Below are 143,430 nucleotides of genomic sequence, written 5' to 3'. Positions count from 1 at the left end.
GAGATCCTTCTGGAAGGGCCCAGTGGTCCTGCACAGCCTTGTTTCCAGGCTGGCTAAGCCGGGGGAGGGAGGGGTCCTTCCTTGTACCCTCCTTTCTCCGGCTGGGGCAGCTCCCCTAACTGTGGAGGGTCCACAGAAGTCCTCCATGGGGTTCCTAAGAGTGGGGAGGGCCACAAAGACTGCCACGTTAGGGAATGAGTAGAAGAAGTGGCGAAACTGGGACCTGTGGGTGAAGCCGATTGCACACATCAAGCAGGGGCAGGGCTTCAATTACACAGTGGTGGCTGCCATCTTGACTTTTTTGACCCTCCCTTGCAGTCCCTTTTGCCCCCTGTTCCCACAGAACAATAAAGGGAGCTTGATTCACCACCAAAAGACGTGTGAAATTTTGAAGCACCCTGAGAATGAGATAGGTAGCTAGATCAGATTCCTCTTTTGAATGGGAAATTGGAAGACAGACTTTGCCACTGCTTTAGGAAGGAGAAATTCACCCTCTTTACACTGAGGAAACTGGAGCAAGGAAGCCACAAGAGACAAGGACGGATTCAAACAAGCTGTCCTTTTGGGCACCTTAAAAGCCCCAAAACTTTATCAGGATAAACTTTTGTGGACTACCAGACACCCTTATTCAGATATATTCTTCGGCGCAGCATTTCTCAGCCTTCGCCCCTTGAAGATGGGTGGAGTTCAGCCCCCAGAATTCCCCCGCCAGCATATGGAAAGAGGGGCTGCAGCCAGTAAGAGAGAGACAAAACCGGGGCGGGGGGAATCATTACTCCTGGGTAGTGGTCCTTCACAAAATAATGGAGCTGTGCAGAGCTTTGATTCTCCCTTTGGAGCCAATTAAGTCCAATCGCTGAACAAAACCCACTTTCTGAATGAAAACTACAAGTCAAGCTGAACTGTCTAGAAAAAAGTATGCAAAAAGCCCTTTTCTGAACTGATGCTTGAAAAGAAACTGAACTGACTTAATCCAGAGTGGAGCATTAGATCAGCTTGATTTTCCAACCCATTCTGAACATCGTATCAGGCCCGACTGCCCCTCCTGTCTGGCATCCTCCTTGAGCTTTCCTCATGTTTGAACTTGGGGCTAAGAGGGTGGAAGCTGTGGCCCGCGGGGCATGGGGCAGGCAATATGATGCTGGGGACTCCTGCCCCACCCAGTGATCTCACCCGGGCCCTCAGGGTTCATAGCGTATCAGTGAGAAAGTCATCCAGAGAGTTGGGTTAAGTGGTCTTCAGGATGGGGACCTAGCTGCAGGCTGTCTTTCCTACTTCTAGACGTCAAGATGTGATACTCACAGGGAGCTCGTGTCCCTTAAGAATGACATCCAAAGCGAGGCAGTCAGTTGTGAGATGGGCCCCTTCCATGGTGGACCCACTTTTGTAGTCCAGGGTAAATAAGATTCCTCCCCCTGCATGAGTCCAGAAGGGCCCCGGCCAGTGTTTCAGGTTTTGCTTTGCTTTATGCAATCTCATTTGCAGTTTACACTTCTGTTAGATAACTATATGATTTATGTGCCACGGTTATGTTATTTTATTATGTTGATGTTATTTAATTGCCTAACCCTCCTTGGAAGAAATTTTATTGCAAAGGAAGATTCTAATCTATCAAATAAATAAAATAATGATTCATTTGCTCTTCCAGTTTGGTTATTTCAGTGAGGCACACTTCATGAAGCCTCTATCCACTCTATTTCTAAGTAAGTGTATGATTTTTTCCCATTCCTCTTTTATTTGAAACGAAAGGAGAAGTGAGCAGCAGCTGAATTTTGTGAATCTCTTTGGCAAAAAGAGGGGATTGTACTCAAGGCCTCATTTGCACACTGCGAAGTGATGCTCCTGGTTAGGGTCTGCTTATGAATGGCAGGGGGTGAAAACCACCTAATTCCAACCAGGCTTTTGATTTCATCGGCTGGTAAAGGAAAGAGGGGAGCCAGCAGGTAATTCTTTTCAGATGTCAGACTTCCTTCCTCCTTCTCTTGAAAGTGGGGCTGATATTTGAAATGGGTTTCCATGTCCTCGATTCAAGATGAGAAGGAAGGACTGGCATTCAAACTGGAAGCAGAGCATTACTTGTTAACACACATTTTTAAAATACCATTGAGTTCCAGAGAGATAATGATATGGCCTCATTCCTTTAAATCAGTGTTTTTCAAACTCGGCCACTTTAAGATGTGTGGACTTCAACTCCCAGAATTCCCCAGCCAGCTTGCTGGCTGGGGAATTCTGGGAGTTGAAGTCCACACATCTTAAAGTGGCCGAGTTTGAAAAACACCACCTTGAATGGAGCAATAAAGTTAAGCTGATGCTTGAACTTCTCAGTTTTCAGACATTTCAACTTTCAGGATAGATTGGGTGTTACAATGCCTGCCCACCTTGCACAGAGCGGTTACTCAGATGATATGTTGGAGCTGCACCCATCCGATGCGCATGCAATGTTTTTGATCCATGAGCGATACCCGTGCATATCTATGCGTGGACATCCTTAGTTGAACTGAGACACACAGTGTCAACCATTAAAGCACATTTTGCCCTTGAAAGATGCGTTTCTTTCATTCAGGGCCTCTTGAGAGCCTGGTGGTTAGATTCACCGGGAGTAGCTTTGCTCGAATCAATTTACGGACAAGTGTATTTTGCATCTTTCATAAATTTATAAAACTAAGTTATACATTGGTTTGAGCAGAATGAAATGTTATTTCAAAGTGGCTTACAAATATTGGGAAAGCACTGGCAACATTCTGGTCTGGCTTTTCAACCACGTTTATTCCCACGTCCATTTGACTGATCTCACAGACTGGGTTCACAGCTGCCCCGTATGTTATGCCATCATGTGATTTGCTTGACATGCATTAAAAGAGAAAGGGGTTTCAATTGCACGGTTCCAGCTGCCATCTGGATCGTTCTGATCACCCACTCCCCGTGGACACCCCTGAACATAACCCAGCCACTCACTCCAAGGTGGGAGCATACAGGTGGTCTGTTTTGACCAAAATGTTCTCAACATCACAGAATCTGATCAAAAATAAGCCAGAAATTCAAGGGCCCTAAATACAAGCAGGAAAATGCTTGATGAGGTCAGGATTTGGGGACAGCTCAAGAAACAGCAATTGATCCAAGAGATTTGCTCAAGAAATTCCTGTAATGTCCTGGGGCAGTTGGGAGGGGAGGCTTATATACATCTATATAAATTGCTTATGCGTTCAGAACTACAAATGCATATTCGCTTGGGCCGATACTCCAAAGGTGTCATTTTTCATCTTTCCCCTTTGCTCAAACCAGGGTTAATGGTTGGGGGGCTGGGAGAGTGATCACGGTTGGAAGAAGAATGCAAAGTCCTCATTATGACTTTGGGCAGAGTTGAAGCTCTTTCTTCTTTAATCCTATTTTAGGATCATACCCCAGAATAATTATCTGGACTTGATACAGAAGAGCAACCAAAATTAGGTGCGGGAACAGTCTATGCTGCAGGAAAGAACCAACGACTGCAGCACATTACTCAATTTTGACTTGTCAAACATCCAGCTATTTCCTGTCATCATCTGACCTCAACTTTATCTTCCCCATTTTAGCTTCCTCTTAAGGAAGGGTCCCCTGCAAAACAACCTCTTCCCTTGGTGGACAGGCGCTGCTCCTCCAGCCAGCAAAGAGCCCATTGCAGGAGAAAGAGTTCAATGACCCAGCGAGGAGACCAAAGGGAGGGTAAAGTATGCTTCTTTGGTTCTGCTAGGTGGGACATCCCACCGCTCTTCTCACCTGGTTTGGTAAGAAGATGGGCCAAATTCCTCCATTTGGGAAGCAGGCAATTGGCCACGGTCTTCCAGGGAGGTTTTGGGTACGAAAGCCTGCCAGACCTGTTTAGCTACAAGTGGGATGAATCCTTTCCACTTTTAGGAGTGGTCCTTCTCCTGAGCAACTTTCCACTCCCTGAAGATGGAGACAGACAACATCTCCTGGCAAGGAGAAGATGATAGTTTGAAAGCAGGGACGGAGTTATAGCACTATGGAGTCTCCTTCCATTTTCAAAGTCTGAACATTGGGTTTAGCAGACATTTGCATTTTCAGAAACCTGCCAACCTGTTTGAACAGAGTCAGGAGTGTTGAACAGGGTCAAATGAAATGCACCCAGAGAACTAAAGCAATTTCCATCACTCATCAACACTTGGTCTGTTTTTAAACTTAGATTGTATAGGAATCCAACTGGGGTGTGTGGGGGGGATGGTGTTAATTGGCTTGCAGTCTTCCAGCTTCATTAGATATAATTGGCTTTGTGTTCTGCCCAAAGGTTGTGTTAAGTAGTAAGGAAATAGTTGAATGAATAAGTCTCCAGACTATTTCAAGTATACTGTGGGTAACAGCAGTACATACATAGATCTTTAAACAAGACATTATTTAAATCTAAAACTAATACATTACAACCATTAACATTTAAATTTAAAGGTTGTTAATTTTTGTTCTGGCTGAGTCTGCCTTAAGAAGTAGCATAAAGTGGTAAAACTGCATTATTTAATTTTCCTGCCATCATACAGGTGGCAACAGGCATATAATATTTATCAAAAATAAAAAATGGCATACTGTGATTCCTGATTTTCCTTTAATGTTGGAACAGTTTCTTAAAAAAACATTCAGTTTGCTGTATTTCAGCTGAAATATTTCATTCCCTAAATTTTAGGAAATACTTGTTCCAACTGTCCTCTTTAAGAAAATTGAATAGCAAATATTTTATCTCTGTGCCATGAAAATGTCATTTGTTAAATACTTTTTATCTATTGTTAAAGCAGAAATGCAGGAACCCTTGAAAAATGGGCTCCCACAGCTACCAGATCCAGTGTGAAAAAATAAGAATGGTCAACAGAAGCCAGCAAAGAGATACAAATGCCAAGCTCTTTGCTGCCATCTTGTGGTCATGTGGACCTTTGCAGCACAGATATGGTAATACTGTCATTGGTCTTCACTTTGGATTATACAATATATATTAATATTCAGGATTGCTCAGATGGAAGAATTCATACTATTCACTGGAAGGTAAATTTATTGTGGCAATATGAAGCATTTAAAGAGCCATCAGATATGTTGAAATTTTTGAGAACTGTTTTTCATTCCCTTTTTACAGTCTTAGGAATGTTCATTTTTACAGATTTATTTGTTTATGACAAGTGTTTTTACCTTGTTTTTACTTTGACTCAGTTACTTTTTATGATTAAGATTAAGATTAAAAGTTAAAATCAATAATTATGCCTAAAATTGTTATACAGCTTGGCTCCTTTATTATAAAACAAATTGGTTACTTGGCATCATGTTTCTTTATCTTAGATATCAGCATCATTATAAAACTCTTGATCTATAATAACAAGAATGTAATAACATTTAACCCCCCAAAACTCATGAAATCCACAACTTAGAGCCCCTCGCACCTGATCAGAATTTTTAACCTTTTGGATTTTATACTTATTTATATTGCATTTTATATTTGTAATTGTTTTTATAGATTTTAATTGTTATTATTATAGTCTTAATTTTATTGTAAACCACCCAGAGTCCCCCTTTTGGGGAAGATGGGCGGTAGCAAAATTTGAATAATAAATGAATAAACTAGTTAAGCACATTTTGGCCTAGTATACTATATGGCTTAGTTAATAGTTCAGGGGTGTCATGTAAGCCCAGGAAATTGGGTTAAATAAACAAACTGTGAGTGTTAACCATTGGCAAGCATCTCATGTGACTGCAATCATAGAAAAGTTTCATATACTGGACAAGCTGTCCTTTGTTATTTACATGCTGTAAAAAATAGGTTGGAAGAAAAGGATTATAGTCCTTTAACCCCCCAGTGCTGAGGTGCACAAAATTGTTAGAAAATTAGCAAAAAGTTTCCCAACAAATTTCATTTAACCAAAGGTCCAGTCTATGAACTTTTTCTCAGGAATCAGTTCCACCGAAGTCATTCAGGACATGTTTCTCTTCAATAATCCCTGTTGAAAACAATACAGTAGGATTCAGCTATAACCAGCTAATTTCAGTTGATGTATGGCAGATACTATTCTAGCTAATGCTGGAAGTTTTAATGGATGTATAGGAAGTTTTCAACTTAAGAAGTTCTTGCACCAGAAAGCAAATGTCCAGCGGCCGACCGAGATGGCTGCCACACATGTTTCAAGTGCGAATGAAGCCAATCTGGTACATTACGAGGAATAGAAATTCTTCTGCCATGGGCCCCTTAGAACTTGTAGGGGATGCCTAACAGCTCATTCCTCAGGGACAATTGGCTCTTAACTGGCCTTTCTTGGATTCTTTAAGCCCCGTGGCTCTGGGAGAGCGCCACACAGACTCAGTTGCTTGTTGAGCATCCTTTTGCTACAATGCTCTTAAAGCTGCAAGTGCTCTGCCCTCTCTTGTCCCTGGATGTTGTTCCTTCCGGGGGAGAAGAGGGCTAATGGATTGGGGCTGCAAAACCCTGACAGCAACAATTAGTTTTCTCTCTCTTTCCTGCCATCTAGTAGTTATTTGGGGTTTGCAGCCCAAGTCTGCAACATAGGGCTCCAAATATTGTTGGATAACAATTCCCATCACCCCATGCAGTAATCACGGAGGGTCTAATTGGCGCTGGAGTTCAGCAACCTCTAGATCAGTGTTTCTCAACCTCAGCAACTTTAAGATGTGTAGACTTCAACTCCCAGGATTCCCCAGCCACAGATGTTCACATGTTCCCTTCCTTCTTCTAAACTGGATCTCAGGTTAGTCCCAGATTGACTGCAGAAAATCAGTCAGACTTCCTGATTGATTGACTGCAGAAATCTTCAGAAAGGAAGATCAAAGCAGCTGTGGAGAGTAAGGCAGGAGGTAAATTATGGTTGTGACTTCAGAACAGGGCTGTCCTTTGTTCATTCTCCTCGTGCTGGCTTTGGAGAGGAAATTATCTCCCATCCCAAAAGCTTGGAGTGGGGAGACAGAGATAATTTGAGTAAATAATCTGGAGGAACGGTTTAATTTTTATCTCATCCAAATCGGAACCACATTCACATTAAGGAAAAAAATCACAGAGAGAGACCAGTGAGCCTCGAAGAAGAGTCATTGTTCTATGCAGGGTGTCTGCACGGTATGGCAGAAAAGTCATGAAGATGGCCAGAACTTTTAGACACCCTTGACTCTCTGGCCCTGCGCATGGCGAGGTCTGCACATTACACACAGCTGCAGAATAGCCAACCCCTTTCAGTCTAGCTGTTGTGCAGACCCAGCCCAGGTTCTTTAGTTAGTATAGTATGGGCGGGTATGTTTGTGTGTGTGTGTGTGGCTGTACCTGACCTTTCTCTCTATCTTGTAGCTCTTTACTTTTTAAAGTGTGAGCTGCCCAGAGTTGAGTTGAGCAGCTTCTAAATTTAAATAAAAGCATAGCATAGTTTCACTTAGCTTGGCTTATGGTTCACCATTTCATGCAATCCCAGGAAACTGAGCCAACTACACCATAAATAAGTTAGCCATGTGCACATGCTTTGTGAACGCACTCTTGTTACGCAGCCCAAAATTTAGTCCCAGAGTTAATCCGATGTCTGGCGTTGCATCACTGCTAAACCAAAATGATCTTTGTTTGTTTGTGGCTTGTTGAAGGCTACCATATCCAGGCTGCAAAAATACAACCACCAGAGGACAGCAAACAGCAGGGCTGTCAGTTTTTGCAGCTTAGACACAATGCTCCTAAATGTGGTCTGTTGTGTGCATCCAGCCAACAGGGGTTCAGATTTAGCATCTTGGGCAGACCCAGCCCATATTTTATGCATGAGCAAACCACAGCTTACATGCTATGGAGCACAACCAAGTGTGTGTGAGAGAGAGAGGCTGTTGGTACAAATGCAACCCATGCAATAAATGTTGGCTTCTCTGTTTAAAAAAGGAAGCGGTGTAGCTCATGGAGCTAGTCAGAACAATCTTTTTTTCCATTTCGCCAGGCCCAGTAGAAGAGATTTCTTGCAACTGTTCCAAAACAGATGAGGGGGAGCCCTTTCCAGACTGATGGATGATGATTCATATAAGCTTGTCATGGAGGTTGATCCTTGCTGAAGGGCACCATCACAACATCTTGGGCATGCAGGGCTGATCCGCCTTTTGTTTGGCCAATTGCTCTGCAGTTTGTCAGCCGCATTAGCCGAGCTGCTTCCTGGCTGATTAAATTTACAGTACTTTGGTTCTGCTTTTGTTTTAAATCTAAAACATTTATACGCCACTCCCCATAACATTTCTCAGAGCAGTTTAATAATCACATTTAGAGAAATACTACAGTACATTCAATTATTATAAAATATATACATTAAAATGCGAGAAAAAAAAACCTTCCAGTATATTTAGGAAGGGTTAGAGTGGAATCCTTGCCTGTGAGTCTTTTCCTTTGTGCAAAAACTCAACAGAACTGTCTGAAATTTGACTGGGATCTTTCTCTCCAGGGAGATACAAATTTTAAAATTCTGCTGAGGAAACATGCAGCCTAGAGCAGCTGTGCATTCTGTGCTAGGTGAAAACAGAGCATCGTTTTTTCCTATCTGGGACTGGTCTTTCCAGAGCAACCAGCCTAGGCCAGGCCAATTCTGAGTTCCACCCCAGGCCCTCAAGCCTCCGGGGATGGTTTTAGTACCTGCATACATACATATCAACACGTATTCATTTGGTGTGGGAAGAGGGTCAAACACATTCAAGATTCGGCAGCTCACACCTCTAATCGGATATAGATTTCCTCCATAACTGTGAGCAGCTGACTGGGGCCTCAGCACTACCTCGATCGCATCACTTGACTTCGGTGGATTTAAGCTCACCCAGGTCTGTGCAGGGATCATGGCTATCAGATGTAAGACCCTTCCCCATAGTTCTGCTTGGCCACTCAGCACCTGTGACTGTTCTTAAGGAGGACCATCAGTACCTCTGCGCTGCAGTTCATCATCCATCTGTGCAATGCCTATGTGGCGCAAATCTGTTTCCAGAATACAATTATCATGGGTAGGTTTGCAACCAAATACAACAGAACACTAAAACCAGATCAGCAAGCTAAGGCAATACAGATATCACAGGGAAACTCCCTGAATCCGAAGCAGTCGGCCAGCCTTGGCAGACCCAATTCATGTCAGAGGCCGACTCTTTCAGCTACTTCAAAAATCAGGGACGTTCCAGGCTGCAGACAAAATGTCTCATGGAGTTGCTAACCTTGTTCTTTCTTTTTTTTTCAAGCCTCCTACTTAATGAAGATGCAGTTAGCCACGTTCCACAGGAGCCCTCAGTGTTGCCCTCTGTGTATTTGATAAGCTGAGTTCGACACTCAGTGTAGCAGTGTCAGTTTGTCAAATATACAAAGTGCGGCATTTGTCCAGCAACGTTGAGCACCTGCCGGAACAGCAGAACTTCCACGGTCTTCAGAACACAAGCTGCAGTGATATCAGAGGATGCAAAAAGCAAACTGCAAATTTTTGTATTTTTTCCAAGAATTGGGTACTGGTTCTCCCCTGTTTAGCATCTTTAGAGATGGCATCAACTCTACATGTATTTGGTGGTGTCAGCCCTTCGAGGTAGACCAGACTAGGAAAACAGTCCAACACACTAATTCTACTTTTATTACAAGGTTATAGCAACAGTGGCTTCCCCCCTCCCTCCCTGTTATCTTTGTGAGAACTAGAGAGAGGCTTATCTGAGACACTTTCTCAGGTTACAGTTCTGGCCCAGACTCAGATTTCTTTTATCTGACTGTTATCTTGGTAGCAGCTGTTCCTCTTGTTCCTTAAGGTTATTCCTTCTGTCCGTTACAGGTGAATGCTTCAAAAATTATTGCTTGGACCTTGTGAAAACACAGCACCTCTCTGTTGTTCATTAAAACAGCCTAACCTTTTCAAGCAATCTATGTGGCTCTGAAAAAAGGATACTGCCGCTTTAATGAATCCACTCATTAAAGTTAATGTGACTCTTAAAGCAGCAGCACCTTTTTTCAGGCTCATGTGTCATATTAGAGGTTTGGATAATGAATTATTTCAGTTCAATCTGTGCAGACAATTTCAAAAAGTGTGTGTGTGTGTGTGTGTAATCAGGCGACTTTAATGAAGAGCAAAGAGATGTTGTGTTTGAAGCCAATTAGTGGCCTGCTAGAACCACTGAAATGGAGCAGAGCTTAACACAGCTGAGAAGCTATACAAAGAAAAAGAATATTATCTTAAATAGCTTCAATGAGCATGTCAGAGAAACACAGGTTATTGATCTTACACACTTAGCCCTCCCAAGCATAAAGAATCATATGCTTAGACAGAGTAGGTTTAAAGTAAAAGTAAAAAGAGTCTTACTGACTTTATTGTTTGGTCCAGTTACATCCATATTCGGTGGAAAAGATGAAATCTTTGTTCTCCTTTTGTCCCTAAACATAATTCATCCTTAGCCCTACAGCTGCTAAGAGCTGCGTGGAAGAAAGGGGCAGAATTCTTCATCAAGGCCCAACTACATGGCCCTGATGAAGAGAGCAGCATCCATGCTGCCTGCTCAGTCAGTGGAAAAAGGAGGGAGAGAGAGAGAGGAAGTGGGTGTGGCAACAAACAGCTTCCTCTAACAAACATGGAGAGAGTTGCATCCTGGGAATAAACTTAATTTACATGCTAATGAGGCATGCTGGATTTGCCAGGACTTCCAACAGTGTTGTGCCCCAGAAGGCTCAAAGCACTGGTTCCGAATCAGAATTCTGCCCAAAGTTTTCTGTATCTGATGGTTACCATCTGATGGTGGTTTAGATTTCTGCAGCCCAGACTTGGCAGCCCAAATGGAACCAACATCATCAGCCCTTTTGTGGAAGATTGGAGGACTAAAAGAATGAAACAAATGCCTTAAGCTTTAACCTTTCCTTTGGTGAAATTACAGAAGAAAATGCAGATGAAAACAAGCAGTGTTACTGCCTATTATAAGTAACGGCCTGGAGATTTAATGGAGGCCGCTGGTGTGAACATGCCACAGCTGGATCATCTGCAAAACAATCTTCCTGCACCAGGGAAGGAATTTCACCTGGCCTGTTGGCTCTTCTAAAGTAACAGGACTTTGCTCTTGCTGTGTGAAGACTGATGACCAGGCCTCTTCTTTCTTCACAGCAGTGCAGGGCTGTCCTCGGAGATGGCGCTTCGTTGCAGCACTTCTTGGCATTATCACATGATGTGATTAGAGAGTCATTCTAGAAGCTGCTGCAAAACAGAACTAGCTTCTGAATAAAACAACCCAGATAATTCTTCTTGGCTTTCATTCCTCCACGAACCTGCTTAAGGTGTCATTGTCATCCTCCTGAATCAATCTATTACAGGGTGAGGGTTCATTGAAAGTTATGAGCTACAATCTGTCTTGCTTGTCCATTGTGGGTCGATAGACAGAGGTTGATTGGCTTCCCAACCTAATGCTGAGAGAAGGGGACTGGCCCAAAGTCCCCCGGGGAGCTTCTGCACCTAAGGGAGGATTAGAACCTGGGTCTTCCTGCTCCTTGTCCAGCACTTTGGCCACCATACCGGCTTCCCTGTGGTGCCACATGGTGCTGAGACAAAAGTTCTCGGAATCCCAGCCAGCAAGATCAAACCCAGGTGATCAGAGAACGTAACAAAGAGATATTGAAAATAGGACTCTTTGCTGATCTGTACCTATTTTTGCACCCCAGGTCAGCCACTGGAGGAGTGTTAATATTAACTTGCAATCTCTTTTCAGCTGCTGGCTTTATATGACGTATTTCAGTAATTTATTTTTAATTATCTGTTTTGTCCATGTTATCTGAAAATGGCAGATTGAAATTAAAATTACTGTGTTTAAGCAAAGGTCAGCTGTTTGATCAATGCAAGCCATTTGAAGGAAGTCAGAATAATGATGCTATTTTTTGCAAGTACAGATCATACAGGTCAATGCGACCTTCACATCCACCACGGTTCCTCTACCTACCATAGTGACAGTGGGATGAACACAAAAGGGTGATCAAGGTGGCCAGCTGTGTAAATCCTTCCAAATCTAATAAAAGTATTGCCCTATTTGGATTTTGGAATAGTTCTTATTTGCCAAACACAGCTACCTTTGTATCACTGCAACTATGAGAGTAACAGTGGTACCTATAGAAATAATAGAGAGAGAGAGAAATTCAGGAAATCCTTGTGAAAGTATTTGGGTAAGAATAAAAGAAAAGGGAAACAAGTGATAATACTGTGAAAATTTATTATAGACCACCCAGGCAGGTAGAAGATACAGAAGTGGGCTTACTGCATGAGGGGACCAGCCTTTCAAAGAGACAGTAGTAATAATGGGGAATTTCAATTATCCTGACATCTTCTGGGTACCTCTTTGCCAATAGTCTGAGGCCCAACAAGTCCTTGTCCTGTCTTTTTTCAGAACTGGAAGAAAGAACAAGGGAGTGTGCTATCCTGGCCCTAAACCTCACAACAGGGAGGGATGGGTTGAAGGTGATTGGCACCTTGGGGGAAAGTGAACTTGTTATCCTTGCATTTGTGATATCCAGAGCAAGAGGAAGGGAGGACAGTGAGAACTGCATAGTGGACCTCATAAGAACGTTATGAACTCTGAGGGGAGGTAGGTTGGATCCAATGGCTTCAGGTCTGAAGGAGGAAAGCATCCTGGAAGGACGGGAAATTCTACAAAAGGAGATACTGAAGCTGCAGTCACTAACAATCCCTGCAAGAAGGACAAAAGGGAGAAGTCAAAAGAGGCTGGAGCAGATAGTACAAAGCACTCTCAAATGCTGAAGAGAAGAAGAGACAGGTACAGGAAATGGAAGGAGGGGTGCATAACTGTAAAGGAATGCCAGGTAGTGTCCAGGAACTGTAGAAACTGTGTCAGGAAAGCATCTGTCATCTCTCAAGAAGGGGAGCTCTGGATGATCATGGAACTACAGCTTAGGGCAGACAAGAGGATACAGGGAAGGATTTCAAAATGAATTCAAATTTCTGTGGTCAGATAGATTACTTCCTAGCATATTGAAGGAACTAGTGCAGAACCATTTTAGGTCATCTTAGAGGACTCCTGGAAGACTGGTTAGGAAACCGGAAGAGAGTAAACACTGTCCTGGTCTTCAGGAAGGGGAAGGAGTAGGACCTGTCAGCTCAATAGTTGTGCTGGCCCCACTTCGCTTTGGAAGAGTGAATTGTCATGGGGTTGTGCTCTGTTGGGCCGTTCAACATGTTTATTAGTGACTTGGATGAGGGAGCTGAAGGGATGCTCATCATGTTTTCAGAGGACACAAACCCGGGAGGGCTCTAGAGCAGTGTTTCTCAGCCTTGGCAACTTGAAGATGTGGGGAATTCTGGGAGTTATAGTCCACACATCTTCAAGCTGCCAAGGTTGAGAAACACTGCTCTAGAGTGAGGGGGGGAGGAGATTCAAAAAGATCTAGACAGGCATGAGCAGTGGAGTATAGAATCCAGACAACAGGAGGTAATTGTTCTCCTCTGTCCTGGTCAGACTCCCATTTAGAGCACCGTGTCCACATTTAGTGCCACAGTTCAAACAGGATCTGACAAATGGGAGCAAATCCACATTGCTAGCAACATCTGGAGGAGCTCTGGAGGAAGAGACAACCCTGGGCGCGTTGGCTGGGCCTTTCTATGGAAAGGGGTTTGGGCTTTGGCAGCCCCCCCTTCCCTTTGCTTTTTTAGCAAAGAAAGAAAGAGGAAGTAAACATTTCTCAACTTTTGTCAACTGTGCTTTATATACATAGATATTAAAATTAGGGCAATGTCAGGGAGTGAAATCCCGACTTCCTCACTTCACATAATTTCCACCAGAGACGGAGTCTGTTTCTCTCCACAACGAGCCAAAGAGACGCAAAACACTTCACCTGTGTTCGTGTTTTCCATATCAATTGAAAAACAATTTCTCAACACTGCAATATGCAATTAAAACGATTCCCACCGCATGGTTTCAGTCAGGGGCCAGAATCCAAGCTAAAGGATCCCAGGCAGACAGAGGCATCTGGTGGGAGCCACAGTGGCGGCACACCTGCCATGATCCCTTTGCGCAACGACATGATGTTACACGTGATGTTACTTCCCAGCCCACGGGACTCCCTGAAAATCTTCAGACTGACTCCAAAGGTGCCCAAACCTTGCTGCCAATTTGTAAAAGTTAATGAGTTGGAAGGGGGCAATATTAAATACATGACTGGAGAGCAATCCTATTAAACCTATGAATATTTATTGAAAGTAGATGAAATGGGATCACGTGGAGCTTTTGCTCTGGCCTCACCCACCATCCTGGCAGACACCCGGGAAGGCAAGTCCGGCCCAGCAAGTCCAAAGAAGCCTTCAGCCCCACTCATTTGGGAGGGAGCTGTTCACCAGCATTTGACCCCTGGGATTCACACTGGGGAGTATAGTGTTCTCTATGAACAAAGCACATCTCTGTTGGTCAACCTGGAGCATTTCCAAAAATCTTGTAACCTTCCTTGTTACCATGGAGGTCTGTGCGGGGGGCGGGGGGAGGTGGGCAGGACAACAGTACAGATGTTGCTGACTTGCTTTCTGCAGCTCTGCAAAGGGAGATCCATTAGGTGTGGAGACCTTACCATATTTTTCCTTTTTATATATATAAGAATTTTATTAAGTCTCAAGCAAAGATAAAAGCTACAGAAAAATAAAAAATTACAAAGAAAAAAAAGGAGAGAAAACTAAAAAAGTGTAGAAACACAAGAGAATTTTTTTTCAAAATTACAAAAAGAGGTGACTTCCGACTTTTAACAAGTATATACAAAAATTTTTTCCATAATCCCTTGTTGTTGTTGTTTATTCGTTTAGTCGCTTCCGACTCTTCGTGACTTCATGGACCAGCCCACGCCAGAGCTTCCTGTCGGTCGTCAAGACCCCCAGCTCCCCCAGGGACGAGTCCGTCACCTCTAGAATATCATCCACCCACCTTGCCCTTGGTCGGCCCCTCTTCCTTTTGCCCTCCACTCTCCCCAGCATCAGCATCTTCTTCAGGGTGTCCTGTCTTCTCATTATGTGGCCAAAGTATTTCAGTTTTGCCTTTAATATCATTCCCTCAAGTGAGCAGTCTGGCTTTATTTCCTGGAGGATGGACTGGTTGGATCTTCTTGCAGTCCAAGGCGCTCTCAGAATTTTCCTCCAACACCACAGTTCAAAAGCATCGATCTTCCTTCACTCAGCCTTCCTTATGGTCCAGCTCTCGCAGCCATATGTTACTACGGGGAACACCATTGCTTTAACTATGTGGGCCTTTGTTGTCAGTCTCTGCTCTTAACTATTTTATCGAGATTTGTCATTGCTCTTCTTCCAAGGATTAAGCGTCTTCTGATTTCCTGACTGCAGTCAGCATCTGCAGTAATCTTTGCACCTAGAAATACAAAGTCTTCCACTGCTTCTACATTTTCTCCCTCTATTTGCCAGTTATCAATCAAGCTGGTTGCCATAATCTTGGTTTTTTTGAGGTTTAGCTGCAAGCCAGCTTTTGCACTTTCTTCTTTCACCTTCATCATAAGGCTCCTCAGTTCCTCTTCACTTTCAGCCATCAAAGTGGTATCATCTGCATATCTGAGATTGTTAATGTTTCTTCCAGAGATTTTAACTCCAGCCTTGGATTCCTCAAGGCCAGCTTGTCGCATGATGTGTTCTGCATACAAGTTGAATAGGTAGGGTGAGAGTATACAGCCCTGCCGTACTCCTTTCCCAATCTTAAACCAGTCTGTTGTTCCGTGGTCTGTTCTTACTGTTGCTACTTGGTCGTTATACAGATTCTTCAGGAGGCATACAAGATGACTTGGTATCCCCATACCACTAAGAACTTGCCACAATTTGTTATGGTCCACACAGTCAAAGGCTTTAGAATAGTCAATAAAACAGAAATAGATGTTTTTCTGAAACTCCCTGGCTTTTTCCATTATCCAGCGGATATTGGCAATTTGGTCCCTAGTTCGTCTGCCTTTTCTAAACCCAGCTTGTACATCTGGCAATTCTCGTTCCATGAACTGCTGAAGTCTACCTTGCAGGATCTTGAGCATTACCTTACTGGCATGTGAAATGAGTGCCACTGTTCGATAGTTTGAACATTCTTTAGTGTTTCCCTTTTTTGGTATGGGGATATAAGTTGATTTTTTCCAGTCTGATGGCCATTCTTGTGTTTTCCAAATTTGCTGGCATATAGCATGCATTACCTTGACAGCATCATCTTGCAAGATTTTGAACAGTTCAGCTGGGATGCCGTCGTCTCCTGTTGCCTTGTTATTAGCAATGCTTCTTAAGGCCCATTCAACCTCACTCTTCAGGATGTCTGGCTCTAGCTCACCGACCACACCGTCAAAGCTATCCCCGATATTGTTATCCTTCCTATACAGGTCTTCTGTATATTCTTGCCACCTTTTCTTGATCTCTTCTTCTTCTGTTAGGTCCTTGCCATCTTTGTTTTTGATCATACCCATTTTTGCCTGGAATTTACCTCCAATGTTTCTAATTTTCTGGAAGAGGTCTCTTGTCCTTCCTATTCTATTGTCTTCTTCCACTTCCGCGCATTGCTTGTTTAAAAATAATTCCTTATCTCTTCTGGCTAACCTCTGGAATTTTGCATTTAATTGGGCATATCTCCCCCTATCACTGTTGCCTTTTGCTTTCCTTCTTTCTTGGGCTACTTCTAGTGTCTCAGCAGACAGCCATTTTGCCTTCTTGGTTTTCTCTTTCTTTGGGATGTATTTTGTTGCCGCCTCCTGAACAATGCTGCCAACTTCTGTCCACAGTTCTTCCGGGACCCTATCTACTAAGTCCAGTCCCTTAAATCTATTCTTCACCTCCACTGCATATTCCTTAGGAATATTAGTGAGCTCATATCTAGCTGATCTGTGGGTCTTCCCTAATCTCTTTAGTCTGATCCTAAATTGTGCAAGAAGAAGTTCGTGATCTGAACTACAGTCAGCTCCAGGCCTTGTTTTTACCGACTGTACAGATGTCCGCCACCTTTGGCTGCAAAGGATGTAATCAATCTGATTTCGGTGTTGTCCATCTGGTGAAGTCCATGTATAAAGCTGTCTCTTAGGTTGTTGGAAGAGAGTGTTTGTTATGCAGAGTGAATTGTCTTGGCAAAATTCTATCAGCCTGTGTCCTGCTTCGTTTTGTTCTCCCAGGCCATACTTACCTGTAATTCCAGGTGTCATTTGACTGCCCACCTTAGCATTCCAGTCTCCTGTGATGAAAATAACATCTCTTTTAGGTGTGTTGTCCAGTAGGTGCTGCAGATCCTCATAGAACTGCTCTACTTCAGCTTCTTCAGCATTTGTGGTTGGGGCGTATATTTGGATCACTGTGATGTTAGATGGCTTGCCCTGAATTTGAATTGAGATCATTCTGTCATTTTTTGGGTTGTATCCAAGCACTGCTTTAGCCACTTTACTATTAATTATGAAGGCTACTCCATTTCTTCTGTGGTCCTCTTGTCCGCAGTAGTAGATCTGGTGGTCATTTGATGTGAAGTGGCCCATTCCAGTCCATTTCAGTTCACTGACGCCCAGAATGTCTATCTTTAATCTTGACATCTCACCAATAACCACATCCAATTTGCCCTGGCTCATAGAACTTACATTCCAGGTTCCAATGGTGTGTTGATCCTTAGAACATCGGATTTGCCGTTCACCACCAGCACCGTCGGCCGCTAGCCGTCCTTTCAGCTTTGAGCTAGCTGCGTCATCACGTCTGGGGCTAGTTGAGCTCATCCTCTGTTCCTCCCCAGTAGCATTTTGACCATCTTCCGACCTGGGGGTCTCATCTTCCAATGGTATACCGACATATCTCTGGTTGTACTGATCCATTTAGTTTTCACGGCAAGAATACTGAGGTGGGTTGCCAGTACCTTCCCCAGGGATCGCATTTAGTCTGACCGCTCTGTCATGAGCTTCCCGTCTTGGGTGGCCCTTCACGGTTTAGCTCATGGCATCATTGAGGTGCTCAAGCTCCAGCACCACGACAAGGGAACGATCCTTTGCTGAAGCCATAATCCCTTACTCTATATTAAATCAAAATCACTTTATTTCTATAAATCATTCCATTGGCACATTATAAAAATCACTAAATACAGTTATTCCCTCCCCTTATATTAAAAAAAATTATATAAACCTCCTAATCAACTCCCCCCACAAAGATAACATTTATTTAATTATTTCCTTCATACTACTATTCTCTACATTCCTATCTATTATAATAAAGATCAAACTAAAAACATATAAATTGTCTGCCGTTGTACTTGATAATACAGCAATTTTAATAATCTTAATCATATTAAACCCAAAACCATCCAGAGACATTTATTATTTTTTATTATAACTTAATCATCTTAATCCAAATCGTTAAAGATAAATGAAATCAGCCAAATCCTAAAAGCAATCCAGATAAATATTCTTAAACCCTTATCCCACTTCAAAATAAACCAGAGCATTTACAGTACATATCCCCACAATGTGCACAGAGCCTTTTTTTCTTAAAAGACTAGAACAGCCCAACTGTCCCCCTCAAAAACTCTGACTTCTCTTCAGGAAACATCCCATACATGATAACCTCTTCCTTTCCATGGCATTCCACCAGAAGCTTAGTTTCACTTATGGCTTGCAACTCAATCTCTCCCTTTAATTTCTTCAACTTGACTATCCAATCTTCATCTAGCATTTCAACAGAAGTCCCAATTTCACTGTTAGAAGAAACTTTTCTGTCCCTGTTAAATTCCTCAGTTTCATCCATGACATCCCCAACCAGCTGACACATTTTAGACCTCATGTTTTCCACAATGTCCTGAATGGCTTGCATAAAAACGTGGTAGGAATCAGAAAGAATCTGTTTAAAATCTGGTTGGAAGTCAGAGAAAGTCTGTTTGAAATCCTCCATGTCTCATGCAGTAGATTATGGCGCCCCCCAGGAGCTTAACCAGCGAAAGTCAAAGATATGAAAGGATTCCAGAATGTGTTTACGCAAGCAAAAGTGAGATATCCAGACAGTTCCCCAGGGAAAGTAGAAGCAGAAAACTGCAAGTTCAAAGCAGTCAATTCAATGTGTGGGAAAAAGCTACTATCTTCAAATTTAGTACAAAAATAATAACAGGGAGACAATTAATTGCTCTCAATCCTCCTTAATATTTGGAGGGAAAACAAAGTCCAAAACTTAAAAAGATTTTTTTTTAAAAATTAAACCCAAAAATAACGATAAGCACCAAGAGAACCCGCTTCTCCTTGCCATAGAAAGCCTCTCTTAGGGTACATGTACTTAAAAGAAATATAAATTGGGTGATTTAGAAATGGGGTGGATGGTCTTAGTGTCCCTTTAAGGCTACAGCACAGCTTGGAAAATGGTGACATCCCAGCCTCCCAGCTAGCTCTTACCAGTTGAAAGCGAATGCTGTTTGCAATCTTCTGGCTGCAAGCAGCCGTCCAGAGGACAAATGGGGTGATTCCACGTGTTTTCCTTTTTCTGGAAAAACATTCCTGAGCTTCAGGAAAAACCTGCCTGAGCCTGAAAAAACTGCCACATTGTCAGTTCTGCCTGCTGAGCCCAAAGGCACAGCTGTTCAGTCTGACATGTCCCCACCGAGACCTTACCATACTTTTCCAAGAGCATTGACAGGAGGGCCCTGAACCAGGCAAAGGAGAAAGCTCTTCATGAAGGACATTGGGACAATCACACAAGCAACTTCCTGTTATCCCCAACGGACATAAAACCCAAGAGCCTATGCCTGACTGATTTGGAAGTCTGGGACATCCAGTTTAAAAAGTCAAGAGGAGGGCTTCAGCTGGACAATCAACACCATATCCCTTTTTGTGTGTATCAAGCAGGAGGAGGCTTTGATCGCAACACATCTAGGAAAGGGACAGGGCTTTGATTGTGCAGCTGCAGACTCCATCTTACTTTCTTTTTTTTATAGTAATTTTATTAAAAATTACAATTAAAAAGATAAAAAACTAATACAAACTAAAAAGAAAAAAGAAAAAAAGAAAGTGCAGAAAAGGAAAAAGTAGAAAGAAAAATAGAAAAGAAAAAAAATAAGAATGTAGTAAAGAAAAAGAAAAGAAATATATAAAGAAATTACTTCCTCCATTACTATAAACAAATTTAGTAACTTATCACCTCTTAAAATAAAACAAATGATTTCTTCCCTTTTTTTCAAATAATTTTATTATAGATTACAGTAAAAAGAATAAAAACTGTATAAACTACAAAAATATTTTTTAAAAGTGTGAAAAATAAAAAAGAAGAAAAAAGAAATAACTTTTTTTTTTGGTCACTTCTCAGAAAGTCCATCAAAGCTTTAACAGATTTCTTTTGTACAGCCAGTAAAAAAAAATTATCCACCTCTCTTAGAAAAGAGGTCTTAATAGTTGTATATAGGCATTAAAACATCGTCCTGTTTCATGTGAAAGTCCAGTAGGTCCTTTTCTGCATCCTTCTCATTCCTTGCCACCTTGATATCCACATTCAGTTTACAGTTTAATTTCAAACTTATCCAGGGTATCTTGTTCTTCTTCCATTGCATCCTTAACTGTCCATTTGTCAATCATTTCCAAGAGTGTCAAAGACCATTTGTCATAAACTTTCATAAATTTTTCATACTTTTCCATCAAACAGCTCACTGTTAGAATAAGCTCCTTCCATTCTTTTGTTATCCTCTAGCTCCCTCTAGTGTCTGACTTTTAAGGTCCCATTCTTTTGTTACAGCTAGCAAAAGGGTAAACAATGCCACTTTCTCACTTAGAGGAATTCTTCCAAAAAGTTAAAATTATAATTCCAAGTCCATCTGAGCCCTTAATCTATTGTTAAACTTTCTAAAATCCAAATTATAGGCACCCTTTTGCTGTTTAATACAAAAAGTATTATTTTTCAAAAATGTTTAAAATTGTATTTAAAAATTCTTTATCTAAGGAGAAGGCAATTCACCCAGCAAACTCAGTATAACCTGTTGTTCCAAAGGGTCTTAATCCTTCTAAAGCAATAGAAAAAAAATGCAAATCCAAAGTGATTAAGAATTGAGGCTGAGTCAAGCTTAATGTCCTTTAAAAAGGCTGCATTAATGACTGTGAGCAAAGATGGTTCCTCCCTTGGCTCCCAGCCACACAACCCCTAAGCAAACTGCAAAACGTCAGTTCCTGCAGTTTACTCAGGAAGAGCGGCTGTGCGGAATCACAGGGTCCATCTCAAAGATCTCTCCCTAATCCGGAGAGAATGTTAGCAGCCAGGATCCTGCTTCCTGCGCCAATCTCCATTGTAATGCTGTCCCACTGCAAAAGGGGCATCTAGCTCACCATGGCTCTTAACTGGAAGTCAAGTGATCTCTTCTTCCCCTATCCCATCTTTTATCTATAAACAAATCCTTAAAGCCTTGTCATTTCAGTCCTGATCAGCAAAAGTCCATTAAGGGTTACCAGAGATAGCAACATATCTATTTTAACCTTGATCAAATTAACCAACTTTATATTCCTTTCTTTTACTTTTAACAATCTTGATCTTTAGTTTCAGGGCCAGACTCTGATAAAAACCTAAGGATGGCCTCTTGCGTTTGGGAGCTTCTGCACAGGCCTGAGCTCTGGGTGCTATGGAAATGGAGCCGCCCTGGGGCATCTCCGCTGTCTTTATCGAGGGGCTCCTGACAGCCTACGGGAGATTGGATATCAGTGGCTTGGCATGTTATGATTTTTCTTTCTTTAGGCTATGCTGTTTGTGCTTCTGTTTAATCTGCCTAAACTACATGTCTGTTTAAATCTGTTTGCTTAAGTTAATAATAAAGCTTAAAATCTCCTTACTCACTGGTGTGCTTATTGTCTCTGGATCTAAAGAACCAATTGCCTGAGCAGTTGATCACTGCCTGGACACGCGGCAGAACAGGCATGAAGACAGAGAGTGGCATCACTACTGTTAATATGTTTTCTACTACAGATTAAGGTTACTATGGTAACTAATCATTTTGGCCGGGTGAAGAGGTTGAATTTAATTGTCCCCTTTTCACATGTTAATGGTTGCATTGCCTAAGAGGAAGAACTTGCCTGGACTTGTTTTAGTTTCCCTTCTGTGTAGGCTTGCAGTGAATATGCAGCTGAGAGAAATCTCTCCTCTCAGCACACAGCCTTTAAATATGTTTGCTTTCTGTAAATAAAATTATTTTTATAAAAATGCCTGGTGTGTGACTTTTTTTATCTCTCCTGGGCCAAATGCTTTCTAGCACTCTGCCAACAACTACAAGCACTGGACCCAAAGTGTGCATGCAGCAGCTCTGGCTTTTAGCCTGGCCTGAGTAATTCTGTAGACAGAACCCACTTGCCGATGCAGCTTGCTGTCCGACTAGACTGCTCATAAAAAGAACTCATTATTATTTATGCTTCCCAGTGGATCTTGGCCAAACAATTCCTTCCCCTAAGTCAGTATTAGAAGGTTTTGCTCCACAGCGTCTAGGCCAATGAATAAAAACAACTCTAAGAAAATATTTGAATGAGGGACAGAAAAAGCATCCATATTTGTCTGCCTGCTAGAGAAGGGGGGAGAGACTTGTTTAAAGTAGACTTTTTGAACCAACACAGAGACCAAATTTCAGCAATAACCCCAAAGCTCCTGTTGCCCAATGTTTTGCAGTGTGATTTACCGATTAAAAATGTTTATAACAGAAAAGGGCTTTTTATTAGGGCAAAAAGTGCTTCGGATCAGATGGAAGAACTGTGTATTCTAGGCAAAACTGCAGACAAAAAAAGCAAATGCATGCACATTTTAGTGTCAACGTTTTTTAGCAAAAAGAACTCACATCCAACAAACCAAACCTGCCAAATGCACAAGAAGGAGAAATGAAGACAGCAGTCGCCGATGAGAGAAACGCAGGGGGAGCCTTCGCCCACCCTCCGCTATCCTGGCCTCAGCTGCTCTTGGGCAGAGAGAGGTTCCTAAGCAGCTGCCACTGGGCAGGTGGAGTTGCAGGGACCAAAAGAGGCCCATTTGGGTGGCCAGGCCTGAGCGCGACCAGTCTGGGATGGGGGGGACTCTGCTCATATGCAGCAAGTTTGTACGTGTTCATGTGGAAGTGCAGAGTAGAGGTCCTTCACGATTCAGCTCTTGAAGACGTAGCAAGTCCTCCTCCTTCCTGCTCGCGTTTTGGCCATCAGTTCCCCAACTTCTTCTCAAGAATCTCATATTCGTTGACCATCTTTTCACCCATTATCACATATTCAGCAGCTTTGGTAGGCTCCATGGTGTAGGGGTTACCGAAGGCTGAATTGGGTTCCTCATACACGCAGGTACCATTGACTCCTGGGCTGGCTGGGAGGTCTTCATTTGCGTTATTGTTGCTGAAACAGACAGCAAGATGGTGAAATCAGGCAAGCAAAAACTGTGGGTTCCACTTGTCCAGGAAATGTCAGCCTGGTGAAAGATGCCTTTGCACAACACTTTTCTGAAGGGCTGACTCAGAAGGGTTCGTATTTGCTGCCTCTGCAATTAGCGTGAGCTCTGCTCAGTCTCGTGAATATCGCCTCATCTATCAGCTCTCTTGCAGAGAACGTGATCTATTTTGAGGCCTACAGTTCTGCTTTTAAAAAGCACAAAGGGTAACTCAGTGACATTTATCCAGCACAAACCAACCCACACCGATTATAGCCAATTCAGCTTTTGGGCAAGGTGGAAACTGCACACTGTGGGGGTATAGCTGACCCGGGTTAAGGGTGTTGTGTAACAGCCGCAGCGGTATCAGAGCTAGGTCACATCAACCCAGGAAAGGCAATGCCCAGTAAGCCCCTCTTAAGAGTCTGTGCCCATCCCTGAGCGGCAGAAATCTGCCCTCCTCTCCTGCCTTGGCTGCTTCTCTTCCGGTCCTTGCCAGTCCTCTGGCTTAGTCCCTGGTCATGGGTGACAGAGCCTGGAGGATTTCATACCCCTTGCATGGTGTCGGAATACAAGGACAGCCACTACCTGAATGCTGTACAGCTAAGGACAAACATAAGCCTCTCCCTCAGACACTGGGGGTTAGATGGGGGCAACAACACAGTGGGGTAACAGAAAAATTAAATGAGTCTGGTGGGGTATGTCTGTGCTGTGGTTCAGTGCAAGTCTGGATACATCTTACCCTAGCCCGCGTGTCTCAGCCTCAGTAACTTTAAGAGGTGTGGACTTCAACTCCCAGAATTCCCCAGCCAGCCTTGCTGTTACTGAGGTTGAAACACACTGCTCTAGCCTAAAGCATTAATAAAAGGATGGACTCGCTCCTACTTGAGTCCATGCCCAAACCAGCATGCCTTGCAATGTCCTCTGCAAAAAGAGCAGTAAGACAGCTGCATCCTCCAGTGACTCCTTGTACAGAAGGCTGACACCTGTGGCCCTTCGGATATTGCTGAACTACAGCGCCATGTTCCCCACCCCAGGACATGCTGGTGGGATCATGCCTGAAAACACCCTCAGATCACTTAGCACCAAAGTCACGGTGGCTGCACCATTCTTAACCCAGGTCAACTAAATCCCACCATGTGCAATTTCCATGTTGTGCAAAAGCTTGATTTGTTTTAATGTTTTTTTTCTCTTTGTACTTTAATGATTTGTATGATTTGTATGAACTTTGCTTGTTTGGTTGGTAGAGGGGTTCACTTGCAATTCAGGAAGGCAGTACTATTTTTCTAGACATTCAAGAGGCATGAGAAATGGGAACTGCACATTCAGCCTTTTTTTACCAAGTCAGTCATTTACACCCAGCTCTCCAGAACATTTCCAGTCAACACATTTCACTATTTCAAACCCAGGATCAGAGGATTACTTACTATGTTACTTCGTAAACATTATCTGAAAAAGAAACAGCATAGTTTTAAATGAATTTTTATTTCCAGAAAACAAAGTTACTATTAAATTTAAAAAAAACAACTGCAAAACTGTAATAAAATAAAAGAACAAAGGAAAAGACGGAATGAAATGGAACAACACAAATCAAAACAACTGGACAACTGGAGACCAGGATGGAAAGCTTCTGTGGCATTCTTATCATGCCCTGCTTTGATCAAGGCCCAGCAACCCCCCGAAGTTGTCTTTGACAGCCATGGTGCAGTGCTTGTGTTGAGTCTATTAACGTTATACCCCAGTTGCTCTCACACTATGGTCAGTTAGATGCAGATGGCTTTCTGAAATTATTTCACTTGGCATACTTGAAGTGTTCACAGTTGCATGATTCTAGGCTAGTTTCCACCCACCACCACACACATTTGAAATCCTGCACAAAAATCAAGTCTCAGGACTGGGTCAAAAAGGCAGATTTCTACTTCCAAATTTCCTCTCTGGAATTCAGAATTTGAGATCTTAATTTAGTCAAATGGAGATGGATATGCCAACAGGCGGACCCTGCCATAGCGTGGGAATAATACCAGGAAGAAGAATTTAGTCTGTAAGTACTGTTCTAAATTGTGCTGTCCACAGAGTCACTATTAGCAATCTGGTTCCTAATTCACTCCACCCTTCTGGTCCCTGAGAGCTTTTCTGTCCAGCCCCAAGATGTCCCACTATTGTCCCCTGATCCCCAGTCAGAGAAGATGAGCACCCCCCGACTCACCACTCTTAGGCCTCCTCCTTCTGCAAAGAACCACAGAGACAACCACAAGGACCAAAGCAGCACAGAGCACAGCGATCAGGATGATGATATACAGTGGCAGAACCTTCCTCTGATGACCTGGAACTGCAGTGATGCAGCAGAGATGGAGATTTCCATAAAATTTTCATTGACTTGTCTTTCAACTTTAAAATAATGGATACGAACCACCATGGCATGTTGCCTGTTCAGGTCATAGCCTTGAATCATCTTTCCCAGAAGTAAGCCCTACTGATGCCTACTGGATTTCCTTCTGAACAGACAACTGACTTGCAGTATCAGATACACTTTGGAAATTATCAATAATAACAGGACCCTGTGCTGCAGCACCCTGAGGGTTTTTGAGGCCTCTCTGGCAATCTCAGTATGGCCTCTTTGCAACCCAGAGTAACAGCCGGAGGAAGAGAGAGGAAGCTTTTCATGTACTGGGAACTTGGTAAACAGAAAAGCAGCTGAACAGGTAATGTCCACATCTGGAGGAAACAAGGCTGGGGAAGACTGTTGAGGAAATGGGCCAGTGTCCTTTTGTGGACTGATGACCATGTTTGGGTTGGTATCTGATACCAAGGGCCACACTCCAAAATCCACATGGCTGGTCAGAAAGGCCATCAACAGGACATGGGTGAGGCCAGAACAAAACATGCAGGCTTGACTCATACTGAATACATTAAATAAACATACTGTCTCCTGAAATGATCAGCCAACTCCTATCCGTCTGTGATCTCCTCAGTCTTCCTCTTCTTCCCAGCCCACTCATGTTTCCCTCACTGATTTGTTCTGCAAAGCAGTTCTCATTCACTCTCTCACTGAGATTAAATCAGCTTTCATGTTTGCTCCTCACTTTTGTATTCAGCACCTGGTCATTCTTGATCCTGCCTCTCCTTGTTTTATCAGCTCAAGAAGCCCATTCCCAGGGCATTCAAATTACTTTCTCCTGACATACCCAGCTTTCACCTGCCTATGGGACCTATCCAGACAGACGTGTTTGCTTCTTTCAGCAGATCTTCATTCTTCACCACAGGCCGTGCATTACCCACTTTCTTTCTGCCAGAATGTGTGCATCTTTAGTAAGCGTTCTACCAAGGCACACAAAATTTATCTGCCTGAGCTAGTTTCTCATCATTTTCCCATCACAAAACTACTTGGATCTTTGGTCAATGAATGCTCAGATCCAGAGGCCTTGCTGAATCATACAGTCCATATAACATTTGCTGCAAATCCTTTGGATTCTCAGCCAACAGCATGGCATCATCCGCATACAGAAGCACATAGGTGCTCATATTCCCAACCGACACACCTCCAGCGAAACCAGAAATGCTTGCTATAGATTTTATCTCTAAATACATGAAAGAATCAAAGGAAAATCACCCTCCTTGCCTTCCTCCCTGCCCAGGGTTGAGCCATTCACTACGCCTTCCCTTTATTCTCAGGTGTGAATTCCTTCCACCGTGTTGCATGGGGCAACCAGTCTTCAACTCCCTATTTGTGCAAAGCATCCCTTAATTCAAGAGGATCCGCTTACAATGGGTACAAAAGGCTTCTTTCTCATATTCACACTCTTCTCGGTGGCAGAGAGCGAAAAGCTATGCTTCGGTTCCCTCTTCGCCGCTTTCCGTCAGAATTTGGTTAAACGCCTTCCCGGGCACACTTAACAAACGGGGCGTCTGCAGTACCTGAAGCTGGCAGAGCTTCGATCACACTGTCACGACCGCCTTCTTGGCTTTTTTGACCGCGCCCTGCAGACACTCCTGTAACAAACTAACTGCCCCGAAGTTTATTTATTTTATTTTATTTATTATTCAAATTTCTACCACCGCCCATCTCCCCCCGAAAAGGGGGACTCTCTGTTTGCATTTACCCTTGCTATCTCTGCTTTTGTGTAGGAGAACGATAACCGCTTGGAAGAACTGTCAGGCAGAGATGCACCCTTTGCACACAAGGAAAGCAAGTCGCACAGCTGCTCCGTGAGCAAACTACTGCGCATCAGTATTTTACCCACAGTCCTACCATTTTTCACTGCCTATGTTCATCATTGCCCAACACTTTTTTAAAAAAATGAAAATAGTCAGAAGCCTAGGGTTTGTGTGTGTGTGTAAAAAACACACACACATGCTTGTGTTAACCTGTAGGGAATTTCAAAGATGGCAAAGTTGTGATATAAAAAGATGGTCAATTCCAGGGGTGTCTGCATGGGGGATTAAAACTGGCAAGATGGGAGTGCAGTGTCACAATCGAAGCCCAACCCTTTCGTAACTGCAGGTCTGTCACACTTCCGTACAAAACAGCAGGCTTCGATTACAGCCCTGCACCATCTTGCAGATTTTGACACCACCTTGCAAACACTCCTGGCAGTTCTAATTAATATTTTAAATGATACCAAGTTGATCCATGAAGCTTCGTGGCATGCTGGACAGTCTTCATTTCTCAGCGCCTTGTTTCCTTTTCCTTTCAGAGCACCGGCCCAAACAGGGGAAGGGGAGGGACTGTTCCCAAGAGGTGCCACCAAAACTGTGCAGGCGATCCCACAACCAGCAGCAGATCAGGAGGGCTCTAAGGCCGCATTTCTCAACCTTGGTCACCTTAAGATGTGTGGACTTCAACTCCCAGAATTCCCCAACCAAAGTAAGGTCTTGACTGCAGCTTCCATATTGTAGGAAGATTGTTTTTTAAAAATGCTGCCAATTCCTCCCTCCTGCAGCAGTCTTAAGTGGGTAAAGGCCGTCCCCTGCCTTCTCCCCACCTTTTCCCTCTTCTTACTTTTATTCTGCTGTCCTAAAGAATTCCCAAAAGGTGTGGATGAAGTCACCACTCCATCTGGAAGACAAGCCAGCGAGTCCAAGTCAGCAGGAAGGAACTAAAGCCAAGGGAGATCCAGGCTGCACAATTGAAGCTTCCGCGCCCGCTGCCCCCCAGGCAGTGCCCAGATGATGCCCTCCACCCCAGAGAGCTGGAGGTCTGCCCCAAGGTAGGGCAAAGAACAGAGAAGCCTTTCTGGCAGAGAGGCAGCAGCTCTACCGCCATCACACCAGTCTGCAAGGGGAAGGCGGGCCAGCTCTGCTTCCCAGGACAGAAGCATCAGGAGCTGTCAGGGGTCAGCTCTTCCATTAGGAGCAGAAGCGAAATCCACATCCAGAGCCACGTCATGCGGATGAGATCGTGGGCTCTTCTGCACATGAACTGCAGGCTGGAGGTGCCTCAGCAATCCATGGGAGGACATGAACGGATAACGCCCCTTCCACTCACCCTGACCCACCACAGGGCAGCCTGTGTTTGCATTTAATTTCCACTCTGGAAGGGGAGGCTCCCTGCTCCTTCCGGCACAAACCCTGCCATGCAGGCTCTCTGGGGGTGGGACTAGTCTTGCCCTTACTGGCCCCCAGGGCGGCAGTGGGCATGTCCCCCGTGCTCCCGGGCATTGATTTGCAGGACCCTTCAGGGCTCTCCCACCGGGCCAAGGAGCGCTCTCTTCCACTCCTCTTGCCAACCTGGCAGCAGATTCCCTGGGAGAGAGGGCAACTCTGGGGGCACCTGTTTCTGTCAGAAGCAGGCTGTCAAAGCTCAACCTCCTTTTTATGTGTGTTGCACAGTGGTAGCCACCAACTTGACTTCTTTGACCCTCTCCCTGTGGACAGCCCAGCTCAGTCTCATCTTCCAGGTAGTTGGAACACAAGGGCCCCAGTTTCCAGCCAACCACCAGCAGCATTGAGGCTGGGGAAAAGCCAGTTTGGGGAAGGGCTGGGTCCCTCACCTCTCATGATGTGGGTCCCCTGGGGCCTCCTGGAGGCAGCTGCAGTCTGGGTTTTAAATCTCCAGATTGACGTTGCTGTTTCTGCCAGAACACAAAATGCAGATCAGTTGAGTGCCTTAGCTGGAAAGAGCCCTTAAAGAGCAAAAGGCTAAAAGGGGTGATAGAGGAAGCCAGGGTGTCCTTGGAGGTCAACTGCATGATCAGAGCCCCCCTTCTTTTTACATGCATTGCACAACACTGGATCAGCCACATGGGCTTCCCAGGGTCAGCCTGACCCCCTGCCTCTCACTCCCACACCTCCAAGGGAGCAGCTGCATGCCCCCCACCGCATTTAAATGGCAGCTGAGTGCCCCACCTGTTGGGTGTTCCCCTGACTCAGTGTCTGGTCCTGCAGTGGAGAATTCAGAAGCATCTACAAAGGAAATTCAGCAGAGGTTACCATCCCACAGTGGTAACTGGGGCACATTCTGTGGGCCATGAACCATTTTTTAATGGCTTGTTTATGAGTCGAGGATCCAGTTTGGGGCAGCTGCCACCAAGACACTTGTGTAAAACAACAGAGTCCAGGTTTTGGGGGGTGGGGCGGGTGAAAATGACATTATTTGAGACTGGGAAAAGGGGTAATTGGATCAAACAGTTTAAGAACCACTGCCCTAGAATGGGTGCACTCCAGAAATGATTCCTCTCCGCAGGAAAGAGGTCAAAACAGTCAAGACAGAGGTCAACACCATGCGATGGAAGCCCCTCCCTTTTTCCACAGGCCTCAAAACAGTCAAGGTGGTGGCCACAAGCAAGCGATCAAAGCCCTGCCTTGCGTGTAAAAAGAGACATTGCTTTGATCGCTTGGCTGTGACTGCCACCTTGACTTTGGTGGGGCTCCTGCCAACACCCCATTTTGTTCCACAGTTCTCAACCAGCAAAAGCCAAACTGGCTGGGAATTTAGAGAGCCGAAGCCCAACCAAGTTGGACGGTGTGCCGTTGGGAAGGCCACTCCACAAGATTCTCATCTAGCACTAGATATCGGAGGGTCTATACCAATCTGCCTGAAGACTGAGACACCTCAGGAGTGAAAGCAAAGGACTGCAGCATGATATAAGGGGTGCCTGCAGGGGAAGGGGGTAAAAATTCAAGATACTGGCCGCAACCACACAATCCAAGCTTAGCCTCTTGGTTACATGTGTTGCCACAAAACACAGTGGGCTTCAATTGTGCAATTGTGGCCATCATTTTGTGTGTAGTCCCCCTCAGTGCCAATGCCCCTGATATGTGAATGCACCCAGAAGAATTTCTTTTTAACAATACAACAAGAATGATAATGCTATGGTTTGACTAGAAAACCCTATAATCTGATTTTTACTCATTTGTTTTCCCTTCAAACTTTTCAGTGATGGCCCACCTTCAGAGATACAAGACCCTTCTAACATGGGAGTTGAGTCTTTGTTCTAATCAGTAAATGCTCCATTGGACTAGGAGCCAAACAAGGTCCAGCTTTCTGTTCAACCTTCTTCTTGTTTGCAGACCACAGAAATGGTGGCAGCCCTATACCAGAAGATTATCCTTTCAGACACTTTTGGAAAAGTCACCAGAGAAGAATGGTTGGAGCAGCCAGTAAGCATGGGAGTGGTGAAGATGGTGGACCTGCCCCTGGAAGACCCAGATTCATGTCCACTCAGAGCCATAGAAGCTCCCTGGGTGACTCTGGGCCACTTACTGTCTCTCAGACCAACCTACTTCACAGGAAGAAGGAGCTGCGCACATTGCCTTGAGCTCCTGAGGTGGGAATATATAAATCTAAACATATAAACAAACTCTGTCTATGAACTGGTGCTTCTCTACATGCCTGAACTTGAAGGACCAGCAGGAAAATAAAGAATGGTTGAAAAACTGCAAATGGTTTACCCAAGTCAGTAAGGTACAATATGCTTTGCTTGGTTTGGGTTCAGCCCATGGTTGAACCCAGTTGTTATGATGTCTGAGTCATGCTTTAGGTCTTAGCATGTGATGTAAACCAAGCCAATTATGGTTTGTTCAATAATTCATGGTTAAGCAAATTCTGGATGAACATGTGTGAATCTAGCCTGGGTTTGATTCCACTAATATATTTATGGGGAGAATTAAGGGCCTGGACCTCTTAATAAAGATATGAGTGCAGTTGAAAATGTTTTCTGTAGACTTGATCTTCTAACCCCGAATGTGACCCTGTACCCGTTGTGACTCTGCTGCCGTGCCATTTCCTGAGCAGGCTTACCTGTCACCGTTAGCGGAAAGGAGTCGCTCTGTTCCCTTTGCACGCTGAGCCTGTTTTCCGCTGTGCAGAAGTATCTGGCTGAATCAGATACCTGCAGGCTGTCAAAGGCAAGGACAGCGCCCATCTGCAGGTGCTCTGCTTCTCTTCCAGGCCTTTCCTTGTACCAGTGGTAACGGATGGGCGGAGAACCACTGGCTGAGCAGGTCAGGCTTATCCTTGTCCCGTTGGGCAGGACAGATTCCAGGCTGCTGGATTTAATGACCGGCTTGGATGCTGTAACTAGAGAGCAGAAAAGGAGCTAATGTTTGTCAAAGCATCTGTGGCAATTAAGAGCTAAATGAAGAAGAAAGCACAAGCCCATCAGTAAAGGGAAATGTGATTCCTAGGCCTTATTAATACAAAGAGAAGCTGAGGGGCTTTCCTGACTCCAGTTACCACTTTCTTTATAAAAGGAAAATTAGAAGTATGAATATTCAAAGCAACATTGTGCTGCTGCTGCTGCTGCTGCTGCTGCTGATGATGATGATGATGATGATTCACATTTATGGTTTGATGCATCCTTTTCTCACATAAATTCTGCTCATAGCTTTGACATTTTTGAGAAGGAAGCAAACCACAAAAGTAAGTAAACCAAAATGAAACGATATAAAGCTGGCATATTCCTGCCTTAGGTTACCTTTTACGACCTTGAGCTGGATGGTCTTTTCTTTAGTGATTCTGCTCATGTTTTTGGCTTCCCACCGAACTGAGCACGTGTATACTCCAGTATCCGTCATTTCAAGTTCCTTGATATGGAGAGAAACATCTCCGGGGGGCTTCTCTGCAACGCTGATTCGGCCTCTGAAAGCAACCAAGAACGTGTGGTCCCCGGAGGAATCACGGAGAAAGATGGAGCGAGGCCCTTCGTGTTGCACGAAGAATTTCCAAGTCACCTGGAGCTCCTTGAAGTCAGCAGAGGGTTCATACATGCACAGCAAAGTGACTGGTGCTCTCCAGGTACCGTCGGCCATGTCCGTGCCAGTCAAATCCAGGACAGCTGGAGGAGAGGCAGCAGAAATACAAGCAGAAGATTTGAATGCCAACACCAGAAGTAAATACAACATTCTCAGGGGAAGAAGGGCTGTTGGTGGAGGTGCTATTGTGTCATTCAAAGTGGTGTGAACCAAGCTGAGCAGGGAGAAATTTGTCAGGCAGGAATTGTCTTATCCACACCTATCCCTTTAGCTTTCCCACCTGACAGAAGGCATCAGCTGCCCTTCCACTAACTTGTATCTTTCACAGCAACCATTTTCTGTATATTTGGCAGAACCTACCTTATTGGCAAGAATCCGTCAGGAGTGGACTACCCTTGTTGTTATTATAGTTTTGCAACACAGTCAAAGAGTACAACATTCAAGTATAGTTGAATAGCTTTAATAACTTCAATAACTTCAAAACAAGCAATAAAGAAACTCTTCTATGTTTGAGATGATTGATTGATTCACTGATAAGTGCCTTTGGGTCAGGGTGAGCACTTAGCAGCCACTTGGCTAGATGCTCTCCAGGATGAGCATCTGGCTGTGACTTCGCCTCTCAGGTCTCTAAGTGGGGCCACCACGTGGGTTCATAAATCCACCTTGCCTTTGGCCATCCTCTTCTCCTTTTTCGTTCAACTTTTCCTCGCTAAAGATACTAAGGATACTTAGTTTGCTTTTTAAAAAAATGTTCCAAAGTCAAAAAAGAAGCCAACATTTCCAGGCCTACCTTCTGTTATGGAATCACTATTTTATTTTATTTTATTATTTATTTTTAGGTTGCCATATTCCCAAATGTCTCTAGGCAGCTTGCAGCTAAGAACGCACCCCGCCCCCGCCGCCATATCAGTGTTTCTCAACCTTGGCAACTTTAAAACAGGTGGACTTCAACTCCCAGAATCCTCCAGCTAGCCATGCTGTCTGGGGAATTCTGGGAGTTGAAGTCTACCCATCTTAAAGTTGCCATGGTTAAGAAACACTGATGTAAATGATCCCTGTGGAAACTCAAAAGTAAATTAACCAAAATAAACATCAGCAAATGTTATCCAAAAGACATTAATATTTCACTGTAAGGTACAAATATACTACTGTAGATTTAAACTTCAAAGTAAAATGTATGCCATTCAACTAAAACTCAACTTTGGAATGAGCATGTTTTTAAAACCATCTTGATTGCTTTCCCAATCTCAGCAAGTTTTTATTAACAAATGAAATTTCCATCAGTGAAAAATGTCAACATCCTGGTGATACCACACCTGTCTGATTTGCATGCCACAGTCAGGAAATATTTCCCCCCTCCAATCTAAGTATTTGTTTGGGTCCAGAATCCTTTTGTCACTCCTACTAATGCATTTGAATTGCCATTAAGGGAGATGGAATGGCTTAGGGACATTTCTACTGATTTCATATTACAAAGATTTCCTCATGTAGAACTTGAGAATTTCTGGATACAGCTTTTAAAACAAAATCCTGAAATTGCCAGTCAAGTATTAACATACCTTGTTATTGTTATTATTATACCTTGTTGTTGTTGTTACAACAACGTAACGTCATGGGAGAACCTTCTCTTTACACACAGCAACAAAAAACAAGCACAGAAGTAGAACTGGTGGGAGGAAACCTCAAGGGTGTAGACAGAGACCAGACGTGAGGAAGAACTTCTTGACAGTGGGAGCCAACAGACAGTGGGATGGGTTACCGCGTGGAGAAGTTTCCTCCTCTTCACTGGAGGTTTTCAAACAGAGCTGGATAATCCACTGTTGTGGATAGTGTAATGAATCCTGCTGTGTGCAGTGGGTTGGAACTGATGACCTCTGAGGTCCCTTCCAACTCTGTGATTCTAAATAGGCTAACTATAGAAGAAGACCTCTGCTTACAGATATCATCAATTGTTCCAAATATTGAACTTTTATCCAAGGAAAAGCAAGTATATCCCAGTCATGGAACATTGTTTTCTTTGGGTAAAACATTAACTTCCCAAGTAATTGTGACATTCAAGTTTTAACTTTTGCACATTGAAACATTAATTTTGCATCTATAATAAACAGGCTACTTTTTCTACTTTTAATAAGTGGAAGAACCTTCTGGGACAGGAACTGGGACATTCATTTTTGTGAAATTCAAATAACTTCAATATATAAATTTGTGTAAATCAATTCAGTGAGCATAAGTTTTGTTTTATTGCCAGTTTTCAGTCTCTAGAATTCTGCCTCTTGATTTAGGAGTTCTGGGAAATTTCTTTTTAACTAACAGGTTCCATGGCCTGAAAAAGTTTGAAAACTGCTGCCTTAAGCTATCTCCTGATTAAGCTTCGAAACTGGTGGCTCCTGACCAGTTCCATGCATCTGTATCTCCTGCTGGAATGGAAACCATAGATAGAGGGGTGCCCTCCAGGTGTGGTCAAAAAAGTTAAGATGGTGATCACAACAATGCAATTGAAACTCTGCCTATTTTATATACACAACACACACAAAAACAGCTGGAGCTTCAATCAACCTATCATGCCCTGCCAACAGCTATGGATAGATGATAGATAGAATATTCCCTGCGTTGATGGGACGTACGTATTCCCTGCCAAGCCAATGACCCTCCCTCTGTCCAGCTTTGCTTCACTGCTCTTATGCCAACAGCTCCCTGGCTGTCATACCGTAGCTTCAAAACCCCCACCCTACCACATTATGACTTCATAAAATCTCCCCCTAAAGGGACGTGGTGGCGCTGCGGGTTAAACCGCTGAGCTTGCCGATCGGAAGGTCGGCGGTTTGAATCCGCGTGACGGGGTGAGCTCCCGTTGCTAGTCCCAGCTCCTGCCAACCTAGCAGTTTGAAAACATGCCAATGTGAGTAGATTAATAGGTACCGCTTCGGCGGGCAGGTAACGGCGTTCTGTGACTGTCATGCTGGCCACATGACCCGGAAAGTGTCTACGGACAAACGCCGGCTCTTCGGCTTTGATACAGAGATGAGCACCGCCCCCTAGAGTCGGACACGACTGGACTTAACGTCAAGGGAAACCTTTACCTTTACTAAAATCTCCCCCAAGGTGCTTTCTTTCAGATCTGTAAAAAAGATAGCCATTCTTGAGGAATTCTTAGCTGATTAAGTCTACTAAAAAGAAGAAAGGTTGTGATCTGTGAAAGCTTAGGAGATAACGTTCATCTTTTTAACAACAGATCTGCAAAAGGCTACCCTTCTGAAACCTAATTTTATGAAGTTGTTTTGGTCATTAACCAAATAATATGCAAATAATGCAAATAATACATATGCATACATTTAAATATAGATAAACCAATTACATTGAAGTACCCCTATATTAAACAAATATATGCTACACCAGGAATCCTTTTAAAAAGGTATTTCCTTCCAAAGGAGTGGAAATTCTATTTAGCTATAGAACAATATTTAACTATAAGATCATTTTTCTGAGAATTAACATTCAAAATATGCCACCTGAGCAATTGTCTACCCTTTTATTTCTTTGATAGGATTCTTCCTTTTGTCCAGGACTTTGCAGGGGCATACATCAAAAACTGTCTTCCCATTTTATCCCTGTAACAACCACTTTCTGAGGCAGGGCTGGGCCAAAATCATCCCCGCAAATTTCATCAACTTTGCTCCTCGTTTTTCAGGGAGTTACAAGGAGAGCTTCTGAACTCACCTTTTCCAGGGACAATGGTGACAAAGCCCAGAATCCACAGCTGGGCCCATCTTTCCATCTTTTCTACCACTGTCTTGCTCTCTACTAGGGAGATGTTGTCCTCTCTTAAGACCAGGAGTGAAGTAAGCACTTCCTTTCCTTGTTCGCTGTATTATCTTTCCTTCCTTATTTATTCACTTTTTTAAAAGAATCTTGCAATAGGCTGAGTGTCCACAAACCAATTGGAGCAAACAGATTAAAGGAGAGACAACAATTTCTGAAAAGAACTTGCTTTGATATATAGTGATAAGGACTGCTTGGAAACTCTGGGATGTTGTCCTTGAGAAAAGGCAACTGAGGGACACCTCAGTACTACGCATGCGTTTTCCCCCCTGGATCGAGGCCCCCTCCTGCTCACCATCAGTACTCATGACACACAGACATGTTTTTCTGCCCAGCAGTAGTTTGGATTCAAGCAGTACCTTCTCATGCGGTAATTCTTCCATAAGAGATTTTAAAGCAGGGCAGGGCCACATGCCGTTCCAGAGGTGTTCTTCAGCGGAGTGCCCCAGAGAACATGGGGCGGGGGGGGAGAACGCCATGTTCCTGGGGTGAGCAGGGAGGAGTTTTCCCCTAATCACCCAGAGTTGTTTTGGAGTTGGGCGGCACCTAAATGTAAACAAACAAACAAAAAAACCTGCAATTTGAGGCAGGGTTTTAAAGTAAGCGCATTAAGCATTTCATAGGCTTGACATGTTTATTATATTTCCCTTTTAAAGCAGAAAATCAAACATATATGGTGGTTGGCCATCACATTCCCTGGAGCAACCTTGGGAGTCTTGGAGGTCCACATGGTCCATGTGGGGAAGGAGGGCTGCCCCAAAGCCCCCTCCCTCTATTCCAGGATTGCCTGGCACCAGGTCCCCAATGAGCAGAGAAAGACAGAGAAGCAAAAGTCTTCTTCATCATATGAAATTTGCCCATTGTGGCCTCCATGACAATTCTTTCTGAAAGCCACATTGCTTAGCTCTTCTGGATAACTTCAGTGGAAAGCGACCCCAGGTATTATGGGATGTCTGCACCAAGTGGCCAACCTCTCGGTCTCTCTGGGGAGCCAGGCTCTTGTTGAGACCAAGACCAGCAAAGCCTCCTCACCATGCAAGATGTTGGCAGCCTTTTCACTTTATTTCAAGTCCGGCAGACCTACTGAGGCTGCCTTGCAAAACTCGAGCATTAGGATTGCTTATGTTTACAAAAGAGAGAAGATGCTGACCAGAAGAACAGTTGCCTCGCCTTTTCGGAGGGGTGACTCATGCCCAACTTGCAAGCAGTGACATAAAGAAAGACTCTAAAAAAGAAGGTGGGTTTTTTCTCCCCAGGGTTGCGACATTACTCCTCCAAAGGGGAAACTGGGGGACTTCTGTGACTTAGAGAGTTGTGGCTAAGGAAAAGAAGAGCCTCTGCTGTAACTGTCACGTTTTCAGGCACTGAAGAATGCTGGAGCTGTTTCCACAATGCCAAGTAGGCACATTTGGTGAAAGACGTACCGAAGGCAGATCCAGCGCAGGCTGGAGGACTCTACCTTGGGTGTAAAACAGCCTGAAGTGGCAAGGGACTGGACAGGGGAGGAGCCGGGAAGAGAGAAAGATGTGACCTCACCGATATGGGCAACGGTAAAAGTTCCAGAGGAAAGGAACGATCCCTTCTTGATTTACGGAAAAACATACCTAAGGAGAGTCCGCTTGGACTCTTGCTGAGGAATTGGGATAAGGAACCCTATAGAAAAGTGGTAAGAAAATGGCAATTGAGAAAAGAAGAAATGGTCAGACTTTGTCGCTATGTATGGGGGCCGGAGAGTGAGATTGATTGGCCCCTGAATGGGAGTAATGACTATTTCAAGTGTAGGAGCCTCCTAGACTTCGTAAAGAGGTCGGGAAGTAAGAACAGTGTAAATTATGCAAAGCTATGGGTGCCAGCTGCTTGGGAAGATGAAGCCTCGGTATTCCTGCAGGGTATCGAGGATTCAGACAGCGCAACAGAAGAACCACCCAAAAGATATCTCCACCCCCTTATAACCCCATCCCCCAACCTGAGCAGGCTGCACCGGAGCAACCTCCAGCGCACGGGGTGGGAGAACCGACTGCTCCGCCAAGAACAATAGAGGGAGACGGGGGAGGAATCAGGAGGTGGAGCAACTGGAACGAGACCTGGAGAACTTCCCAATGAAGTTCCAAGCCCTAAGAGCCTTCCCCCTAAGGGAAGTCCTGTCCGGATTAAATGCCCAGGGACAACCAGTAATTAGTTATGTGCATGAGCCTCTGAAGGCGTCAGAGCTCAGAATGTTTAAAAGAGAAATGAAAAATGTGGTAAAAGACCCATTGAGAACAGCGGAACAATTAGAAAGCCTGTTAGGTCCAAACATTTATAGCTGAGAGGAAACTGCCATAATTAACACCCTGTTTTCAGTAGAAGAAAGGCAGTTAATACGTAAGGCAGCAATTCGAGGTTGGGAGCGAGAACATCAGGGAGAGTGACGGGCGAGCAGAAATTTTCGCTGCAACGCCCCAACTGGGATAACAACCAAGCCCAAGATAGGCAACATATGGAGGACCTTAGGTCCCTTGTTATCAGAGGGATGAGGCGGTCCCCAAAGCCCAAAATATGAGTAAAGCTCTTCAAATAGGGCAAGAGAAGGAGGAATTCCCAGCAGCCTTCCTCCAAAGGTTGAAAAATGAAATGCCTTGTTTTTAGCTCGTTTGCGGCCCCAAAGAGGGGGAGGCAGGGGGAGTTCTCGGAAGATTGGGTCGAGGAGGTATTCCATGGAATGGAGGGCTCGGAAACAACGGTGACAGGCAGGGTGCAGGCTGGACCCTGATCAAAGAAGAGACATTAGAGAAGAGAACTCACCACGTGGAAAGGACCTGGAGAGACACAGGCTCTCTGGGGAGGGGAGTTGAGTTAAATCACAATGGGGCAGTTGAGTGTGGATTGTCTCCAATAGGCCTGGGAGCGGCTAGATTCATCTTGATGGGAGCTATCGCCCTTTTAATAAAGCATTCCTTTCTCCTGGCTGAGAGGCAGGGAGGAAGAGCTTCTGTGTTCCTGCAGGGCTGTGATGGATTGCATGTGGCAACAGCCTGTTGAGGAATTGGTGTGCGGTTTTCTTTTTGAGAGCATTTGTCTGAATGTGCGCGTACATGTAAGGTTGAGAAACTGTTTTGAGTTGTGAAAGGAGAGTTGAGAGATTGTGTGAGTCTATTCCTTAGGAGGCTGCAGGTTCTGGCCATGCCTGCATCCACCATTTATTCTGGTTTTGTGTGTGTGTGTTGTGTTGTTGTTGTTGTTTATTCGTTTAGTCGCTTCCGACTCTTCGTGACTTCATGGACCAGCCCACGCCAGAGCTTCCTGTCGGTCGTCAACACCCCCAGCTCCCCCAGGGACGAGTCCGTCACCTCTAGAATATCATCCATCCACCTTGCCCTTGTCGGCCCCTCTTCCTTTTGCCCTCCACTCTCCCTAGCATCAGCATCTTCTCCAGGCTGTCCTGTCTTCTCATTATGTGGCCAAAGTACTTCAGTTTTGCCTTTAATACCATTCCCTCAAGGAATGTGAGTGTTGTGATTTGTGTAATTTGAATGCATATGATGGGAAAGTTGAAAGGTTTTTGTCGATCCTTTCCCACTTTTTTTGATTGTTTGAGGAGGAGTATGTGTGTTTCATTATTTGCCCAGTCTCACCCAAACTCCCCCCTTCAGTCTGCCTCTTGCCTGCTTGTTACAGGCTTGAGGATCCAGATGAGGGGACAGAAGGGTGACAGAGGGGAGGGGCAATGCTTTTACAGAAGATCCTTTACTCCCCCTTCTTTTTAGGATTCTTCCTTTTGCAGTGCCTTTACACACATCAGGGACAATCTTTTAAGTTTCAGAGATTTCTCTTTCTGCAGCTGCTTCTGTAGAAGGAAATGATTACTCCTCTTGTGAAAAGGGGGGGAATGTGGGCAGTTTCAGAGAAGCAATGACTCAGAGAAGGGGGGGGCACCCCTTTGCTCTCACAGCTCCACTCTGCTCTGCCCCTGGCATTCCAGTTTTAGAAAAGTGTGTTTTTATAAATTTTATATGGATTAAATTTTAATCCCTTCTCAACATAGCACATGATGATAAAAACAGGAGAGGGAGAGAGAAAAAAATTTTTTTGGACAATATATGGTTTTAGTAGAGCTTCCATGGACTGGTATGATCTATCTCAGTTTTGTTTTTGTTTTTTGTTTTAACAATTTTGACTATGGAAACAGTCCACACACTAGATGAACTCTTATGTCAATGCTTTCTTGTTTTTCTAGTTTTGCAAGCTTTGATTTTAGGGAAGTTATTGGGGAATTAAATATTGGCAATTGAAGTATAATATTGTTTTTATTAAAAATTGAATGACTTTAAGTCATTATATATATATATTAAAATTAGAGGTTTGGCTGTAAAAGTTTTGACCCAATTTTGGGGATTTTGAAAAAGACTTGTTGTTTAAGCAATTGGGTCAGGTGGCGAAGAGATGGCCAGCCTACTTACTTAGGGTGGCATTTTGCTAGGGCAGGAAAATTAGTTTTATCCAAAGTAGTGCTTAGATATATCCAAAACTACACCTACCAATCTAGTCACATGGGACAAACGTTTTAGGGGATTGCGTGTCTAGAATATTTATTTGTCCTAAAATCTTTTTGAAAGCCAAACAGGTGTGTGTGAGAGATGTGTGGTATGCCAAAAGGACAACCCAAAGACCAACCAAGTTCAATTCCAGGGGAACCTCCAAAGGGGGGTGGCCCTGGGGCGAACTGTTTCTTAGAATGAGTGAAAGGCTTTCTTTATAGGCTAAAAAGACACTTGGAGAGGTTAGGACCAAAGGCAGGATTAACATGGACACAGCCTTTTTAGTGACAATACTAAGTCTCTGGATTGCTCCTAAGAAAAGACTAGGAGTCAGTCCATTTGAGATGGGTGACTCTATCTTGGAATTCTTAGTGGAGAAGTAGGAGACATACATGCCATGGGAAAGAAATTTGTCTACAAGTATTTAAAACAGTTATCTGCGCAAGTCTTGTCCTTGTCTCCCTATCTACAGGAACACAGAGTCCAACTGTTGGAACAGCAGGCGCATCCTTTTAAGTCTGGAAATCGAGTTAAACCAGATGGAGGGCAGTCGGCAACTGAGTTGGGAGAAACCCTAAAGAAGACACTGGTGTTGCCAAATACTGCTGGACACTGGACTGTGCAGCCCCAGAAAGACCAAGAAATAGGGCGCACCATGCACCTGAACTTTTTTCTAATACCTTGTAGTTTTGATGACCATAATAGTCCCTGGACCTGGAAAAGAGAGTCACAGGGTTCAAGGGAAGCTTTGAAGATGTACTCAATTTAGAACAATAGGGAATTTCTATTTTCATATGAAAAGGTATTAAGATACAATTCTGAAATCCAGCCTACCTGTAGTATGGAACTACGGTTAATCCACTGGTTTGGATTTGTTAGCCTTATAGGCTGGTGCCTGAGTCACAAGTGGACTGATAAACAACTATTGAAGGGGACGGAGAGGGTCACCTTCGGAGCAGACTTGTGGTGGTGCTGTGGAGGGGGGATGATTAGACCTACATTTCCTTCCCTGTGGGCTGGTACTTGCACTTTTGGCCATTCCATTTACTCTTGCATTTAAAAGGGGTACTTTAAAACCCAGAAGGAATAAGAGGGATGCACCGGGAGGATCATTTGACAGTGAAGTGTGTGTAGACGGGGTGGGAGTGTCTAGGGGAGTGCCGGATGAGTTCAGGGCTAGAGGCCAAATTTTGGCAGGATTTGAATCCTTTCTGTTTTGGTGGGTGACGGTCGACGGGGATGGCGGCTTCTGTCCCTCTAGCTAGTGCCTGGCAGCCTAGTGAGAAGGAGGTGGGTAAGTGTGGATGAGTGTGTGTGTGAGCATGTGAGAAAGAGCAAACGTACCTTGCAACCAGTAAAGTTTTGCTGTTACTTTAAATTCATTTAAATTCACTGGGTCTCTGTGTATTACAAAGAACCTGTTTCAACACACGCACACATCACTTCCAACCAAACACTGAGGCACAACTAAGCTGCCAGGCACTAGCTAGAGGGACGGAAGCTGCCAAGTCTGGATCCAAAGATGACTCAAGGAGTGGGTGGGCTTTGGGACCCCTTTTATCCCCAAAAGTCCTTGCTTTGTTGATTCACCAGACTGGCAGCTACTCTGGCCTTGTTAATTTGCAGTCCGGTAGCTGTTGGTGGGATTGGGGGTTTCCATGTGCTCAGGCCCAACTTCCTTTGTCTGGCTCAGGTGAGATTTTTTCCTTTGTTTCCTTAAGGGCTTGCCTCCTTCTTATCTACCTCCCTGAAGGGATCTTTTAGACAAGTTTCCCGGCTTTTGTCCCCTCTGCCTATGTGTCTGTTCCATCTTCAGGTAATGGCAGCTTCGGCCTAGTCTCACACAAGTCACCTATTTTTCTATTCCATCCAAAGTCAGATATTAATAAAAGTCTGCAAGATCCTCCCATTGTACAGATTATGGATGTATCTTTCTTAATATTATTTCTATAGCTTCTGTGATTACGGCATGGGAAAGAAACTTAAAATAATAACATGAGTCCGTTTGGTATAAAACGGGGCAGAAAGGCATTTGTCCCAGGAGTAAGCTTCAGCTCTGAAGCCAAAAAGCTCCCATTACAAAAGTGGCAACCTTTCTAAATCAGGAGTTTTGTTTCGTATTTGCAACGTGCAAGTTACAAAGAAATCATAAGCCTCTGTATAAGCAGTCACATGGACGCATGAGCCAAGCTCACTTTTCCTGAAAAATTCTACTTCTTTTGAAACCACAGCCTTGGAAGGCTTATAGAGCAAAAGCGGAGGCTTTCATTAACAACTGACTCCTCAGCCAGAGCTATTTTCAGGCTGCAAGAGTTGCAGCATGCTGCTTCTCACTTGACTAGGCTGACCCTACGTCCCATTTTGAATGGACAGTCCCGTTTTTTAACATTTCCAGACTGTCCCATCATTTTAATATAAATGTCCATTTTGTCCCGTTTTCTTAAAAACCTTACTTAAAAATTTGAAACTTCCTGTGAACCTATCAGAATGCAGTCTGACTTTGAGTGGAAGGAGGGGGAGTTCAGCAGAAATGATGAGAAAAAAGCCGCAGAGCTCAACCTGGTGGGAAACCTAAAAAGAAAAAAAAAACAGGATCAGCTGAGGGTGAGCCGATCAGCTCCTGCCTTGAAACGGCGGGAAGAAAAGAACGTAAAAGCATGGCCAGAGGAGGAACGGCTTGTCGGGGACAACCGTTCACTGGACTCTCCAGCCCAGCTTGCCTCTTGCAAACGAAGGAATCCAAAGATTCCCAGTCCGAGAAAACCAGAGAAGTTCCTGCCTGCCGATCCAGCCTGTCGCCCAGCCCTGCCCCGTTCTGCCACCCCAACGTCCTGTTCTTGTCTCAAGGGAATACGGTCAGCCTACACCTGACTGAAATTGTGGGCAAAACCAGGGCACCCTCCGGGCCACTGCAACGTTACGGGCGTCTGTCATCGTTATTGTCCTTCTTGGCCCTTTCCTTGGATAAACGGTGGCCCAGCCCTTCACATGATGGGCCAGTCGCTCCGTAAACGGAAAGGGAGCCGGATGGAAAATCAGCTCTGGGGTTCTCTTTCGCAACTGCAAGACGAAAAGCAAACAAGGCCCAACACAGCTGACAGGAAGATTTGACGGACTGCAGTCTAATCTCTGATTCATGCTAATTTACTCAGGACGGAGGTGGACATGCACCTTCTGCCCAGCTGGCTTTTGACAGCCAAGAGAAGCCCCAGTGAAGTTGGGCGGGGAGGGGGAGGAGTGAGACTCAGCTTTTCTTTTTCCTTTGGTTTGAATGCTGTGGCTTGAAGCCACTGATATTGTTCAGTTACAATATCATGGTGGCAAGAGGGCAGTTGTATGAATAGAAACATATAAAGAAATGTCACGGATGCTGCGATGAGGGCAGCCAAATGCTGTGTTTGGACCAGGAGAGGTAACTGGGGAGGAGACAAGACCTCACAGGGAAGGGACCAGCTGCTGGCCCAGTGAGACCAGAGCATCCAGCTGCAGCCTCCAAGGCAGTGTTTCTCAACCTCAGGAACTTTAAGATGTGAGGACTTAAACTCCCAGAATTCCCCAGCTAGCCATGCTGGCTGGGGAATTTTGGGAGTTGGAGTCCACATATCTCAAAGTTCCCAAGGTTGAGAAACACTGCTCCAGGGAGTGCCCTGGCCTTGTCAGTGTGCCAAGCAAGCAGCATCCCCTGGATTCTTCTGCCTCATTCTTTGGCCTACCCTCTCCAGGTTGGCCACAGGATGGGAACAGAACAGGAGGACAACGCTGGTGGACTCATTTCAAGCTAAGGGGCAACTTTCAAAGGGAGAAGGTTCATCCCCCAGGTCTCCTGCTGTGCCTAAAAGGTTAAAGTACGTATCAGCCTCACTTCTTGATTTCATCCTCTTTCTTGGGCCTGGAAGGGACGCTGTGGCGCTGCAGGTTAAACCGCTGAGCTGCTGAGCTTGCCGATCAGAAGGTCGGCGGTTCGAATCCGCGTGACGGGGTGAGCTCCCGTTGCAAGTCCCAGCTCCTGCCAACCTAGCAGTTCGAAAACATGCAAATGTGAGTAGATTAATAGGTACCGCTTCGGCGGGCAGGTAACGGCGTTCTGTGACTGTCATGCTGGCCACATGACCACGGAAGTGTCTATGGACAAACGCCGGCTCTTTGGCTTTGAAATGGAGATGAGCACCGCCCCCTAGAGTTGGACACGACTGGACTTAATGTCAAGGGAAACCTTTACCTTTACCTTGGGCCTGAACACAGAGAAATCCATTTAAAAACCTTCTCAGGATAGGCCTACCAACTTCATTGATTGGCTTTCCTTCCTGTACTTAGCACATGTTAATATATAGCCACTGCTTTCTCGCCTTCGCTTGCTCACAGGAGCATAAGCTGCTCCTTGTAATGACTCAAGGCAAGGAAAAGCGAAAAACTAGAAGCATCGAAACTGTGCAAACCATCCAACTTGGTTTTTGAGCCAATCAGCTCAAATATGGAAGCCAACCCAAATTAAGGCAGGTCCAATTGCCTTAGAGCAGGTGGGCTTCCTGGAGGGATTTATCTCCAAGAAGACATGCCACAGCTGAGAAGGCCTGTCCTCTGCATCAGGATGGGGTGGATGATCAGCGTCTTTGAAGGGATCTTAACCATCTCGTCCCTTAGAGGAATGGCACCAAAGATCTCCTGCAGGGGAAAATGGATGGTTTCCTCTGCTTTCACCACCAACTCCCCCAACCCCACTCCAACCTTCCACAGTTGGAATTTCATGGTAGTTTTGTCTATGAGATTAAATCACTAGCTCCAGGAGGAAGAGAATAGAAACAAATAGATAGTCCCCAAGTAGCAACCACAATTAGGACCTTGATCACTAAGGGAAACCACAACTGTGCTTACAATCTTTCTTCAGCTTGCCTTTGCTTTAGACCTGCAAAGGTTATAAATGCAAGGATTGGTCTCAAAGATACTTTTTCACAGGGCCGCAACTAGGGTCTGTGTCGCCCGGGGCAAACATGGATTCTGTCATGAGTAAGGATGGCGAGCAGGGGGCTTCCTTCCAGACTGTTAAGCGCATGCGTAGCACTGAGGAATTGGTGAGCCATTCCAAGAGGCACAGATTGGGACCGCCTTAACCTGCGGGGTTTATATGGCTGGGTTTTTCCCACGCTTGTTCAGTTTGTTAGGATTCCTGTTAAGTACTAGCAAATAAACATTAGAGAACAGTTCCCTGTCTCAGAGTGTTTCCTGGGAGTCAGGACAGATTCCTTGCCCATTTTGGCACCCCACCAGCGTGGCACCCAGGGCACATGCCCTGGTTGCCCCCCCTTAGTTGCAGCCTTGCTTTTTCATCACTGTTGTAACTTTGAATGGTTGCTAAATGAGGCGGTTGCTAAATAAGGACTACCTGTAGGATCTATTCTGCAACAGTTATGCCCAATAACTTCAACACAGGCTGGCACTGAAGCTGTCTTAGATGAAGGTGAAAGAGAGAACGAGAGTGCTGGGGGTACCAAGTGGGTCAATGTGACTGCCTCGGCCGGCACCATTTTTGCTACAAAACCCACCTACTGCAAAAGGCAACAGTCCTGCTTTGTTGTTAGTCGTCTTCAATAGTGGTTTTAATAGGGGCTATTTCTTCCCCTGTGCCAGTCAACTCCTAACCATTAAAAGCCATCCCAGAGCAAAGGAGGGAGCAACTGTGGCAACTTAAAATCGTCACAGCTCTGAAGAAAGACAAAACAAAGTGAGCTTTTTGGCCAGGGTTGAAGAAGCACCACCTTTTTGGGGGGGGAGGGGGAGAAGGATAGCTGGTCCCTTGTACCCCCCCCATCTGCCCCAGGGGCACAGAAAGGGGCCTGTAACGCCTTCCCTGCTGCAGAGTTTTGCAGGCTAATTTAAAGATGGGAACCTCCAAGACCCTTTTAAAGAAAAGTTTTTCATAATCAGAACATGTCTCTCTCCCTAAAAGTCAACTAATGATGGATTTTTGGGGCATTCTTAAAAAGAGTGATCAGAAAAATCGAAATAAGAAACAGCACGTGGCAGCACCACTGGTGGCCCATTGTTTCTTTATGAAGGTGCGGGTGCGTGCGGGGGAGGATGCCTCCAGCAAGGTCAGAGCAGACACGCAAGCAGAATTAAATGCTAATCCGACTTCTTGCTGCAGCGTCTTCCAAGCACAGCCGAGCATTCAAGGCAGGCAAAGGGTTTTTGGCTTCTTCCCCATGCTCCTGCTTGGTTCCATCTGTATTAATTTCTTCCTTCATAAAGATAATTCCTATGGCTTGCTCACTCAGGGAGACCTGGAGCGTGTGACAAGGTTGTGAATACTGTGTGGTGTGCCACAGCAGCTTCTCTCTGTTGCTTTGCTTCATTTTATGACCTCAGAATGGGCTTCTCTGCCCTTTAATAGTTCCATCTCATCTCAGAAAAACAGCAGGTACAATCTTCTCCATTAAGGCATCCAGATGACAAGACCACCACTGGATTTCTGCATCAGAAGCCCCACCAAGGCTGGGTTTAAACAAAACCCCTACAGGTATGTTTAGCCTCCAGAAATGACCACAAAGGGGAGATATTACAGTGCTCTTCCAGTATTTGAAGGGTTGTCACACAGGAGGAGTGGGGCTGTTCTTTGTTGCCCCAGAGAACAGGACTAGAGCCATGGATTAAAACTGCAAGGAAATAAGTCCAGGCTAGACATCAGAAGGGACTTCCTTTTTTATACATTAAAAAAATCACTTCACACCTATGTATCTTTATTAATTTTTTTATAAAGAAAGATAAAACAGAAACTAGTATACAGAAGAAAAAGAGAAGAGAGAGGAAAAAGAGGGAACAAAGCCAAAAGTGCAGAAAAGAAAACTATAAAGAAGTCGCTTCTGATTTTCTTTATAGCCGTTATAAGTATAAATTTATCTCTTACTCTATGGTTACATCATAATTTTCATTGTTTTCTATAATCTTTTTTTTAATCATCAAAACTGTAAGTCATAAGTTCATCTTTTTCTGTTTCACACAAAAAATCTGTAAAGGGTTTCCAGTCAACCATAAACTTAGATAATGTCTTTTCTCTAATCAGAAACATCAGTTTGGCCATCTCTGCAAGTTCCATCATCTTCACCATCATTGGGAGTAATGTGGGATCTTTCCACCTCTAAACTTGCTGCAGTTACCTTGTATAAAAACAAAGTTCAATTACTTTTTTCCAACTGTTTATCAATCACTCCCAAAAGAAAAGCCTCTGGTTTCAATTGTATATTAATCTTTAAAATCTTCTGAATTAGTGTACATATTTGAATTCAAAACTTCCTGGCTTTTTTACATGTCCACCGAGCGTGACAGAAAGTCCCTTCTTGTTGTTCACATTTCGGACATAAATGGGAAGTGCCCTTGTACATTCTACAGCGTTTCTCCAGTGACACATACCAACGACACGTCATTTTATAAAATTTCTCTTTAAGATTATAACAGCGTAAATTCCAGTCTTTTAAACCACATTCTGCCATTATTCCATCTGAATATTATAACCAAAGTTTTTAGCCCACTTTATCACACATTCTTGATATGTTTTAGCAATAACACATTCATCATTTGCACACAAACCTATTTCAAGCTCAGCCTTACATTGCTCAAAACCAAAAAATCTTCTCCCTTAAATCCTTCTGATAATGGTACATAAGTAAACCATTGACAAGTATATCCTTCTGCCACCAGATCTTCTCTCGGCTTTATTTTACATTTCCCTTGACAAAACTCCAATATGTCACTGTAAGTCAGCGATTTGTGTTTACTTATTTCCCTTCTGTAATACACTTCTTACGCTGAGAGCGAGGGGGGACTTTCGGACTGTACAAGTTGTCAGCCAGTGGAACAAGCTGCCAAATGAAGTGGCTCTTCATTAGAGGACTTCACACAGAGTCTGCACAGTCATCTGTCAGAGATGCTCTAGAGCAGGGTTTCTCAACCTTGGCAACTCGAAGACGTGTGGCCTTCAACTCCCAGAATTGGCTGGCTGGGGAATTCTGGGAGTTGAAGTCCACACATCTTCAAGTTGCCAAGGTTGAGAAACCCTGCTCTAGTGGAACCAGCACTGAGCAGAGGTTTTGACTGGATGACCTTTAAGATCCCTTCCAACTGTATGATTCTAGGTCATTTATAGCTAGTGGAAAACAAGACATGAGCAGGTGCATAATAGTTCCTTTAGGACCAAGCTAGATTTGTTAGAGAGACAAGAGGAGGGCTTTGAAGGCTATAAAATTTGCCTCCAAGCCCAACATGACAAGAGATAAACATTCCATAACATCTCCCTTCTCCATCCTCATTCCAGCTCAATGAAAATAAACAAGGCTTCTGGAAGACGATGTTTTTCGAAGCACATTTTTACTTCGTCAGCATTTCTCCTGGGAGTTAGCCTTTTCTCCCAGATAAAATGAAAACCCCATCCTCCCATCCTCTGTGCATAACGTAAACTTCTGGAGAGATGCTATTGTTCCCTCAGACAAATGCTCACTCAACATTCTCTGATGCGCATGTGATTTGGATGCCTCGGAGGTTCTTTGCATGCTCTTATAGGGGTCACAAGAAAAGCAGAAAATAGGTTTCTGCAGCAAAGCAAAGCAGCATTGCTCAAGGGTGGAACTAGAGTTCCTGGACTCTTTCACAACCAAATAGAAGCTGAGGCACATCCTCTTCCCTTGGCCACAGAGGTTACAGCAGCACAGATTCGAGACCACGCCATGGACGTGTGCCATGAAACACCACAGCTGAGATTCCACCAGGCTTCCTTCTCTTTCAAAGGCTCTCCGGGGAAGGTGGAACAAGACAATCCTAAGCCCTTCCTTTGCGTCCTTGAATTAATTTACCCTCTCACTGGCTGCTTGCTCTGCTTATGTGAAGTCCACTTCTTCACTAGCTTTCCTCTAAAAAGTTAGGAAACCTTTTTTGCGCTGGGAGTCCTTTATTTCCTCAAGGAAATTGGGAGCTATGTGATGGGTGAGTCCAAAGCAAATCATGGATTAGGGTATCCACTCTTTCTTGGTCCTAGGCTCTCACAGAAGCACACTATTACCACCACCATTATTGCTGCTGCTGCTGCGATAGTTGCCGTATTTCCTTCAGTTTTCAAAGTCTCTCTCTGCCAGCCAATCTCATTTCTCCCTCCGCCTCCAGCTTTTCAGGACACGGGGCACCCAGCCCTGCTCGACATAACTCACCTTTTAATACCACAGGCAGAGGTGCCCGAGTGCTGCTTCTGCCCTTTCAGGACCAGCTCCAGCAGAGCTGGCTGTGTGATTGCTTCACATGTGTACGTTGTGGCCTGAACAGCTAGTGTCGTCCTCAAGAGGTAGTCCATTAAAAAGAAAAGTTAGGAGGCTTTTAAAGTTTTAAATAATCTCCACATTGTGCCATGGCAGATCAAGTTTTGATCTAACAAGTTTTAACCCGCTGCTTGTTCCCTTATTCCTGCTTTTTTCAATCTTGTATCGAATTGGACGTCAAGCGTGCTTTTTTTTGAAGCTCAGTCAACCCAGCAGGCAAGGGCGTAACCCCAGCAGAATTTAAGTCTGTCTCAACTAATCCACGTCTGTTCTCTGGCAATGCCGTAACAGATCTGACTCATGTTCAGCTCATAACTGATGGGAATCCCACGATTACGTGTACACAACTGCGAAAGCAGGTACCCTCCATCCAATAGTTGTGTTACCTAAGTGCAGAACTTACCATCTGCCTGTGATTAATGTCATTGTTTCCCATTCTGTCACTGTTATCTTCTTGCAAGCAGGGGAGGGGGGATTCCAGCAGCTTTGAAAAATTGGCCCCTTCCTCAAGCCAGTCAGATCCAACAACAGACAACTACCAACTTTCTGGGGAAAAGCTGTTGAGAAAGTGGTGGGGTTGTAATTCTGCAATTACCAAGGGCTCTGGAGGATACGGATTATCTGGATCTGTGGCAGTTGGGATTTAGGCTCAGACATGAGACAAACTCCATCGGCTACTCTCATGGATGACTTGTGACAGCATTTGGAGTATGACCATCCTTCTCCTCAACCATGGTATGCTTCTGGACAGCCTACATGTTATGGTGGTTATTCTTCTGAGTGGATGGTTCCTGTTGGTAAGGGAAAGGGAGAGCACTTGGGCCCTGAAGCATTCTATTATGGTCTTTTCTGTTTAATCTTGTTTAGTATCTACATGAAGCTGCTGGGACAGATCATCTGCCAGTTCAGGGCAAAGTGTGATCAATAAACTGATGATACCCAGTTGCACATCACCATCTGAGGCCCAGTAGGAAATGTGAGAGTGCTTCTACCTGAAGGCTATCAGGGCTCGGCCGGGAGGAACACAGTAAGTCTTCACCAGAACAAGACCGAGGGACTGTTAATTCAGAGGCCTACTGATTCTAGGCCAGAACCTACGTTGACTCTCCACGGGGCTGTGGTCTCCCAGAGACAGCAGGCTTGCAGTGTAATGGCAAGTATTCATGGCTCCTGCTGGATTTGCTGGCAGCATCCATGACCTGGAGAACCTTTGTGCAGCTTCCATTAGTGCAGCTTTATCTGAAACAGACTGCGCTGAGGACAGTCACTCATACTCTCAGCCTCCCTCAGCCTCCCTCTCTGTATGACCAGCTGTATCAAGAACGCAGGGAGTCAGGCGCACCTGCTGGCTTGACCAAGAAAACACACATCTCCTGGCCCAACAATATTGAAATTTAATTACATAATCCAGTTCTTCTTGCTTATGAGTTGTAGCCATGACTGGCTTGTCAGGGTGATGGAAAGTTTACAAAATCTGACAAAGAAAGGAACTCAGGGAAGTGCTCCTGTGCTCGGAACAGACTTAGTATCTCTTGATTTTTCAAAACCAGTGAAATTTTTAGTTTTCAAAACTATTAACTTTTGAATTCATTCACTTTTGAAACAAAGTACCAGAAAAGACTGGTAGAAATGCAAAATCTTGGATGAACACTATAGATGCAGTTTTTCATAATCCATGGAATCAACAGACTGTAACTCAATTTTTCAGGCAAACACACATGAAACCCTTCATTCTGAAGGCAACTGTGTCACGTTATCATTATGCCCCTTACAGAAGAGCAGAGGCCGAAATGGCTCCAAATCACCCTGGGTCTGCCTTGGATGATGGAGACTTAAAGGGTTGGCACTCACGTCCTTGCTGGGGCTACTAATGGATTTGGCCACCATATTTTGTTTATGCACAAAGGGACAAACAAGCAATAGTTCAGGAGATGTCACTGCATGTCCAAAATAGATGTTATCTTTCTACACATCTCAACATGCCAAATGGTCTCATAATACTGCTTTTGAAGACAAGGGGGAAAGCAGAATCTGGGGATTGCATGAAAAGCCTGGGAAGCCAGCAACCACACGAGCACCAGATACCAATCCCCAGATGTGCACCTGCCAGAGATACGTTGGCAGAACAGGTCACCCAAACCCTCAGTGCTCAGAACCTAAGAGTTCTATGCAAGAAAAATGGACCTAAGGAGTAAAGGTGGCTTTGATGACGCTTATTCATTGGTAATTCCATTATTTACTGAAAACTAGCAACTTGGGAAAGCCACCTCAAGAACAGAAGGTTTGGCATGCACTGTGCATGAGAAACAAGCTTTTTGCAAAGTAACCAATTATCCAGCTGTGTCCACATACTACCATCGTTTTAAAATGGATGTGTTAAAAATATATTGTTTTCCATAGGAAACAGAAGTTACTTACATTAATATTTAGAGGGAAATCTTAAGAGTAAATAGTACATAACAGGTGACATAGCTGAAGACAAAACAGAATAGTGAGAATTGAGGCAAAAATTTGGAGGAAAAAAATGTTAGTTACAAAAAAACCCTAACATAATTCTAACAACGTACAAGCTATCACAACATTCCAGGAAAAAAAGATAAATGCAATATGACTGTATTGACTATCATGGGACCAGGTAACTTAAAACCCCTCATATGAATATGCAAACCTTACACTAAGATATAAACATTTGTCTTAGTAATAGCATACTTTGTATAAAGCAATTTGAAAGCAGATTTGAAATTTGATCTTTTTTGCTTTTTTTTTTTTTTAAATATAGTGCAATTTGGAGCTCCAGCCTTGAAGCTGCCTTCCTAACACTACATTCTTTGGGAAGAAATAGCTTCCCCATGTTTGTGGCAGGAATTCAGCCACAGAAAGGAAGAGAAGTAGAACTGCAACCAGCAGTACTTGTTGAATCATCTTCTACAGAAAAGACGCTGTTTCATGAAAGCATCGGCCAGCGATTCACGTCATTTCTATTTCCGAGGCCTCTTCTATGAAATTGGCAACTGGGCTGAGAAGCAGAAGAGGAAAGAGTTTATATTCGCCATTCATGTCTTCTGAGAGAAGGGGCTGATCGAGGGGCTCCAGCGGAGCAGGTCCATCCGTTTGGCTTTCTGGATTGGTGATTTGCTGCGGCACTTCGCTGCTCCCCACTGAATCCAGCAGATCACCTCCGGCATTCCCCAGGCTGCCAACTTCCTCACTGGAAGGAGGTTCTTCAAACAGTGAAAGCAAAGGGTTCCCCCGATACTGAATCAGCTGCATGTCTGGGGGGCAAAAACATCTACCCATTAATAGCCAAGCTAAATGCTGGTTGGCATGTACAGTCATGGAAGGAATGTGCCATCCGCTGCCCACCCAAGCAGAGCACAAAGGCAAGATCCCAGAGGGAATGTTCAAGCAGCAGCTTTGTCAACTGAGACCCACCACAGCCTGGACTGCCAAATATGTCAGTATCAATCAAACACAAGGAATCCAGGCATGTGTGATGGGGTCCTCTCTATCGGCCTTAGAGAAGAACAAGCAAAAGGAACGGAAATAAATATACCTCTGTATTCCACATCTGGCTTCTTGCTTGGCCAAACCAGAGTTTACCGCCAAGGGTATCACTACTGCTGCTATACTTTCAATTTACTGTTATCCTTCAAAGCACACACATATAGTGTTTCACAACAAAAGTCAATTTAAAACTACTACTACAAGATAAAAAGAAACGACAGAACAGCACTGCCTCTCTTCCAAACAAAATGTCAAAAGCTAGAAATAGGAAGTGGGCAGAGGGATGCTGAATAGGTGAGCTGTTACTACTACCAAGAACTGGTGCAGGATGCCCGCAGGGCATGGTAAAGGGGTCAAAAGCCCTCCCCACACAAAAACAAACCGACAGAGCTTGAATTGCGCTGTTGCGGCCACCATCTTGTCTTTTTTAAAGTATTTCCTGTGAACATCCATGGTTGGTGCCAGTCAACTCAACTTCCTGCCCCATAGAAGAGGCCCTGAACTCAGTTTTAGTTGGGCTGATTAATAAAGGATTTAAAGTGCTGGGAAAGTTAATGCCAGACATAAGATCAGAAATATAAACAGAGCTGATGGAGGGTTCCTGCGCGGCCCACTCAGCACTCTGGCATCGGTAGGATGCACCCGAGTTGTCTTTAAAAACATGACTGCATTTCTCAAAGGAAAGTCACTGCTGTGTGACCTTTCATTGCCCAAGCCCGATTCCTCTCTTCCTTTCTCTGCTCTCCAAATCTTGTGTAAGCACAAAAGGTTTTGAGACCTAACCACAGATAGCCAAGATAAAACTTCAAACAGGAAGAGCATTTGAAGAACAAAATTTTATATGGGAAGCGACTACAGTTCTCAGGGATGTCCCTCACGCACTGCATGAAAGCCAGTGTGCCAGGTGGAGATTGGGGCACTCAACTGGATGTTCTCTAGATGGGCTGGACTCTGGCCTTCCGAACTCATAGCCCCTGGCTACACGGGCTGAAAGATTATGGAAGCTGATGTCCAACCCATCTGGACGACACCAACTCCTATAGAAGAGAGAGGAGGCTGCAAACCACACAGGAATGGATGCTGCTCCCAAATGGATTCCCGGTGGATCCACCCCTGCTCAGCTTCTCCAGACTGATTTGGCAAAGCAATTCCCAATTCCTCCCCTCCCCCTTGCTCACCATTCTTCCCTGAGGTTTCCTCATCATTCATCCCAACTGTGTCTAAATTTGCTGGTAAGTCTTCTGTCTAAAAGAAAAAACAAAAACAAATGCACAGAAAAACATTTTTAGAATATTTGTTTTTAAATACTATCTTTTTTAAAACACCCACTGCATCTTAATCAGGTGAATTGTGTTTCCTCTCTTTCCTTTAATCAGCTCATCACTCTGGCTATGACAGCCTGGCCAACGCTTTGCCTCCCCAGCCTCAGCTGAGAACCCCAGTTAAAGCACTGTTACTCCACACAAAGAGCTCCGGCTGCCAATCATTCTCAGTACCCGTTTCTGGTCTACTCTATGGATGGTCAGTAGAAATATTAAGAGGTCTTTGTTCTGGTATTTCTGCTACAATGAGCGCTGTAGAATTTTTTAGAGCAAGGGTATTAATACAGAAATAATTCTAGTTACCTGTCTATTCTTTATGCGCACTCACATTCACACTAAAGACAATTACTCCAAGCTCTTGACAGCCTACGTTTCATTTCAGGACTCTCTTTCCTCTGCTGAAACATACCACCTTGGCTAGCGACACCAGAAAGCAGGAAGTGTCTGCCTGCAGAACACAAGCTCTGGAAACAGAGTCCATGCTTCTGGTTCAGTGCTCCACACTGCATAAGGCAGAAGAAAGCCCCATCCCACCCAACGTTTCCTCCCAGGAAACCTGTATGCTGCATTCATCCAGCACAGAATTCTTCTGAGCATCACTCACAAAGTCAAGGCCGTTGGTGGAAGCTGCCAGAGTTTTACTCCAAATAGCAGAATCCAAACCATCCTGGAAAAGGAGCTCATTTGAAAAGGAAAATGAATGGATTTTCTTCTAAGAACTTAGTTGACAAAAGAATTTAGATTTGGCAGAGATCTATTTTGTCGCAATATAATTTAAAACGGTTTAACCCAAATCTTTTTCTTAGAGAGGCTGCTCTGACCCTTACAACAGTTCTTGCAAAACACAGAATTGGAGCTAGACTTCTCAAGAAGAAGGAAAAGGCTTTCGGGAGGCTTCTGAACTACTCTGCCCGAGTCCGTTCGCCAGTCACCAGAAAGGGCTTCATCTCACAATACCCAGAAAAGAGAAACACCGGAGAGTAAACCCCAGCCAAGTCAGGCAGAGTGCCAACAAAACACACTCCACTTTCACAATGGCTTCAGCAGGATCTTTGGTGCAAAACTCCCTCTAATGGCAAAATCTTTCCTGACCCCGCAATGACCTAACAGGAATTGAGCCAGAATCTTTTGAGCAAGGAGGGAATCGCACCCCGCCATCAGCCACAAGCCTCTTGCTGACTGTCCAAACAGAGGAGCAGCATCAACGCAGAACAGAGGGGCAATTCTAGTGCAGGGGGAGCTGGGAACTCAACACCTGCTCAGACAAGTCTGGCTCTGCGGCTTGCAAAGGAAGACGGAAAAGGCGGGGGGAGTCAATGAGTCCGTGTCATGGGCTGGAACTGACAGGAAGAAGCTGGGCTTGAATCTGTTTCTTACTCTGACTTCTTGAAAGGAAAGACAGAGCTAGCATTCCTCAGCCTCAACGGGAATGATGGAAGTGGTGGTCTGGCAACCTGGAGCGCATCAGGTTGGAAAAGCTGAATGACTCTTTTAAGAAGCTGGCCTCTCAGTCAGCAACACGGAGAGCGCAAACGCCATTTGGGAAATTGCTTTTCACTGAACTCAGTGGCCCGAAAGCTCAGCCCCGAAGAAGGGGCTCCTGCAGCCAAGAGTTACCTGCGCCTGAGTTAGCTCATTCACCAGCTTTCCTACAAGTCAGTAATCTGGAGAAAGTCACTGTGGGCAGTTTGAACTTTTAAGCCCTCCTGGACAGGGATCTCTCTTGCTCTACTACTCCATTCATCTGGCAAAGGTATTCCTGAAATTCAGTTGATCAGGGTCCAGAGTTATCTAAACAACTCTGCTGATCAGAAAGAACTGCACTTGGTACCTTCAACTCCAAGACAGCTCCACATGTTTTTCCCAATTCATGGTTCCCCTCCCTCCCAGGAGCCAGGGAAGACCCCACTACCTACATTTTCCAATCTGAGAGGAGCTTCTGGCATGCTTGAATCCAATACAGGAAGCTCAGGACTGAAGGCCTGAAAGCAGAAATTAAGGCAATCTGATTTGTTTTATTGATTAGAAACAAACCACAATTTAAACAGCAAAAATATGACAAAAGCCTCCCTTGAGACAAATCAAAGGTTTAAATAGGTAAAAAAATAAGCTTCCTTCAAGTTAGCTACATGCTATCACCTGCTGAAGCTAAAAGTAGTGTCCCTCAATCCTAGAATCGTAACATCCAAGGGTTGGAAGGACCCTGCAGATCATCTAGCCCAACCTCCTGCCCAGCCAGGAATCCCAGGACCAGGCCATACAAACAGCCCTGCAGCCTTTGTTTGAAATCCTCCAATAGATCCCTCATGACTCCAAAGGGAAGGCTGTTCCACTGCTTAACAACTGCCACAATCAAGACGTTCCTCCTCCTTTCAAGTTTGGATCTTCTTTATAAAGCTTCCACCCATGGTTCTTGTCCTACTCTTGGCCACTGTAGAGAGCAAATCCACACTATCTGCTGTCTTCTTCCTTAATCCATGGGCATTCCCCTCCTCTTCCCCCCAATTTGACTCATCCTGAAGGGAAGTATCAAAATTATGGGTGGCTGACTGGCCCTTATCCCCGTGAGGTCTCAGCCAGGAGGTCTCTAAGGATTGGGGAAGGGAACAGCATCATTTCCTTCCTCACCCCCCACCCCCATTGTTCAATTCAGTTAAGGATCACCCAAATGGTTTTTCCACTGCTTTAGCCACAGATACACATGGTAAATAGTCCAGTCCTGATTCAGAGACGGTGTAACCCCACTTGGTAAGTTATGGCCTTCTCTGACAAGGGAGAACGGTAAGGTCTGGGCTTTGGGTTAAGATTATCTGGTGGGGACTGAGTCAGGATGTGGGGAGCCACAAGCTTTGTCCCAATGACTCAGCAGGTGAAGAACAGGTCATTTTCTCCCCAGAGAATGCAGCAAGGAGGGCACACTGGGGTGGTGCTGAAGGCTGGTTCCCTGGCTCAGCCCCAGCTGTCAAAGAAGTTCTCCAAGCAGCCCTGGATAGCAAATTGGTGTCCATTTGCTTGGTGGCCACTACTAGCTGATCCAGAAGGGGGGGAAAAGAAAGAGAAGGCAGAGAATGGAAGAAAGAAGAGAAGCAGCAACCAGGGAGACACACTTTCTGGGGCCAGGCAGGGCCAGAACTGGAAAAGTGGCTTCTCCTCCCACCAGAAGCATCAACAAAACATTTCCTGGCTCTGCCTCCACTGTAAGACTCCCCCAACTCAAGGGTGCCCTGCCACACTGTAAGAAACACAGTTTTTCTTCTCTGGGAAATGTGAGAGAGATGCCACAGCCCAAAAAGGAACTCACATCAGTAAGCGTTTCCGAAGCATAGTTGATTTTTTTCCCAGACAGCATTGCCTGAAGTTCCTCAAGACTCGCATCAATACAATTCAAGAAGTCTTGGATCTCCTCTCTGTGAAAGGATGTAGGAAACATAAATGTAACAGAGGAATGGCCAGAAGGAAGAAGGTACCATTTTACTATGTTCCAAGAAGAAACGGTCAGAATGAGCAACTGGATTTGGAATAGCAGGAGGCCTTTAGTTTACCAGGTTTACATCCCATCTTCATGGCACACAGGCTCAGTAAGACAACCATGGTAAGAGGGAGGGCAGGAAACAAGAGGTTTCTTTCATGGTGGTTTATGCTGGAGAAATAAGTAGAGAGAGAAAGAATCTAGCAATGGATTTACAGCTGCTGCTGGAGAGAAATACAAGCACAAGAGAAAGAACCATCTTCTCCCTTCCGGAGTGAGAGGACAGGGAAGAGTGAGGGAGGCAGCAGCTCCAGAGACAAAAGGAAAAACCAAGGATTTCATTAATCAACAGTGGAACCAACTTGCTTGGAAAATGGGGGGTGGGTGGGCTGTCTGAAGAGGATGCTGGACAGCCATTTGTCACGGATGGCATGAATACCTGCAGGGACCAGGGAAGTGACTAACATCCTCCAACACTGTGGTTCTGTGGCAGGGGATGACCCTACCAGGTGCCGCCTCTCTGAAACTGGACACACCTGTCAAGAAAAGAGTCACTCGAGGCTGCCGTTGGGTTTTCGCTCATGATGGAGTCAATCACTGCCGCGGCTTCTTCATTAGCACCGACCTGTGGAGCAGGCACCTCCACGGCACTGGGCTGGAGGGAGCCATCCGTAAGCTGAACCGGACGGCTGCCTTGGGGCAGTTCCGGCTCGGAAGTCTCCAGTGCTCCACAAGCAGGGACCCCTTCTCTTGCAGGCACAGGGGCCTTCCTGGAAAACGTAACAAACACGGTCTGAACATTCACTTTCTCCAAAGGGTGCAATCAAGCAGCAAAGCAGTTCTCACAGCACTGCAGAGTGGGGAGAACACGTCCTCCGCCCAAGGGGAACCCTGCACTGCTGGCTGTCAAGCTGGTGCCTCTCCATTTTGACAGGGTTAAGAGAACCTCAAATCAAACTAGGGACAGCATCCTTACAGTTTTCTTGGCAGGGCTACAGAAGTTGTTTTCCACCCCTTCCAGCAGGATGTTTTTTTCTTTCCCAGGGTAACCCATGGTCTTGCCTGATCTCAGAATCTAAACAGGATCAGTCCTGGTTCACACTTGCATGGGGACCATGTAGGAATTCTAGTGTCGTTGACTAGACTGGGAACTTGGAGAACATCCCAGGAGGAGGTAAAGGCAAACCTCTTCTGCAATACTGCATGGATGCAGTCACCAGGAGCTGAATGGGTCTGGAGGGCATCCTTGCCTTTAATTCTCTCTTTCAAACAGAATCCAATGCATATCACTGCACTCTATGAAATGCTCTGAAAAGGAGGGTTTAATTATGAAAACCCCATTCCGTCTAGATCTACACCTAGCACTGTCATTGAGTAGCACCAGATATATTTGCCTTTGGGGAAGCTGGTATCACCACTTTGGCCTTCAGGGCATTTTAATGTGTGAGGCACTCCTTGTGGGCTGGATCCACAGCTGAGCAATTGAGCCCTATGTTCAACATCTAAGCTAGCAGGGCTGAGAGAAGCCTTGGAGATCCTGACAAACCATAACAGACAATGCTGGACATTCGGAAGGCTTAACTTGGTTTCACACACCCGCCACTGCCCTGCCTCTCATCCCCTTAGCTGCACAAGCCAAGCCATCAAAAGGCCAGACCTCTACTTTTTAAGCATAACTCCCAATTCTACTTTTCCACCCCAGTTTCATTCCTTTCTTTTGATATGGAGGTAACCAGACCAAGTCTGCCAAGAAAACATCGCAGAAGCGGCGTCCCTCCAAAGGGTCAGACGTGACTCGGTGCTTGCACAGGGGACCTTTCACCAACCAGACCACAAACCAACATTTTACAAAACAAACAAAGCTATACAGGCACTTCCACACAACTTCCCTAGGGTAAAAATATTCAGCACTTGGATCAGTTTATTGTGAAACAGCCTGCCTCAGTGTTGTCTCTCAATGAAAACATCTGAATATCTGTAACCTCACCAATTTTCAGGATTGGAGTGCACCAGCGCCAAAAGTTTCTCTGGGGCACCACCTTCTGCTTCTTCCTCTTCCTCTTGAGCATCCGTGATGTCACGAATGATAATAGAGTCTTGGCAGCCTGGACCATGCTCCGAAATAGCTGTCTAAGGGCACAATAGCAATCAGCAGTGCATCCAACACCCTTACTGTCATTTTTCTTTATTTACCCAATTTTTATCATAGTAAAAATGTTATTGCTCTGGCAATTATTAGGAGAATTCCTAGTCAAATTGAAATACATTATACAAAAATTAACAGTGGTTATTAAGAAGGGATTTTATAACCCACCAAACTAACATTAACTTAGCATGAACTGACTTGGGATAACTTGGGAGGATGAAGAGGAAAAACAAAATAAAGGAAGCCTTACGGTTTCACAGTCTTCCACGGGAATGCGCACGTATTGGCGGCTGTATTTTGCAGGTGAGGTATCCGAAGCATCAGCCAAAGACCTGGGAGAAGAAGAACACGCAGGGAGCTGTATTCCTATGGAGGTGGATGGACAGGGGATCGAGCAAAGCTTTTTAGGTAGAAACGGTTGCATGCAAGCAATTGAAGCATTTCCCTGTACGTTTGCTCCCCATGCAAGAAAATCTTCACTAGAGAAATGGCTTCGTAAAAAACAGAAATAGGCTTTAATCTGGGTTTTTCAGCTCAGACTTCTCTAAACAGCCCAAGAAAATAAATTCACAGAAGGAATCTTTACTCCCTTTTTAAAATAAACAAAACAGAACAAATTATGATTTGCATGCCTCCTTAAGGTAGCTTGTAGGACACTGGGCAAACTGATGAAACGTTCATTTGAATACAATGTGATGTCAGTGTGACATTCTAATTTTACCGTATAACTACCTTGATCTAGAATGCAGCCCTGATGAACCAAACATTGTTTTCCCATTTACAGCTACTAAACTGATTGGAGAACGGCAGGTTTTGACAGCATGCGCTTTGAAATTATGGCTTGCAGTTCAAAGGGTCACATGAGGTGCTTAGGAACTGACTGAGGCAGGCTTTCAGCACAATCAAGGCATAATCTTTATTGCACTAAAAGGGGATGACTTTTCCTAGGAACAATTTGTATCTGGAATACAATAAGGTCTCCAGCCAACAAAAATGAGTTACAAAATATAAGGCAACCCTTTCTTGTGTTCACATGAAAAGGAAATCATGATTTTCTCACATGGGAAGCTCCTGCATAGGAGTATGTACAACAGCCATTTGTTTTAACGCAAGAATTAAGAAACATATGCTTTCCAAATGCACCTTCACATTTTTGGAAGCCCTCACCAGCTATAACCATCCAAAACATTTTTTCTATGCACACGAATGGGAAAAAAGGACAAGAGTAACAGCTGGACACAATCATCTGAACATTCCCAACTGGAAAAAGCTACTGACCAACAGATCACCTGCTCTGCAAACTCTTTTCAGTCCCAGGGTCTCCAAGCTGAAGAAGCTCAGCCTCCAACTGAAATTAGCTTCATGAAACCATCACACCCTTCTGCATAATTTCCTCAGCGAGGAAAGCACAGAACGGGTTCATACAATATGCTCTCTGGGGTCTATGGCCTGGAGGAAATACACCAAGCTTTCTCTCTGCTCTTCCCATCACCCCTGTGGCTTATTAAGAGCATCACTGGCTTGTTCGGGTTTCACGTTTTAGCCACCAGCAATTTCCACCCGATGCTAAGAAGAGAAACAAACCTGAAACAAGCTGTGGTCAATCTGAGTTTTTTTCCCCTGGTAAGAGAAGCATCTGACAGATCCATGCAAGGCCCAAAATAAATCAACATGAGTGTGTCAGAAAGAAGTCAGCTCAAGCTTTTGGCATGTTCACAACAAGTCATAAGCTGTGGGGTGTGCCCTGAGCAGCCACAAACATTAATAGCTGACACACCTATAAAAGCTCTAATGTGGACAGGAATGGTGTTCATCAGAAGACCATGAAAAGAGAGGCAAAGTAATCAGAAACAGGAGCAGGAGGAAAGAAACAGTGGAGTCCCTGGTGCTCTCTGAGCCTTGTTGTTTTCTCGCAGACGTTTCATTGCCAGAACATCTGCAGTGCAAAAAGGGAGTGGGACTTGCTCTCTGCTTATATACCGTAGTTTGTCCTGCAGGAAAGGAAACTATGGCTGCAGGACAAACTCTGGCACATAAACAGAGAGCAAGGCCCGCTCCCTCTTCACACTGAAGACGTTGCCCAGTCTGGCAATGAAACGTCTGCAAGAAAACAACAAGGCTCAGAGAGCACCAGGGACTCCCCAGTTCAACCCTGAGCTACAAATACTCGCTTCGATTGGGAAAGAAACAGGACAGACAGCATTTCAGAAGAGCACTGCAGAGTATTTTGCATCTGAATGCCTCAAGGAATAATTTCAGACAGTCCCTTTGTATCCCCTTAAGAGGGAGGCAGGAGCCCTACAGAGTTTAAGAATATTGTTCTCTCAGTGGAAAAAAAACTGAATCAGAATCTTTTACCAACTAATTTTGAATAGCAACAGAGCCAAAAAGCAAGCAATTACCTTTTTCTTTTGAGCCCCAAAATGCAGTTTCCCCTCATCAAACCCAGTATAAATTCCAGAATCTGAAAGAAAGAGGAGAAAAGTAAGAATTCCCTCTCCTCTCAACCATCACAGCCTCAAAAGGAAACTAAGCACAGGAACAATATTAAATCATGCAAAGAGGAACAACTGGCAAAGGTTTTAAAAACTTTTCCATGAACTTCTGCCTTTAGCTCATACCTTCCTCAAATAAATAAATTGTACATACTACATCTATACACACACATACTTACACCCCCTCATCACTGACCATTTTACATAAGATTTAAGTTCCACACAACACAGATTTAAAAAATTCTATCACCCATAATAACCATACATCAACAAGGAATTAAGGTTATGGCTAAAGCTTCTACAAGCAGAAGTTGAATATTTCACCATATTCTTACTTGTTAGATGTATGTCCCACCTTCTATCTCAGAGTTCAAAATGATTTATTTAGGGATCCTCCTTCACCTTATGCCCCTAACGACAACTCTGTGAGACAGGCTGGGCTGAGGGAATGAATCTGTTGAAAGACCTCAATGTTGAGGGTGTTTCCAATGCTGAGGGTGAACTTGAACCTCCCTTTTCCTGTCTGGATCCAACACCTTGACTAGTGCAATTATTTACCTTTATTGTAATAACTGAAGATTGATCTGACGGTACATGGACTAAATAATCATTCACCATCCAACCATGCCATGTTAAAAGAGCAGTGGCTCACATTAGCAACACCTTTGCTGCTACAGGTAGTCCTTGACTTACAACCACAACAGGGACTGGAAAATTTGTTGTTAAGTGATGTGGTCATTAAGTGAGGCATCACATCACCACACCCAATTTTATATTTTTGCAGTGGTCGTTAAACGGATCACAGTGGTTATTACGTGAATCATGTGGCTGTTAAGCAAATCACGTGGTTCCTCATTGATTTTGTCGGAAGCCAGCTGGGAAAGTCGCAAATGGCAATCACATGACCCCAGGATGCTGCAACCGTCGTAAATACATGCCAGTTGCCGAACATCCAAATTTTGATCACATGATCGTGGGGATGCTGCGATGGCCATAAGTGCAAGGACCGGTCTAAGTCACTTTTTCAGCGCCACTGTAACTTTGAACGGTTGCTAAATGAATGGTTGTAAGTCAAGGACTACCTATATTTCCCTAACATCAGCAGACAAACCTGCTCCAAATTTGGGACCCCCTGCAATTCCCTTCCATTCTTCTGGGTGCGAACGCACCAGAAGCCTTTCTATCTGCTGCACCAGAGAGAACTCCTAATTACCAGGCCCAATCAAGCAGCTTTCCTCTATGAGGCTCCTTCCTTCCATGAACTGTTTCTCTAAGGATGGCCACAATAAAGACATTCAAAGTTGCTTTGTTTTGTCTTTTCTCCCCATCTGTCTTTGATAGCTGTGTCTCTGAGTCTTGCACAAACCCAAACACAAGGAGTCACTTGTTACAAATGTTCTACAAAACATTCTAAAAGCCCTTTCAATTGAAGAGTAGACTAAAAGCAGTTTAAATGGTTGATCAATCAATCTCTGGGAGTTTATTTATCAACTCCACATTTTAGGGATTTAATTTAGGTACTTCTGATCTTTCTTGCTTTTCAGAATGCAACAAAAACATAATTTCTATTTCCTGACAGCACAGCGAACTCTTAGCTGCTACATTTCTTTTGACTATCAGGTCAAGCCCTTTATTTACCTGAACTGTATTTCCTAACAAAGTGCATTCTGCAAAAATGCCTACCAGATTCAGAATAAAAAAGGGTAAAAAGCATGTTTGCCATGCACGAGTCACACTGTGGGACTTTTCTTACACTCAAGAGACTGATTTGATGTGTTCAACCTGAACTAAGATGCAGAGAGAATAAGGTAAAATTATAGGGTAGTTGCTATAAACCACAGCTTTTTGCAACCAGCAAAATGGAGAATGAACTGCATTTGCCTGCAATTTACGCTAGCTATTATTCCTTTCTTTGCTCAGTGAAACTTCTCAGCATTAAGGGCCTATCCATTACAAAATGATTTATCCAGACCATGCACTGACTGTAATCTTTTAAAAGATCTACAGGACTTTTCTTCTGCTCCTTTTTCTTTCAATCCAGTCCTTCCAAGTAATCAGCAGGAGTACCCCACCACTAGCAGTCCTCAGCTTTATACCCAGGGATGCCTTCTGGGACCATCAGTGGAGTCTCCTCCTTTCAAGACTTCTGCAAATCTGGGAGCACCCTGAGAAATACTTCTATCTTCCAGGGGAGCATCTGGACTACATAATGATGGGTGGTTGTCTTCCAAACATGGAAACAGGACAGATCATTTTGAAGGATCCTGCTCTGGATCCTAAGATCAGCTGATTCCTGGAGACAACTCTCCAACTGTCCCTTCTCCTGCGTTCAAGTGAGGGTGGTGGGAGTTGGAGAGCCCCAGGCAAGAGACCGCTGCTTTGGAGTGGAGCAGAGCATCAGGCCCAGGCCCAGGCTGTTCTCAGCACCTTCGACAAAAGCTGCTGCTGGTGGTTGTGCTTCTGGCGCAGAGAGGCCACCTCTTTCCAGAGGGCTTTGTTTTCCCTGAAAACAAGGAACAGAAAGAGGCAAGATCATGAAAGCGAACTGACTTCCTGGGGTCAGATTGGTCTACCAGAGGCTTTCACAAGAAGAACATTTGGGCTGCTGCATTAAGAAAAGAAGGATGCATGAAGGCAGGCGAAGGAGGGACCCTGATCAGCCTTCCCATTCCAAGAGACCCAGAATGGAAAAGAAAGAAGATGCTGTAGCTTTACTGGACTCTTTCCTGGGATCTGGTGGGGCACAAAGAGGCTTGTCCTGAAATGACGTGGGGAAGGGGTCCACCTAATCACGCTTGAACTGCCAGGTTCTGAGAAAGGGCATTCGTCAGCCCTTCTCCCGGAGATCCTCTAAATGGAGACTTGGGAGGCCAAAGTCACAAGAGGTCACAGCTCAGGGGCAAAATATCTGTCCTGCAGGCAAAAAGCTCCAACATTTCCAAGATGTTCCCTATCTCTTTGGAAGGGAACAGGCAGAAAGTCTTGTACCTATGGACATTAAGGGGGTAGAGGGCCTATCAGTTCAGCCCTTCATCAGGCAGCTTTTTATGGACTTGGGTCAACTTCTGCTCTGCCACTTACCTATGAATCTTCCCATTGCCCACACCCAACCATTCTTAATTAAAACATTAAAGGAGAACAGTTATTTGGGGGTGGGTGAAACCTCCAATAAGATTCCGCAGTTCAGCAGGCCAACTCAGCAGCCAGCATGAGCAAGATCTTTGGGGGCAGAGGACAAGAAACAAACATGAAGAAAATTAATAAGGAAAAGATCTTCCTCCTAGATTTGCAAGTATATGCAAGATCCTTTATTTCCTTTTCAAAGTGGGTGGGTGCTCATATCATGATACAATGCTCTCTATTGGAGCATAAGAATGTCATCCAGGCTGCCCATGTGTCCATATTTCTGTGCTCAGGCAATCCCTTCGTTCTAGACACAGCCCTATAGATGGGGTGGAAAACTCCCCCCATGATCTGCCTCTCAATACTTGTTCATGGGGAAGGTGCTGCACCTTTTCATACTTTCCAGCTTGATGTCCATATTGCTCTGCTGCTCCCTCATCTCCTGGACTTCAGACAACACTTTGTGCAAGTCGTCCGGGCAGACTTTGAGGTCTTCTGGTCTTACCGTAGACACCTGTGACAGAGTAGACTGAAGATGATTTATTAAGATGAAACATGTTTATAAAGAACAAATGCAATCGAAATTTGACTCATAAGGAGTGAGGATGCTGAAAACACTCAGGATACACAGCCTTCCCCTTGCCTATCATGGATGATAACCCAAAGCTGATGTTTATGCCGACTCAGGAATAGCTAACTGGGCGCTCACCCACCCCCGTACCAGAATTTTACTAAAAAAGCAGGATTGCAACTTCCCAGTAAGAAAAGCACTGACACAAGTATAAAAGGAAAAGGCTAAATTTGAGTGGACTCTGACACCTATGATTCAGGCTTGCCCTGCTCCTGGCCAATTTTGGTTTAATGTTCACATCATTGTTAATACGATCTTGGAAGACAAATATGATTTAAAGATGTACCAAAACCTTGGAATTTATCAATTTATTTAGACATTTGCCCTTACTGTGCTTGGAATATATTAAAGATAATAATGAGTTGGTAAAACCATCCACTGAAGAAATTCATTCCCTCCCAGACTTTGAATGGTTCTCTATTGGCATAATAAAGACTAATCACTGTGGTCCCATGCAGCCAAGGTTTAATTCGTTGTTTAAAAACTGAGTTGCTTTTACATATCTATCATAATACATGAGGTTTTGTTTTCCTTTGTGATTGATTTTTGCTTTCTATGTGGCTGTATATATCAATTACATTACATTTTGTAAAAGGTAGCTGGCCATTCAGCCTCCACAGCTCCAGAATTTTGCAAGTAAAGCAGTATTTCATCATCTCAATTAAAAAAAAAGCATTAGCATGGATGGAAAACATAAAGGCAAAGACTCGCTCAAGACAAGCTCAACTCCATGGACGTGCTCAATATGCAAGTGGCTTGCCTTTGCCTTCTTCCAGAATGTTTTTTCAATTTCTCATTCTACTCTACAGTCCTACAATTTTTAGTGGTCTCCCATCACAGTACTAAAGAGATCCAGTCCTGCATAGGCTTTTTTGAGATCAGCCAAGGTCCAATCCAAGAGGATGACCAAGGTCAAGGCTTTCACGCATAATGCTCTAAAGAGAAAGTAGACCAGGTTATATGCAATCACAATGGACAAAGAAGTTTTCACCAGGCAGCACACTAGAATACAGTACCTTCCTTTTGATGTTTGCCAGCAAATCAGCCTTCCCTCGCTTGAAAAACGGGTGCTGAAACTCAATGGCAGGATTCTTGTCAGAGGTTATCATGCCATTTTCAAGTGCAATCACTTTCCTGAAGCCATCTGTAACAACATTGGGGGAAATTAAATCTGTTCGTGTCTCTGAGAAACACACCTACATTTGGACTCTTTCCTTTTCCTTTAGTTAGTCGGAAACTCCCCACTCAAAAGAAGAGTTACAGTGGTCATATTCTGATATGACAAAAAACCTGTTTCTTTTCTTCCTTCTTCAAAGGAAAGAGATCTGCGTGATAATAGACCAATGGAAGAAGAAAAGTTGCCAAAGAAAATACAGAATATTGCAGCTGGAAGTTGGTTTTCTAAAACAATTATAGTCATATTGCCTTCCATTATTGTGCATTTTCTTCACCATATTAAGATGGAACAAACAGGTATGGAAGGTTTTAAAAGGACCCCAAATACCTGCAAAGCCACAAGCAGAGGTGATTGTTGGACTAGTATTCCATTATCAAAAATGCCTCCACCAGTCTACAAGTTGTGCTCTAGAGGAGACCAGCCTTCAGAATGTCTCACCCATCTTTAGACACATGGTTCCCAACAGCACAAGTGCCCTGGTATAATAAGACAGCTTCAGAGGAGTACTTACCCCCACCCTCTAGCAGAGGAAAGTGGTACAGCTGGTCCTCTCAAGGAAATTGTCAGAAGACATGAAAAGTGCACCTCCCAATATCAAAGACTTGTAACAGAGTTGGAAAAGGAATGGAGCTTCATTGGTGCTCAAAATATACACTCCGGTTTGAATACCAGCTGGGCAGAGTCAAGAGAGGGAAGATGGGCAGCTCTTACAAGACAACCTGGGATTCTTTATGAAACCCAAAGGACCTGATAACGTGCTTTGCAGAATGAGCTCCATTACTTGGTTTATGCCCCTCCTGGCTCCTCTGGGCTGAGCAATGTCTCTTTGAGAAAGATGTAATATCACCTGACTTGAAAAAGACATTGTTTACCCTGGCTATATTTGACAACTTTCAATCTATCTTCAACTTACTTTTTCAGCTAAGGTTGCTCAGAAAGTGGTGGGAACTCAGCTACATAGGATCCTAGAAGAGGCAGGTTATCTTAATTGCTTCCAATCAGGATTCAGCTGAGTCCTGCACTGGTGGATGACTTCCACGTTGACTTTGGATGGATGGAATCCAACCCTTCTAGTCCTATTACAACTCTTAGCAGTACCTTCAACAACTATATCCTTCTGGTCTGCCTGCAAAGAATGGGAGTTAGGGGCACTGTTCTGCTGTGGTTCTGCTCCTACTTGACTAGGTGGGGTAGACAGTAAGATGACCTTGGTGGAGATATGCAGGAACCATTACCTTGGCAAAAAGGGTTGAAACATTTTTTAATTGTATTGTATTGTACTGTTTACGTGCGCTTCGTTTTTTGTTATAGATACTTAAATTATCATTTTTAGTTTTGTATTGCATTGTTGGCATGTTTTTATGTATTGTTAGCCACCCAAAGTCACAATGCTGAGACAGACAGCCATATAAATTATTCAAAATAAACAAACAAACTGACTCAGCTGCTTTAAAGAACTGCATATTCTGTTGCAAAGCACCTTTCTGGAATTAAGTCCAAAGTGTTGCACAGCCTAGTATCAACATACGACCCTTCTTTCTTGAATATATGAAACAGGTCCAGAATCTACTGGCTGGCAACTGTGCAGTCAGCTACGCCGTCATCCAGAAAGCTGAAATGTTTTGTTTAAAACAACAGTGGAGAATACATGCAGAACAAGTACTCTGAAGAAACTCAGTTCACTATCACTCAGTTTTATCTGATACCAGAGATGCTACAACATTCTAAACATACACTTACATCATGCTTTCCAGTTGGACCCCCACACCCACTTCAGAACCTGCCATTCTGCTAATGTTCCATTAAAATGCTTTCTCCTCCAGTTGAAATGAATTTTATAAAGATACAGTGCTTGGAACACATAACTGCATTTTCAGAATGTAGAGAAAACAAGCAAAAATGTGGCGATGGAAATGTATAATGAGCTATATATTCTTGCTTACTTATCATAAAGAATATTTTTAAAAAATACCACATAATTTAGTTCCATATGACAGCATAATTTTATAATTCCTATTCAACAAATCACACTACCATAACACATCCTTAATACAAGAATGCAAGTTTTTTCAGTGTAGAATTCAGCACTGTTTATCACTGGACAACCATTCAAAAGTTAACATACTCTTGCAAAAAGAAGCAAGAACTGGAACATACAAATCCTCCTAGTTTAAATCTGTGCTTCTAAAAAAACTGCTTTGCACTGAAAAAAACTTCACTTCAAACACTGCAAGTTTTACTCCCAGACCTGTTATCTTTGGCTATCTTACTGTCTCATCAAATTCCAGGGAGAAAAAAATCTGGACAATGTATTTATTCATTTACAAAAATGTGTAACCTACCTACTCAAAACACTCTAGGAGACATACTAAAATAAGCAAACAGACAAAGCCCTATTCCAACATCAAGACTATATTTAAAATCGCGGAACAAATCATGGTAGCTCCCGGTTCCAAAGTCCCTACAGAAGAGGACCGTTTTCACCCCACTTCTGAATGACAAGAGGAGAGGAGCTTGCCTGACTCTTCTACAGTGAAGGGGCATCTCTTGGAGGAGACCCCCCCATGCAGCCAAGGGCCTGACCTGCACAGGGCTCTGGAGGTAACCAGCAGCACCTTGAACAGAGCCTGGAAGCGCACTGGCAACCGGCACAACCACCACCATGCAAGTGCTGTTCTGCAGCAGCAGCTAGTAGTGGCGGGGGATAGCTGCAGTGCATAACAGCTTCAGCTTCCAGGGTGTTTCCAGGAGCAGCCTTGGGCGCCGCAAACTGTGGCACGCCACCACATGATTACAAGGGTGCGAGTCGCTGTCTTCAATCTCTCCTGATCCAGGAAAGGAAGGAAGCAGCTGGGATGCCAGCCAAACCTGCCCACAGCTTCCACCTGCCGCCCTAGCCAGAGCCCCAAGTCCAAGAGGACCTCCAGACTGCCACCTGCTCCTTCATAGTCTCCATGGAGCCAAATGAAACTCGTATCAACAGCAACTCTGCCGTGCGGGAATTCAGCCTGAGCCTCTTCTTCTTCCACCCCCTCCAGTCCCTCACAGCCTCCAGGACTTCCAGTGCACCTCGTTCTGGAGCAGGATGGAAAGCTGAGAATCATTGGTATATTAATGATATTGAACCCCAAACCAAAGATAACATTCCCCAGTTACTGCGAGTGAGCAAGGCCCACAGAATTCTCTCCCCGGGCTTTCTCTTCCCTTTTGAAAGATACGTGACCACAAGCTGAGGGGCTCCTACATTCTTCTGGTCTCTCTTAAGGCTGGAGGTTTACACTAGTCTCCCATCAAGAACCTGCTTTTCAATTATTTATTTACCGCACTCATCTCCTGCCTTTTCTCTGAGAGCTCAAGGTGGCTGACCTGTGGGACTTCAGACTTTTATTTCCCACAACAGAATGACTGATCCAAAGTCACACCCTGAACTCCAGACCAAAGTAGGGATTTCAAACCAGGCTTCTTTGAATACTACATTGCTATAGGCACAGTTGCCCGGGCACATGTTGCACTCTTACTCACATACATATGTTGGATATGCCACACTCAAACTCTGCATGAGCATGCCCTAGAATGAGCACACGGTACAACAGGGTGTGGTTAAGCGTAGCTGTTGCTATCTCCATGTAGCTACTCTACCCTGAAACTTATCTCATATGTCTACTAAGGTTTATACAACCTGGGTAATAGAGCTATGCAAACTTTCTGAATGGAGCATTTCACAAAATTTGTTAGCACTACACTCTTCCTCAAAGCATTAACAGAGTTACATCCTCTGCAAGGCTCATGCGGCTGCTTCAAAGACCCTCCTTGGTTGTCTAGACATTTACAGATGGTACTTCTGCCCTGCCAGCAAAGCAAAGCAAAGCAAAACAAAACCAAACAACTGTGTGTGGCCTGCATGTGTATGGCCAGCCTGGGACTACTTTTAAAGCAGCCAAATGAACCTTTCAGAGGATGTGGCTCCTTTAACGTTCCATTTACAGCTTGAAAGCACCCTTTAAAAATCCATGAACAGCTCTATTGCTACTGCGTGAATAGGTGAATCTTACACCTATTGCATAAACCCAACTATACCGTAACTATGCAAATGTGAGAGGCTTTCCATCTAAAATATTCAAATAATGTAACTGTTACGCTTATTTTCTGACAATTTAGGCAGTCTTTTCACTTTAATGGACATTGTGGGTAGAAAAGCGCAAAAATATAGACAGAATCTGATACTTACAGATGTTGAGTTGTCGTATGAAGCTAGACAAATTGTTGTGTTTGAAGTACTTGGGAAGCAATTCTTTAGCAAACCTCTGTTCATCCAAAATGCAAAAATTCTGTCCATTCTAGGAAAAATAAGGAGGGAAAAAAACAAATACAGTAAGAAAAAGTAACTAAAGATGTCTGGATCTACTACACAGTGGCATCATTGAGTCTGTTATTTTAGGGCATCTCACCAGTAGCACCTATCAGGGATGCGCTGAAACCATCTGGAAGAGACGTGACTTTCATCTCTTAACGAAAAAGAATCCATTAAAGCAAGCAGGTAAAGATGGCAGAGCAATCAATCTCCAGTTGACTCTGTTGAGCCAGGAAAACGAAGCATCCCAGAGGAACTTTGCTTGGAGTGTGGGACTGAAGCAGCCGCTGGAAGGTTGTGCACATCTCTCTTTCTGGATATCTTTTTCGGTTTGAGCTTATTGGAGAACAGCTTCCACTGGCAAACACTGCTTCAGCCCCAGTTACCTTTCACTCACGTTACAGTTACACAGCTAAGAACTATCAGCACTGCAGTTGCAATTGCTGCTGTCCTTCAACCTCACTGTAACTGAGAAACGGAATGCCTCTGAACTTACAGAAGTCCTTCCCTGAAAAAGTGGGCTTTGGGTTTCCAATGTGGTGGGACACAGGTCGTCTGACAGAGTGACTGGTGGGATTTAAGATACAAAAGGATGTGAAATGTATTTATTTATTTATTATAAGTTTATATGTGGGTGCTCCTAAGCCACAAGCCAGCAATGCATTTTGATTTGACCTCCGTCTGTGAAATGATAGGGCCCAATTTTGACATTCATCATGCCAATATTCGGGATTTTTAATGCATTGTTTTATTCTTATTTTTACTTTGCTTTCATCTCACTTTTATTTTATACAGTATTATTTTGTGTGTGTTATTGCTGTTGCAAACTGCTGCAAGATTTTTTTTTAAAAAATACTAGTAAATAAATGCATTCTTCTGGAAGTCCTGGAGACAATATCATGGTATCTTGGCTCAGGCATACCTACAGAAAAGGCAGACTTCTCCTTCTGCCAAAAAAGCTTGCTTGGTAGGTCATCGGCAGCTTCTGTTTTATATTGCCTAAAGAATAAATGAAGCTATGCTACACCAACAGAAGTGTCCCTAAAAACTAATGGAAAAGAGACCCAAGATTTGAAGGATAGGTCCATTTCCAAGCCATGCCACCTAGCAATAATACATAAACTGGGATTTTACAATCTGCCATAGTCCTGCATTCTGAGTTGAACTGCAGAGGGCAGGAAACCCCTCGGCTCTTTACAAGGCCTCTAGCACCTGCCACCAAAATCTGAGTCATCTGCATTTACAACCCAAGGGACTACCATCAGTTGCTCAAAATCTGCCTTGGTCTAGAAATTCTTTGGAGCCACTTATATGCACCCTGAATTTTCTGTTTTGTCAAACTCTAAACGCATTAAAAACTATTACCTGGCAAAATAGTCCAGATAAATATAGCAGCTCTTGAAGCTGCATGGCTAGGAGTAAAAGTTCCTTTATAGTTATGAACGAGCCAAGAAGCAGGCTGCTCATGAAGCAAAACCGATATGGAAGTCGCTGATATGCAGGACTCACAAAAGGCAAGTGGGTCACTTTCTCTGACACATTGCAAGCAGCATTAAAAGCGAAACTGGGGCAGATATAATCAGGGTTTTCTCAGGAGGACAAATCCAGATCCATGTGCATTGCTCAGCCCAGAGGTATTCTTAGCAAATCCTATGTTAGGAGGCAAATACCAACACACCCATTCTTAGATTTCCCTTAAAGAAATATTATAAAGCCTCAGAACGCGAATGAAAATAATTTTTGTGGTACAGAATCCTAGATAATCCCTGAGAAAGTTGACTGCAGCACTGTAACCACATAAAATGATTTATTAAAATGAACACAGGAAAATGGGACTTCAGCTGGAAGGTGTTAGCCAGTTCTAATTTTGCAAACATCCACATAATTACTTTGATAACGTGTCTTTGTATGCATGCATTCATTTGCAAACAAAATACCAATCCAGTAGGCATTCCTTGAAATAAAGGGGGGGTAGGGGGCAAGACAAGACTTCTAAGTCATACAATGTCCAAACGTCCCGTTTCTGAAGCTACATAATCCTGCTTTCTGTCTACTAAATGGCCTATAGTTTGCTTAAGGCTGAAGACAATTACAAGTAATGAAAACATTTCATAATTTAAAAAAGGAGGGATTCAGACATTATACATTATACATTTGTTTGCTCCAGTACTTCTAGGTGTAACCAAGGATCTACATCACGCCCAGGAAAGATTAATCCATGCAAAGATGTCTCTCCTCTGCCCCACGCAGATTTCATGAGCTCAACAGCAAGTCAAATGCAGTTCCTTGTTCCCCTTGTACTGAAACGTTGCAGGATAAAGAATCCCACACAGGGAGATTGTGGCACCTCTGAGCACGGTCCTGACTAAACCCAACAACATTTATCAACAATAAGGCTGACAAACTCTGGAAGGGATTAAGGCCCAATATTACCACACATTTAATCTGGTTTAATCCACCAGAAATATAAGTTTCTACCATCAGGGTACCCATTCTAATGTGGTATCCATGGCATATGCCCGCACCAAATCGAAATAGACAATGTTCTCAGTTCCATTCCAAATTGTTGCTTCAATCTTATCATCTCCTAGACTGACTAGGCTTCCAATATCATGTACTTCTCCTGAAAAACAAGTGCAAGGTCCCCTGTGCCAGCACTGAGTCATGTCTGACCCTCTGGGAGGACGCCGCTTTCGTGACGTTTTCTTGGCAGACTACAGAGTGGGGAGGTTTGCCATTGCCTTCCCCAGTCGAAACCTCCCCCAGCAAGCCAGGTGCTGATTTTACCAACCTCGGAAGGATGGGAGGCTGAGTCGACCTGAGCCGGCTACCTGAGAATCTGGCTTCCGCTGGAATCAAACTCGGGTCATGGGGAGAGTTTTGGCTGCAATGTTGCCACCTACCACTATGCGCCACACAAGGCTGTACTTCTCCTACCCCTACCCAAAATCGCAGAAAAAATCAGCCTAAAAAAGGAAAGGCTTATTTCAAGAAATGCTATATTTTTATTGAGGAGGCTTGAACTTATAAACTGCTTTCAAACAAATGTAGAACCTCCACCTAAATAAAAAAGGAAAAATATTCATTTATGCTCGAACACATGCAAGAGAATGACCAACCCATTTTCTCGTTTAGAATGTAGTCAAGATTACACTGTCTATAAAGTTTAAGCCACATATGCTGATATTTACAAGCGAAATGCAATTATTCTGAGCGTTGCATCCCAATTCACAATTGATTTAGAGCAACTGATTTATAGTATGTCTTACATGCTTTTTTTTTTAAAATCCAAAACTCTATATACAATGCGAGGAGGAGGATGTTACAGAATATTGCTAATTTAAGCATCCCCATAAACACAAATACTCAGCCATCATGCAGTTCCCTTTGGGGTAAACAGCATAATGCAAAGCACAGGAAAAGAATAAGGAGCAGTTAGCCAAAAACATTAAAGGCAGGAGATAAAAGGATTTATTACCACGTCTAGTTATCCCCCAATACCATTCACTACATTTCTTCATCAGAAACTATCCTTGCTTCCATCGTATCAATAAACCTCTTCTGACATTGCCTTCTGTTCTTTCAATTCCCCTGGTCTCCTTTTGAGGATCTCGTCAACTCCTTCCAGTCTTCTCAGCCTTTGCCTTCCTCTAAATATATTTATTCTTTCTTCATAGATCTGTTCTGCAATTCAAACCTTATTCATCCCCTCTATACAACCAAACCACTGTAAAGTACTGTACTTCTTTTATACTGATTATTCACTTTTATACTCAGTTCACATTCATTCAGCACCCCTTTATTCTTGACCCCATCCCTTTTAAGTACCCCATTCCCCCTGCATTCAACTTCCTTTTGTTTCTCCTGATGTACCCAACTCTCACTTCCATAGAACAAAGTGGGCAGAAACACACGCTTGTATATGGCCATGGTGCATCTTTAAACAAACATTTCTTTCTCACAGCAGGCTATATACTATTTATTAGGTTTTTAGTATAAACCGTCCAGACCCACTCTGTGAGTGAGATTGGCGGTGACTAAATTTGAAATATAAACGAATGAATGAATTAATGTTGCCTGTCTACAAGCAAGTGCATGTCTTTACATTTCACCATCTACTTTCCTATCACTGGTAAAAATGGTACTACAGGTAGACCTCACATAACGACTGCCCTGTTTACCGACTGTTCAAAGTTATGACAGTGCTGAAAAAGTAACTTTATGACCAGTCCTCGTATTTACGACTGTCACAGCATCCCTGCAGTCACATGATCAACATTCAGGCACTTCGCAACCAGCAGGCTTTTACGACCATCACAGAGTCCTGTGGTCATGTGATCACCATTTGCGTGCTTCACAACCAGTTCCAACAAACAGAGTCAATGGAGAAGCCAGCAGTAAAACTGCAAGTCACAGTCAAGTGATGTCTTGCTTAATGACCCTCAGTGACTCACTTAACAACCAAATGGCAAGTGACATCGTAAGTCCATCACGGTCACGTGACGTTTCACTTAGCAGTCACACTGCTTAATTGCCAGTCCCAATTGTGGTCGCTACACAAGGACTACCTGCAAATTCATCTGTTTGCTCTGATATGTCTAACTTGTAGACTTCCGTTTTCCCTGACAAGCATCACTATCTTGATCTTTGCTGTGCTGATTTTCAGATTCATACTCCTCACTGCATTATACAACTTATCCCACATTTGCTACAAGTCATCTGGGTTCTCTGCCAAGAAGAGATCATCTGTATACAAAAGTACACCCAGTGAGGTTCCCAATTAACACACCTGGAGTGATATAATAAGCATTTATCATACACTTATCTGTAAACATATTCCAAGATCAAGGGGACAATCAGCAGCATTTACAGGCGAGGTCAAAATTTGCCAGATGGCAGGTATGGAGTTACAGTCGAAGCCCGACCCTTTTTGTTCTTGCAGGTGCCGATGGCCACAGGGACAACAAAGCTGACACCTCTTTATTCTCATCCATGTTTTACTTCCATCAGGCGCTGCTTGTATCACACGTAGCAACCAAATTTCAACAGTATATCCATGCAAAACATTGTCATTCAAGCCTATTCAATTTACTAAATTAAAATATAACACAGTAAACACTTTTTTGTACCTGAAAATAAGTACCCCTAAAGTACAGTCAGGTACAGTGACTTCTGACTGTCATTGCTATGGCACAAAATTTGACCACTATTCTGGAGACTCCCTAATCCTGGCCTTTTAGAAGTTAGCACACAGCTGCTGTGTGAGATTAATCTGGGTGGTTTATAGCAAGAGAGGAAATCAACTCTACCCTCCAAGGATGGTAAATAGGATATTTCACAAGTACCTGAGCTACTGCCTCAATTTCAGGATCTGAGCACGTACACAAACCCTCTTGGTAAGGAATGCCATTAAACCTTCCTAACAGTGCCATCGGTGGGAAAGCGTCCAAGTGTACCAGTGTAAAAGCCCTCCGGTTTAACAGGACAAGTAGTGATAGAAATAATGAGGGCTGGTAAAGGCAGGGTGCATGAGCTCATTGTGGTAGAAATATAAGGTGTTAGTCCTCTCTCTTTGTACGAAGGTCAAAGATTCTCTGTCTGAGCTCTCTCTAGGTCAGGTCCAGCATGGATAAAAAATTGGGGGCTACAGTACACTAGACTGGCTGTTACTTATTTCTTCCAAAGAGCATTGTCTATCAGTCAGTAATAATTGGGCTAAAGATTCACCCCTGAAGATTTGCTTAAGCCAATACTTCATCTCATGGTGCTGTAAGCGAGCCTTGACAGAGATGCGCCCAAGCTCTAGGCAAAGAAGTACAATGGCAACCAAGCAGGGACCTGAGTCGGGATCTCAAAAATTTAGGATGGGCAGCTTCTAACATACGAGTATCGTAAGTGCAACACTGTGCACCATACAACAAATACTTGGACTCTTAAAAGTTTGATCGCTCCAGGTGCACAGGTGTTGCCCCTACGGGTTGTGTATCTAACTATTGCATTGGAAACCAGGCATGCCAAGAGAGTTTTAAAGAGTGAGGTTTCCAGGAAGAAGACAGCTGGAAGTACCCACCTAGATATTTAAAAGCCTTCACCTGCTCCATTTCGTAGTTGTCCATTTCCCAGACGTGGGGGGTAATTAGCATTCCACCCAGTAAATAGCTTGGTTTTCACACAGCTGTTTCAGATCAACGTAAGATGCTAGCAGATACAGGCTGACCCGCAGCCCCACTAAAGATCCAGACAGAGTAACAACATTTTGCCAGTTTTCACCACAATGCCTTGGCGGAGATTGAATCAAATGCCAAGAACCTTTTGGTGGACCGGCGTACTTCACAGAGCGGTGGTGAAGGGGAAACACTGACCTACAACTGAGAACCCTAATCTAAACCCAGATGCTTCTTGGCCGAGATTTTTTGTGAGATCATCCTATCAGGAAGCATTTGACAGAGATGTTTCACATAATTTACAATCATGCATAATAAACTGGCAACAGCAGCAATGCTGGCCTTATCACCTCTTTAATATATTGGGAGTGTTTATGTCTAATTTGCAGTCCTCCGTCCTCCCTGCCAAGCGCAACTACCTTAGTCTTTCCATTACTTTTCAGCTTCGTGCTCTTCGTTACCTCATACAACTTACCTAACGTTTGCTAGGAGTCATCTGGGTTCTCTGCCAAGAAGAAAGCATCATCCGCATACAGAAGTACACAAAGTTATGTCCCAACTCACACACCTCGAATGACATAAGGAGGCATTTATCCTTCAGTACATTAAACATCAAGGAGACAACCAGCGGCGTCCACGGGGCCAGGTCAAAATCGGCAAGATGGCAGACATGCAGTCACACCCCAAGCCCCACCCTTTTCTACTTGCAGATGTGGATGGCCGCCATGGGGACATCCATATTGAAACTTTCCATTTATTCTCATGCATTCCACACAGCAGCTAACTTTCAACTTCAAAGTCATGCAAAACATTCCATGGTTCAAGCCTATTCGATTCATTATACGCTTTCTTCAAATCGGCAATCAGGCTCTCTTTCTCGTGGTCATGCCCTTCTCCATGCCCTGCTGGAAAGCAAAACGCCAGCCCCCAACACCACCACCACCCCCGCCTGGCATAACATGGCAGGGCTCTTCCCCAATTTTGCTGTCACCCCTCATACCCTTTTCATCAGAATCCTGCCAGTCACCCTCCCGGAGAGGCTTGAACTAACTTCCACGCGGTTTTCGCAGCAGCTGGCCTAGGCCCAGAAGCGTCCTCCGCCAGGCCTTAGCACAGAACCAGGCTGAGCCCAGTAACAATGCGGGGCTCCGCTGGCACAGCCGGCTCCTGGACCCAGAGGGGCGGCGTTCAGCTGGCTGGCCAAGGGGGAAGTCCTCCTCTTTCAACGGCAACGGCAGGAAGTGCTCCAGAGGCGGGTCCAGATGCTTTTCCAGCGGGGGCACCTCCGCCCCCCGCGCAGGGCCTCGCACCCTTCCTGGTCGCTGCAAGGCGCGAATCGCAGCTGTGGGCCGGCTGCAGGCAGAGGGCCGCGCGGGGCCGGCGGGCCCCAGCAGCGACCCCAAGCCGGAGAGGCCCCGCCGGGGCAGTCCCGGCCCCCCCGCGGAACGGCCGTGCTCCGAGGGCCCGTTGCCCCCAGCGCGGCAGGCCCCCGGCGCCTCTGCGCATGCGCCCCGCGGCCCTCACCCGGCTCCACGAGATCACGTCGTCGCTCCCGGGGTCCTCGACCAGGGCCCACAGTTTGGCCAGGAAGCCGGGGACCGAGGAGGCCCCAGGCGAGCCCGGCCCCGCGCCCACCAGCGCCACCGCTTTCTTCATGCCAAAGCCCGCGATGCCGCTGCGTCGCCGGAAAGGCGTCTGGGGACGGCCAGGCCGACGCGGCGTGAGGGGGCGTAGCCGCAGCCGCGGCTCGCCCGCTCATTGGCGGCCCCTGGAGTAGAGCCCGCCTCCTCGCAGGGCCGGGCGCCTGGTTTGCCTCGGTTCTCCGGAAGAGAGCGGAGCGCGGAACGGGTGGTGACGTCACCGCGCCCACCGTAGGACGGCGAAAAGCGACGCAAGAGAATCCGTTTCTGCGGTGAGCTTGTGCGCCTGCTTGCAGCTCGCAGGGGCAGTGCGGCTTTTTCTCCGATTTCTGCCGGCCGCTCTCCCATTTTCCATTCTTGTTTGTCCCTGGGTGAGTCTGGGTCGGTATTTAAAAGTCGACTCGCGACGGGGTCCCAGTTTTTTGTCCTTGCACATAGCCCAATCGCGGGCTTCCTTTCTCCCGAAGCCCGCCCCCTTCTTGGAAGCAAATAGATTTCAGAGGTCTGACTTTCAGCCTGACGACTGTAAAGAACATTTTTAAATAAGGTTGGTTGTTTGCTGGCCACTCCAGCAGATTTTCTAGAAGCCCTGTGTTTGTGGCAGGATGCCCAGAGATAACTCTGAATCAGTGTTTCTCAACTTCAGCAACGTTAAGATATGTGGACTTCATCTCCCAGAATTCCCCAGCCAGCCATGCTGGCTGGGGAATTCTGGGAGATGAAGTCCACATACCTTAAAGTTACCGAGTTTGAAAAACTCTGATTTAGGGGAACAAGGTATTACCATTCTTTCTCTGTCAAACACAGTGGTATTGGCTGGGTGGGGGATTCTGGGAGTTGAAGTCCACTGCTGTCAATGAACTCTGTAAAGGGGGTTTCTTGCTCTCAGAGCCGGGATTTGCTGCAAAGAATCCTCCCCCACAAGCCGGGAGGTTCAGGTCAGGGGACAGAAGCTTTTGCCAGCCCTTCTGGCCTGGCGGAAGTGTCTGGTGTAGGCTCCAAAAAGTCAACGTGGTGCCACAACAGTGGGAATCAAAACTGCCTGCTTTTTTATGTGTGTTGCAGCACGCATAAAGGCCCAGCGGAGCTTCAGTTGCCATATTGTGGCTGCCTTGACTTTTTTGACCTGATCCTGTGGACACCTGTATGGGCTGGATGCCCAGTGCCCAACCTACAGAAGCAAAGCACATCTGGAGCGCAGGAATTGCTCGCTGCCCGGGAAGCTCGATCGGAATGCTTTGTTTAGTGTTTCCATTATGACCCCCTGCCCCCCCGCACACTGTTCATGTGGCACAAACAGTTCCAGATCACAAGGAGCAGATCTTCTAATGCACGAAGTCAAGGCAAGGATTTTCTCTGTGTTAATTAGTGGGTGACTAATACTAATACAGCATCGTGATGTGAAAAGTCCCCTGTGCCGGCACCGGGTCATGTCTGACCCTTCGGGGGGACACCACTTCCATGATGTTTTCCTGGCAGACTATAGCGGGGTGGCTTGCCATTGCCTTCCCCTGTCGTCACCTTCCCCAGCAAGCTGGGGAAAAAGTACAGCATTAATATACTGCAAAGAAATTATTAAGCTTTCTCCCAAGCCAAATGTCCTGTTCTGTAATCGAGTTTCAGAAGAGCTGCTGGCCGTAGAGATGCTGAGGGGAATGAGAAATAGTGTTTAGGTTCCAAAGGCACAATCCTAATCAGAGACAACCCATGTGCTGAGCAGCAGTTGCTTGCCTGCTCTTCAAAAAACTGCAAGAAGGATCACATCTGACCTGGTGGTAATCTTTCCCCTGAAATTAAGGTCTGAAATGACCTTTGAGAATCATTTCTCTGATTCAGGGAAATGGAGGGGAAAAAAGCCTACATATGCACACCCAGTTTGATGCATGCAACAGGAAATGATGTGTCATTGAATACACACCTGCGAAGCTGCTCTTTGGTACCCTCTACTTTTACAGTTTTAAATGAATGCTGAAAACATATTAGTTGTGCAAACTAAGAAAATTATTCTACACGGGTAGGAAGAAAGTACACTTTTGATGTTAAAGGACTGGGATTCGAGAGATTAATTTTTTATCTATTTTGAAATACGTTTCTGTTGTGAAAATGAGAAGAGGGTGCATATTTTCATATGATTTAGGTTTAACAATATGTTGAGCTAGTTCTATAGTAACATGGTATGGGTCTTTTTTATTCTTTTTTATCCCTGTTATTTATAATTATTATGGTATTAATCACTGCTGTATTTTTATTATTTTTTTACCAAATTTAAAAGGTAAAGAAGAGTTGTGCAAATGCAGTGTGTAAAGCAGCCTCCTGAAAGTATCAGGACTGGTCTCTATATTAGTCATTTCTGTTTTCTTATCACAAAGTTAATTTTTATCATTCTATTATCACCTGATTCCTCCCTATCATAAAACAGCATGCCATCAGAATGAAAGTACATCAAGTTTGCCCTTGTTATTTAAAACTAAAAATGAAAGAGATGTAGGGTAAGTAAATAAGTAAGTCAATCCTGTCTAGTTCGTTCCCAGGCATTGCAGAAAGGCCAATATTCAGCCGCAGGTTTATGACCTAGACTTTGCCCCTCCTTGTCTTCTTTAAATCTCAAATGATTTATTTGGACTTCAGGTCCTGGAAGAAAATGCTTCTGGAGCACATCTTAACTCTTTCTTGTGGGTTCTGCTTCTGATCCTCTCTCCTCTTTGTTAAGGTAAGGGATCCATCTTTTAACTTAACTGCAAACACTTTTAGTTCACTAAAAGGAAAGTTGTTACTAAGACTGCAGTTGTAAATGGATATATGTAAATGTGTATGTCAGTGGCATGGCAAACTCTCAAGGAATGATTATGGTGCAGAGGGTTGGGCAATTTATCCTGAAGCTTTCTAGTTGTTTCCAGTGAAAAGGAATGTGCTAGATAGGGTGAATTTTGGGGAAATCATGGCGCAAGGCCTGATGTGGATGGGATCAGATGGGGAATGGAAAGAATTTGGAAGAGGGCTTCCAGAATTTGGAAGAGGGTGTGTGGAGCAGGAGATGGTGGAAACTTAGCTCTGCGGCAGGATATACATTTGGATTATTTATTTATTTATTTATGAAACAAATTTATATAGCCACCCAACTCACACACAGTGACTCTGGGCAGCTTACAGAATTAAAATCTACAATACAAAAACCCATCAACCCCTCTGATTATGGCCCAATAATAAATAACTCACCCCCGAAATTAGGCTGTCATCCTGACAGGCTTCTCAATAGAGGTGGAGTTTCACAAATTTCTCTAGAAAGGATGGTGCAAAAGAGCATAAGCACCAGTTCTGCATCCCATGCTTATGAGGGCAGATGCATTGTGCAAAAGGGAGGATACCAGCCTACTGATCCTACTGAAAGGGTAACATTAAATCAGAACAGTGCAAAGACAAGACTTAAGCGTGGTGATACAAGAAAGAAGGAAAGTAAAAAACAGTGGCATCCTGGCCTATTTTTTCTGGAGTCTCCTTCTTGGCTAATGAATCAGCCACAATAAGGGAACTTTATGAAGGGAACCAGTTTCGATTAAGTCAGCAGAATTGCTCAGGACATTCTCCAAAGGCTGCAGTTAAGTACACATTGGTACTGGTGTCAACTCTCTTGAACCCTGTGAAACCTGCAGCAGAAAGGGTCTGATACCCATCTAGCTGTACATTTTAAATACCCATCAGGCAAACAAACTTAGGCTATGTAGCACTATATTTCCAGGGAAGAATCTGTGGGATTCTGCCCAGTGAACCATGACCTATTTGAGTTTTCCCACTCTGTAGCAGTTATTGTAATGTGCTTCCAGACTGAGTTAGAACGCTGGTCAATACTGTAGTACAGTGTTTCTCAACCTTGGCAGCTTGAAGGTGTGTGGACTTCAACTCCCAGAATTCCCCAGCCAGGTTGAGAAACACTGCTGTAGTGTGAATAATTGCGGCAGAAGGGGAATAAGGACTGTTTAGTGCCCTCCTGGTAGGCTTTTAGGTTTTGTTTTTGCTTACCACCCTGATCTCTACTTGATGGAACCCTGGTTTTCTGGGTTTCCATGATGCGGTGGCGCTGCAGGTTAAACCGCTGAGCTTGCCGATCGGAAGGTCGGCGGTTCAAATCCGCATGACGGGGTGAGCTCCCGTTGCTAGTCCCAGCTCCTGCCAACCTAGCAGTTCGAAAACATGCAAATGTGAGTAGATTAATAGGTACCGCTTCGGCGGGCAGGTAACGGCGTTCCGCGTAGTCATGCCGGCCACCTGACCACCTAAGTGTCTACGGACAAATGCCGGCTCTTTGGCTTTGAAACGGAGATGAGCGCTGCCCCCTAGAGTTGGACACGACTGGACTTAATGTCAAGGGAAACCTTTACCTTTACCTTATGATACACGAACTAAAACCCAAGCACATCGCTGGGTCTGCACTCAGTACATGCTGGGCTAAAATGGGGTTGGCTACTTCATCATTTGCCATGTGAACAGCTGCCTCGTCAGGTAGAGGGATGGAAGGAAATGGCAATTGCTCATGGACATTTCTTTACTTGGCAACGCTTCCAGGGATGACACAAAATCCATAGAGCTGCTGTCAAATTCTGCACAACATAACAGAATTTGGATAAACGGGCATATGGGAACCAGCAAGATACTTGCTAAACCTAACCTTCCCTACGTTGAGAATCACATTCTTCAAAGCCAGATTCAATATTCTTCCATCTGCACTACTCCAAGGCAGGTATAACAGAGTCCCTATAGCTGAGCATACCTGCCCATGTGGTGAAGAGGAAGTAGAAATAATCTCGCATGTACTGCTACACTGTAAATTTTATAGGCATATCAGGTCAATCTACATTTTGCCCCTAATAGAAAAATTCCCTGAGTATCCAGATAATTTTTACGTGAACTATCTACTTCAGGATCTAAAACCATACATTACGTGTACAGTTGCTAAGTTCTGTGTTGCTGCAATGAAAATAAGACAAAACCAGACAAAGACAACTCCCTATTTTAAAAAACACTTTTAAATTTGAAATATTTTAATTAATAAATTGTCAGGGGATATATATAGTTTTACTTTTATAATTCCTAATGTTCTCGGCTCACCCCACTAAGGTAACAAATGTATTAATACAGTAATAGCAGAGTGAATGCTTTATTATTATGTGATATATCTTATTAGTCTGTAGTATATTATTGTATTTCTTTGTTTTACTCTGCTTTTCTTCTTTTAAATTTTGCTGGTCATTGACCGAATAAATGTGATTTGATGGAGATTGGGGCCAGATAGGAACTCATTGATGAAAAACCTCACTGTTACTTCTAAGATCTCCTTTCACTTTTGATAAAAGGTAATTGGGAGGAAGGCAATGAGATTTTGGTGATGTGCTGTACTTTTTTAACATTTATTTTACCAATGCTTTCTAATGCCTTATAATATGGGATTTGAATTTGGGAAGCCTAGGCACCTGCTTTCCTGTTAATTAGATTGGAGAAAAATTCTCAGATAATATTGACGGTAGTTATTTAATGGCCAGCCTCTCACCCTGCCATAAATCCAACAGAAATGTGAGCATCATTGCAAATAACACTGCCATAAATGGTTTGCTATAAGGTTTTTTCTTCACCAGCTGGAGAAAAGTCAACTCTTTCGGGGTTTTAATTTGCATATTCCTTAGATGGTTTATTTTTGCACTCCCCTCTTTGCACAAAAGTTTGTTAAAAAAGTTCAAGCACTCTCACCATTACGTTGTCTGACTTATTAAAAAAAAAAGTCTTGTATCGCAATGTTTTTGATTTGTATAAAACAACATTTAAACTATATTGTTTCAGATTTTGTAAACAATACAGTATGACCATTGATAAATAACTGAGCAATTATTTAAATATTTCAGTTCCTGCTGACTTTTTATTTAGGAGTTGTATTATTTTGATGCTTGCCCAATTTCTCTCTGCATGCCTTCAGACATTTAATGAAAATGATGAGAAATCATTCAAAGATATTTCTTTCTCATTATATATTTTAAAAATCCATTATTAGAGATGCTGCACACAGTAGAGAAAAACAAACCAACCGGAATATTATTTATGGTGCCCACCAAAGTGCAGTTCAGCCACAGTCAAAATTAACAATGAAAACTACATGAAAACAATAAAATCAGTGCATACTGTCTTAAGTATTTACAGTCACAGGGTTAGGTCCAGGTTTGAGCTTTACTCATCTAAACACTGGTGGGCAGAGACCCAATCTGATCAAGAAATATGCCCCGGTGGAATATGTTGATGGTTATTCCAGCTTCAAAGAACTAGTGGACAATTGTGTTGGTGACAGACTTCCAAGAAGGTCACACCGCTTTCTTCCATTCTTCCTAACTGCTTCAGGGACAGTGATGCTGATTCTAGGTTGCCAGAGTCATGACTGGCTCAACCCTTGCCAATAGAGCGAAGACCATCAGCCAAGTAGTTGCGCCATTACATGCCTAAAGAGTCACTGGTCTGAGATGGGTGGCTATATAAATCGAATGAATGAATGAAGGGGATGATTTTGTTTCACGTTGGGAGCATGTTTATTTTGCTCCCTCGCTCTTGCCATCAGGAGCAAAATCAAAATGGTACAGTTGGTCAGTTGTCTAAATCTTATGATCCCTTTCTAAATTACTTCTGGTTCTTTCCACTCAGTTGAAGAGGTTTCTATTTCATCCCTTTTTTAAGATCCCGAGTCCCAAAGGGGACTTTCAACGCTTCGATGTGCTCCAGTCAACGGGTATGGCCTTCTGTGCTTTGCATCCATTTCCTTACGCTGCTTCTCCTGGCGCAAGGAGCTACCAGAATCTACTATCTGGGGATTCACAATGTGGATTGGAACTATGCTCCGCTGGGAAAGAATGCTGTCACTGGACAAAACATTGCAAATGACTCGTGAGTCTCAATTTCTCCATCCCCACAACCCAGCATCTCCTGGGCACATCGAATCACTTCAGAGTTGTGTACAAAAAACTGGAGGCTTTTAGCTGAAATATATTGCAGGTACCACATAGTGGCTGATCTCTTTTATCTAAGGCAGTGTTTCTCAACCTTGGCAACTTCAAGCTGTGTGGACTTCAACTGCCAGAATTCTCCAGCCAGCATGGTTGGCTGGGGAATTCTGAGAGTTGAAGTTCACACAGCTTGAAGTTGCCAAGGTTGAGAAACACTGATCTAAGGAACTGGAGAATTTCCATGCGACAGTAATGTAATGTACAAAATACAGGTAGTCTTCACTTAACGACGGAAATTGAGCCCGGAATTTCCATTGCTAAGCCATGTGAGATGGCATCACTCAGCGATGGCAATCCTGGCAATTTCCGTTGCCATTGTTAAGTGAATTTTACCCGTCATTAGCCTGAGCACCCACCCCAATCCATGCCATTCCAGGCTTGATTCCTCCCAGCCCCGAACACTGCCTTCAACTCCCCCCCACCTATCTCCCCCGCATCTCTCCCCTTTGGGAGCCCTGCACCTTGCCTTGCGGGGCAGCAAGTCCAACGTGCCATGTGAGGCCACCATAGCACGCTCCACCCTCCCCAGCCTGTAGTCCTTCACCCAGTTGCCTCCTCTCCCAGTTCCCCGCACCTCCCTGGCTCTGAGAAGAGAGCGCAAGCTTCCGAAGACAGCATTCTGAAGGGAGCCATGTGGAGGAAACATTCTCCAGAGAAGCTGGCAGTCCCTCTCTCTTGGCCCCAGGAAGGAGGCAATGGCCAACCCCTTCTGAAAAACTTTGCCAAGAAAATGGCAGGGACTGGTCCAGGCAGGGTCCGAGAATCGGACACGATTGAACTGATTTTTTAAAAAAGGTATTTAGAAGTCTTATAGGCATACTTGTCAGCAAGTGGCTAATTTTCTGAGCACACCGCTGTAGCACTTGGATTCTTTAGTTTTACATGTATGATTCAGAGCCAAATTTGCTGTGACATGTTGCAAGTTATGATAAAGATTTTTGTGCTTAAATTCTTTCTATAATGGCATTTTCTTGACTGTTGTCTTCAGGTCAAAGCTGCTGGATTGTGTGTGTCTGTGTGCTTGTTTGGAAGAGGAAAATGATGAACCTGTTGACAGCTGATGGGAAGCTTTAAGAAAATGGCTCAGTGTCTTTTCCTTGGCACCATAATTGCAATTTGACCTCAAGACCCCATCAGCCACTTATTTTAAAGAATTTGGCTTTCAATTACTTTAAAAACAAAATCAATTACAGGTAGTCCTCACTTAAATCGTTTGTTTAATGACAGTCCGAAGTTATGACTCCTCGGAAAAAGTGCTTTATGACCTGTACTCGCGCTTATGACCGTTGCAAACCATCGCGCCGCCCCCGCGGTCACATGATCCCAATTAGGGTACTTGACAGCCAGCTTCCATTTACATCCAGTTGCAGTATCCTGTGGTCACATGATCCCGATTTGCGACCTTTTTTGCAATTTTCTGGCAAAAAATGCCCACTGGGGACATTTAATGACCATTGTAAAAATGGTCGTAAAATCAGGTCCAGTCACATGGTGACTCACATAATGACCACACTGCTTAATGACCAATTTTCTGATCCCTATTGTGATCATTAAGTGAGGATTACCTGTATCTCCCCCTGACATGGAAGCTGGGTGGTAGGAGAGTACATTATACTGTACTGTACATTATACAGTGGACAGGATCCTCCGGATTGTAAACGCCACCATGTGTCATCTAGACCCACACCCTTCCTGGCTTGTGAAAGCAGCCCAGGAGGTGACACGTGATTGGGTCCAGGCGATGGTTAATGCATCTTTGAGGGAGGGAGTAGTTCCAGTTGCCTTTAAAGAGGCACTGGTACACCCCCTCCTCAAAAAGCCATCGCTGGACCCTACTGTCCTGGACAAATTTCGTCCAGTCTCCCACCTCCCCTTTTTGGGGAAGGTAGTTGAGAAAGTGGTGGCATTTCAGCTCCAGAGGGTTCTAGAGGAAATGGATTATCTAGACCCCTTTCAGTCAGGTTTCAGGCCAGGATATGGGACAGAAACTGCATTGGTCGCACTTATGGATGATCTCTGGCGGGAGCAGGATGGAGGCAGTGCATCCATCCTGGCTCTTGACCTCTCAGCGGCTTTCGATGCCATCGACCATGGTATCCTTCTGGGACAGCTCAGGGAGTTGGGGGTGGGCGGCGTGGTTCTGTGCTGGTTCCCCTCCTTCCTCCAGGGCCGGTCCCAGTCGGTGGTGATAGGAGATGAGAGATCTGACCCTCGACCCCTGCTGTACGGGGTGCTGCAGGGTTCGGTTCTCTCCCCTCTCCTATTTAACATCTACATGAAACCGCTGGGTGAGATCATCCGTCACCATGAGATGAGGTACCATCAGTATGCTGATGATACTCAGATATATATCTCCATCCTGGGTGAAGTAAGTGATGCGGTCAGTGCCCCCACCCAGTGCCTGGGGGCTGTGGGGACCTGGATGGGGAACAACAGGCTTCAGCTGAACCCTGGTAAGACGGAGTGGCTGTGGATTGATGGCTCCTCGGTATCCGGGAAGTTGTCATCTTTAGTTCTGGATGGGGTTGCACTTCCCCATTCAGAACCCGTGTGTAACTTGGGGGTCCTCCTGGATCCATGACTCCTGCTTGAAGAGCAAGTGGCAGTCGTGGCTAAGAGGGCCTTTGCACAACTTCAGGTTGTGCGCCAGTTACGCCCTTTCCTGGATTGAGATGCCCTTTGGACAGTCACTCATGCCCTGATCATCTCCCATATAGACTACTGCGATGCACTCTACATGGGGCTACCCTTGAAGAGTATCCGGAAGCTTCAGTTGGTCCAAAATGCAGCTGCGCGAACAGTGATGAGTGCTCCAAGATCAGCACACGTAACACCTTTACTGCGTGAGCTGCATTGGGTTCCAGTTTGCTTCCAGGTCCAGTTCAAGGTGTTAGTTATTACCTTTAAAGCCCTACATGGCCTGGGGCCAGGCTACCTGAGGGACCGTCTCATCCCTATAACATCAACCCGCCCCACCCGATCATGCAAAGAGGGCATGTTGCGGACCCCATCTGTACGAGAATTTCATCTGGCGTGGTCCAGGAGGCGGGCCTTCTCTGCAGTGGCACCCGCCCTGTGGAACATTCTACCCCCCAAGATGAGGCAGGTTCCTTCGCTCCCGACCTTCCAGAAGGGCTTGAAGACCTGGTTCTGCCGCCTCGCCTGGGATGGGAAGGGCAATAGCTGTTCCTGGGGGTGGCTGGTGATGTAGAGTTCTCCCTACGGAAAGGAAATCTCCCACTTGGATTCTATATATTTTTTATTATTTTAGTATTGTAGCTGTTGACTTGGTGATTTTATGATGTTGAGGTTTTAAAGTGAATTTTATTGTAAACTGCCCAGAGTCCCCCTTTTAGGGGGAGATGGGCGGTGATAGAAATGTGAATAATAAATAAATACATACATACTAGAAGGGGCCTGGGGGGACAGTTTAAGACAGTGGTCATAAGAGGGACTGTAGAAGTGAGATGCAGATACATGGGGTGTATGGGGCTCAGCCACAAATGCTCAGCAGTTGCCATCTTAACTGCCGTATGGAGAGTCCTGTTTCATCTGCAGCAGAAACTCAAAGTACACCACTGACCAATGTGGACTTCGAACTCCAGCTGGATGTTTTAAGGCTGATAAAAGTGCTTAATGATAGGTGAGGTTGTGTAGTTCTCTGCTGCAGCAGAACTTAATCTTTCCACTGGTATTTCCCAACGCTGGAGTGGGAAGTAACTAAGCATTGCTCTTGGGTCTTGGACTGAGCTGGCCTTTTGGTCATCTTGCTGGCTGAGCCAACGTGTCAGGGTAGCCTTACTCCCAATAAGACACAGCCTCACTTAGAGGGTCTAAGGATTTCCTGTTTATTGGAAGCAGATTGCATACAGAGAAAAAAGATGGGAATGCGGGCATGGTAGCGGGGTACCCCGTTTATACCCTGGTGGCGGACCTTGTCCTCCTCCACCCATTGGTGATTGTTTTAGGAGTTTGTGTGCTTAAGGGATGATGTGTGTGTTTAAAGGATAATGGTTATCCCTTCCTCTTTCCTGATGGGCATGTTCCCCGTTGTGATGCACTTATGCCTTGCAATGGGGAACATGACACAATGCACCGGAGGCAAGTCCTACTTGGTTCAGTGGAGCTGCTTTTTTTTTAATCCATTCAAATCCATGTCTGATTCTCAGAGATGGCGTGGACAAGTCGCTGCAGTTTTCTTGGCAGAGTTTTTCAGAAGTGGTTGGCCATTGCCTCCTTCCCAGGGCTGAGGGAGAGCGAATGGCCCAAGGTCACCCAGCTGGCTTTGTGACTAAGGCGGGACAAGAACTCCCGGTCTCCCGGTTTCTAGCACAATGCCTTAACCATGGCACCGTTGGCCCAAATTTGGTCCATTATCCAGTCTTCCATGATGACAGATAAGATGCATTTCCTTGAAGCTGTCAAGGTGGCATTAGCAAAGAACTCCCAACCCACTCCACCCTTCCCCTCACTCCTGCTTGATTATTGTGGTGACATCCTGTATCTACTGTAGAACCCAAATCTCTCTTTTTGGTCATTTATCAGTGATGACATTGGGAAACTTGGGTTCTAAATACAGGATGTGATCATTATTGATTGACCCCTCCTTGAGGAATCTGTTTGAACCCCCTTCAGTTCCCTCCAAACTCCAAGCACCTTCATACTTCATGGCATCAAATTATGTAAGACGACTGCACTTTGAATAGAGAAGTATTTCTCTTGTCTGTCCTGCCAGCCAATTTGATTGGATGATGCTAAAGAACAAGAATGGTTTTCAGGGGACCATATCAGGAAACATTTTCACATGTGATAATCAGTGTTATCTTTTGAGTTCTGTATGCCCTCCAGGTTCATATAATTTTATATCAGAGGGTGTATTCCATGCCATATTGTTTCCATTCTTTCGCCCTGCATTAAAGCAATCAGCCACACATACAAATAGCATGAGAGACTTTCAAAGGGACTTTTAGCATCCAACTAGAGATAAGATACTGGAGTGAATTTAGGTGGAAGCTGCTACCAATGTTGTCTTTTCCTTTCCAGCATAGCCTCCAATTTCCTCCAACCTGCCAAGGACAGGATAGGTGGGATTTACAGGAAATCTATCTATAAGCAGTACTCTGATTCCACATATATATCTGAGATATCCAAGCCTGCCTGGCTGGGATTCCTTGGGCCCATCATTCGAGGTGAAGTGGGAGACACCATTACTGTACACCTGAAAAATTTTGCCAGCCGCCCATTCACAATTCACCCCCATGGTGTCTTTTACACAAAGGATTCAGAAGGTAAATGGATTTTCTCTCTACTCTCCCTCCTAAGAACACCTGCAAGATGTGATAGCTTACATACGACAGAGGACTCTTATCTAGCTGAAAAACTGGCTTGAGTTTAGAAACCCCGAGTGGCCCTGCTGAAGAGAGAGCGTTTGACCACATCTAATAAGGCCCAGTGGAAATCTGGAAAGCAGTTTGCCAGAAGACATCAGATGGGAAAACCACATTCAAAACAGAACAGCTGAAAGCTCTGGATCGGCCTTTTTCTACCTGTATTCCCTAGATATGCTAGGACCACAACTTCCAGAAGGTCCAATTACCATCGCTGTTGGCTGGGAATGTTGTGCTGCAGACTGAATATGTCTGCAAGAGGAATGTTGGCAAAGGGCAAACTCAGAAAATTTTAACGTCAAATTTGCTGTCTTCAGGCCCTGTACTGACTATCTTACAGTTAATAATATAATAAATAATATACATCAAGACACTGAGAAGTTGACCACTAGATTTCTTGTAAAAGCTGTTTGACTGGATGGTGTCATTGATCCTTTATTCTAGGGGCCATGTATCCTGATACATCCTCTGAGGGTCTTAAGAAAGATGATGCTGTCCCACCAGGAGGAAACCATACTTACACATGGACTGTTCCTGAGGACCATGGCCCAACTGCTGATGATCCAGCCTGTTTAACATGGATCTATCATTCCCATGTCAACGCACCAAAAGATATTGCCAGTGGCTTAGTTGGGCCTTTGTTGATATGTAAACAAGGTAAATTTACCCTGAAAAATGTGATTGGTTTTGTGGCCCCTTTTGAAATGACCTTACAGATGTAGCAGTAAGCTACAGAGCTTCCTTGAATGTTCCAGGGTTCAGATTTAATCTAATTTAGGCAAAGTCTTATTTCAGAGTCTCTTTTTTTGGATGGAAGTTACACTTAATAATTCTAGGGAAACCAAGTTCACCACATTTATAAAAATAATAAAGGCGGGATAAAAATAAAATAAATAAAATAAAATAAATACATAAGACTCCAGTGGTTGTACTTTGTAGATAGCATTTGTCTACTTTTTTCCCGAGACTTAGTGGGGAATTTTTAAATGTAATTCAGGGCCTATATTACCAATTTTCTGGGTTTTCCATCTCAGACCACTAACAGCAGAGCACAACTAAGGAAGCAAAATTCACATATTCCTTAAATATTCTTTGAAGGCTCCAACAAATGCAAAATAATATTTTCCGATGAATTAATTTCATTTTGAAATCATAAGTTGGCTGGGAATGTTGTGTTGCAGACTGAATATGTCTGCAACAGGATGTCATGTTGGCAAAGGGTGAAAAAAAAATTTAACATCAAATTTGCTATGTTCAGGCCATGTACTGACTATCCTACAGTTAATAATATAATAAATAATATATATCAACACACCTATACACATCAACACACGTTACTTAACACTTGTACCCATTGATTCTCCAATACTGGACATTCCAATTCTTCCTTCCACAACTGAGATATATAACTAATGCTAACTTTCGTTTTACTTTTTAATACCTCATAACTAGGGCAAGAATTTCTATGACATGTCATATTTTTTCCAGAATCTTTATTTGAATATATAACTAAGTTAAAACATGTTTTAGAGTAATTGGTGAGAATTAGATGCTTTTTATTTTGCCTGAAAACTCATATTTTGACTTTTTAAAGATGTTATGTCATGTTTCTGCTTAATTTTGTAACAAACGTCATATTTTGGTCATATTTTGGTCATTGGCAACCCTCTTGATAAGCCAGCAAGTTCGAGCCAGCCAGGAAAGTGAGAATTTGCCTGTTTTTTTCCTTTTTCACTCCCCAACTCAGGGAGGAGTGTGTGTGTGTTTGTGTGTGTGTGTGTGTGAGAGAGAGAGGTGGGAACAAAGGCTTCTCTCCTGACTAGGCCTAAAAAAAGTGAGAATTTGCCTGTTTTGTTTTCTTTTTCTTATTGCTCCCCAACACAAGGGTGTGTGTGAGGGAAGGAGGGAAAGGGAAAAGGCTTCTCCCCTGACCAGGCCTGGAAAAAAGGTGAGAATTTACCGGTTTTTTCTTTTTCTTATTTGCTCCCCAACTCAGGGCTGTGTGTCTGTGTGCGTGTGTAAGAGAGGAACCTTTTTTAAAATGACTTCAGCAGGCAGAGGCTTCTCCCCTGACCAGGCCTAAAAAAAAGAGTGAGAATTTGCCTTTTTTTTTTTTTCCTTTTTCTCATTTGCTCCCCAACTCAAGTGTGCGTGTGTTCGAGGTGGCGGAGTCACGTGAGAGCTGCAATCTGAGTTCAGCATGCCTAAAAGTAGATGTTCATCGAGTGTGAAATTATGGTGTCTTGTTCAAGAATTTGGGGAGCAGATTTTCAGTAGCAATGGTGAAGTTTTGTTTTGTAAATTGTGTGAAGTTAAGGTATCGGCCCAAAAGCGTTGTAATATTCAACAACATTGTGACACTGCAAAACACAAGAGTTGTTTAGCAAGATTTACCTTCACTGAGAACGGACAACGTCTCCTTTTCAAGAGAGCTTCTTCTTCAACTGCAGGTTCATCGAATACCCAGTCAGAATTTTGTAAGGATCTCTGTACAATGATGGTTACTTCAAATATTCCCTTAAGGAAATTAGGTAGTGGCAGCCTCAGGCATTTTTTGGAGAAGTACACCAGTCACCCGATTCCAAATGAATCAACTGTAGGGAAAATTACATCTGCCTGCTATGAAGATGTGTTAGAAAAGATAAGATCTGCTGTTGACAACAATAAGGAATGAGTTTCAATAGATGAAGCAAGTGATGTAAATGGAAGATATGTAGCAAATGTTATTATTGGCACTCTGAAATGTGACAAGCCTGGTGAAGTATTTCGTCTAACATGTGAAACTCTACAAAAGGTAAACAATTGCACTATTGCTATGCTCTTTGATGATTATGAAACTACTCTGGCCAGATGGTGTAAAAAGGGGAAATATCCTTCTCTTTGTAACAGATGCCACTCCATACATGACTAAAGCAGCCAAGGGACTTAAACTTCTTTATCCAAAAATGATCCATATCACATGCCTTGCACATGGTTTACACAGAGTGGCCGAAGAGATTCGAAGCAACTATCCTGATGTAGATAAGATAATTTTGAATGGGAAAATAATGTTCATTAAAGTTCCACTTTGAGTACAAAAGTTCAAAGAAATTGCTCCTACTCTGGCTCTCCCTCCCCAACCTGTGTGACACGTTGGGGGACTTGGCTGGATGTGGCTATATATTATTTCACATGTATTATTTTTATGTATTATGCTTCCTTGCAGTGGATAGTTAAAGAATTTGACTGTTGTGAATCTTCCTCCATCAAGATTGTGCAAGATTCCTTTTCTGAAACCGTAGCTGGAAACTTAGTATATATAGGATCTAACTTCAGTGGATTATCAAGAACAATCACCCGCCCTGAAACTGTACGAATGGAACTTAGTGATGCACTGAACATTGTAAAACAATCTGAGAGTGATTTAAAGCAAGCAAAGGGGAAAGTGGCTGAAAAAAATAGTGATAAACTGCAAAGAGTGCTGCAATCTAATCTGGGATATTCAACACTTGCAAAATAAGTAACGTTCTAAATGGACTCGAAGCAAAATTTGAAGACTTTGAGTCAGAATTTTCTCCAGATGCGTTTGCTTTTTTCAGTTTTGTTCCTATAACCTCTTGTGATGTCGAAGTTTCTCCAGATACAGGAACGTACTGGTGGACAACAGAAGGAGTTCTGAGTTTGATAACGTCAAGATGCACGTGGTCATCCAATGCAATTCTGCTGTAAATGAAAACTAATCCAGAGATGACCATTTTACTCCAAAACATTCATTTGATTCCTTCAATACTAGCACTTCTGCACTGGAAGTGAAGAAGAATAAACCTTTTAATGTGTGTATGTGTAAGCACAGATTTTTAAAAATTGGGTGCTAATTTCAGAAAAATTGTAAAGTCATATTTTTGGTTTATTCATATTTAAATGGTTTTAAGGTCATAAATGTTTGCATATTTCTAACATTTTTAGATCATGGAAATCCTTGCCCTATTCATAACATTGAATTATTGATTTTCCCTTCAAGCACTGCATCTCTTAGGGATCCTAAGATTGCAGATATCTCAGAAGCTGCTAGAGCTCCCAGGCCATGCTGTTTTATTAATGCATGTTTCAACTGTGTGCAGGGTGTACCAAAAGCCAGGCACCATAGGCAATTTATTATATAAATTACAGGAAATGTTCTAATTAGTTGCCATTTTCTTCTAAAGGCTTCCTTACTTGCTTTACTTTGAACATTCCTAAGTACTGTAACATATTCTCTGAAAAAAAATCAATAAATAAAATGCTGTGATTGACCTATAGGGCCTGACTTCTGGTACACCCTGCACATGATAGGAAAGTTGTATTCAACATACAATCTCTCAAAATCTGCCATTAGAAATTAACTGATTTAAAGGGTTGACCCCTTTTTCAACCCAAGAGTTCCAATAAAACATCTTTCCCACTTTCTTCAAATTTGGGTTATTTCATAGCATCAATTTCTCAAGTGATTCAAGATCAAAATGCAATTGCTTACCCATATGCATCTATACATTTAGATATTTCCAGTTCAATGTAATGTGATATATTTCAAGAAAGATATAAATCCAAGTATTTTATGGAGTCTGTACAAATTGTAAATCCTAATCTCTTACAAGATAAAATAGATCTAGATATAACGGTTCCTAACGACAGCAAATTAGAATTTTTCTAGTAAATATTTTCACAGAAGTACAGACCGCATTGCTTGTATTATTCAATAAGCTTTGGTAAGGACATTGCATAATTATCAAGGATGGCCATTATATCATTAAGCTTTTAAGAACAATTTATATTCAGTGTTATGTCCCATCACATGCTTAATAACTTGAAATTGTCTAATAGAGGAAGCTAATAGCCCAAGAAGAAAACTCAAGTTAGAGACAAGGGACAAGTTGACAGGCTGAGAGACAAGTCCTTTAGTAATAACTCTAGCTACTGGGTGAAGCTCCCAAATTATAACCCAGTGAACAAAAGTTGGTAGAAACCCATATCTTCCCAGAAGAAACAGGGACTCACAGCAATTCTCACCTGCCTCATCTCATTCCTGGCCAAGTGCATCATCCCTGATATGAAGAAGGCGGAGGGATGTTCAGAAGGTCACAGGCAAGTTGATTTAGTGGCTGGCTTCACATATTGCACCAAGCCATGGTTCATTTCACCATGATTTATTGAAAAACCACACCGTAAGGCCTGTTCAGTTATCCTCAGCTTAAGGTATACCAGCTCACCAAAGACGTTAAACTGATGCTACTCTGCCTTCATATCTGGCCTCTGCTGGTGGTATTGCTCCAGGTTTTTAAAGTTTTTAAAGATTTTTCATAATATTATAGTGTTTAAATTGTAAACAACTTGCTTGTTTTTAGTGAGTTGTATGGCACTTTGCAATTCTATGGAATGATATAGCAAGATAGAAATTGTATAAATATAGACTTTGATCTACAAATCATAGGGGGTTTCATACAATATAAACAATGCTATGCCTTAGTGTGATGTGTGAACATAGGGGTGTCCACAGAGTATGGTCAAAAGATTCAAGATGGCAGCCACAACAGTATGATTGAAGACCGCATCTGTTTTTTATGTGTACTGCATGCAGTGAATCCCAGGTTGGGAGCTCATCCTGGCAAGAGACATTGAAGCTGGTGAAAATTTCATAAGTTTCCCACACAGTTAGCCCTGTTGGTATCCTTAATTCACTCATATTCTTTCCTGGTCCAGGAACTCTGAAAATACTACCTTCAAGACGCCATGATGTGGATCTTGATTTCTTCCTGATGTTTAGTGTGGTTGATGAGAATGAAAGTTGGCACCTGGATGAAAACATTGCTTCCTTCTGCACTGAGCCAGACTCTGTTGACAAGGAAGATGAAGAGTTCAGAGAAAGCAACAGGATGCATGGTGAGTGCCCACATCTTTGGCCTCCTGCTTTGACTAAAGCTAATATTTTGCCTATTAGTAAGAAGGTCCCCAAAGATGCAGACAAAAATTTAGAATTTATTGTCCAGGTTTTATTAAACGCATGGGAATTATTGTTCCTGGGAAAATATCCTGTCTAGCATATAAGAATATTTCAATTTATATTACCCAGGTGAAAAGCGATTCTAAAAGGATGATGAAAATACCACTAAGTTTGTGGGGAGGGATTAATATGTTAAAAATGAATATTGTATCATTTGAGACACTTTTTGAGAGCAGTGCCCCTGTTGATTAATTTTAATGGAAGGAGCAAATACTCAGGATTTCTCCCTTAATGTTATGACTCCCATATGATGCTGATGGCTTTAATTTCCCTAATTTTAAAGGATATAACTTCAATAATGTACTGAAATGAAACTGATACTGATTACAGTATTTTCCCTTGTGGGCCTAATTAGGTAAAGGTAAAGGTTTCCCTAGACGTAAAGTCCAGTCGTGTCCGACTCTAGGGGGCGGTGCTCATCTCCGTTTCTAAGCCTTAGAGCCGGCGTTGTCATAGACACTTCCGGGTCATGTGGCCAGCATGACGACACGGAACGCTGTTACCTTCCCACCGAAGCGGTACCTATTGATCTACTCACATTTGCATGTTTTCGAACTGCTAGGTGAGCAGGAGCTGGGACGAGTAACGGGAGCTCACCCCGCCGCGCGGTTTTGAACCGCCGACCTTCCGATCGGCAGCTCAGCAGTTTAACCCGCAGCGCCACCGCGTCCCTCGTGGGCCTAATTAGAGAGTTATTATTTAGCACTCTTGACTCAAGCATTCAAGTTCTTGGTTCTGTTAGAATTTGGTCATTTTTCCAGCACTGAGGGCAGTGAGACATATTTGGGCCTTACTAGGCAGAAAAAATAAATTAGATTATAGTTCTCATGCAAAAAAACATTAAAATCTTTTTTTTTAAATGGCTGGTAATGCTTTTGTGTGTGTAAACATGGGCCAAAATGGGATTATAGCTGTTATTCAACAATCAAGTAACATACTTAACTTGAAATTTTACAAAAATATTAAAACAGCTGAATGGGAAAAATGAACAGCTTAAATGTTTGGTAAGTTCATTGTTTGGCTTCATTGTAGTTTTTGAAACACTGGAGACACTGAGTGAATTGAAGGAGGTCTTCATAGAGACTAAACTCACAATGTATTACCATCATAAGTAGAAGAACTTCATAAAAATAAACTTAAATAACATGCCATAAATTTTGAATATCCTTTATTGACCAATCAATAGCTTCGGTGTCATGCTCCCCAATCAAATGTTCCCAGAACATCTGATCGAACTCACATGCATGAATAGAATCAACACATGTCAAACCTTGCAAGTCACTGGAGGTGGGCAGGGGCAAAGCCAGGAGTGTGAAACCATCTTGTTTGGACTATCTCTGGTATACAGGGTCAGACTGCCGAGAGCCATTGGAGACATCTGCATGGAGCTGAACGAACTGGCACGGGAAAGGGGGGCTGCATACCAAAAGGGGGAGGGTTGGTTTTATTGGACTGTTTAACCTGGGGAAAGCAAAGGAATTTCTGTTCGCAGCTTTTTCACTGTACTGTGCACCACGCTCCATTAAAGAGATTTCTACTTTAACCATGTATGAATCAGATTTAACGGGAAGCTGAGTAAGGCAGTCATTACATAAAGTTGCAAATCACAAGTTGACTCTACCTGGAGACGTACATGCCCAGAAGAGAGTCCAAATCTTTACTATGTCAAAACCCATGCCTGAAGAACAACCTCCATCAATGGAGACAGAAGGGACGATGATTCGATTGATGGAACCGGAGGTGGTAGCAGAATCTATGGCAGGATTGGATGGAGATTCGGAGACAGAAGGAGCTGTGGGAATCTCCCTACCATTGCAGAGCTGTACTGTGGAGCTGGATATGGAACTCATCACTCTGGATGTCACTCAAGGTTCCAAGGCAACCGCATCCTGGCTCCAGCCATTGGGTCACCTGGATCTCAAGGGAGTGGAATGGATGCCATCAAGAGATCAACGACAGAGCACCCAAAACTGGGAAGAAGGAACAGAGGGTAAAGTCACACCGGCGCCTCACCAATCAATGGATGTATGGCCAAAGACCACAAGATCCAGTTCTAAAGACTCTGAACCTGAAGGCCCAGATCAAATACAGCATTTGGAAGCTCGGGTAGCCTCCATGGAAACCATACTTCAAGACATCTCGTTGTCACTGGATTGGGCGCTAAATCTGCCAGAGGTAGAATCCATCGCTTCATCCAAAAGATCAACGCCAGAGCCTGGTCCTATGCCCAGACAACCCTCTCCAACCCCAGAGACCAGGAAAAGCAGAGACCCTCAGTATCATGGGGAGAACCGCTGGCTGGACATGTAAGTCTTCCTTCCCCTAAAGGTGGGCACCATGAGCTAGAGGTGAAGCAACTATCTTTTTTCCTAACTAATGTGGAAGCCTGCATGGAAGAGTTTGGGGACACCTTCCCCACAGAATACTCTAAAGTAAATTTAGTGGGGTCCAGATTGAAGGGGTCAGCGGTAGACTGGCTGGTGCAATTGCACAATGTGGTGGCTCCTGAATTCTGCAACTTAGATGATTTTATGCGAGTACTGAGAGAACGCTTCAAAGACCCTTTGGCAAAGCTATGAGCTAAAACAACTCTCCAATAACTCAGGCAAGGATCTAAAACCATGTCAGAATATGTGATGGAATTTAAATCCTTAGCTGGGAAGGTGACTGACTGGTTGGAATCTGCTAAAGTGGATTACTTCAAAGGTGGATTACAGCCAGAGCTACTGAGCTGGCCATTGGGTCGAAGAGACTCCAGCATGATGAGAGAATGGATTTGGTTAGCCGGAGAAGTAGAAAATACTCAATTCCAAGTCAGACGGCAACACCGGAGCCCCAGCCAGCTTATCAACAATGAGACAGCAAAATCAACTGTGGGAAGAAGAAAGAGTATGGTGAGTTAAGACAAGACTTTGTTTTAAATGTGGGAAGGACAGCCATCAATCCTTGGATTGTCCTCAAGTGGGGTAGGCCACGACAGCGAAGCCTGGGACCAAAGTGGTGAAGTCTCCATCTGTCAAGCACAAAAGCCTGGTGGCCAGTGCAACTGCTCGCAAAGAAGAATCCTTGCTATTTTCGGAGGATTCCGGGAGGGATTCCAAAGATGAGGCCCCACAGCCAGTGGGAAATGAGGCACACCTGCTCTGAAGAGCACTGACAGGCGGAAGATGATGGATGCGAGGACTCACTGGTAAGTGATGATTGTCCCATGTTGCTGGTAGGGGTGCAATTAAAGAATTTAAGAACTAACCACAAAGCTAACCTAACAGCCATGCTAGACTCGGGGTGCACCAGATGTTTAATTCATCCTGTGATAGTAACAGGACTAGATCTTAATGTATACAAACTAAAGCAACCTATAGTATTTACACAACTGGACAGCTCAGAAGCCCATGGGGGGCCAATGGAATATTATACAGAGACTGTAGCCATGTGGATAGGCAGCCATACCTCTGAACTTTACAATTCATTGTGGCGCCTATCACCAACTATGCCATGATTTTGGGGTTGCCCTGGTTACAGAGCTGAAAACCTCAGGTGGATTGGGAAGTGGGAAGCCTGCAATTTAAAGATGGCTTTTATCCAGGATTGCCCTGAGAGACTCTATCCCCAAAAAGCAAGTCTGCTGGTATCATGATTAAGGAGAGAGCCTCTCCTGCCATTGACCCCAGTCCACTAATTCGAAGCCAATACAAGGAGTTTGTAGATGTGTTTGATGAAAGAGAATCAGACCAATTGCCCCCCCACAGGAAGACAGATTGTGCAATTGAAATTGATCTGAATGCCAAGCTCCCTAAGCCCAAAATGTATACAATGTCTGAAAAGGAAAAGGAAGTCCTTAGAGAGTTTGTTGATAAAAACCTAGCCTGAGGTTTCAGTGACCTGCCAATTCACCAATGTCTATGCATGTCTTATTTCACACCAAAAAAGATGGCTCTTTAAGATTATGCACAGATTACAGGGGACTAAACTCTATCTCCACCACGAACCAGTACCCCCTCCCATTAATGAAAGACATGCTGGCGCACCTGTCCAAGGGAAAATTTTTTACCAAATTAGATTTAAGGGAAGTTTATTTCTGAATTCGCATTCGGGAAGGGGATGAGGGGAAAACTGCCTTCAGTTGCCCTCATACCAGTACAAGGTCATGTCCTTTGGATTGTCTGGGGGCCCTGGAGTATTCATGCAATTTATAAATGAGACTTTATGCGAACACCTGTACTGGACAAAGGAGTGTTAGTGTATTTGGATGATATCTTAATCTATTCCCAAAATGAACAGGAACAGCTGCGTGATGCTCAGGTATATGCTAAATTGTCAAAATGTGAATTCCACAAGAAAGAACTGGACTATTTGGGCTATAGAGTGTCCACTTTTATTTATTTCATGTCCAGATCAAATTTTGCTCTGCCAAAATGTAGCTACCGCCACAGCTTTGTCATTAGCTTGCTGTAGGTCATTGACAGTACAAGGCTCCAGCAATAATTGGCACACCATCAGATGCGCCAGATCCACTAAGGGGATTGAAATGGACCCTGCAAAAATTCAGGACATTATTGCACCGAACCCCCCTCGCACCTGTTGCCAATTGCAAAGTTTCTTGGGGTTCACAAATTTTTATCACCAGTTCATCCCCAATTTTGCTCAAAATTCCCTACCTTTGACCTGTTAAAAACAAAGGAGAAAGGAGAAACGCGAAAAGTTACCAGTCCTGGGGCGAAATTGAATTGGATGGCTGAATGCCAAACTGCTTTTGAGCATCTAAAAGCACTTTTTACAGCCAAGCCCATCTTAAAACATCCTGATCCTGAACAACCATTCATAATCCAAGCAGATGCATCAGATGTGGCTGTGGGGGCAATACTCCTCCAACGGGACCCCCAAGTCACCTTGCGGCCATGTGCTTATTTGTCCCTTAAATTCACTGACATTGAGCACAGATGGAATGTGTGGGGAAAAAAGGCATTCACAGTGAAAACAGTCCTGGTAGCTTGGCGACACCTTTTAGAGGGAGCCCAACATCCCTTTGAAGTATAGACTGATCATAAAAATTTGGAGGCTTTACGCATTCCCCAGAAATTAACTACCAAACAGCTTCGCTGGGCTCAATTCTTCATTCGATTCAATTTCACCATAACGTATTTCCCTGGCAAGAAAAACTTCTTGGCAGATGCACTTTCTTGCCTTCCTCAGCACAATAGTCAGCAAAATGAGATCGTGGATATACTCTTCTAAGCAACTGGGGTAAGCAGCCGTAACTTGCAGCCAGACCGTGGCTGAGAAAGTGAAAGTGTTGGGCAAATTGCAGCAAGGGTTACAAGCTGCTCTACAATCTGATAATTGGCTACAAACTAACAAAACCACATTGACTGAGCTGAATGGGTTCTGGTATGTTGCAGGCAGACTCTATGTTCCTTTACGTGAAAAAAATTTACAACATTCCCATGATGACAAAACTGACGGTCATTTTGGGTTTGTCAAAACTTTACATTTAGTAAGCTGGCAATTTTGGTGGCCTACTTTACGCACAGATGTTAAAGACTATGTGAATAGCTGCTCCACTTGTGCTAGATCCAAGAAAAAAGGAGGAAAACCTCAAGGACTCCTCTAGCCAGTGGCTGAGCCCTCACAACCCTGGAAAGATATTGCCATGGACTTTATTGTTCACCTACCTGAGAGCAAAAATAAAACTGTAAATTGGGTTGTAACTGATCTGTTTTCTTAAACAAGCTCATTTTGTTCCATGCACTAAAATTCCTACCGTGCCCCAACTCGCTAAACTGTTCCTGCAACACATATACCATCTACACGGATGTCCTGAACGTGTGATTTCGGACCATGGAATTCAATTCACATCCAAATTTTGGAAAGCTTTTTTGAAATTAATTGGCACAAAACAAGCTTTCAGCTCGTTGAACAATCCTCAGATGGACGGATCGACTGAATGAGCTAAATCTACTCTCGAGCAATTCCTTAGATTCTATATAAATTACCAGCAAGATGACTGGGTTGACCTTCTCCCGTTTGCCAAAGTTGCTTATAACAATGCTGTGCATCAAAGCACTGGACTCTCTCCTTTTCAAGTGGTCAATGGCCAGGATTTCATGCCTGTCCCCAAATTGCCTCTTCTCCCACTGGAACACTGCTCCACAGCAGACTGGTGTAAAAAGGTTGCCTCAGCTTGGCCAGGCAAGCTCTAACCGATGCTCAAAACACTTATAAAAAGTTTGCTGATCGCAAATACTCTCCTGAATGGCCCCTAAAGATAGGTGACAGTTTACTTATCCACAAAATTCCTCTCAGCCATCTAAGAAATTAGGACCAAAGTTTATCGGACCTTTTCCAGCACAAAAATCATTAACCCTGTCACTGTGCAATTGCACCTACCACATAACCTGAGAAGAATTCATCCTGTGTTTCATTGCAGCCTTTTGAAGCCACTCCATGAGTCACCATGATGGCATCCACAACCAACGACACCAACCCCTATCATGATTGACCGTGAACAATATTTTGAAGTTAGAGATATTTTGGATTCTCGCAGACATTGTGCCTCCATACAATATTTAATTCACTGGAAACATTTCGCTGATAATGAATGGGTTTCCAGTCATCATGTTAATGCCCCTCTCTTGCTGAAAAAATTCCACAAAAAATACCCCAACAAGCCTGCTCCTTAGCTTACTAACTCATCACAACCCTTTATTACTTAACCTTCTTGTTTATTTTACTAACTGTCATATTTTAAGTATGTTTTTCAGGTGGGCGGTATGTCATGCTCCCTGATCAAATATTCCCAGAATATCTGATTGAACTCACATGCATGAATAGAATAAACATGTGTCAAACCTTGCGAGTAGCTGGAAGTGGGAGGGGGGCAAAGCCAGGAGTTGTTTGGACTATCTGTGGCATTCAAGGTCAGACTGCCAAGAGCCACTGTAGTCATCTGCACGGAGCTGAATGAACTGGCATGGGAAAGGGGTGTTGCCTACCAAAAGGGGGAGGATTGGTTTCATTGGACTGTTTAACCTGGGGAAAGCGTGGGAATTTCTGTTTGCAACTTTTTCACTGTACTGCACACTATGCTTCATTAAAGAAATTTCTACTTTAACCACGTATGAATCGGATTTAATGGGAAGCTGAGTAGGGCAGTCATTACATTCAGTTTTTAAGAAATGTTTAATATGTTTCACAAAACTCAGTTAACAAAAAAATCTTTGGAAAGTTTATTATTTGGCAGTCATCCTTCCTAGGCCCCAGATGTAATAATTTTGAAGGGACCTTAACATATGGACATGTCAACTAGCAATTCCTTATTGGTAAAATATTATTATTATAGTGAATCAGGTCCTTGGAAGGAAGTTAAGGGTAAAAATGTTAATGTGATATTAAACTATATTCTAAACCAGGGTTTCTCAACCAGGGTTCTGTGGAACCCTCGGTTTCCCTGGGATTTAAACAATTGGTTTGAACAATTATTTCAAATTTGGGCCACTTTACATTAAAGAGGTATTTTTATTTTTAATTATCTTTATTATATATCTTTATTTTTAGTTTAAGAACACTGTTAATGCATATATACAGGCCTACACATGAAATAAATATAATAATTCTGTAACTTCTGGCCTATATTTTGAGCCTGAATGTGCTGGGGTTCCCTGAGGCCTGAAAACTACTTCAAGGTAGTCCTGTCCTACCTTATCCAAGAGTTCACACTGAACCTGCTGCTACTTTTCTTTCTGCAGCCATTAATGGTTATGTCTTTGGGAACCTCCCTGAGATCACCATGTGTGCCGGGGATCTTGTGTCATGGCATCTCTTTGGGATGGGCAGTGAGATTGATGTCCACACTGCCTTCTTCCATGGACAGACTCTAATCACGCGAGGACACAGGACTGATGTGGCCAACCTTTTCCCAGCAACATTTGTGGCAGCTGAAATGGTACCTCACAACATTGGCAAATGGCTGTTGACCTGCGAGGTCTCCGACCACTTGCAAGGTAAGGCACCCTCCGCCTTGGAAGTCATCCCTGCAGTGAAGGACACAAGCTCTTCTCCATTTTGCATGATCAGCGCAGAAGTGGGCAAACAGCAGACAGATGAGCATGGGATAGAAGGTCATGAGAACAGAGGGAAGAGCTGAACCAAGTCCATAACACGTTCTTCTTTCAGGGCCATACTGTAAATTGGTTGTCCGCAAGATGTGGTCAAAGAAGTCAAGATAGCACCTGTGACAGTACAGTCAAAGCTCCACCTGTTATGGGTGGCTTCTATCACACCATCATAGGCTCCCCTTCCTTGGAGGTGTGCGGGTGGGCCTGGGCAGCTGTCTCTCAGGGACGCTTGAATCTGGATTCCTGCACTGAGCAGGGGGGTGGACCTGATGGCCTGAGCAGCCCCTCCAACCCTATCATTATGCGTAATATTCACAAATTTTGGCAGAGAAAATGCAAAAGTACAAGCAGGGACAGATGCAGCAGAGACTAAAATTTGGGGTTTTTAGAATATCCGTCCAGTTTTAGAAGGGATCGGTAGAAAAAAATGAGGGAGAGAAACAAACAACATTGTGGATAAAATTGATGTTCTCATCATGTTAACGAAATGTTTCACGTTTTTATTTTCTTCTTCTGTGGCAGCCCATAAATAGACATGTTACTGATAGAGGCCATCCCCAATAATACACCGCAGGACCCCTCGTGTACAAAAAAGTTTGACCCTTTCATACAATCGATCAATAACAGTTCTCAAATAGGCAGTACAAAAGCCAAGCCTTTATAATTGTTTACAGTCTAGGCCATTTTTAATGGAAAAAGGAAAGAAGAATAGAGAATTTTTTTAAAAAAAAGATTTCCAACAGACAAACTCCGTACCCTGTTATATACAAAGGTTGTGAGATATATATTCGCCCAGCTTAATCATTAAAAGCTTGGCCACACAGGGTAATGTGCACTGGTCTTCTCCTTGGGTCAGTAGAGTCCAGTTCATAGAGAAGTGGGAACATTTCTCTAAGACTGTAAGCCAGAGTCACTCTGCTTTTCTATTATTGATAACTTCTTTGATATCTCCTATGCACGCCATTTTCATATTTCTAAATAAACCAATAGGTTCCAAACTTTTGGTATATATTCCAAGAATATATTCACGTTTTATTGCAAATCGCATCATCGTTTTCACTAAGGTATTAGAACATGAGGACAAATGATGAAAGGCAGATAAAGACAGGCTTCGGGGGCTGCATATCTGGTTCTTACCCAGGTCTCTGGTAAGAACTAGCACTTAATTGCTAGCTAAATGAGCCTCTGTATTTAAGAGATGGAGGGAATCTTCTCTTTTGTGTCTCTTCAAGATGTAGATTAGGCTCTTTAATCCTCATATATTTCTAGGAAGCCTGGCTTTTACTTCAAATACAAGGAGCGACTGTTAGCAGTTGTTGGCAGGGGGGCTAAACTCATACTCTGTAGCCAAGGGAACTATATTATGAGCATTTTATTCTTTTTAAAGAGACTGTTCAAAGAGTTCTGCTGTTTAGTTACTCAGTGTTCTTTCAGCACTCTGTTGGTATTCAGGAGCACATCCTTCAGTAAGAGCTTCTGATGAATTCAAATCTCCAATAAGTCCCGAAAGGGTAAGAATCTCTAGCACCAGATTAACAATTTTGGGGATATTTGTGAGGAGTCCAACAGAAATGGAAAAGGAAGGGGGGTCATAACTGTACCTCCATTCCAATACTTTCCAAGGGTATCTTGCAGCCTTTAATGCAGGCAATACAGTCCAACTATGAGTAAAAGTGCAGAGGAGAACCAAAGAATCAAAGAGGTCACTTGATGACTTTCTGATTAATCTGTAAAATCAGTAATGGATTTCTGAGTTGAACACTGAAATTCCAAAGCTGTCCTATTTGTGCAACTCTCTAAATTGAAGATAGTCTGTCTTATATTCCTTGTATCTAGGAAACTGAACAACTTAATTTAATTTATTCAATTTAGGCACCACCCAGCTGACTTTGGGTGGTGTACAGTCAGGTAGTCCTTGACTTATGACCATTTGTTTACCAACTGTTTGAAGTTATAACGGGGCTAGAACAAGTGACTTGCAACTGGTCCTCGCACTTACAACCATTGCAGAGTCCCTGCGGTCACATGATCAAAATTCGGGTATTTGGCAACAGGCATATATTTACGACAGCTGCAGCATCCCGGGGTCACATGATCACCATTTGTGACCTTCCAAGCTGGCTGCCAACAAACAAAATCAGTGGGGAACCGTGTGATTCACTTAACAACTGCCACAAAAAATGTCATAAAATCAGGCGCAGTCACATGATGCCTTGCTTAACGACTGCATCACTTAACAACAAATTTTCTGTTCCCATTGTGGTCATAAGTCAAGGACTACCTGTAAAAATGACAGGATAAAAACAGAATACAATAATTCTAAAAGAATAAACAAGAAGAACCGATGGCAGATCCGATCATCCACATCCCCAGCCACCCTAACCCAACTTGCAAAAACTCTTTTTCTGCATCCTCTGAAATGCCTGCTTTTCTTCCCCGTGATGACAAACTGACAAGATGGAAACTGAGCCTCCATCTCTCTCTTCTTGTCTCTTCTTGGCTTCTCCAGCGGGGATGGAGGCGCTCTATGAAGTCAAGCGTTGCTCCAGTCAGAATTCAGGACCTGCCCTGAAGGGGAAGCTTCGGGAATACTACATAGCAGCAAAAGAGGTGCGGTGGAACTATGGGCCTTCTGGATTCGACCAAAGTACTGGGAAAAGCCTGCGTGAGCCGGACAGGTAAGGAACCACAATCAGTTTAATTGAAAGTGATTTCCAGAGCCTGCATGCTTCAGCCCGGCATGTGTCTGCAGTGTTGAAAGGAGCATTGTGGAAAAAAGGGGATTTTTCAGCTGTTGTCTTGGTACTTTTACAATATAAGAATGGGCTGAATAACGAAGTTCACAGCCTGAGCTGGGAGACTATTTGTGATGCAGATGATATTTCAGTAGAACAATGAATGTTGAAACTGGCTTCGCAAGAATAGCTTAACTGGAAGGCAGATGAGCTCTGGCTGGATCAGAAGATAACTATTCCTAGCCCAGAATTCTGTTCTCAGAAGGGCCAAGCAAGAGATGATCCCGCCCAGGTACACCCAGATCTGGCTTTGAGTGGCTGACCGTCCCCGACACTGCAGGAAATAGACAGCCATATCCTGAGAATTACGGCTTTTGAAGGATGCTGAGAGTGCTGCAGCCCTGTCACAAGACCGTGGTTTCTTGTCTTCTGTGATTGGGGATTACACCACTGAGCAGGCTTTACGCAGACTGAGAACTGCAAAGCTTATGTTGGTCTTTGTACATGAACTTTAACAAAGTGTGAATGGAAACCCAGCAGGCTTGTTTGTCAGAATCGTAGGGTTGGAAGGGACCTTGGAGGTCTTCTAGTCCACCCCCCTGCCCAAGGCAGGAATCCTCATACCATCTCGGACAAATGGCTGCCTAATCTTTCCTTGAAAACCTCCAGCGATGGAGCACGCACAAATCTGGGAGGCAAGCTTCAGCTACAAAATTGGCTAGCCCACCCTCCTTCCAAGAGGAAGGGATCAGATTGTGGGATGGGCACCTAGATAAATCAATTAAATAAATAAATAAGCTGGCTCCACTGGATGGGGATCCGTGGAAATGGCTATGGCCAAGGACCACAATGCAGTGTAGATAACCCGAACCTCAGAAGTGGCATGTGCCCTTCAAGGTGTTTTTAGCGGCATCAAGCTCTCTTCAGCCGCTCTGCTGAATTTCAGGTCCCTTTTGTTCTCAGGTGGAAACTCATTAAAAAAACCTGTAGCCTGTGCCTCAAATAGGTTTAGCAAGTTTTGTTATCCCACCCCACCCCAAACCCAGAAAATCCTGGCCTGGCCCTCTGCAAGATGGACCTCATTCATGTTGTGTCAGATCCCTCCATGGCAGCCTTCAGCTCCCCACCCTCAACCATTACAGCTGCATCCTCAGCCATCAGAAGGTGTTCACCCTCTACAGCAGTGTTTCTCAACCTTGGCAGCTTGAAGATGTATGGACTTCAACTCCCAGAATTCCCCAGCCAGCCTTGCTTTTACAAGAGTATACAGGAAAGAAGCTTTCTCGGCAAATCTTTCCAAAATCTTCCCCAATGAAGGTAAAGTAAAATAAACCCCATCCCCACCTGTAAGAAGATCCCTCCTGGACAGAGCCTCTGCGTGACTGTTAACTGCCTGCCTCTTGGCCAAGAGCTGGACACTGCCCTGACTGTGACATCACAGTGACATCATAATCTTCTCTTTGCCTTCAGCTCTGGCTGCCTCCAGAGGAGGACAGTGCCAGGACACCTTGGCAATGGAGGCCTCGGGCATCCGGCTCGGGCTGGGAGCCCTTGGGGGTCATGCCCAGCCCTTAACGTTTGCTAGGAACCCGGGGCCCTCAGTGGAAAGGAACCATGATGCAAAGCCAGTGAGACGGCTGGGGTTTTTTAGATTATGCCAGGCCCATGTAGGGTTTTCTGCCTCAGCCCAGTGAAAAATGGCGCTATCGCTTTTCAACCCTAGGGCTCAAAGATGGTGTTTGTCTTGAAAGGCCGGATTGAGATAAGGTTCTAACCCTTTGCTGCCACCTAATGGCTGCCTAGAACTTTGCACCCAGGGTTGATAGTCCTAGACTGGGGACAGCCTATTGCCTTGTGGTGGCAGGTTGCCCACCAGAGCCATAACCTAAGGCTGAAGAAAGTGGAGCAGTTGGGTCATTGAAGACTGGGCCCTCATCCCATCCTCAGCTGGCTGGGGAATTCTGGGACTTGAAGTCCACACATCTTCAAGCTGCCAAGGTTGAGAAACACTGCTCTACAGAAAGACAGAACTGGCGTTGGGCTTCCCCTGGATTTGTCGGTGTTCCAACTGCAGCTTTTTGGTAGTTTTCCAGGAGTGGAAGTGAGTTGGAGAAGAGACAAAACACTTGTCCAGTAAATCTAATCCAGTAGATTTAGGGGCAAACAGAACTGGTCAGCCAAGCAGCAATTCCCTTTTCAGACACAGAGTGGCAGAATTGGGTTGAGGATTCTTGATAGGACTTTATGGCTTAACAATCCCAGCAGCCCAAGCAAATATTTGCCAGGGTGTCTGCAGGGGAGGGATCAAAAAAGTCAAGATGGCAGCCACATCCATGTGATCAAAGCCCCCGCCCTTTCCTTTTTTACATGTGATGCACATAATGTTTGTGGCCACCATCTCGATGTTTTTGACACACACACACACAATGAACACTCTGTTCTGTAATGTTTGTTGCAGTTACTAAACATGCACAACTACAGCTGTACCTAAAAGTTTGTGAACCCTTTTGAATTTTCAATATTTCTGCATAAATATGACCTAAAACATGATCTGTTCTCCACACAAGTCCTAAAACTAGCTAAAGAGAACCCAATTAAACAAATGAGTCAAAAACATTACACTTGTTCATTTATTTATTGAGGAAAATGATCCAAAGCTACATATACAGTATGTGTGCAAAGAGAGATTTACAGAAATTCCCATGGGAGGACTACAGAGTTCTTTCCTCGTTGTAGAGAACCACAGAGATGATCTTGGAGAAGGAAGGACTGGGGCAACTCGCAAAACAAGAATTAATCCTGGGGAAGGAAAAAAATGCTGGAAAGAAACTGAAACTGTCTCTGCCTTAACTTTCTGTGGCAAAAGTGGAAGGAAGGGGAAACACCATCAGGCTCCCAGGACTGATGTCAGCCCTTCAAAGTAGGCCGGGTCAGGAATTGGTCTCCTCAAGAATGACTGGAATTCTATTGAATGGCTGTAATAACAGAATCTTGAAGGCCTGATGGTGTTTTCCCTTCCCTCCTTATGCCAAAAGAGTCAAGGCAGGGAAATCTTGGGTTTCCTCCTCAGCTTTCTTCATTTCCCTGGCATAATTCATTCCTGTGGTTTTCTACATCTTCTGAGTCTGTCTTGCAAAGATCCAATCTCAGCTTGTTTTGCCCAGTCCACACCTTAGAGCCTGCAGTCATTGGATGAGGCATTTCCTGTTCAGCTCTGGATGGAGTTGTGCAATTGGTTATCATCTGAGTATTGATGATATTTCTCTCCTAATCCAAGGATGATCTCCTCCAGTGGCTTTATGTAATTGTTAAATAGCAAGGGGGGAGGGGGGAGTCCTGCAGGAACTATATAAAAGGGGCCATGGACTCAACCACTTATCCCTTCCTGCAACTGACTGGTACCTCCATTCAGGAAGTGTGGTGGATTTTGGCAGTTCTGCTGGTTCTCAGGAAGGAGGGAGCACATTCCAAGAAGGTGGAGGAGATAAGAGGAGGCACAGTCTGGGAAGTGATGGTGGGAAAACCAAGAGGTTCAGGATAGCCCCGCCTTAGAGTCTCCCAGGTTATTTCCCCTTAGGTTAGGTAGAGTAGCTTTAGTCTGGCAAGATTCTGTCTATACGGTGTGAGCAAATAAAGAACTGAAGTTTGAATGGACTGCTTCTTCATCGTTCTTGGGCTTGGCCTTACAGGAAGTAATGGGGCAGTTGTAGAACATTGCCGCAACTCCCAACCCTTTTATGTAGTCTGGAAGGATACCATAGTTGATGGTATGAAAAGCAGCTGAGGATCTCATAGGATGAGAGCTGCACTCCCATCATCCACATCCTGATCTACAGTAGATCATCCACAAGAATGGCCCGTGCCAATTGATAGGAATGTCGTTCCCGTTTCTCGATATACACCTTTCTGGGATTAACAGAAAATGTCAGGAATCGAACTTGAGCACCCTTGAATGCAAAATAGATGTTCTCTTACTGCTCCCCTATCTACCACTCTCCCAGTTTGGCCAGCACAGGTACTGCTTCTGATCCTGTCTGGACCAGGGAGTCCCAGGCTGGTCCTTGGGAGAGAAAAGCTGTCTTGCGCTCAGGCCTGGAGAAAGAGCAGGAAGAGGCACATCAACAGCAACATTTGCCTGCAGGTGCTCAGATTTTAGTTGAAATGGGCTTCGTCATAACCAGTCTAGCTTTGCGAAGTAACCACAGGGAACCTCAGTAGGTGTCAGGGAAAGCTATAAGGCTACTCACAGCCTACTCCAGATCCTAAAAGAGGGATGCGGCTGCCCATGCATTAATTTGCACTTGGTTGTATTGTACTCTGCAGACATGGTCAGATCAAAATTTCTTTTAGATGTAATGAAGACACTGGTGAGGGTTAGAAATTAGTATATCTAATGTTAAGTGTTAAACATGAATGATTACTAAATTTGTTGCAGGGCTGTTTTTGTTCTCCTGGCATGATTGTGTGGAGTATAAAAATGTCAGGGATATTTCTTCATTGCTAAGACTAAACCAGCCTCTCAGCAAAAACAGCAAAAAGATTAATTTGCCAAGGCTGTCTGCACAGTTCAAGATGAAACACACTGCCGTTCTTTACACAGCCAGGTTTATATAATCAGTAACAAATCCATTATTTAAAGGCTCAGAGTTTAAAAAATGCCGTGGCTGCTGGATAGCGCAAAAAGCCATCAAGCACTTGTTTGTGTTCAGTTTCTCAGAGCGGTTCTTTAAGCAGAGTTCCAGCCAACCTGGGGGGACGTATTGGAAAGCCAAATACATTGAATATACGGATGGGACTTTTCGTGTGGAGAAGGAGCGGACAGAGGAAGAAAAGCACCTTGGAATACTTGGTAATGCGGCAGGATTACCTCTCAGTTAGAGCAAGGGGCTCTTCTTAATTTATTGCCCATGTCTGTTCATTGCCCCATCCCTTCACTCCCACAAGCCATATATAATCTAGTTAAAAACAATTTAGGAATCTGGCATTTTTCACAATAAAAGCATGTTCAACAGACTGGAAACATGACTGGAGTCACTGTGTGTGAATGGGCGGCCTTATAAATTTGTAAATCGATAAATAAACATGCAGTACAAATGAAGAACAAAAATTCTATATGAAAATATCTCCAGATAAAGCGCTTCTACCTAAAGAATGGTGAGGATTTATTCAATTCCACTTTGATGAAAACAAAGTTGCTGCATATGGAAGTGGAAGTAGATATACCAACATTACATATTTGCCTTTTTTTTTCAGATGGCACAACAGCTCACAATATGCACAAAACTGTCTATATTATAGTTCATATAATATTCATATGTTAATTGTGGATCTCATATGCGAGGAACTTGCTTGGAGATGTTAAATATTTTATGTATTGCATATTAACTACATCAGCAACAATGCTGTGTGTGTGTGTGCATGAAAGAAAATGCATACAAATTTTTGTGCAAATATTTATTTTAAAAGAATAGTTTGGAATGATGAGAAACTCATCCAAATCAAAATTCACAAATTTGCTTTCCCCACCATTTAATGAAAAGACATTGTGCAGCTGTTATTTTTCCTGGTTAGTGGATTTCTTTGTGGAAAGAAAGGAGACAGAAAATATGGCAGGATTATAAACGGGGGGCCATCACCTGAATCTGGGCTCCCAAAAAAAGTCAGTGAACAAACAGGGTAACTGTACGGTTAAAACATCAGTCAGAAGCAGCTCAGAATGCGGCCCATCAGCATGGAATGAATTCCTCTTCCTATTTTTGCTTTTTGTTCTGGATGGCGAAATAACACTATTCTGGTATTTCAAAATGAAAAGTTAACGAGAGCAGAATAAGAACGAAGAACCCCCTTTGCTGATACGCCAAGTGGCAACGCGCCGGTGAAGAAACACGGTCCTTGGAACCATTAGCCGGCCGTTCATCTAGAAAGAAAAGCAGGCAGAACTGCACACAGGAGAGCTTTGCTCATGTCTTAGGACAGGGGGGAAATTCCAGACAGTTTTTTTCCCCCAAGTCCAGTTCAAGGCAGTTGGGAAATTGCAGTCAGGACAGGAAGCAGGTTTTGTTAGAGCATCCAAAGCTGGAAGAGCTTTTGCTTCAGACAAAGTGCAACAGATTTGGGGGCATGCAGGCTCTGGCGCGATTCCGCAGGGGTCTCAGCAGGGTGTGGCTGAAAAGTCAAGATGGCGGCCAAGATGGTGCAATTCAAAGCTCCACCAGGCCACCATCTTGACCTTTTTGACCACATCCTTCCGACACCCCTGCAATTTGTTGTGAATTCCAGCCCAGCTAAAGTCCTTGTTTGTGCTTAACTTCTCCAGCTCAACTTTTCTGTTCTGAAAGGCTATCTTTAAACCTTGTAGTGATTGGGACTATTAACCTGGATTTCCCCTTTAATTAATGTTACCCAGGATCTATCTGTCTCCTCGTCCCCTTCACCCAGAGCGAAGCAGCCTAAATCTTTTCTTGTTAATGTTTTATTTTGGTGTGTTCTGGATCTCACCAGATGGCCTTTGATTGAATTGTTTTTCTTGAAAGCAATAACCACCAGACTAGGGCTCTGTAAACATTGAGTTCTTGAAACTTAAAATGAATAATGTTACCATAACATAAGCTTTCTTGGATCCACAAAAGCAGATGCTGAATTATTAATGTTTTTTTCAGTCAGGGATGCACAATTTGGGGAGGGGGGGGGTCTTTGAATTGCACTTGGTATTTGAAAGGCAAGCTGGGGAACTCACTCAAAAAAGCCTGACCAGGTCAGGACAAAAAGTGAATTAGATTTTATCAAATTACATTACATTAAAATAAATTATAATGCTTATTCTCAGTGTCGGTAACCATTTCTATTTCCCCCTTTTTATCATATTAAACATGACAATTTGATGGCAATGTTAGGGCATTCTGGGGACCACACCGAAGGCTTTGGGGAGCTATGGTTGGGCACTCCCGCTTCAAGGCGTTTCTCTCTGCTACTCTAGATGCATACAGTGCTCTGAAGCTGATTCATTTGTGGTTGTGGCTTACCAGGCCCTCCCCTCTCTTTCACCCTGCAGGGCCAGTGATCAAAGCTGAAGTAGGTGACACCATTCAGGTGGCCTTTGCAAACAAAGCCTCATGGCCTTTCAGCATTCAACCCCACGGTGTGTTTTACAAAAAGCAGTGGGAAGGCACGCCCTACCAGGATGGTTCGTTCTTCTAACCTCTCTGTGTTCGTTTTTGATCTGTTCTGGAATGAAATGTGTATATAACAGGTGTGATCCTTTCAGTCAATAAACAGGTAGGGCAAAATATGTTCTTGGGCTGAGAAATAGAGGCTGTTTCCAATTATAAAGAAACAGTTTTATAGGAAGCCTTCATGTGGAACACTGGCAACATATACAATGGTCTTCTCCAGCCTGGTGTCCTCCAGGTTGGCTGTGGATTATGGGAGGTGAAGGGGGCCAATTGGTGGAAGGCTTCTGCTCCTCCCTTCTTTAAAAGCTTCTTTAGGCATTCTTAATCTGCTTTATTTCATTAGCCACTCTGAGAATTTCTGAAAATAACGATGACTGGTGGCTGCAACCCAGCACTTCCTTTGAAAATGCGTTTACCTTCACTTCCCCCCAAGATGGATAAACAGATAAATGGATATTGTAATTATTAGTGATGTCTCTCTTGGCAGACAGTATTCTGGTGCCCCCTCTCCATGGTAGCCATTTTGTACAGGAGTGACAACATTCCAGATATGCCCATCAGATGGAAAAAGCCAGGAACGTCTGTTCCCACGGTGCATTCTGTGAGATGATTTGATGGACCAGGGAATGCAGAGCTACAAATAACAAGGTTTTTTCCCTTCCTTTTAAAGGCTTACTCAGAAATGGAGCATCCATCAAGCCATTTGGGAACTTCACATATCTCTGGATGGTACCACCACATGTTGGCCCCACAGCCTCAGACCCTCCTTGCCTGACCTGGATGTACTCTTCTGCAGCGGATCCCACGAGAGACACCCATTCTGGCTTAGTGGGGCCCTTACTCATCTGTAGGCCTGGCACTCTCAATAAAAGAAACGAACAGGTACTTAAATTGTGACAAAATGAGTGGAGTGGAAAAATAATATAAGAGGAAAGGATTAAATTGAGTGGTAGAGCATCTGTTTTGGATGCAAGAGGTCCACACTCAACACTGGCATCCTCAGGGCCTGGAAAGACCTCTGAGCCAGATCCTGAAAACTGCTGCAGTTAGTGCAGACCCATCTTCCCCAGCTACATCTGTCTTCCAGATGTGTTCAATCCCAACTTATATGAGTCCTCTCCAAGTACAGTAGATAGAGAAGCTTGCTGTAAACTAGCTAGCCATTTGGGAACATCAGCTTAATAATACGTTTTCTGCCTTCTTTCTTAGCTGCTGTAAAGCCCTTATCCTAGGGCAAAAATAAAGGCTTTGCTTTATAAACCTAGATCTGTTAGTTGGTGCATAGTGAAAATTGCTGATATGCACACACATGTGAAATAAATTAATATTCTATCTTGTTTAAGTGGTTGGACCTTAGCTCACTTTAATAGCAAGATATATTCATTAATGCTGCCATCTGTAATTCTTACAATGAAATAATTAAATGTCCATATCTAGAGGGAAGTCAACTAGATGCCACTGCTCCCTGTTGCCCTGTTTGTGTTTTTTCAGAGGCTTCTGTGCAGCCACAGTGAGAAGTGGATGCTAGATGAAGGAGGTTAAAGATCTGACCCAATATTTCTCTGGCTGGGCATCGTTTTTAGGCAGACAGTAGTTTCTTGTTCTAACACCCAAATCAGTCAGCTCAGTGTGGGTCTCCAGAAAATATGTCTAGGATTCCACAACATGCTAAAACCAGGTTAAAAAAACACAATTACTGTATTTACCTAATATGCTGTGCCAAACCAAAACTAATATGCTATGCCAGGCCAAAACACATGCACATTATGGCTTACAGCATGTATTAAAACAGTAGCTGCATTCCCATCCTTTATATTGAATCATAGGCCAACCATCCCCATTTTAGCTACGTGAAACTAAGGCTGTGTGTAATTTCACATTCCCTGATTTCATTCCACTTTTTTATGTGGATTAGCTGATTGTTATCAAATGAGATTCTAAAAGTATTTCAAAATCTGATATCCTCTGTGTTGTTTCCTAGAAAGGCATTGATAAAGAGTTTTACCTTTTGTTTGGTGTGTTTAATGAAAACCTAAGCTGGTATGTGGACGTGAATCGGAAGAATCTGAAATACCCACTGGGGAAAGAAGAACCATTTGAGGACAATACCTTCCAAGAGTCCAATAGACTGCATGGTATGTCTGTGCACCCAATCCAGGGGATGAAAGCAGATGTAGTGTTCTGTGCCAGCAATTACAAGTGTAGGAGCTTAGAGGTCTGTATGGCCACCAAATAGCTCACCACCACTCAGGAATGTGAGACCTCAGGAAAAACAACAATGTTACTTCAGAAGCTAAACTTCCATGTGGACAGATCCAAGATCCAAGAATCAGAGCTGAGCATAGTCCAAAGATCAACCAGGAAATCAGAAGCAGCACTCACTGAGGAAGTCATGCCTGAGGTTGGAAAGTTGTTTGCCAACATACACTCTTAATCCCTTATTTTGTAGAATGACTCAGGCATGGCTGTTTTCCTGAGCCATGCCTCTTTCTTTTGAGGAGCCACATATAGTATCTCTGTTCTACTTTCTGGGAATGAAAAGGCTGAGGATCTTTTCCTGCTGAGATCTAGGTCGGCTGACTCAACCTGCTGCTGTGCTACTGCAACAGGTAGCTGATTACCTGACCGCTCCAGAACTGGAGGCTTATCCTCCAACAGGACCTGTTCTTCTGAATCTCACCATAATCTGAGAGCCTGCTGGGTGCTGACTAGCAAGAACAGAACTGTCAAGCCCAGCTCTTCCAATTCAGTCTGACTCGTCAGACAGGCTCATAACCCTTGGATATTAATCATGGCAATTTGAATTCGTAGAGGTGGATGCAAATAATTAAACAAACCAATGATAAGTGGCTAAGTGTTTACATAGGTTCCACTTCATCCTTTTCCTTGGTGGACTGCTATAGGAAAACCTACAGAGAAAAGCTTGAAAGAGCTGGCCCTCCCTTTTGTTGCTTTTTACAATGACAGCCCGCTTTTACAGTCAGGACCAGAAATATTGGAACAAGGATAACTGTTTTGGCATTTGGCCTCTGTACACCACCACACTGAAGTTGAAAGGAAACACAGCCAGATGGGAGCAAAGTCAGGACTTTCAGCTGTCATTCAAGGGGTTTGACAAAAGTGGGGCACTAACCATTCAGGAAGTACAACCAGAGGCATACACACACACCCATCGTTGGTGGCTCATAAGCAATGGAACGAATGGCTGACAAGCAGCTGCATGGCCAGGTGTGGCCTGTTTCCTGGGTACCCCATGACCAATCAAGCAGATAAAAGGCCTGGAGGTGGTTCCGAGTGTTACATTTGCATTTGGTAGCTGTTCACTGGAACTCTCAACATGAGGTCCAAAGAGGTGTCCATGCGAAGGAGGCCATCATTAGGCTGAGAAAACACACCCATCAGAGAGATACCAAAAACATTGGGAGTGCAACAAGGTGCAAACCAGTGGTAACGCTCAAGAACAGAAAGGTGAGATTAGACTTTGCCAGCAAACACCTAAAAAAGCCTGCCCAGTTCTGGAATAGGATCCTTTGGACTGATGAAACCAAGATTAACTTGCACCAGAATGACGGGAAGAGAAAAGTATGGAGAAGGAAAGGAACAGCTCATGATCCAAAGCATACCACATCATCTGTCAAACATGGTGGAGGCAGTGTTATCGCATGGGCATGTATGGCTGCCAATGGAACTGGGTCACTGGTGTTTCTTGATGACCTGACTGCTGATAAAAGCAGCAGGATGAATTCTGAAACGTATAGGGCTATACCTTCTGCTCAGATTCAGCCAAATGTTGCCAAACTGAAAGGACGCAGCTTCATATTACAGATGGATAATGACCCAAAACATACAGCAAAAGCTACCCAAGTGTCTCTCAAGGCAAAGAAGTGGGATGTTCTTCAACGGCCAAGTCAGTTACCTGATCTCAACCCAACAGAGCACGCTTTCCACTTACTGAAGACAAGACTGAAGGCAGAAAGACCCACAAACAAGCAGCAGCTGAAGGCAGCTGCAGTAAAGGCCTGGCAAAGCATCTCGAGGGAGGAAACTCAGCATTTGGTCATGTCCATGGGTTCCAGACTTCAGGCAGTCATTGACTGCACAGGATTTTCATCCAGGTATTAAAGATGATCCTTATATTTGTAATGATCTTGGTTTGTTCCCTTACTTGTGAGCCACCAACGATGGGTGTGTGTGTATGCCACCAGCCCAGCCCACTTCTTGAATGGTTAGTGCCCCACTTTTGTCAAACCCCTTGAATGACAGCTGAAAGTCCTAACTTTGCTCCCATCTGGCTGTGTTTCCTTTCAACTTCAATGTGGTGGTGTACAGAGGCCAAATGCCAAAACAGTTATCCTTTTTCCAATATTTCTGGTCCTGACTGTAGATATGGACAATTCACAGAGCTAATTGTCATCAGTAGACTTCCTCTCCTCTTTCCGATATGCTTGACTTGATTCCCATCCTTGCTAGCCAGCATCACTAATGGCCATCCTAGCTGAAAATTATTGGGATTAAAATCCAACATATGGAGGTTCCAATATAGGGACGTAGGAAGATTATTGCTGCTTTGATTATTGCAGCATCAGAGCAATGATGGTATGATAAAGGGGGAAGGGGAAAAAGAAGGTCTGCATTGGTCTCAAGGCAAGAGGAGGGAAGGGGTGGGAAGGCATCCGTGAGTGCAAACATCTGGAAAGCCAAGGAAAGGCTCGGACCAGTCAGGAGGCAACACCCCAAAGGAAAAGGCAGGGACAGGCAGGACGAGGGAGAAGCAGCCAACAACCAAATGGATGTGCGCAATCCGCTCCCCTCCCACTCCTTCTGGTTTTGGATTTCTGTCTCTTGAATCCTGCTTTCTACTCAACTTGAGCATGGGGAAATGTCACCTGAAATCTGAAGGCACTGCTGATTTTTCCCCTGTTTTCTTTTGCATTGAAGCCATTAATGGATTCCTCTTCGGGAATTTGCCTCTCCTGGATATGTGCAAGGGGGACACCGTTTCCTGGCACCTCCTGGGCCTTGGCAGCGAAACAGACGTTCACGGAGTTGTTTTCCAAGGAAACACCATCCTGATGAATGGGATGAGGCGAGACACAGCTAGTCTCTTCCCTCACACCTTCACCACAGCCCTCATGCAGCCCGATAACCAAGGTAAATGCTTAACCCCAGGCCCCCCTTCCTTCTCTCAGGACTGAGAAACCTGGGGCCCTTCACCGCTTGTGGAAGTGCAGCTCCCCACATTCCTCATTTTTGGCCAGACTGGCTGAGTTTCCCAGAGGCTCTAGAATTTGCCACATCTGCTCTCAGCTCCTTCCCATACTAAGTTTAAGATGAAGGCAGATATTGTAACATCTGCAGAGCAATATGGTCAGTTGAGAAACACATGGATGTTGTTTTATTTATCTGTTTAGAGATTGGTATCTGTCTCACTTTGCTTCTACGAACTCAAGGAAGTGTACAAGGGGGAGCAGGAAGTCGGTGTTGTAGGTTGGGCTGAGCAAATGCCCCAGGTCAACCAAGTGAGCTCCATAATTAGGAGAGGACTTCTATTGGAGCATTCTGAGTAGTGATCCAACACCTTAACTACTACCCTATGTTTGCTGTGAATAAGTTCAGAACAAGCAAACGCTTCCTTGAGAGCTCACCAGGCAGGGCAACAACTGGGCTGGTGTCTGAGAAGGTGTCCGCCCCTCCCCCAATCCCTGGAAAAGTGTAGTAATTGTTTCCATTTCTTTAAAATAAGCCAGAAGATGCACACATCAATACATTTGTGGCACTTAAATGTTGGCCCGTTGCCTGATCTGGCAGAATTTAGGTCTGCCTTTCCCACAGCTGGTGGAGAAGCTTCAAGGGTATCTTCGCACCAGCCTGATTCTTAGCATCTTCTCAATAGCCTTGTTTGTCTCCTTCTAGGGACTTTTGGCGTGTACTGTCAGACAAGCAACCACTTTCAGTACGGGATGAAAGGCCGTTACTCTGTTCGGCAGTGTGGGAGAAAGGCATATTTTCCAGACCGGCGGTATGGGACAGTGAGAACCTTTTACATCATGGCAGAGGAGGTGGAGTGGGACTACGCTCCAGAGCGCAGCTGGGAGTTGGAAAGGCACAACAGCTCTGAAGAGGAAAGGTATCAGCGCTGCTTCTGAAATGCCTGCTTCTGGTGACTCGTTTCCATGAAATGGGATGCAATCAGTCATGCTTTTCCTACCCATCTTGCAGAAATATGTGCTGGGTGAATTCCCTTGAAAGAGATGTTTAAATCAATTGGCCTCATAAGCCAGAATTTTAAAAGCGATGTGGGCCACTTGGGAAGGATCCTGAGGAAGGCAAGGAAGCTGGTTAGTGAGGTGAGAAAAAGCCCTAGTCAAGGTTGTGAGTGTCTAGGCTGGAGAAGGGCCAGCGACGACCTGAAGGACTTCCCTCAGAAGAGGGCCGAGGGCTGTTCTCTGCTGTCTCAGAGTGGGTCTAATGCACCTCAGGTACTGGAGGATCTAGTTTTGCCTGAATATCAGAAAGAGCTTATTGGCCTGAGTTCATCTGACAGAGAAGCAAGCAATTGCCTAGTGGTTCTTCTTGCTGGAAGTCCACGAACAGAAGGTACATATGTGGACTGAGGGTTCTGTGGGTCAGCAGCGGTTCTCAGGTGGAACCAGTTTCCTGCGTTCTGTCTCTGCTAGGATGGTCAGCCAAGAGAAATAGGGAAGGACTCCCACTTCATTCCCGTGGGGCAAAAAAACTGTGGTAAGGACAGATTGGGCTCAGCAGAAGGTCTCCCAGGTTACCTGGGAGCTGCAATTCCAGGTTACCTTATTTGAACTTTCTAAAAAAGAGGACATTCTGCAAAACTTACTTAGTTTTGCTCCTCTGCCCTCCACATACTACTAGTATGTAGTAGTTTTTTTATATTCTCACACTTTTTAGCTCTTTTTTCTTGTAGTTTATTTCATTTCTTGTAGTTTTTATGTATTTGTTGAAAAAAATCAATAAAGCTTCAGTTAAAAAAAAAGATGTGTGGACTTCAACTCCCAGAATTCCCCAATTCCCCATGCTGACTGGGGAATTCTGGGCGTTGAAATCAACACATCTTCAAGTTGCCAAGGTTGAGAAACGCTGGACCAGAGCGTGAGGATTCCTTAAAGGCATTTGTCACACCTAGTTGTTTTTCCCAAGAGCGGCTTGCAGTGTCAGTGAACACAAGAGGGGGGACAAGGCAACAGCTGCTTTTTTCTTTCCTTTCCTACTTCAGCATTGGGCAACCTCCAGAAATCCATTGGTAGCCATCACACTCACAGCAAAATGGGCAAAGTTTGGGCTGTGATCTTGGTCCATTTTTCAGGTTGAATCATTAAGAAATACAGCACGTACCTTTGGGAGACGTTCTGCTCCCTTCCCCACCCTGAGAAACCATCAAAATAGCCAAACCACTTCTGCCATACTCTTTCCAGCAGTATCAAGCATTGTCAGAGAGTCTGTTGTAACCCCCTAGAACTGGTTTATTCTCGTTTGCCACCCTTTCATATGTTGAGAACCACGAACTGCGATGCGGAACCCCCTGTAGTTGTCTTGGCTCTCCAGACAGCAGTCTTGAACCCAGGCCTCCTTCTTCTAGCTGTCTGATTTCCCTGCAGGCTGTCATGTCAGCCAGGTGCACAGCTGTTAAAGCCAGATTTCCTTGAGTTAAAATCTGCCCAGAGCAACAAATGAGATTCTGACACACACAATTATAAGTTGTTTATTCATGCTAACCATGCATCTTTAATGCAAAAGGGAATTTTGCAATTCCAGGTATGGTGAAGTATTTCTCAGCAGTGAGAATGGACGATTGGGCTCCAGGTACAAGAAAGCAGTTTATAGGGAATACACAGATGGGACATTCAAGACCCCGAAGAACAGAACGAGAGCGGAGGAGCATCTAGGGATATTAGGTAAGCCATTACAATTACGGGGTGACTTTCATTCCAGCTAGACAGGATCTTAAACCCATTCTGTACGTTTTTTTCAAGAGTGCACCTTTTTTGATAGGCTTTTGCAATTTCTCAGCCAAGAAATTTGCACCCCAGAAATGACATAGTTCTCTTTGAAGTACAGGTAGTCCTCAACCTACAACCAGTCATTTAGCAACTGTTCAGAGTTAAGACAGCACTGAACAAATGGTCGTTAGGGCCGGTTCTCCCAGCTGTCCCAGCACCCCTGCGGTCATGTGATCGCGATCTGGGCACTTGGCAACCACTCGTACTTACGGCCTGTTGCAGCGCCCTGCGGTCGCGTGATCGCCATTTGCAGCCTTCCCTGCCAGCTTCCCCAGAAAGTCAGTGGGGAGGCCGAAAGGGGAGACGCCTCCCCAGCCGCACGGCCCCCCCAGCCCCTCTGGGCTTGTGCCGTGCCGGCCGCTTGTGCACCCTGACCGACCCACGCAGCCTCCCGCACACCCTCGCGCACCCTCCCCAATCTGCGCTTCTCTCACACAACTTGCACCTGACCCACGCCACGTCTCTCACACACCCTCGCGCACCCTGCCTGACCCCCACTACACCTTCCCTACACCCCCGCGCACACCGTCCCCAACCCTCCCCTGCCCGGCAGCAGCCACTTACCCACCGGCCGGCCTGGGACTTGCCACTTCCTGCTGGCTTCCCCTCTGATTTTGGTTGTGAGAAGCCGGCAGGAAGTTGCCTTGCTTAACGACCATGGGATTCGGTTAACAACGGCAATCGGGACTGCAAGGAGTCTTCCCCCGCTCCTTTCCAAAGTCCAGAGAGCTTCTGCTTCGGCGCCATCCCTGGGGGAAAGTCGGAGCACGCCGGAAGAGGAGGAGAAGTGTATTTGCCGCAGTTTTTGGTCAGCACAGCGGATCCTTTGGACTGCTCAGCCCGAGCTTTGGAGAAGCGTGATGGAGAATGCGCCTTTCTGCCTTCCTTGGCCCAGCTCACCAAAGCCTGGGAAGCATGGGCCAGAGAAGGCCAAAAGCGTATTCCTGCAGCTTCGTGGCGGCTCTCCGCAGCAGCCCAGATTCACCAGAGCTTGGCTGCTGCCGTGGGGGCCGGTGGAGCAAAGCGAAGTAAGGTGGTTACTTCTCTTGGAGGCGAAGCGGTTGTCCTGCTCTCTGGCGCCGCTCGGAGGGAGCGCTATGCATTAGAGTTTGTCCGAAGAAACCCCCTGCTGAAGTCCTGCAGAGCCCTCATTCCTAATTCCCTCTTCTCTTGCTTGGCCCTTCCCGCATCCAGGACCCTTCATTTGGGCAGAAGTGGGAGATGTTCTCAACATAGTTTTCAGGAACAACGCCCTGCGGCCTTACTCCATCCACGCCCACGGAGTCCTGGAAAAGGACAACAGGGACTCGAAGACGGCAGCGCCTGGTGAGTCTTGCCAGCATTTGCTTGGCAACCTGCGTGCCTGGGTTTCGTTTCTTTATGGGCTACAGTTACACCCTTGTCTGTCTGTCTGTCTGTGCGTGTGTCCATCCAGAGGGCAGCCACAACTACACAATCTGCCCTAAAATGAGGACAACCTTCCCTGAGACTGAAAAGTGTAAATAGTTATGAGTTTTCAGTGCAATCCTAAAACTGTACCTTTCGTCAGTCCATAGAATTGTAGTTTCTGGATGGATGGGGAGGGGAATCAGGGATTTTAGGGAAGAAATTCTAATATTTCCTTTCTGCCTCAAATGTTCTTTTCCTGATTCAAAGAATTCAGAGTATTGGGTATCAGGCTGGGTCCATGAAGAGGCATGTGAAAAGGAGAGGGTCTTTATGCAGCCACGGCGACCATCTTGACTTTCTTCACCTACCCTGTGTTCACCCCCCTCCCTGTCTTTCCTCCAAGGAGTGGGCAGATGCTTCTCTTTTCCTTCACCCCCTTTTTATTTGGTTGGTCAGTAAACATAATAAAGATCATAGTTCCTCCTTTTTATCGACTGTATACCATAATCTGGTGTGGTAGTTTAGGCTGAGAGTGGTACCTTGGTCCAAGATTAGCCATGAGCTTTGTGGCTTAATGGAGATTTGAACTTGGATTTCCCAGTGGTCTTCTGAAAGCTAACGATGGCATCCCACTGGCTCACAGCATAACACTAGTTGCCTCATTCCATCTGACTTCACCAGTGATTGCTGTGGAGGTAAGCAAGCGCCCCCAAAGTCTTGTATGACCAAATAGCCCTTTGTGAAAGCTGAATGGAGCCAATAAGCATCTAAAATAAATACTTCTGAATAGACTGTATACAGCAGCCTTTCTCAACCTTTTGACCCTGGAGGAGCCCTTGAAGTAGTTTCCAGGCCTTGGGGAAGCCCTGCACATCCAGGCTCAAATATAGGCCAGAAGTTACAAAATTATTCTATCCGTTTCATGGGTAGGCCTGTCTATATGCATTCACAGTGTCCTTAAACTGAAAGTAAAGAAGGAAACTTACCTCTTTAATGTGAAGTTGCCTGAATTTGAAACAAGTTTTTAAAGAAATTGTGATCTCCCAGGGAACCCCTAGGGACCTCTCGTGGAACCCTAGGGTGCCATGGAACCCTGGTTGAGGAACCCTGGTATACAGCCTCAAAACATGATTTGCAAACATTATTTTAAAAGAAGAACCCAACACACTCCAGTCAAGTAAGCTTTAGTTGCATAATACCAGAGAACAACATTCTTAACCAGCCAGATGTCAACTAAGTAGGGCAGTGCTGGTAGAAAGCATGTAAGTTAATCATCTTCATAAAATAGGAACTTAGTTTGTGAAAATAACCACAGGTCAAACAGAAGTATTGAAATCTCTCTCTCTCTTAGGGGAAATTGTAACGTATCAGTGGGATGTTCCTGAAAGATCTGGCCCAGGACCGAATGATTCCACCTGTGTGTGTTGGATCTACTATTCCACCGTGGACCGTGTCAAGGTTTGCACCCTTCCATTTCTGTCCCAACGTGTGATAGGGCAGCCCAATGAAATATTAGTGGTCAAGGTGTTGGACTAGGAGTGGCTCAATGGCTCAAGCCCACCCTCAGCCATGGAAGCTTCCTGGGTGACTTTGGGCCTGCCATTCTTCCTCAGCCAAGACCACCTCACAGGGTGGCGATTGTGGGGAGAATGCCAGGGGGAGTGTCATGTGTGCATCTTGAGCGCCTGGAGGAAGCGGGGTTTGTGTGTGGGTGTGATAAGGTGTGACTCCTTATTCACAGAGACTTTGCCCTTGTGGATCCAGGGAGGTAGAAACTCTTGCCCATGTCCTCATTCGGAGTCCTTCTTATGATGCCCCAAGATGTGCTCTTATCCCCCCAACCTTCTCTAGGTATGAGGGTCATCCTGACAGATTTTATGTTTCTGTTTAAGGGATGCTGACTCTACACTCACACACCAGGTGGCCAAATATTTTTATCAAGTTATACAATTCCGCAAAACTTTTAATTAGACATGTTTCGTTGTTTTATGGTTTTTCTTTCTCCTGAAAACCAATTGTTAGATTAAACTATTTCTTTCATTGTAGAGGCTGGTCAAAGACCGTAATAAAGATACTCATTCATCAGCATGCTAGAAGCTTTTTAGTCGCTTCACAATAAAAAGTAACAAAGCCAAAGACGCATGAACGCGCATGAGCCTCCTCAAAGCAGATTACATACCGCTGCCTTTCTCTTTTCCTCTGTGGTAGATGTTCTTCCTGTGTGAATGATGAAGGAGCAAGGTTCTTCTTCCCAAAGGCCTCCCTAGAAGAGGATGAATCCGACCTGCGGCTTCTGTGGCCATCCCCTTCCTTCTGTATTGGTCTTAGCCTGGGTCATATCACATTCTGTTGCGTTATTGCCTGCAGCTTTCACAACAGCAATCACGCACTAGCATTGGCTAAGGCAAAGCAGAATGAATTGCTGGTACTGTTAATGGGAATAGAATTGTATTGCCACTGTTCCAGTGTGTCACACACACATGTAACACGCCTATTTAAATTGTACGAGGCCTTGACGGATGCAGCTGGCCATGCTTTGCAGTGTTGTGGGAGTGAAAAGTATGTGGGGTTCTATCAAATTTATGCAAAGAGTTTCACTATTTCCCATCCTTTTCTTGCAGGATTTGTATAGTGGCCTCGTTGGCCCCCTGAAAGTTTGTCGTAAAGGGACCCTGGATTCCAATGGGAGAAGGAAAGGTGTAAGCAGCGAGTTTGCCCTCCTCTTTTTGGTTTTTGATGAAAATCAGTCTTGGTACCTTGAGGAGAATGTGAAGACATATCTCCAAGGGGACTGGAACTATTCCCACCAGCAGGACGAAGAATTCGTGGAAAGCAACAAAATGCACGGTTCGTAGATCTGTTGTGCTTTTTGCATTAGCTCCAGTGATGCCTTTGCATGTTGCAAAAAGAAAATTGTCTTTCCTAATGAAAAACAGCAGAGCTTTCTGGGGAAAAAAGAAATCTATTGTTCCATGTGCATATTCCACTTGAGAGTGGTGGGAAATTTCTGGAGTGCCAATATGCATGCAGCTTTAATTTCCTTAGGAGGAGCTCACTGGATAGAGCTTTTGTCATATAAAGTTCATTTTCACAAATCTGTAGTCTGAGAATAAAACACTTTCATAGCATTAAAAATCAACACTCTAACAAATTCCCTCCTCCTTCAGATCTGTAGAGGTATACGAAGGAATTCTTGCACAGGGCAAAGTTAGCCCTACTGTTTTTTCTTACTTCTAGTACAGCCTTGGTACATCACCTGGGAAGTGTTTAGTTTAGTTGGCACTCTGCCTAGTAAAGGTAAAGGTTTCCCTTGACGTAAAGTCCAGTCGAATCCGACTCTAGGGGGCGGTGCTCATCTCCGTTTCTAAGCCTTGGAGCCGGCGTTGTCATAGACACTTCCGGGTCATGTGGCCAGCATGACGACTCGGAACAGTTAAATAATGAGTATTATTGGTTGTCATTGGGGAGTTGCTTTTCATGAAGAGGGCACTTGAGAATCTGAGGTCCAGCTCAAATTGCAGAATTCCCTGTTTTATTAGTCTTGACTCCTGGTGACTGCCTGGACCCTGCAGTGGGTCTGTTTTCTGGAGATATTGTATCTCCGTGTCAACTGGACAAGAAACATATTGGCAAGAATACGTAAAAGAAAAAACCTGTAATGCTCTGAGTGGGTGATGAGTGAGCCCCATTTTTGTGGCATCTCCTGTCAAACTTGAGGCCAACGGGAGGCTTGGCCGAAGCTGCCATTACCTGAAGATGGAACAGACACATAGGCAGAGGGGACAAAAGCCGGGAAACTTGTCTAAAAGATCCCTTCAGGGAGGTAGATAAGAAGGAGGCAAGTCCTTAAGGAAACAAAGGAAAAATCTCACCTGAGCCAGACAAAGCTGGGCCTGAGCACATGGAAACCCCCAATCCCATCAACAGCTACCGGACTGCAAATTAACAAGGCCGGAGTAGCTGCCAGTCTGGTGAATCAACAAAGCAAGGACTTTTGGGGATAAAAGGGGTCCCAAAGCCCACCCAGACATGGCGGCTTCTGTCCCTCTAGCTAGTGCCTGGCAGCCTAGTGAGAAGGAGGTGGGTAAGTGTGGATGAGTGTGTGTGAGCATGTGAGAAAGAGCAAATGTACCTTGCAACCAGTAAAGTTTTGCTGTTACTTTATATTCACTGGGTCTCCACGTATTTCAAAGAACCTTTTGTACTTCAACGTTTGGTTGAAAGTTATTTGTGTGTGTCCCTCGTTATTTCTCAGCTGCTGACCAGGGCTGTGTGTCTTGTCTGCTCAAGCCGCACCTCTCTGGAAAACCCAGGTGGAAAGCCAGGGGGGCTGACAAGATCCGCCTGCCTCACCAGGCTGTGAGCGTGTGAGCATAACCCAAACCTGGGAGCAGCGTGTGTAACATTTTTATGGGAGTGGTAGGTGGCAGGATTGCAACCGAAACTCTCCCCACAACCCAACTTCGATTCCAGCGGAAGCCGGATTCTCTCTCGGGTAGCCGGCTCAGGCCGACTCAGCCTTCCATCCTTCTGAGGTCGGTGAAATGAGCACCCAGCTTGCTTGCTGGGGAAGGTGATGACTGGGGAAGGCAATGGCAAACCACCCCACTATAGTCTGCCATGAAAATGTCACGAAAGCAGCATCCCCCCAAAGGGTCAGACATGCACAGGTGTCAGGGCCAGCCTCGCTTCGCAATAAGACACAGACTCACTTAATGGATATTAAGGATTTCTGGTTTATTGGAATGATAGCTGACAGAACGAAAAACGGGAATGGGTTAGGTAGTGTGGGGGTGCCCCTTTTATACCCTCCTGTATTGCCCCGGGCTTCCCCACCCCTCGATGCCCCGATCCCTCTTGATGGGACCCTTGATGGCTGCTTGGGCGTTTTCCCCGGTGTCCTCTTTGTCTCCCTGCAACGGTTGTGTCCTCCGGGGCACCATGTGCTCCTTATCTTCACTCCTCTGACGTCTCTCCTTTCAGTTGTTTATGGGATCATGGGTGTGGGTGTCTTTGGGTGCTTGTGTTAATCCCTGGTTTGATTATCTTCTTCCCCCTTTTCCTTAATGATCATGATCCACGTTGTGAGGCTCTTTGTGCCTTGCAACGAGGTCATGACATGCTGCCCCCCCAAAGATGTTCTATGGTGCTGGTTTCTCCGGGTATGCCTCATGGAACTGTCTTGTTAGTTGTCTAGCCCTGACGTGTCGTGCCTGGACCCACTCTGGGTGTGAGAAATGTTTCCATCTCACGAGGTATTGTAGTGTTCCTCTTTGCTTTCTTGAGTCCAGTATTTCTTTTACTTCAAAATGTTGTTGGTTGTCTATCATTATGGGTGGGGGTGGAGGTTCTTCCGTATGCCATTTGGATGTGCTCGTTGGCTTCAGTAGTGCACAATGAAACACTGGGTGGACCCGTCTCAAATTGTAAGGCAGTTCCAGTTTGAAAGTAACTGGGTTGATTACCTGTATGATTTTAAAAGGTCCAATGAATTTCGGTGCCAATTTCTTTGAGGGTTGCGAGGTCTTTATGAACTTAGTGGAGAGGTAGACCCTATCTCCCACTTTGTAGTTCGGTGCCTCCGCCCTGTGGTTGTCCGCATATTTTTTGTACGTTGTTTGTGCGTCTGCTAGGGCCGTTTGGATGATTGGCCAGGTTGTTGCCAGCTGTGCCGCCCAATCGTCTGGTGAGCAGGGCAGGGTTTCAGGTTGCGGCAATTCTGGTATCGGTACAAAGTCCCTTCCATAGACCACCTTAAAAGGGGTGTGGCCAGTGCTCTGGTGTACCGCGTTATTATAGGCCACCTCTGCAAAAGGTAGTAGGTCTACCCAGTTGTCCTGTTGATAATTTATGAATGCCCTCAGGAACTGTTCAAGTGTTGAGTTTAGGATCTCTGTGGATCCGTCCGTGTTTGGATGCCACGCAGTGGACAGTGCTTGCTTGGTTCCGATTAGTTTTAAAAATTCCCGCCAAAACTTTGACGTGAATTGTGTGCCTCTGTCGGTCACCAACCTGTAGGGGGCGCCGTGGATCCTGTATATGTGTGTTAGGAATAAACGTGCCAGCTGTTGTGCGGAGGGGATAGTCGCGCACGGGATGAAGTGTGCTTGTTTCGAGAAATAGTCTTTTACCACCCATATCACAGTTTTTCTTTGGCTGGGTGGGAGGTCCACAATGAAATCCATGGAAATTTCTTCCCATGGCCGGGAGGGGCTGGCTACCGCCTGTAGCAGCCCGTGGGGTTTCCCTCCTTTACGTTTGGTGGTGGCACATATGGGGCAGTTGCCTACGTAGTCTTTTACGTCCTTTCTGAGGTTTGGCCACCAAAATTGCCTCCTCGTTAGGTGGAGGGTTTTTACAAACCCAAAATGCCCTGCAGATTTGTCATCGTGCGCTCTGTGTAAGATTTCCCCCCGCAGTGATTCGGGCACGTACAAGGCTTTCTCTTTCCAGGCGATGTTGTCTTTGAAAGATACATGTTGTTGGTTATTCTGCAACCATGTATCTTGCTGTAGTGCTTGTGTGAGTCTTTGTTGCCAGTTCGGTGAAATTGAGCGTCGGCTCCGATCGCTCCCCGCCGTTCGTGCTGGCGTGCGCTGATTCCTTGTCTGGCTCCGCGTGACAGCTGGGCAGCCGAGCTGTTTCTCGGTCCATACTGTTCCTACGATGTCGGAGGCTTGCGTGTCGTCCTGTGGCCGTCGGGAAAGGGCGTCTGCCAAGAAGTTTTTCTTGCCCGGTATGAATTTCAGTGTGAAATTGAACCGGCTGAAAAACTGAGCCCATCGCACCTGCTTCGGGCTGAGTCGTTTTGGTGTGCTGAGTGCCTCCAGGTTCTTGTGGTCCGTCCAAACCTCGAAGGGGCAGGAGGCCCCCTCCAGCAGGTGTCGCCACGTTTCCAAGGCTGTCTTCACTGCAAACGCCTCCTTTTCCCATACGTGCCATCTCCGCTCCGTTTCGGAGAATTTGCGGGAAAGGTAGGCGCAGGGCTTTAGGTGGTTGTCGGAGTCCTTTTGGAGCAGGATGGCTCCAATGGAAAAGTCGGAGGCATCTGCCTGCACCACAAAAGGCTTGGTGGGGTCGGGGTGTTGTAACACTGGCTCAGCTGTGAAGAGGGTTTTCAGTCTCTCGAAAGCCGTTTGACAGTCAGCTGTCCAATTCAGTAGCGCCCCCGGGTTCCTCGATTTGCGCGTGTCCCCCAAGCCCTTAGTCTTTAGCAGGTTAGTTAGGGGCAAAATAGTCTCTGCCAGCCTGGGCGTGAACCCCCTGTAGAAATTAGTGAATCCCAGGAGGCTTTGCAGCTGTCTCCTCGTGCGTGGGCGTTCCCACGCCAGGATGGCTTGGACCTTGCTGGGGTCCATTTCTATCCCTTTAGCAGAAATCCTATACCCTAGGTAGTCAATTTGTTTTTTGTGAAACTCGCACTTGGAGAGCTTTACAAACAGCTCTGCCTTGCGAAGTTTCTTGAGCACGTCCTTTACCAAGCGTTCGTGCTCACGTTCTGTTTCTGTGTAGATCAATACATCATCCAGGTAAACCAAAACCCCCTTAAAAAGGTGGTCACGCAGGACCTCATTAATTAACTGCATGAATACCCCCGGTGCTCCTGCCAATCCGAATGGGAGTACTTTATATTGAAATGCCCCCAATGGGCAATTGAAAGCAGTCTTCCACTCATCCCCCTCCCGTATCCGTATGCGGTAGTAGGCTTCCCTTATGTCCAGTTTGGAGAATACCTTACCCTTTACCAGGTGGGACAAAATGTCCTTTATTAAGGGTAAGGGGTATTTATTTGAAATGCTTGCTGCGTTTAATCCGCGGTAGTCTGTACAGAGCCGCAATGACCCGTCCTTTTTCTCGCGAAAGAGGACTTGCGCTCCCACTGGAGAGTTTGCTGGCTCAATAAAACCTCTCGCCAGATTTTTGTCTATGAAGTCCCTTAATGCAGCTAGCTCTCGCTGGGTCATAGCATATATTTTTGGTTTGGGTAGGGGTACCCCCGGGACCAGTTCAATGGTGCAGTCCGTCTTTCTGTGGGGGGGGAGTTTGTCCGCCTCTTTCTCACCGAAAACGTCGGCGAAATCCCTGTATTTGGTTGGCAGTCCCTCTGGCAGTGCTGTCTCTCTGTGTTCCGCAGTCGTCGTCGCCCCCCCCATGGCTGCTCGGGGAACCCTGTTCCCTGAAGGTGCTTGGTAACGCCCGTCAGCAAACTTAATCTCTCTGGTTCTCCAGTTGATGACTGGGTTTTGCTGCACGAGCCATGGGATCCCCAGTATGAGTCGGGGTTGCCCCACCGGTGCCACGATGAAAGCCAATTTTTCCTCGTGGCTGCCGAGCCGTAGCGCGGTTTCTCCGGTGTATTGGGTGACCGGGCCCCCTCCCGCTGCAGATCCATCGAGCTGCGAGAACACCAGGTGGTGCTGAAGTGGATAGCAGCGGAGGTCGAGTGCGGCTGCCAGGTCAGGGTGCATGAGGCTTTTGGAGCAACCCGAATCAATGAGTGCCCAGACCTTTTCGGTTTTATTTCGATGGGTGAGGGTGACACGGACGTAGAGGGTGGGGCATTCCTCACTCACCCCTTTGTCGAAGCGCCTGTCAGTGTCCTCCACCTGTCCTTCGGCGCCCCTTAGGCCAGGTGGTTGTCGTTTCCCGCCGCCTCATCGGGGTTGCTTTCCTCCTCCTCTGAACTGTAGGGGCCGTGTCTGCGTCGGTACTCCCCCTTTGCTGCTGGTCGCTTTCTTGGCGCTGGGGTTGGTGCTGTTTGTGCCCTCCTTGGGCTCTCTCTGGGCGTCGTTTTGGGGCATGCGGCTGCTTTGTGATCTTCCCTGCCGCACGTGAAACATTGCCCTTTAGCGAAGCGTCTGTCCCGTTCCTCCTTCCAGGGTTGGGGTCTCGCCCTCACCTGCCTTGCGCTGGTGCGTGGGGGTCTCGCTGTCTCCATCTGTTGCGTTTCCCTCCTTGCGTGGAGGAACGTGTCGTGAGCGTTCTCCGCTTCCGCTGCCAGCTGGATCCACCCCGTGAGGGAGCTGGGGTTGTCGCGGCCAAGTGCCCACCGGAGGACGTTTAAGTTGAGTCCGTGTTTGAACTTCTCAATCAGTGTCGATTGAGACCAGGTGTCCACTTTTCCGGCTAGGGCTTGGAACTCCATGGCATACTCAGCCGCGGAGCGCGGGCTTTGTCTAAGTGTCTCTAGCGCCCTTTTTGCCTTTTCTTGCTCCAGGGGGTCCCTGAAGTGCCTTTCTAGTGCCTGCAGGAATTCAGTGCTGTCCTGCAGCGCCCGGGCGCCTGATTGGCACAATTGGACGTACCAATCGGCGGCCCGCCCTTTTAATTTTATGGCCAGGGCATTGATTTTTCCCCGCTCAGTTCTGAAGCAGGGACCCCATTCTTCGAGGTAGTACCTCGCGTTAGTCAAAAAAAAGGAAAGTTTCGAGGGGTCCCCATCGAACTTTATGCCAAAGTCTTTGGCGGGTGTCCTGGTCTGGCTCCTGGCCCCCTCTGCGTCGTGCCTCGGGCTCTGCGGGAGCTGCTGCGGGTCGGGGTGTCTCCGGTTCTCTTGCGGCATTGGTGCCTCTCTCTGGGTCTCCTCGCAAGGTCGTCGTCCCGTCGCTCGGGGGGGAGGGCGGGGTGTTCTCCCTCGGTCGGGCTCCTGGATCCAGGCTCCGCCGTCGCCGCCCGCCGGGTCGTCCCTCCGCCTCTCAGCCTGGCGCATCTCCCGTCGTGGGGTGGGCTCCTGGGGCCGGACGCCGCCACCGCCGAGGTTGTCCCGCCGTCTCACGTCCGGGCGCGCCTCCGCTCGTTGGGTGGCCTCCTGGGGTCGGGTCCCGCCGTGGTCGCCGCCGTCCGCTGGGTCTCCACCCCGTCTCGCCTCCCGGTGCGCCTCCGGTCGTCAGTTGGGCTCCTTGGGTTGGGTTCCGCTGTCACCGCCGCCCCGCTCGCCCTGCCGCCTTTCGTCCGGGGGTGCCTCTGCGCCGCCTCCGTCGCAGAGTCCCTGCGCCGCCGTCAGCTGTTGGAGCATCTGCCGCACCGCCTGCATCCCTTCCTCCAACGCGTCGAGCCTCTCCGCCGTCCCCGGCTTCCCGCCGAGGTTTTCGCCGCTCCGCTCGCCCTCGCCGTTGGCCGTGGTAGAGGACGGATCGTCCCTCGTTCCCGCCGCGGTGCCAGGCGCACCCTCGCCTTCGAACGCCCAAGGTGGCGGTTCGTCTCGCGCTTCCTCCGGGGTTGCCTGCGGGCTTGGAGAGGGTCCCCTCGTCTCGCCCCCGGTGCCTCGCGGGCTCCGGGGCGCCGGGTTGGGTCCCTCCCCCGCTGCTTCCCCCCAGCTGGGTCCCATACTTACCGGGGCGTTGCATCGCCCGGACCTCAGCTGCATCCCGCCCTGCGAGAGCGGGGCTTCGTCGCCGGGCGCCGAAGGGTTGCGCCTCCTCGGTTCCTGGTTCTCCATGCCTGGCTGGGTCCCTCACAAACTTGTTGGATAGGTACCAGGTGGAAAAAAAATTTTTTTGGGGTTCCCGCTTTTATGTCAGGGCCAGCCTCGCTTCGCAATAAGACACAGACTCACTTAATGGATATTAAGGATTTCTGGTTTATTGGAATGATAGCTGACAGAACGAAAAACGGGAACGGGGTAGGTAGTGTGGGGGTGCCCCTTTTATACCCTCCTGTATTGCCCCGGGCTTCCCCACCCCTCGATGCCCCGATCCCTCTTGATGGGACCCTTGATGGCTGCTTGGGCGTTTTCCCCGGTGTCCTCTTTGTCTCCCTGCAACGGTTGTGTCCTCCGGGGCACCATGTGCTCCTTATCTTCACTCCTCTGACGTCTCTCCTTTCAGTTGTTTATGGGATCATGGGTGTGGGTGTCTTTGGGTGCTTGTGTTAATCCCTGGTTTGATTATCTTCTTCCCCCTTTTCCTTAATGATCATGATCCACGTTGTGAGGCTCTTTGTGCCTTGCAACGAGGTCATGACAACAGGGGACCTTTCACCTTTCACCTGCCTGAGCCACTTCCAAACTGTCTGTTGTGGACTTAAGCCATGTTTTTCTTCTTATCATTACAGTAACAGATCACATATATTTCTGTCAAGGTCATCTTCTTCACACCCTACACCTTTTGTTTCCATGCTTTAGTTTTATTATTTATGCACTGTATCATTTTCATATGGATTTAATTGCTGTTGATTGATGATGTACACTGCTCTGAGTTTTGTGCTGTGCAGGCGGCTATATAAATCAATCAAACCAACAAACAATAAGCTAATTTTAGGAACAACTGCTCTCTATCTCTGCAAAGCAATTATAGATATTTTGGTCTATAAAGAATAAAAAGAACATTTATGATATTTTCAAAGTCTTCATCAGGCAAGATATGACAGAAGACACGTGACAGAGAGGAAGCCAAAAATTCAGAAAGTAGGCCAGGTGTTTCAGCAAAGTGAAGTGCAGTTCAAAGTCCTCCTCAGGATGGAGACTGCAGGCTAACCGCTTGCTTGTGGTCGGTGTCATCAAGTCAGATACGTGGAGAAGAACTGCTGACAGGCCCTTATCCTTGGAGGAAACGCAAAGGCTCATTTTGTGAGGGTTGGTGGTGGTTCTTTGAAGATTTTTCACAAGACAAACGCTGTGCCATCAATAAGCAGAGATCTCTTCTTTCCTTAGCAATCAATGGTAATGTATACGCAAACTTGCCCGGGCTGATGATGTATGAAGGAGACTGGGTGAACTGGTATCTGCTGGGAATGGGCCAGGAGATTGACGTGCACACAGTTCACTTCCATGCTGAGACATTCATATATCGGGTGAGACTCTCTCCGAACTGATGCAGAGGGTTCCCCCACCCCCACCCTCACCCTCACCCCACCCCCACCCCACCTAAAGGATAAATCTGGGGAAAGCATTTGGAGGCTTCTACCTTGCAGTTAGCTTGTGGGTCCCAAGTTGGCAGGTTGATTTGTTTCCTCTGCCCAGGTCTAGCCAAGCAAAATAAATTGAGCAAAACTATAAAACGTCTAGCTTTCTGGCCATATAATTTAGCTTTTCTGGGTGGTAGTGACAAAATATTACCTTCTAGGCAACACCCTTGTTCCAAACTTTTACTCATTGTCTGTATATCTTGTGTGACAGAACGGCAAGAGTTACAGAGCCGATGTGGTGGATCTCTTCCCTGGGACCTTTGAAATGGTGGAGATGCAGGCTGGCAACCCTGGCACATGGCTTCTTCACTGCCACGTGGCTGACCATATCCATGCTGGCATGGAGACACTTTTCACAATCCTACCCAAACGAGGTAAGAAGAAAGCTCATGTTGAAACTGGGACTCAATCTGTTTTGGGGGCTGTGTGTGTCAAAATCATTCAGTGGCTCCATGGCACAGCCAACCCACTTGGCAATCGGGTGAAATTCCAGAACTAGGAAAGCTTCAGAATAAGCGATGGATCATTAGAGAACAGGAGCTGCAAGGGCCAGAAAAGCAGCTATCTAATGGTGTAGCAAATTTGCTTGCTTTGATGTAAACAGTGAACAGAGAAAAATGCAGATAATTGGGAATCTGTGTCTGAACTCCTGTATCTAAGTCCATTCCAGTGTTGTTCAATTCAGTAGGAACCCGTTAAAATCTTCAGCCCCAGTTCCTAATCCACCAGCACAAAGGAGTTCTGGGAATGGGCATACATTTCCATTTGCATCAGTTCAAGGGGTGAACTAAGGATGCTAAGGAAAAAGAATATCCAGATACACATCTCTTTGTATAAGCTGGGTTCCATGCGTGGATCTCCTGTGCTCCACTGGGTGCCATTTTGAAAGGGAGATTCCAGCAAATTCCATACAAGGAACGCCTTTTGTCATTATAAATCAGGAGCTATTGAAACAACAGCCCACATACTTCTTTACTGTCACTCTTACCACAAACTACAAAGCAAACATATTTCTATTAAGCCTCTGTTATCTCAATATTCAGGTTACACTGACTCCTTTTATCTCAATTATCTTTCAGCTGGTCAGAGGGATGTACTCTCTTATAACGTCACCAAGATTTCTCTCATGGCAGGCAAGACCCATCAGACTACATTTTTAATATTTATCTCATTTTTCTTTTTAATCCTATTTTATTTTATCAGCCTTGCTTCATTAATCTTATTCTGTTATGCTATTGAAGTCTAGTCAACAACCAAAATAAAGCACTTTGGCTCAGTTAAACATCATGCTTAACCCTGCTGTAGCTTAATCCTAAATGAACAAGCCTGTTCAGCCCTTGGCTTTGGGCTTGCCCATTTCAGGAAAACCAGGGCCTAAAGCAATGCATGAATGCAGGTTTAGGATTAGGATTACACAACTGGAAGAAGTTCTGTTGGGTCAGTTTAGTTAAACCACAAAATCTAAACAATTTCATTGAGAAGCATTTCCAGTAGGGAGTTTTTGATTTACCAAGCTTTTAAGCATCTTTCTTGAGTTGGCTTGTTATACTATTACTGCTGCTGTTCTCCAGTTTTCAATTGCTTAAGCTGTCTGATTTCTCTTTTTCAGTAGTTTGACTTTTCCATAATTCATTTTACTTCCAGGGGACACTTCTGGAGAAAAAAATAAGGGGCCTTCTGGAGAAAAAAGTGTGGGGCCTTCTGGAGAAAAAAGTGTGGGGCCTTCTGGAGAAAAAGTCACCTCCCATGACATCATTTTGTTTGGCTCAAGACTAGACAATGGACATGTAGAAGCAACAATCATTACTCTTGCTATTGCTGGGATTGTGCTGTTCATCACTGCCAGTATCTTACTTGGTGTGATCATCCACCTCAGGAGACAAAAGAAGCTGAGACGCAACAAGCGGTCTATTTTGGACGAAAGCTTCAAGCTGATGTGTAGTCAAAAGCATAACCTTTAGAAGACAGTGGAAGAGCTCTTGATAGCTTTTTGGCCAGGCACAAGTGAAAATGGCCCAGGATAGGGTTCAGTTATCATTTTAGGGAAGTTCAGTAAGAAATGTTACTAGCAAGTACTTCCACATGTTATATCCATTCTAGATTTTATGGTTTAAGATTTCAGGTATCCCAAGGCTCAGATGGGTTCCCAGATCCTTATGCTTTTATTCACTGAAGGAAGAGACAGAACCTCAAGCAAATCCAGACTGGTTATTCAATCAAGAACAGCAACGTCCATCATCTTATATCAGTTTACTCCGTATCTGGTGCTACTAACCTGACACCTGGATCTCCTGCATTCCTTCATTCTTGGGGCAATTCACCATTCTGCGAGACTAGCCAATTAGAGTTTCTGCATGTTGAACATACACCAGGCTGGGGAGAAGCCACAGGCACTGAGAAGTTTCTTTAAGAGGGCAGGGCAACAAGCATTGCCTTGAAACAGGCTTCCAGCACAAATTGTTTTCCTTGCTTTGAGCTTCTAGCACAAATTGTTTTCCTTGCCTTGAACTCCTTTCATTCCTCAGCAGTCGTTCTTTCAGAAGAACTTCCGTTTGACTCAACCAAAATAGGACTTTCAACGTAAAAGGCCAATGATTTTAAAACTGATACGGCTTTTAACTAAAAGTAGCGGAGGAATCAGTGTTTGGGAGTCATGTTTGTTGACCAACCTTTCCTAACCAGGAACTCTCCAGCTGAGTTGGGATTGCAACTCCCAGGATTACTGGCATTGTGGAAAGTGGGGAAAACAACTGTAGACACAGGGAGGGCAATAATGAGTAAAGAAGCATTTTAGGTAGACATTATTTTATTAATGTCAGGATGGCACAGTTATGGGCTGGTTCACATCTGCATTATATGATTGCTGGATGAGAAGCATGACCTGATTGCCTTTCAGATTTCCAGGAGTGAAGGGGCACCATCCCAAACTAAAAGAGTCCTGGACCTAAGCCCAGTGTTAAGGTCAAGCCAAGGAACAAAGTATTAAAGATGGTTAAGACTTCTGGTCCATCCATTTTGGAAACAGAACTTCACAAAATTGGCAAATGCCTTCATAACCAAAACAGAAAGAACCTAATAGTTTAAAGATCTGAATGAAAGGTAAATGAAACACAACATCCAGACTGCAGGGTGGATGCAGACTACCCTATTTGTGGTGCTCACTTCAGGCTGCCAGCTAAATTTGGTGACAGATCCAAGATGATCACCTGTCAGCACCTGATCATTCGAGAATTCACACAATCACAGTCAAGAGGCTGGGATTCCTTCAACTGTTTTAATGAAGCGTAATGAAGCGTACAGAAGGCAAGCTGCAAATAAAGATTTCCCGCTCAAACCTAACTTAAAAACTACATTCTCTTAGTTAGTCCCCTTTCCCATGAAACTATGTCACACACACACACACACACCCGCATCCAGATGGTATTCCTGGCATATCTCAACCACGTGTCCCTGATGTCCTCCATAGCCATAATAAACCACACTCCAACTTCACACCCCCTCCCATCTGGCGACACGGAGTCCATTCCTTGGAGAAGGAAATGATGATAGATGCCCCAATAAGGGTTTCTGTGAAATCTTTGATCGGGGGGATCTGCCATCATCTTTGTTTAAGACTAACTGTGTAGATGGGGGAAGAGTTCATTCATTCTTGGCTTTTTTTAGAAAATACTAAAATTTGTAGATTTCTTCTTAAAAGTGATAGAAATAAATTTAAAAGCCCCAGAGACTGGAGCACTGAAGCTTGATTTATTTATTCCTCCAGTGCCTCATCCTCAGTATCTTCATTCCCCATTGAACCTGCATGCACAGGGTAGTCCATGTGCAAGTGAAAAATGACCGAGGTAGTGGGGTGAGTGGCAAGCTTCAGATGACTTTACAACTTCTTGTTCCCCAGCACATGAGAGAATACTGAATGGAACAATCAGACAGTGAACATAGAAAACACTTGGTAGATAGTATGCTGTCTTTGGAACCGGTACTTTGGTTCAGGCCAGGATCCTGGAAGATGTCCATCTTGCATTCTTGCCTTCCTGTTTGCTCCAGAGAAATTGCTTGGGCCAAATGCTCTTAAGTTGTCCTTAACAACTCCCTCTCTGGAAGCGTTTATTGACTAATGAGTGGGCAGCACAGTACAGCCTGGTACTCAGAGAGAGAGATGAGTTTTATCTGGTGTTTGATGCATGATTTGGTATTCATTCATGCCAGTAATTATTTAATGTTTCACGATTATATGAATTAGTGGTCAGAACGAAACTGTCTTAAAGAAATGAATAGCACAAGAATAAGATTACTATTTTCACTAGCCTTCCAAAAGCCATTAGCAACTCGAAATATAATGTTTGGAGCAGCAGTTTCCAAATTTTTTCATCAACAAAGCTTCATTTTTGCCCCAGCGACTTTTTGCTCCATTTTAAAAAATTCCTCAAGGCTTCCTGCTAGGGCAGAGTTGATTTTGGGGTGGACTTTTTTACTTTTTACTTCCTTCAGACTGGTGAAAAGAAGTAGTTAGCATGATTTGGGAATGCTCTGGGGACCACAGAAGAGAGAGTGCAGGACACTGAGGACCATGGGCTGCAGGTGGTGGCTTTAAGGTATGGGTGAGGCTGCAGCAGGCTGGCTTATGAAGTAAAGTGAGTGGAAGGGCCAGAACTTCCCTCTCTCGTTTCTGGTGATTGTTTCTGTGGACTGGAAGGCATAATAAATCTAAAGAACAACTGCAGTAATTTTCACAGTGGCTGGACCTATCCTAAGAAAAAACCAGGATGTCCTGCAAGAGTTTTCCCTCGCTGAAGGAGAGGTGACCCTCACCATGGCTTAGTCATGTAGTGTTTTAAGAAAGAGGCATGAAGGGCAGCCTCAGATTAAAAGAAAAGGTGTCTGGTAAGTAGTAGATGGCCGCACGGAAAGAACCTAGGCCATGCTGATGACCAGGAAAGGTGAGAGGAGGAGAAACATCCCTCGAGTTGGGTTAGAGCCCTACCAGCCAGATGTTTGCTGGGGAGTTAGATTCTGACATTGAAAAATTAGTTGGACTCAGTGGCCTAAGGAGGGAGAAGATACAACCCATTATACAGGACTCAGCCAGACTCCTAGCGCTAGTCTTTCAAACTTCAAGTGTTATGGAGCCATCTATATGAGTGAGCAACTTGGGAAAAGAGATTCAGCACTCCACTGAGCCTTCAAAGAAGTATTAGATCAAGGAACATTGGCAGTGTCCTGCTGGACCAACCCCCGTGGCCCATCTAGCCCAGCAGTGTGTTCTCACCGGGGCCAGCCATTTGCACAAGGAAGCCCACCAGGAGGAGGAAAATCCCAGTTTAGCTTTAGGCCGATTTCTATTTTATACAGTAATTTGTTTAAGGAAGAGATTAGAAAGAAAATGTACATGATTAAAAGACTGCTGTTTCTTTGCCTGGCATGGAGCTGTACAAGGAAATATTTCTTGTCATAAATACGTATTTTTACATTCACACGTAATGCACAT

At 44.7% G+C, this 143,430-nt stretch overlaps 3 protein-coding genes across 8 annotated transcripts; 1 reads left to right on the top strand and 2 right to left on the bottom strand.

Annotated features, from left to right (window-relative positions):
• Positions 1–22,605: 22,605 nt before the first annotated feature.
• VSIG4 (V-set and immunoglobulin domain containing 4) lies at positions 22,606–36,333 on the bottom strand. The gene is made up of 9 exons (XM_063313540.1): positions 36,228–36,333; positions 32,234–32,593; positions 31,558–31,836; positions 29,664–29,720; positions 29,309–29,389; positions 28,318–28,374; positions 25,525–25,647; positions 24,746–24,767; positions 22,606–23,287 (listed from the first exon to the last, which is right to left on the bottom strand). The coding sequence occupies exons 1-9, from the start codon at positions 36,283–36,285 to the stop codon at positions 23,101–23,103; spliced, it is 1,224 nt and encodes a 407-aa protein (XP_063169610.1). The 5' UTR covers positions 36,286–36,333; the 3' UTR covers positions 22,606–23,100.
• A 16,169-nt stretch (positions 36,334–52,502) lies between these two features.
• On the bottom strand, positions 52,503–80,229 carry LOC134504301 (heat shock factor protein 3-like). Of its 3 annotated transcripts, none has more exons than XM_063313444.1 (13): positions 80,049–80,224; positions 72,238–72,346; positions 67,849–67,976; positions 66,591–66,730; positions 65,506–65,581; positions 62,986–63,047; positions 60,834–60,915; positions 60,425–60,567; positions 58,974–59,207; positions 58,270–58,375; positions 56,885–56,950; positions 54,825–54,891; positions 52,503–53,414 (listed from the first exon to the last, which is right to left on the bottom strand). In XM_063313444.1, exons 1-13 carry the CDS (start codon positions 80,178–80,180, stop codon positions 53,110–53,112), a joined length of 1,650 nt encoding a protein of 549 aa, XP_063169514.1. In that variant the 5' UTR covers positions 80,181–80,224; the 3' UTR covers positions 52,503–53,109. The 3 variants fall into 3 exon arrangements, with proteins under 3 accessions (XP_063169514.1, XP_063169515.1, XP_063169516.1); XM_063313445.1 differs by having other exon boundaries at positions 66,591–66,715; XM_063313446.1 differs by lacking the exons at positions 52,503–53,414; positions 54,825–54,891 and adding an exon at positions 55,246–55,829 and having other exon boundaries at positions 80,049–80,229.
• Positions 80,230–80,417: 188 nt separating this feature from the next.
• On the top strand, positions 80,418–140,582 carry HEPH (hephaestin). Of its 4 annotated transcripts, none has more exons than XM_063313440.1 (20): positions 80,418–80,436; positions 82,793–82,874; positions 86,873–87,079; positions 92,242–92,486; positions 93,030–93,242; positions 98,301–98,480; positions 106,347–106,601; positions 109,225–109,393; positions 114,160–114,299; positions 116,502–116,633; positions 117,293–117,504; positions 118,604–118,757; positions 121,561–121,773; positions 122,536–122,749; positions 124,408–124,547; positions 125,847–125,978; positions 127,393–127,499; positions 128,663–128,888; positions 137,692–137,831; positions 138,157–138,459. In XM_063313440.1, exons 3-20 carry the CDS (start codon positions 86,907–86,909, stop codon positions 138,442–138,444), a joined length of 3,333 nt encoding a protein of 1,110 aa, XP_063169510.1. In that variant the 5' UTR covers positions 80,418–80,436; positions 82,793–82,874; positions 86,873–86,906; the 3' UTR covers positions 138,445–138,459. The 4 variants fall into 4 exon arrangements, with proteins under 4 accessions (XP_063169510.1, XP_063169509.1, XP_063169511.1 ...); XM_063313442.1 differs by lacking the exon at positions 80,418–80,436 and adding an exon at positions 139,629–140,582 and having other exon boundaries at positions 82,704–82,874; positions 138,157–138,319; XM_063313439.1 differs by lacking the exon at positions 80,418–80,436 and having other exon boundaries at positions 82,698–82,874.
• The last annotated feature ends 2,848 nt before the right edge of the window (positions 140,583–143,430 follow it).

The sequence above is a fragment of the Candoia aspera genome, chromosome 12, assembly GCF_035149785.1.
Source record: "Candoia aspera isolate rCanAsp1 chromosome 12, rCanAsp1.hap2, whole genome shotgun sequence".
In the NCBI taxonomy this organism is placed as follows: Eukaryota; Metazoa; Chordata; class Lepidosauria; order Squamata; family Boidae; genus Candoia; species Candoia aspera.
Note: the sequence above shows the minus strand (reverse complement) of the source record. Positions and strands in the feature narration are given on the sequence as shown.

What these genes read in the sequence shown, in the direction of transcription:
- HEPH (XM_063313442.1), top strand. Translation starts at nt 86,907, where the DNA reads ATGTGCTCCAGTCAACGGGTATGGCCTTCTGTGCTTTGCATCCATTTC. An exon ending in AGCCTGCGTGAGCCGGACAG is followed by an intron (nt 109,394 to 114,159) that starts GTAAGGAACCAC and finishes GTTTGTGTTCAG; the next exon opens with TTTCTCAGAGCGGTTCTTTA. An exon ending in TCAATAAAAGAAACGAACAG is followed by an intron (nt 117,505 to 118,603) that starts GTACTTAAATTG and finishes GTTGTTTCCTAG; the next exon opens with AAAGGCATTGATAAAGAGTT.
- VSIG4 (XM_063313540.1), bottom strand. Translation starts at nt 36,285, where the DNA reads ATGGAAAGATGGGCCCAGCTGTGGATTCTGGGCTTTGTCACCATTGTC. An exon ending in CTTTCCGCTAACGGTGACAG is followed by an intron (nt 29,721 to 31,557) that starts GTAAGCCTGCTC and finishes TTTCCTTTGTAG; the next exon opens with ATGCTTCTGAATTCTCCACT. An exon ending in AAGGAGGAGGCCTAAGAGTG is followed by an intron (nt 24,768 to 25,524) that starts GTGAGTCGGGGG and finishes TTTCTTTTTCAG; the next exon opens with ATAATGTTTACGAAGTAACA.
- LOC134504301 (XM_063313444.1), bottom strand. Translation starts at nt 80,180, where the DNA reads ATGAAGAAAGCGGTGGCGCTGGTGGGCGCGGGGCCGGGCTCGCCTGGG. An exon ending in ACGTGATCTCGTGGAGCCGG is followed by an intron (nt 72,347 to 80,048) that starts GTGAGGGCCGCG and finishes TATTTTTCCTAG; the next exon opens with AATGGACAGAATTTTTGCAT. An exon ending in GGAAACCTCAGGGAAGAATG is followed by an intron (nt 53,415 to 54,824) that starts GTGAGCAAGGGG and finishes TTTGCCCCCCAG; the next exon opens with ACATGCAGCTGATTCAGTAT.